The sequence below is a fragment of the Phascolarctos cinereus genome, unplaced genomic scaffold, assembly GCF_003287225.1.
Source record: "Phascolarctos cinereus isolate Bilbo 61053 unplaced genomic scaffold, phaCin_HiC Scaffold_2;HRSCAF=192, whole genome shotgun sequence".
NCBI lineage: Eukaryota > Metazoa > Chordata > Mammalia > Diprotodontia > Phascolarctidae > Phascolarctos > Phascolarctos cinereus.
Window position 1 is genome coordinate 196,665,912 of NW_027555625.1, and position 144,179 is coordinate 196,810,090.

Sequence of the window (144,179 nt, forward strand, 5' to 3'; positions counted from 1 at the left end):
ACAGGAAAATAGGGGGGAAAGGAGACAAGAGAGCAGGGGGTTCATAGAAGGGAGGGCAGACTGGGGGAGGTGATAATCAAAAGCAAACACTTCTGAGGAGGGACAGGGTCAAAAGAGAGAATAGAATAAATGGGGGGTACTATAGGATGAAGGGAAATATCTTTAGTTTTTCCCAACAGGACTACTGTGGAAGTGTTTTGCATGACTACACATCTATAACATGTATCAAGATGCTTGCCTTTTCAATGAGAGTGGGTGGGGAGGGAGGAAGGGAGAAAATTTGTGACCCAAAGTTTTAAAAACATATGTTAAAAATTAAAAAAAAATCAAGTAAGAGACATAGAGGAAAAATTGGGAAGAGAAATGAGAGTGATGCAAGAAAATCGTGAAAAACGAGTCAACAGCTTACTAAAGGAGATGCAAAAAATACTGAAGAAAATAATACCTTAAATAATAGACTAACCCAAATCACAAAAGAGATCCAAAAAGCCAGGGAGAAGAAGAATACCTTAATGTAATTGAGATTATCCATTTTGAACGTCACTTTGTTCTCTCTTTTTTATTCATAAAGTGTTCACCATAAGTATGATAAAGAATATGTTTTGTGTTCTAATTTTTTTTTGTAAAATTTCTCTTTGTATCTAGGTCACGTATACATTTTGATCTATCTCAAGAGGTAATAGAGGAAATCTAATAAATCAGAAACAAAAAGAAGCCTGGAAGGCAACACTGGTTCTGACACTTATTTTCTGAGGACAAGTCCCCTAGAATCTTTGTGTTTCAGTTTCTTCAGTTGTAAGATGAGGACTAGACTTGATGACTCCTCAGATCCTTCTGGTTCCCATTCCTGCCCTTGTTATGTTTTTCTGTTAAAACAAACCTCTGATTTTATGCTTTATTCTGAGTAGTACATACTCTCAAAGAAAAAAAAAGTGTCTTATTTCAAGTTGTCTGCTATTGTCCCTAAACATAGAAATCCCTCTCCCCTTTCTCAGCTCCCCTACTCAAAAGATCAGAGGGGAAACCTTTTAGCTCTTCTTGCAGGCACTGGGCAGAAAGGTAGAGACAGCAGTCTTGGGCAATATTCCCTGTATCCCTATGATGACAGATGGTAGCACAGCCTCTGGGATGGTTCCCCTGAGTCTCACAAACTATTGACACATCAGATCCACTTAGCTAATCACAATGACATAATCTATGCTGTACAGAAAATTCAGAAAATCTTAAAGGATATTAGTTACAAAATACAGTCTCTGAATGGGAGGCATTTGGTCTAGGTGGATTGGTTCAGTCATTTTTTTGTGATCATATCCTCATTTCTTCACATTTTGGTTTTTCCATAATCACTCTGGAATTATAAATTTTCTTTAGAACTAGAAAAAAAAAGCTTTAAATATTCTGCAAACCTACCTCCTTGTTTTACAGATATGGAAACTCAATCCAGAGAGGCCAAGTAATAATCTAGTGGTAAAGGGAACTAGATAATTTCTAATTCCCCTTCAGCTCGAATAGTCTATTAACTCTGATATGCTTAAGGTTATACAATTAGTTACCAGCTCTTTTTACATTGGGCAGCTAGGTGGCTTGGTGAATAAAGTTCTGGAAGACTCATCTTCATGGGTTCAAATCTGGCCTCTGACACTTACTAGCTATGTAACCCTGAGCAAGTCACTTAACCCTACTTGCCTCAGTTTCCTCATCTGTAAAGTGAAATGAAGAAGGAAATGGCAAACTACTCTAGTATCTTTGCTGAGAAAACCCCAAAAAGGGTCACAGAGAGTTAGACAAAACTGAAACTAGTGAACAACAACAAATGTTTAGATTTGAATCCAGGTCTCTCTATTCATTCGCCAGTATTCTTTCCATATTGCATAGCCCATCATCAGTTCTCCTCCCCGCCAATAGTTATAGGTAATGCATCCTCCTCATAGCTGTCAAATTAATATTCTTAAGACATATGTCCTGACTATGTCATTCCCTGGCCTGAAAAACTTCAATAACTAGAATTGTCCCTAGGAAGAAATTTAAAGTGAACCAGGTACCTAAAGCCCTTCACAGTATAGCTCCCACACACATTTCCACATTCATTTCATTATAATGCATTTTGGCTGGAATGTTGAATGCATGAAAAGGAATAACTCAAAACCAGACTGGAAAATTGGATTGCTGGCAGATTGTTGAGGGGCTTTCAAGCTGGGTATAGGAGTTTATGTTTTGTCTTAGAGTCAATGGTAACCAATGGGGCTTTACCAGCAAGGGAGTAACATGATCAGACCCATGCCTTAGAAAAAATATCTTGTCAGGTTTGTGGATTAGAGAGGAGGAGTGGCTAGAACTAAGTAAACCAATTAGGAGGCCATTACAATAATCCAAGAGGATTTGAATAGGGCTGCTGTACAGAACTTGCTATATTACAACTTTATTAAAGTAGCTTTAAGAGAAAGCATTTTTTTTTCCATAACACATCTATCCAGTTTACTGAGAACATTTGTTCTAAAGTTAGTTATTTTCAAATATGTTACCAGATTCAATTTACTTCACTGGTATTTGTAACGTGCTTACTATGTGAGAGGCATTGTACTAGGCACTAGAATTGCAAAGAAAAACAAAACAAAACAAAACAATCCCCGACCTCAATAAACTTATATTGGGGGTAGGGGATGCAAAATTTACATTTTTCATCTATATATCCCTTCCAATCATGCATCTACCAAGGTCATCCTGCCATTTGTCTGACCTTGTAATCGTATACCCCATGACCATTCCCATCCTGATTTCTACCTTGTCCCGGGCCCAGAAATTAAATAAACAGTGTCATTTTACTTCTGGAAAGAAGATACTCAAATACCCTTCCCAAACTGCCACTTCCTCTCATCTGTTATCTTTCCCCTATTAGAATGGAAGCTCCATGGGGCAGCTAGATAGCACAGTGGATAAAGCATTGGCCCCGAAGTCAGGAGGACCTGAGTTCAAATCTGGCCTCGGACCAAACATTTGACACCTACTAGCTATGTAACCCTGGGCAAGTCACTTAACCCCAATTGCCTTAAAAAAAAAGAAAGAATGGAAGCTCCATGTGGGAGCTCTTTTTATTGTTGCATTCCTTAGCCCAGAGAATGTCATCTAGGACATAATTAATGTTCATTCCTACACTATAGATTCCAGCCAAACTGCCTCAGTTTCTTCAATTGTAAAATGGGGATCATAATAGGTAGAGTTTTTATGAGGATCAAATGATATAATATCTGCAAAGGCATTTAGCACAGTGCCTGAGACATAGTAGCTACTACATAAACCTCTATTCTTCTCTTCTCTCTTCCCTCTTCCTTTCATGCCTTGATGTTCTTTCCCCCCTAAAATTATCTTGTGTTTATATATGAATGAATGGATGAAAGAGCCAAACTACCCCACTTGTTTTTTCTTGGACTTATCACCCCAAAGGCTGAACCCCCTTCTTCCTTTTGGAACTTTTTCCTTACTTTCAGCTCACATGCCACCTATGATTATTGTTACTACCCTCCTCAAGTTCCCCTTTTTTATTTACCCTTGAATATGTTGGGTCATCAGAGTCAAATGCAAGACCCCTAATGAGAGGGACTGTGTTAGGTACTTTGCTTTGTATCCTAGAGTAATGTCTTGCAAAAAAAAAAAAAAAAGGCAGTTGTTGAATAACTATATGTTAAATTGAATTGACTTAGCTAGCAAATTTGTTCTTATAGAAACTCTGGAAACCTTAAAGGGTTATTAAAATGTTATAATTATTTTAATTGACTGTTTATTATAAACTTATCATCAACAAATGCAAAGATTAAAGATATGAAAAGGGGACAAAAACTGTATAAGAAACTGTGAAGTTCTGTTTTGTACAGTTTTTTAAAGGTAAATATTAAATTTAGCAAAGTAGATTCAAAATTGCCCTATTTGTGTCTCCTATGATTCTTTTTCCCCCTGCACATTAAAAAAAAGTTTATTCTGGAAAAGAGTATGGTAGAAACTAGGCATAGATCAAAATCTCACACCATATACCAAAATAAAGTCAAAATGGGTTCATGATTTAGATATAAAGACTGACACTTTAAGCAAACTGGGGGAGCAAGGAATAGTTTACCTGTCAGAATTATGGAGAACAGAAGAATTTATGACCAAACAGGAGATAGAGAAATTATGAAATGCAAAATGGATAATTTTTACTACATCAAATTGAAAAGTGTTTATACAAACAAAGCCCATGCAACCAAGATTAGGAGGGAAGCAGAAAACTGGGATAGAATTTTTATAACCAGTGTCTCTGTTATATAAGGGTCTCATTTCTAAAATACATAGAGCACTAAGTCAAATTTATAAGAATACAAATCATTCCCCAATTGATAAATGGTCAAAGGATATGAACAGGCAGTTCTCTGATGAAGAAATTAAAGCCATCTGTAGTCAGATGAAAAAATGCTCTAAATCACTATCGAATAGAGAAATGCAAATCAAAACAACTCTGAGGTACCATATCACACACATCAGATTGGCTAGCATGATGAAATAATTCAATGATAAATGTTGGAGGAGATGTGGGAAAACTGGAACACTAATGCATTGTTGGTGGGGTTGTGAAATGATCCAACCATTTTGGAGAGCAATTTGGAACTATTTATCCAGGAAGTGGTACACTGTAGGTGGGCTGGGCTTGACCAATAGGAAGTAAGTGGATTGTTCCAAGAAGACCCCAAAATCAAGATAAGGGTCAAGCCAGCTCAGACCAGTTGGGGTCAACCTGAGGACACCTGAAAAGTGCTAGTGAATGTTCATACCTTTTGACCCAGCAATAGCACTTCTAGGGCTGTATCCCAAAGAGATCATAAAAATGGAAAAAGGACCCACATGTGCAAAAATATTTATAGCAACTCTTGTGGTGGCAAAGAATGGGACATTGAGGGGATACCTATCAATTGGTGAATGGCTAAACAAATTGAGGTATATGAATATAATATAACACTATTGTACTATAAGAAATGATGAGCAGGCAGACTTCAGAAAAACCTGGAAAGACTTGTATGGACTGATGCTGAGTGAAGTGAGCAGAACTAGGAGAACATTGTGCACGGTAACATCCTTGTTGTGTGAAGACTAACTTTGATAGACTTAGCACTTCTCAGCAATGCAAGGATCTAAGTCATCTCCAAAAGTCTCATGATGGAAAATGCTATCCACCTCCAAAGAAAGAACTATGGAGTTTGAATGCAGACAGAAGCATGCTATTTGACATTTATTTCCTTCTGTTTTGTTTTGTTTCTTCTTTCTTGTGATTCCTTCTATTGGTTCTAATTCTTCCTTACAACATGACTAATGTGAAAATATGTTTAATAGGAATGTATATGTAAAGCTTATATCAGATTGTGCATTGTCTTGGGGAGGGAGGGGGAGAGGCAGGGGAAGAAAAATTTTAAATTCAAAAGCTTATAGAAGTGATTGTTGATAAATCAAAATAAATTAAATTTTTTAAAAAAAGTTTATTGATGCTTTTTTAATGTTCATCACTACCCTGCCTTCTCCCCAAGTTTAATATCTCTCTTTTAATATGTATAGTCAAGTAAAGCAAATACCCCCACCCCATTTTACAAAGATGGTAAAGAGATGTTTTGTTATTGGTTATGTCCAACTCTTTGTGACCCCATTTTTTTTTTGGCAAAGATAATGGAGTAGTAGTTTATGATTTTTTTTTTGTTCTCCAGGTCATTTTACAGATGAGGAAACTGAAGCAAACAGGATTAAGTAACTTGCCCAAGGTCACACAGCTAGTAAGTTTCTGAGGTCTGATTTGAACTTGGGAATCTGAGTCTTCCTTACTCCAGGACCAGCACTCTGTGCACTATGGCACCACCTAGCTGCCCTGAGAAGTTTAATAGCTTTAAAAAAAGAAAATTATAGTGGCAAAATCAGAATTTGGATCCATATCCCTTGCCCTCAAGATCACACCAACTAGCCTCTTTATGCTGAGTGCAAAAAGGGAAGTATGTTATATAAAGAAACCCTTTAAATAGTAAGCAGACCTTTAAAGAAAAGGCCTTTCTTTAAAACTGAAGAATCCCACTTAATGGGAAGGCTCACTCCTAATTTATTTATTTTGTAAATCTATATTTTCACATGAATTGGGCTTGCTTTAAATGAGGCTGCCTTGTAAATATCCAAGGCACCTAAGCCAATGCAATTGCAAGCCTTCTAGCCTGGCTAATGGTGAAGGCAAATTGGGTCTCTGGTCATACCTACCTGGGCAATCTCTTTGCTATGGCCTGGTGCTGCCTTAAAAAAGAAAAACAGCCAAGCCAGTGCTGTTCAACTGCAGAGACTTTTCAAATCAATCTGGAGTCATCTCTCCAACGGTTAAGTTACTAGTATTCTGGGATGTGATGATTATTCAGCTCTTTATCCTCAAAGACAGGTAACTTTATCCCTCTTAAAATACAAGACTAAATTCATTACCCAGTTCCTTTTGTGCATTCTTATATTTGAGACAGATAATAAGCCCTATTGTAATTCTAGAAAGCTAAAACGTGGGGGGCATATAAACAGAATATAAATTGGGGACGTGAAGACTTCTTTCTGTAGACATGTAAATATTAGAACCATCATGAGTGCTATTCTCCAGTGTAGGGGGAAATCATGTAAAGAACAGAGGGGGGCAGTTCACAGAGCTTTAAATCTCCTATGACCCTTCCCACCACTTGGGAAAAATCTGGGAATAATTAGAATTGTTTTGATGTCCAATTTTAGACTCCGATCAGGATTTCCAGTTGGACAAAGGAGCAAAATAATTTATAAATACACATATAATAAGGAGTTGGATGCTAAACTTAGAGACCCAGCTGCTCATAAAAGTGCTTAGTCACATTGTTTCCACAGTCCTGTAGTTTGATGACTTTGGCATCTCTATTTAAGATGGAAAAAAAGTTTCAAGGAGAATTGAATGTGGTTGAAAAAGTCCCCCTTGTTTGCCAGATTGTCTTTGGCACCAGACATGGAAGGACCAGCCATGTGATTTCTAGGATTTTAAAGGAACAATAGAGACCAGCTTGTTATTTTGAATGGAAAAAAAAAGCATGCCTGTAGGGTGACTGTGACATATAGCCATCACCTGGTTTTTTGGGCAAATTCATCCTCAGAGTGCAAGGCAAAAATTCACATCCTGGAGTGCTAGACTTCTTTTTCTCTGTCAGGAGGAGGCAGCCAGAACATCATTCCAACAGCAGTCCCATCTCACAGATAGTAGAGAAGCCACAGCACCAGTAGGTTTGATCAAGCCTGCATCTTTCCAATTCAATTCAATTAGAATTTATTAAATATCTATGCTGTACTTGTCACAGTGCTAGTGCTGGTAAGGGAGATAAGAAAATAAATATAACAAGGCTCTTATCTTCATGGAGCTTATAACTTCATGGTTTCAGTTAAACTAGAAATTCTGGTGCCAGCTTTGTTATTGTTTGTCCTTTATTCTGGAAGAGGACCAATGATATCAGGATGGTGATGTCTTGACTTGCAAGTGAATTGGATTTAAATGAGGCAGAGATGTGCAAAGTCATCAGTCTCCCTCTCTCCACCAGAATCATCAGAGTCCAGTGGCAAGACATAGGTCAAGATGACCCAAGATACAGTGAGAGAACTTGGCCTTTTTAAACTAAGGTCTTTTCCAAGTCTCAGCTTGGCTGGGTAATACTCATTTAGTGATTAAAGGCTAGGTAAGAATTGGGGACAAAAGATGGCCTAGTTTTCATCTGAAGATGGAACAGAGGATGAGAGGAATCTTCAGAGCAGAATAACAGTCTACAGGCAGCTAGGTGGCATGGTGGATAGAGTGATGGGCCTGGAGTCAGAATGACTCATCCTCCAGAGTTCAAATCTGGCCTCAGATACTTACAAGCTGTGCTACGCTGGCAAGTCACTTAACCTTGTTTGCCTCAGTTTCCTCATGTAGAAAACAATCTGGAGAAGGAAATACCAAACTACTTCAGTATTTTTGCCAAGAAAACCCAAAATGGGGTCATGGAGAGTTGGACATGACTGAAATGACTGAACAACCCAGATCAGGTGAAGTCACATCAAGAAACAAGTTGACACCTTCCCTTACCACTGGATTTTGACCCTAGCCCTTGTAACTCCATCAATGATACCCAACACTCAAGAGGAGTTATAAGTGGGAAGAGGCAGTGCTGGGGGGAGCCCAATGAAAAGATGAGGTTGAAAAAGAAGACAAGACACAAGAAATAGAACCCCTGGAAATGGTGACACTTCCATTGGAACATAAAGCTTATAGATGGCAGACCCAATGACTGCAGTTGGGGTCAATTTGAAGCCTTATAATCCTTTTGCATTCATCCTAAGCTGCAGGAATTGTAATATTTTATTTAGCAACCACCAAAGACCTTTCCATAATAGAAAGTTTCTCTTAGCAAAGAAATTACTTATATGAGATGTTCTACTATATCCCTTTCATTTTAATGCCTTGCCTCTTTTTAATTCTTTCCTATTTTTCCTGTGTATAGCTTGTTCGAAGGTATTTGTTTGCTGGTTGCTTCCTTTCTTAGATTGTTAGCTCTTTGAGGGAAGGGATTTATTTCTCCTCTTTTTGTATTGCCAGTGCTTAACACAGTGCCTGGCACATAGTAGGCACTTAATAAATGCTTATTAACTGACAAATGTAAAGATAATCAATACATCACAATCCACATATAGAACTGGGTTATAATCTCACCAATGCAACCACTCTCCTTTTGTGAGAATGGACACATACATTAACTTGTAGAATAGGCACACAGGTGTGGAAAACCCATGTGTTTGGAGTAGCTCACAATTATAGATTATAGACCTTGATTGATTCAGGACAATCTGAAACACATGAAACCACTTCTCTGCTAACTACTTTTCTTCTTGTACTCTCCAGGATCTTTCTGGCCAAATCTTTTCTACTCTTGGATTGATAGAAGTTCTTTTAACATACAATTACCCTTTCAGAAAGTGCATTGAGAAAATGTCACACTATAGTTATCACTTCCCTTAAAGACAGAGACCTGTGAAATTCATCATCCTGCGTTTCTCTATCCAGGGGTGGAGAACCTGTGGCCTTAAGGTCACATGTGGCCCTCCAGGTCCTCAAGTGTGGCCCTTTGACTGAATCCAAACTTCACCCCTGCTGACAAGACTACTCAGTTTTTCACTAGCCAGATCTCTGTGACATCCACCCAACTATCAGCCAGCTATTTCTACAACAAACCAGTTGCAAAGCCCATATTTTCCCTTTCTGCCCTTCCCTCTCAGACTATAGAAGGCAGTCATAGAGTGACAGTCATGACTAAGAGGCTTTACCTTCGCTCACAATGTAGATGACACAAAAGGACAAGCAGTTTAGATGTCTTCCAATGAGAATCAGCTTTGCTGCAGCCAATCAGGAAGTGGTAGTTGTAGTCCTCTCCTCAAATGACTCAGCAGATGCTGGTTTCTTGACCCAGTTCCCCAAGATCTGTATATCCCATGCCCTGCTGAGAATTTACTCAGTTGTTCACATCTCTCTTCCCCAGCCAGGTTCTTCATTTTTCCATAGATCAAATAAGATGCTTCTGGTACTCCGTAACTCATCATTCCCGAATTAGGTGAAAAACTCCTCAACTCTCTTATTCTGTTGGTTATGTCAACTCTGGTAAAAATGACCAAAGAGTCACAGAGATTTTGCAACCACTGTTAACTCCAAAAATACCAAAGAACTCACACAGGTTGTAAGGAAAAAGCTTTCTGTATTCCACCGGGGGGGGGGGGGGAAGAAATTAGATACATGTGTGGGGGCCTCCTCCAGCAGCAGACCCAAGGCAGTGGGGCTAAACCTTGATTTATATACTTGTGACTAGATAAAGAATCAAATAGTATAGTGTAGCAACTGTGGTAAGGCAGAGCAGCAACAGTGAGGCAAGGCTGCCTAATGACAAAAAGTCCATTCATTAGCAGGGCTTCACGTCTGGGCCTATCTGTGCTTGCCAGACCTCAGGGATCATTAGTTCTCTGATTTAGCTGCTGCCGTGTTCATCCAGAGGGTGAGTGCAAAGGATTGCTGTTATGTAAAGCTCAGGGTACAGCTTGCTTGCTGGGCCTTAACTGTGGAAAACAGGATGTTCCCTAATAGTAAAAGAGAGGAGTAAAAGGAGAGGGTTGGTCTTGGATCCTGACAGTTACAAAATCAACAGTTTTTACTTAATCATTCCATTGTCTCATATTTGACTTATCACTTTGTAAACTTTATCCTCTTAACAACAAAAAAAGCAATAACATGAGCCAGGGAACCACAATGCCCTGGTGCATCAGTCATGTCTTAGTCCTCAACCAGGTCCTTTTCATATTTCAAAATCCTGATATCTATTTCTCACACTTGTTTGAAACAAGGTTTTATTTAGTAAATGTTTTCCTGTCTCTTTTGGGCACTAAACTGTTGACATAAGAATATTTCATCACCTTACACCCTTTACAAGGTGACTTAAGCTGCTAAAATATTTTTTCAAAAATCTATTTTCTGTCTCTTTTGCCAATGTAATTGCTCACATCTCATCTGAAAAGTTTTACACATGAATATTAATAGTTTTTACTAAACGTAAGTTCTTTTCCTTCCCAATGAAGCCACTAAACTATTCATCTAAGAGAAAGGCATTATCTTCCCCTCACAGTCTCCCCCTTTCTTCTTTATGCAAAAGTATTCTGCCTCTTTTAGCAGCAAAATGGTTCACTTCTTAAAGAAACAGTATATTACTTGATTTTCTCTTGGTATTAAAGTTAATTAGAGCAGTCTATATTGATTAGATTTCTACCTACTTGCTTTTAGTTCAATTTAATTCAATACAATTATTTCTTATGTATCTATTACATGCAAAACATTCTTCTAGGTGATAGGTATATAACAATAGAAACAAAACCGTCCCAGCCTTCAAGGAGTTCATAATCTTATGAGGTAATACAAATATGTGTGTGTGTGTGTATGTGTATACATATATATGTATATACATATATATATGAGGTAATTTCACAAAGAAAGAATGCTGATGCCAATGTAGGGATTAGGAAAGGTCTCATAGCAGCAGAACTATATTTTGAAAAAAGCTAGGGAATGTAAGATGCAAAGGGGATGAAGGAATGCATTAGATATATGTCTAAAGTCTAAAATCAGGAGGCACAGGATGGATTGTGATTTGGCTGGCAGGACAATTTGAATAAAAGAGAGTGTGTGAATGACAGTGATAGGATATAAGACTGGAAAGGTAAGTAGCAGATAGATTGTGGAGAGTTTTAAAAAGCCAAGCTAAAAATATCATCCTTTATCCTAGGGGCAATAGGGAGCCATTGAAGATTTTTAAATGTGGTGTGACATTATTAGGAATGTGTTTTAGGAACATAAATTTGGTAATGTGTGGTGGACTCTCTGAAGAAGGAAGAAACTAGAGTGAGAAATACCAAGTTAGACTAAGAAATTATTGTACTAATCCAAGTAACAGGCAACAAAGGCCTCAACTGAGATGGAGGTTGGATTTGTTGTTGTTATTTGTTGTTGGGATTTTTTTGTTTTTGTTTATCTGTTTGTTTGTTTATTGTTATTTTTTGAGACTGGATCTCCTTACTTCGCCCAGGCTGGAAGTGTAGCTCCCACTGACAGACCAAATACTCATATGGACTGACACAAAAACTTTGAGGTGCTCCAATTCGGATCTGACTAGATTCACCCTTCTTTAAGTAGCCTGGTAGCCACTATTCCTCCTTTCCTACCATTCCTGAGTGCTTACCATATTGGTGACAGACTTAATGAAGACATTCAACTGACTTAGTTTATTACAGTTCAGAACTCCTGAGCTCAAACCATCCATTATCCTCAGACTCCCCCATAGCAGGGATTACAAGTTGGTACCAATCAATTCTTCTGTCTTCAAGGACTGTATTTCAATAAATTACATGGGAACTCCTCTGATATGCAGAAAACCTTGCCTTATGGAGGCCTTTTAAAGACAGGTAAGACACTTGCCTTTTCTTCTTACTCTTCTTCTATTGTGGCTTAAAAAACATGACTTAAAACTCTGAGTCTGTATCATGGCTCTGGTACTTATTACCTATATAACATTGGGAAGGTTATCTTGTCTCTGTGTGCTTTGGTTTCCTCATTTTTCAAATGAAAATGTTGGACCAGATAATAAAACTTAAGTCCTTTCCAACTCCACATGCTAGAATCTAAATAAAGTCACTTTTTTTTTCAATTTTGATGTTTTAGTGATACATTTTCATTTTCATACCAGTCATTTCTTAAGACTAATCGATACACTAGTCATATCTGACAGCATATTTCCATCATCTACCAAGAAGAGGGAAATATGTTTCCCTCTTCTCCCTCCAGGTCCAAGATTAGTCCTTGTATTTAATCTGAGCTCATCTGATTATGACAGTTGTTTTCATCCTAGTTTGGCTCTTTTCACTATTCATTGATTCACACAAATCTTTCCAAATTTATGTGGATTCTTCATATTCATATTCATAACAGAATTTGTTCTGTGAAGTTTGGGTTCAGTCAAAGGGCTGTACTTGAAGACCTAGAGGGCCACATGTGGCCTCAAGGCCACAGATTCCCCACCCCTGGTCTCAAGGGTACCTTTAGAACCTATAGTATCTTATTTTGCCTGTCTTCAGACAAATAATGATTCTTTGTGAGTGAATTTGCCTTGTAAAATAGTGAAATCATTTACACACATAAAGTGGGTGAAGATAGGCAAGGTAGTTTGGCTTTAAGACTAAGATGATCTTGAAATAATGACAGAAATTGTCTTATTGTAAGAACTTTAAACTGGTTCCATCCCCAAAGAGGAGGGCAGCCTTATTGCAAAGTATACCCTCTTTTAAAATGCCACTTGTATGGCAACACCCACATGAATAGATAGGTTCTGTTATGCCTGTTTTAATAAGTCAATCAATAATCAATAAACATTTATTAAGCATTAATTATGTCTCAGGCACTGTGCTAAGCTTGGGAGATACAAAAAGGGTCAAAAGACAGTCCTTTGCCTTCAAAAAGCTCACACAATCTAATGGAGGGAGACCACAAGCAAATATATAAATACAAACTATGTACAGAAAAAAACAGCAATTAATTAAAAGGAGGAAGACACTAGAATTAGGAGTTTTTGGGAAAGACTTCCTCTAGAAGATGGGATTTAATTTGAAGCCTGAGAAAGCAGACTTGTGTTACAGTCATATCTCAGGTTTTATAGTACTAACCATCATCTCCATGCCTATCTTTGGCTCCAGGAGACTAGGATGGGTTGATTTAAATCCTTTTAACAATTTGACTTGAATCTTTGTTTTAAAGCCCTCCTTGACCACTTTCTTATCTACCTTGGTTTGGTGTTCCACCCTTTGATCACAAGTGGCATTCACTCTAGATATCTGATCCCAGTTGAGTTCCCCTTCGTGTTAAAAAAAAAAAGTAAAGAGTGAGAGAGAGAAGAAAATCCCAGCATGAATAGTGATCTATCTTTTCACTATCATCTCTTATCAGCCTATTTTACCTATAGAGTGGAGGAATGTTTTCCTCTTACCCTTTCTATCTCTCATAGGCTGTATCTCTTTTCTCGTTTTAGGTTTCTTGATCCCATCCCTAAACAATTGTATGGTTTCTTTGTGTACACTCTTAGTGACTTGGCCTGCTTTCTAGCTTTTGGAGGGAATGTTCCCATCAGCTTTTTCCATCTCAGAACAATTCCCAGTCCTGCCAGCTGGGCATCCTGTTACTCTTCCTAGTCTACAGATGGTACAGGCTTTTGTTCTTATGACCATGGATGGGTTTCATTAAGGTCTATTCAGTCCTCTTGGCCTCCTGTGCTTTCTTGATTGTCCTTACATCAAATCCTTTATACTAGTGCTCTGAGGTTTGCTGAAGGGCACAGAATAATAGAACTTCAGAGTCAGAGGGGACCTCAGAGGTCATCCAGTCAGGCCCACACCTGAGTACCACTCTACAACATTCTGGCAAGTGGTCAGAGAGACTATAATCCAATGTCATTACCAAGACAGCCCATTCCATTTTTGAGAAACTCAACTAATTGTCAGGAAGAAATCATTCCCTTATATCTAGCCAAAATCTCCTCGCTTCTCTTCCACTATGGCCTCTGTGTCCAAGAACAAGTCCAATCCCTCTTCTACATGACAGCTATTCAAGTACTCAAAGTTTATCACATTTCCCATAAGTCTTTTCTCCTGGATGAATATTTTCATTTCCTTTAACTAATCCTCATTCATTTTATCCATCTTGCTAGTTTCTCTCCACTTCTTTTCCTTAGGTTCTAGAATTCTATCATCTTGCTTTTATTTCCATTATGGATTCCATCCATCTTTAGGTAGAAAACTAGTTCATTCATGTGATAACTCTTTTATTCTGTCTGCTTCCTTTTCAATTTTCTATTGGTTTTCCTGCTCCTGAGGTATTTGAAGGTGTGCTACTCTACCATATCAACTCTATTTCAATTAAATCATAACTGAGGATCTGATCTGAGCCCTTCACTTTTCTTGGAATGCTCATGTCCCTTTCTGCAAGTTCCTTGAATTGCCTCCTCCATATGATAGATATGAGAGTCTGGTCAGTCAGCAACACATTGGAAGTCTAATTCAGCATCCAAAAAGAGCTTGATAATCCAGAGCATAGGTAGAATCCAAGAACATGAAATTTCATCATGGAAAATGTGTAAATCTCACATTTGAGTTAAAAAAAATCAATTTCAAACATACAAAATTGAGGAAGTGTGCCTAGATAGCAATTTCTCTGATAAGTATCTGGAGGGTTTAGTAGACTGCAAGCTTTATAGGGGCAGCTAGGTGGTACAGTAGATAGAATGCAAGCCTGGAGTCAGGAGGACCTGAGTTCAAATCAGTCCTCAGACACGTACTTGCTGTCTGATCCTGGGCAAGTTACTTAACTCTGTTTGCCTCAGTTTCCTCATCTATAAAATGAGCTGGAGAAGGAAATAGCACACTACTATAGTATTTTTGCCAGGAAAACCCCAAATGGGGTCACAGAGTCAGACACTACTGAAACAAATGAACAACAACAACAACAGCTCAATGTGGCTTTATAGGGAGGTACAGAAATTTTAAAAAAAGCAGAATTGGATACAGGCTGAATTAAGAGAAACAGATGGCTCAGAGTTTAAGGAGGTAATAGTCTTGTTGTACTATGCTTTGGTCTGAGCATATTTGGAATTTTGTATTTGGTTTGAGGTGCCATAGTCAAGGGAAGACATTCATAAATTGATGTGTGCAACAATCAGTTGGTATATGGGACTGGAGCTCAAGAAAGAGACTAGGGATGGAAATATAGATCTGCAAGTTGTTTGTATAGAGATGATAATTGAACCCATAGGAACTGATATAGTTAGTGAGAGAACCAATCGAAGAGAAAGGGGTACTGCCAAAGTTAGGAGGTGATACATGAATGATGATCCAGCATTGAAGACTGAGAAGGCACATTTATACAAGTAGGAAGAGAACTGACAACAGTATCACAAAAATCCAGGGGAAAGAGACTATCTAGTAGGAAAGGGGAGTCATCAGTACCAAATGCTGCAGAGGTCAAGAAGGATGGGCACTGAAAAAATGGGAATTAATTTGACAAATGAGAAATTCCTGTTAACTTTGGAAAGAGCAATTTCTGCTGAATGATGAGGAAGCCAAGCTGCAAGAGATAGTGAAGTACCTGAGAAAAGAGGAAGTAGAGGTAAGAAATATAGATAGTTGTTTTCTAAGAGTTAGGTTATTAAATGGAAAAGACAATAGCACAATTTCTTGATGGGATGGTAAGATTGAGTGAAGACTGTTTTAAGGATAGGTGGAATCTGAGTAGGTTCATAGGCATCAGAGAATTAACAAGTAGGTAGGAAGAAACTGAAGATTAGAGAGAGAAGATGATTGTGGGGCCAATCTGCTGGAGAAGATAAAAAGGTATGGATTGTAAGTAAGAGAGTTGTTCTTGGGAGGCAGAAAGAACCTATCTCCGTCAGAGAAAAGATGATGATTTTAAGGGTATTGAAATTCCAAACCTGCATAGTTGGCATTCAAAGTCCTTCATGATCTGGCTCTATCCTATATTTCCAGGCATATTACATATTTTTCCTCTTAGCATACTTCATAGTACAGCCAATTTGACTTATTTTCTGTTTCTTGTGCATAATATTCCACCCCCCATCTCTGTGCTTTTACACAGGTGGTCCCCATCATGCTGGCATGTATTCTCTCTTCGTTGACATCTCTAAGAATCCTTAGCTCCCTTAAATACTTAAAGACTAATTCCCACATTAGGCCTGTCCTCCTGACATTTTCCCAACCTCCTATTATTGCCTCCTTTCTTCCTGTGCTTAAAGTATTTGATGACTGACTACCAAGATTCTTTCTTATTCTGTATCTATGACCTTCTGGAAGGAAGGAATTACAGAGGAATCTCAAATGACAAAAACAGGAAAAAAAAATCAGTATAAATTTAGCTAATTTACTCTAGATAACTGGTCCCAGCACCTCAAATCACTTTCACATTCCATCCATTAATCTACCCAGGTGATCTTACTTTCTGGCTGTTGCCAAGGGTATATACCTTGTCCCACTCCATCTCAGCTTTCTATCTTTTACTCTGAACAGAGTAATTAAATTAATAGTACCATCAATTTGGGGAAAAATATGATGATTAATGGATCAATTCATCACGCTGAGATTCCTCAGATACTCCCTTCCTCTATACTACTTCCTTTTTTGTATTGTCTTCTATTAAGAGATGAGCTTCTCAAGCACAAAACTCACTTTTTTGCATTTGTATTTCCCGTGTTTGGCACAGGTTAAGTATTTAATAAATGTTTTTTTTCTATCTGTCTATCTATCCATCCATCCATCTATCCATTTATTTTTACTCAGGTATTGAAGATATTGTTCTAGATAGCTGCAAGATAACTATGACTGCTTAGTATGGAGCTCTAAACTATTTGAAATACAATGCCCAATATGAACAAACTATTCAACACCATACATTAAGATTAAATGAAAGATGTTGCCATTTCTGAGTTTTTAATAGAGCTTCTTTGAACAAAATAAGGATGACTGACTAATATTGGTACAATGTGAACTTTCTAGACTTTCTGAGTCATCTACTTTTTACCATAACTTTTTATTGGTGTCTATAAGACACTAGTACATTGCGACTGTAATCACTGTGTCAAGCCTTTTACTTTTACCATAGCCTCTTCTTCTTCTTCTTAAAAAAAAAGTAAAATCTCTTCCTGGGAAAAGCTATCCCTATAAAACAGATTCTTTTCAAGTAGAAACAGAAGGATTGTTTTCATGTTACCCAGATAACAAAACCCCATTTTTCTTTTCATACGGTGGCAGTGGCAGATAGTACTTATGCAACACAAAGAGCTTCTCCTCGACTATATTACCTTGAAATGAATAAAAACTCAATGCATTATTGTAAACACGGAGATGTGCTGATTTAGGAGGCATGGGGACTTCAATAAAGAGGAACAAGACAGTCATAATGGTAAAATGGGAGAGCTGAAAGCACTGAATACAGACGCTATTGCAAGAGAAACTGACGAGTTATTGTGAAACAGGGACACTTTAGCTAAACAAAAGAAGAATTAAGTTGACTGAACCTACCTCAAATCTCAAGAGTGAACAATTCCAATCCTGGCCCTCTCAATGTACAATGTACCCAGGCCTCCTTACAGCAGAGTCCCAGGGAGCCTGAAGGAACAATAGCTCTAAGTAGGATTTATTGTGAATATCCTCTATTTGCCTACCAAGGAGCCTTTGTTCAACTTCCACCTGCTCAGTAAAATCCTACTGCTAGTTCTCTTCAGGCTCCTCTCCTCCTGGGATAATTCATTTACCCCAGGTTGGTCTGTCAGACCTCCTAGAATCTAGGGCACTGAGTTCTCCATCATACTAGGACCTTGGAGGGATTTGGACCAATGGGAACCTGCTCAGGACAGAGATAAGGATGGAAAGACACTATTCGCAGACTGGAATAGAGTCATCCAGAACTGAACCATTTCATCTCTATCTATGTATCTATCTATCTATATGTATGTATGCATATGCACATATATTCTTTCTAGGTCTAGAAGTAGTCTGTTATACTATAAAGAGTTCTAAATGTATGTTCCCTAAACTCTGGAATGTTTTGACCACGTTACTCTCCTGCTTAATCAACTCCAGTGGCTCCCTACTGCCTCCAAAATCAAGTACCAACTCCCACAAATGGCATTCAAACCCTTTCTTCCACCTGGCTTCAACCAACCATGACAATCTTATTATGCATGCTTCCCTTACATGTGATACTCTATCTCCTATCTCTCTGCCTTTGTACAAGTTATTCCTCTTGCCCGAAACACACTTCCTTTTCACCTTTTCCTCTTGAAAGCCCTAGTATCTTTTATAGCTGAACTCAAGAGCTTTCTTTAATGTGAAATCTTTCTTGATCCTCCCAGTTATTAATTCTTTCCCCTTTCATATGCATGAAAAATGTATATACACATATACACATATGTATGTATATATACATATATGCAGATATATGCACACATATCTTTCGTATATACAACTATGTGTATATGTTTTCTCCCATGAATAAAATGTAAGCTTTGGGGAGGGGGGAAGGGACAGTTTCATTTGTGTGATTGTATCCCCAGCATTTAGAACCATGCATTACATATAGTAGACACTTAATAAATGCTTATTGATTGATTGGTTGAATCCTGGTTCTGCAATTTAATAACTGTGTGACCTCAGAAAAGTCACTTCACCTTTTGGCCTGCAGTTCCTTCATCTGTAAAGTGATTAGAAATCCTTTAAGATCCCTTCTAGCTCTCAAAATTCTAGAAAGGATGGAAAGAAAGAAGGAAAGAAGGAAGGAAAGAAGAAAGGAAGGAAGGCAAGAAGGAAGGAAAAAGAAGAGAGAAAGGAAGGAATAAAGGAAGGAAGGAAAGAAAAAAGAAAAGAAAAGAAAAGAAAAGAGAGAGCTAGCATTTCAACACAGATCTTCTAATCCAAATCCAATGGCTTTTTGTTTTGTTTTTTGGGTGCCTTACCATGCTGAAATGGTATCTGAATTGGAGTGTAAAGGATGACTAAAATTTGCTTAGGAACAGGAGAATTGGAAATGTATAATTGAGATCAGGAGGAGGGGAAACCTCATAATAAGAAATCATGGAGGCAATTATGTGAATGACATGGCATAGCAGAGTCCAGCTTAATCAGAACTAAGGGTATCTCAGGGAAAAAAGGATGGTAAGCTTGAGTAGAATAAGATAATGGGAGATATTAGAAGTTGAGCAAAGGAGTCTTGCACTTCAAGAGCCATCTCTGGATGCCTGCATTATAACTTTTGTTTCAATTTTATAAATTGGGATGAAAAAATATGACCCCCACAGGGGTTCCAACTGTGGGGACATGCTGGGAGTTGTCACTACTAATGATCCTTCTTTGGTAGTACCACCTAGTAATGCAAATGGCTCTACTACTCTTCTTCATTATAGTTCTAATTAGCAAGTCTGGTTATTATTTTACTTGCAAAACTTTTATTCACACTTTTTTTTTCTTTTATAGATAGTAAGGGAGTTGTACCCAAAAGTGTTAAAATGTGTAATCGAAGGAGAGAAAGACTGTCTGGACCTAGTCCCCAAGTCAGGTATTTCAATTATTCTCTATCTAGAGAAGGGAAACCAAGTCTCCATGTCACTAATGAATTTTAGAGTTTCAATTTTTTCCTATTTAGCATTTATTCTAGTAACTAACTTCATTGTTCTGTGGGTCTGTGATTTTGCCATTATGGGTATTCTCTCTCTCATCATACCTGCATAACTTAGCTGGGAGTTTCCAAAAGTATCTGTGCCCCCAAATAGAATTTATCTCCTATTGGCCAAGCTTCTGTGATGAACTTTTCTATGTCAATCAATCAACCAATCAACAAGCATCTGTTAAGTGCTTACTATGTACAATAAGTCGTGGTGGAACCTGACCTCAAATAGAGGAGATCAAGCATTTATTTTCTCTCCTTCACATTTATTTTTATATAGCTACCACAGAGTAGAACTCCAGGGAAAAAATCTCTTAACAAAGTTTAATTATTACTCATGTCTTGAATTTTCTCTAAAAGGTGTTAGCAAGGATGATCTTACAAAGATATTAAATGTAAAAAAAATAGTTATTACATATAGGAGAACTATTTATTTCTTCCACCAGGTAGATGTAGACCAGTTCACAGCTCTATGAAATATTCCTGTTTTCCATTTGTCTTACATCTTAAATCATCTTAACTATTCTGTTATTCAGTGATGCTAACCTCCTTGCTATTCCTTGAATAAGATACTCCATCTCCTTACTCTGGGCATTTTCACTGGCTGTTCCTCATGCCTGGAACATTCTCCTTCCTCATCTCTACTTCCTGCCTTCCTTCAAATCCCAACTAACATCCCATCTTCTACCAGTGGACTATATTGATCCCCTATTAATGCTAATTCCTGCTCTCTAATTTATTTTGTTTATATAGGTGACATAATTTTATAGTTGTTTGCATCTTGTCTCCTCCATTAGACTATGAACTCTTTGAGATCAGGGAATGTCTTATTTTTCTTGGTATCCTCAGTGCTTAGCACAGCACCTGGGATATAGTAGGGTTATGGACTGACTCACTTTGATAACTGAATCACACAAAGTCAGCACAGTCCATCTAGCTAACTAATTCTGGATGGTCCATTGATGTTAGGGGACCTTAGGGGTTTTATACTGAGCTAAAAATGGGAGTTAGGGCCCTTTACAAATACACCAACCTTAGGGCAAGTAGACAAAACTAATCCCAAAGGCTGGTAGAATTCCTTTAAGGTCAAGAGCTGTACTCATGAATATTTGTTAGTTATTCTAGCTATGTCTATCTGCATGACATAACTCTTAGAGGTGGAGGTGAGGAAGGGGGATCTAACTGTCTTGAAAAACCAGCATAGCCTTCAATAAAACAGAGCAACCTATGTGCCATGTTACATCATTAAAGGAACATTGTAGTAAAAATTTCTAGAAGATATACCATTATTATTATTGAGAGATTGGCCTGGCAAGGGAAGGAAACCCTTTGCCATCAACTATTTCAGAACTCCTGAAAAATATTAAAAATCTCCTTAAACGTATTAAAACATGAACTTAAGATGGTTTCAACCATTAGCATATCATGTACATGTAAAATTTTTCACTGACTTTAAGTCATGCTGACATTCAGGGTGAAAAATTAGGAAACTAACCTGGCATTTTTGTTATAGCCCATAGAAGTAAACTTGTTCATTTGCAGATAGACATGCTGATTTGCAAATAAGCAGTTGAGTGGTGCCCAGATTTGAAGAACCATTTAGGATGATTCAGAGGCAAATACCACCTTACCAATAAACAGATTAAATAATACAATGAACCTATTATAAAGTACTTTTTTTAGATAAGATGGCTAAAAATGAACATGAATGGCTGAGAGAAGCAAAAAAAAAAAACAGTTTCCATTTGTGCAAAGGTTGATTTATTTAGTCTAGCTGGAGTCAGAAGCAAAGATTAACATTTGCATTACTATCAGTCCTCTTCCAAAGTATGTTGACACAGCAGTTGGTTTTAAATGGCCCTAAATGGTTCCAGGAAATTGAGTAGATCTCATCTTCAAATGGCAATGTTTCTGCATGTTGTCCATGACTTATCAGGAAAATTTCATAAGAGTGTCATCATCTCACTTTAATAACTATCATTTTCTCAAAAGACATTATCCAGGGTATATTCACCATGGCTCTTTAAAATAGTGGAGTAAATGAACAAGAGAAAATGAAACCACCTAATCTTTTGATTCTACCAGTTTCAATGGCATTTGACCGTATAGACATACTGCCGTATCTTAGAATTAAATACTTCCTTCCTTCCACTAACAAAAATGGCTGTCCTTCACCTTACTAGGTTGTGTGCCTAAATCTAGGGAATTAGGAAAACCTGTCTTACTTCCTCCTTGCATTTCAGGAAGACTATATGGTTGAACAATTACTTAAAATGATAGGCAAATACAAAACTCTGGGAGATATCTACTTTCTAAAGGAGTGGTAAATTCTGGATGTAATTTGTATAGTGAGGTGTGTGAACCTAATCCTAGAGGTCTCAATCTGAAAGCAAATTGATTCAATTAAGTACTTACTAAATTGATTTTGATCAGATTAAAGAAAACTCAAAGGTATAAGGTGAAAAGGCTCATGCATCAACCAGGTCACCCTTTTTAGGATGAAAGAAACACATTTGTTAACATCTTTAGAGAATCTGAGATTCCAAACAATTTTCCACAGTTTGAAATAGCACCAAAGAGCAAAAGAGTTCTGTATTATGTGAAATTCTACTGGCTAAACTCTCTTTCCTGTGGTTGTCATGACAACATTCCCCTTCTCCCCAAAGTAAAGATAATGAGGTGATAGCCTGGGCATTTGAAGAAGTAGGCTTCGGCTCCAGGTGTGTTGGTGAGCAATAAGCTATTGGATAGTGTTAACAGGAAAGACACTAGATATGAAGTCAGTAGATCTGGATTCTCATCCCAGCTCTTCCACAAAAGATTTCATAACAGCAAGCAGGTTATTTCACCAAACTAAGGCACTTTCTCATCTATAAAATAAGGTTGTATTAAATTTGATGATTTCTAAGGTTTCAATCAACGCTAATATCATCTGATCTGTGTTAATTCTCTCAGTGTTTTCTTTTATGATGTAGTATAGAAAAAAAGAAAGATAATCTCAGAAGTATCCAAAATATTATTTTTTCCCATTTCTTTTCCCTAAGGATGACTGGTTTTTGTTTGTTTGTTTGTTTGTTTTTAGAACTAGGCAAGGGAACTGAAAAGCGGGGCAATGATACCTTTACAAAGTATGGTAGACGTTGCAAGAAGTTGTGAAATTAGCTAACATATCAGAATTTAAATTATATTAATATGATTTTTCTAATTTATATAAGAAGTTTAATGTCATGTCATATATCAATGAGATTCAAATAACACCATATAGGATCCAGTGTAAGTTAAAAAGATTAGCAAATTTAGATATCCTTGGGTGCTTTGTTATAGGCAGCCCTCACTGTAACAGGGATGAATCTAATCATCCTCACTTGAAAAACAAAGTGAGTCAAAAAATATGTAGAACACATACTCCAGGCCATACCTAGATTAGTAGACTATCATGGATATAGATGGAGTAGATCAAGACAGAGACAGATATATACATTTTGATAAAAATGCAGCTGTAGTTGCAGCTATAGATTCAGAAAGTGAACAAGAACTGCAGATAGACAAAAAGCTAGCCCAAGAAATATATGTCTGTGTGTGTGTGTAAATGTTTAAAATATAGTGAATGTGTCACTTAAATTTATCTATGAACTTTTTTTCAAAAAGTGAATCACAAATTTAAATATACTAGGTTTCTCTTTTTATAATAATATTTCATTATAATTTTTATAACAATAAAACTTTTCTGATGTGAATCAGGTCTTCCTAATTCACATCAACAAGCATTCTCTAAGCACCTACTACGTACTATGTACCAGTCACTCTGCTAAGTGAGCTAAAAAATTAAAAAAAAATACATCAGAACTGGAGCTATATCTTATTTCCTCACCTTTGTATCTCTTCTAACATCTAGTATAATATATTATGCATAGTAAATTGTTAATAAATGTTTTTTGAATTGACTGTAAAAAATACTGTTTGATTTATCAACTTCTAGCACAGTTTTACATATAACAAGAATTCAATAAATGTTGGCTTTTGATTTGAATTTAAATCCTTTCTGGGCACATAATATGTGCTCAGTCAATAGCTGTTGATTGTAGTTTATATAAGCTATATTACTTTACAGGTTTTATGTTACTTTCTTCGATTCAACAAACATTTATCACGTTCCTACTACGTGCAAGGCACAGAACCAGGCACTGGCATACATAGACTGACAATAATATTAATAATTATTATTATCATAATTATAACTCTGACTTCAAAGGGTTTATATTCTGTACTCACATAGATATTTTGTGCTATGGGCATCTTCATAGAACCACAGAACCTCAGTTTTAAAAGGAACAATAGAGGTCACCTAATCTGACTTATAACTGACTAAGAATCAATCCATCAAGCAGTCCTCTCTGAAACATCCCTACTGAGTCACCCAACTTCTACTAGAAGATTTCTATGAGGGGACCACATTACATTCCAAGCTCATTCTTGAAAGAATGGAAGCCCATTTTTCCTTGGATATATCTACTGGTTAAGATTTTTTATTTTTCAGTGATCCTAAATTTGCATCTTAGCACCTTTTACTCATTTGTTTCTAGATCTATATTCCTGGACCAAGCAGAATAAGCCCACCCCCCCTTTTTTTTTTAACACTGGAACAGCTAGGTGGTATGCTGCATAGAGCACTGGGCCTGGAGTCAGGAAGACCTGAATTCAAATCCAGCCTCACTTGTTATATGACCCAGGGCAATTCACTTGATCTCTGTTTGCCTCAGTTTCCTCATTTATAAATTTAGTGTTTACATATAGGATACACACACACACACACACACACACGTATATGCATATTTAATTAACTACACTTTGTATCTCTTTTCCTAACTGTTTTCAACTCCATGAAACAAGATGTCCCTCCTGGGATAAGTATATAACTTATAAACTCACCAATATGCCATTAACTCAAGCCTTGACTGATACCACCTTCCATGTCCTACTCTCTCCTCTGAATGAAGGGTTGGAGGGTAAAGTACCAAACTCCTCCCAATGCCTTCCTTTATAGAGGGTAGAAACTCCACTTAGCTCATTCTACTTTACTATCTGTTACCTTGACTGGTTTCAACTCCAGGGAACAAAATGACCCATGCTGGCTACCCCATAGTGTCCCACCCACCACCTTTCCTGCGTTCTTTTGTGTGTTGTCTCCCCCTTTAGGTTGTAAACTCCAGGAGGGCAGAGGCTGTCTTTTTATTAATTTGTGTACCCAGCATTTGGCAAAGAGCTTGGCACATAATAGGTACTTAATAAATGTACATTGGATTAGATAATAATAGCATCCATCTCACAAGATTGTTGTCAGATGGGATGAGAAAACATTTGTAAAGCTTTCAGCACAGCTGGCACATAGTATATAAATATATAAAAATGCTAGCTATTATTATTATTGTTGCTATTCAACTTCACAATATTTTAAGTTACTTGAAGACAGTTACCAAGTTCCTACTAAATCTTTTCTCTTACAGATTAAACTTTCCCAGTTCTTTCACCCAATTCCATATGGTATGTTTTCTGGCACACTTACTATTGTAGGTTAACTTCTCCTGAACATGCTTAATGAGTGAATGAATGCATGTTTATCTGGGCTTTTACAAATGTAGTGCCTGAAATTGAGCACAATATTCCAGGTACATCCTAACCAGTATTAAGTATAGCATCGTTATGAGCTCTCCTACTTTGAATGTTCTGTGTGCCACATCTCTCTTGAGGCATTACCTTTCTAAGTTATTGTGTGATATTGTTGGCTCATATTAAGATTACCAACAGTCTTATAGAGTCTAACCATGCTTCCACCATCCTACATTAGACCCTAGTATAGAATATTTATTTTATTTATTTCTGTTATTAGTTCATCTTACTAAATTACATTTTTCCTGCTGCTCTACAGTGCCAAATTGATTTTGTTTTTAGACTTTTGTCATCCATTTTGTCATCTTTCACTCTAAGTTTCATGTCTTCTTTAAGTTTAATAATTGTGTTATCTAGAACTTCATTCAAAGCATTTTTCAAACAGGATAGGCCCAAGGATGGATCTCTGGGGCCCTCCAGGTCAGATAAGTGACTAAAGCAGAAGTCCTTAACATTTTTTAAAATGTATCAATGACTCCTTATAGTCTCAGATTGATGTTTTTAAATGCATAAAATAAAATACTCGATTGCAATGGAAACCAATTATAATGAAATATAGCTATCAAGATATTTTTAAAAGAAAAACAACTTTACAGACCTTAGGTTAAGAATCCCTGATTTAAGGCGGCACTTACTAATCAATGAAGGGAAATCTCTATTTCTCTCTCGTGTACATGCCAGTCTCAATTTCCTCCAGTTCTTAACTGAAAACTCAAGAGTCTTCACCGTAGGAATTAAATTAGCATTATTAAGAGAAGTCATCAAAAAACATTTATTGAACACTTACTATGGGAAACCACCATCAAAATCATCTTCTGATTCCTACTCATAGTGTGGAGATAGCTCTGTCTTGTTAAAATCTTTGACAGCAGAGCTCAAGCTGTGACAAGTTCTACCAAGCTAAGAAAGCTTCATATGTGAGTAGTGAGAGAACATGTGTGTGCCATCTAACTAGCCTAGTTAAGTGAGAGGAAGATCATAACTACAGGGTCATCCTGACATCAGAAAAAGGATTTTTTTTTCAGCCGTGATAACTCATGAAGGCTGCTAAGTCATAGTGGGGTTTGAGCTACACTGGAATGGGAAGAAATCACAATGATGAAATCATAGATACTTAAAGTATTAAATGAAGTTACATGCGCAAGGTCCTGTGCTAGACACAGGATTAAGAATAACACATAGTATATATTTTCTGCCCTGTAGGAACTTAGAGTGTAGACATATCATATCATATCATAACAAATACATAGCAGCATGTTCTAAGCACAAAAATGAGTGGTTAAAAAAATAAGCTCTATAGTAGTCCAAGAAAGGGTTGGAGGGGTTACTGAATGCTGAGATAAGCTAGTCAAAAGCCCAGGGAAACAGAACTTGATTGTGGCTTTAACAAAAAGATAGAACTTAGAAAATCAGAAAATATGGTGGAGCCATTTTACATACAAGGACAAGTTCTTATAAAATTGCTTCCAGCCAAGCAAGTAATAATAATAGCTAACATTTATTTAACACCTACTGTGTACCAGCCCTGTGCTAAGCACTCTAAAAATATTATCTTATTTGATCCTCACAACAATCCTAGGAAGTAATTTCTATTATTATCCTCATTTTATAGTTGATAAACTGAAGCAAACAGAAATTGAATGACTTACTCAGGGTCAAAAAGCTAATAAATGTCTTGAGCTTGATTTGAACACAGGTTTTTCTGACTTCTGGCCCAGAGCTCTATGCCCTGCATTACCTAGCTGCCTTATGAGGGGCTCATGAGAGGTGATATCACAGAATGGAAAAAAGAACCTTAAAGTCAAGAAGAAGAATCAAATATTCAAATTGTGTGATCATGGACAAATCATAGGCTCTATGAGTCCCTGTTTCTCACAAAAAATGGGGAAATGATACCTTACAAAAATAATACCTCACAAAAATAGTACCTCACAATGTGATTTTCATTATTTAATATGACAACACCTATAAAATGCTTTGCAAACCACAAAGCACAATAATTATTATTAATATGAACCTCCTCTCTCTCTCTCTATATATATATATGTATATATATACATACATACATACATACATACACACATACATACATACATATTTCTTTTTTCTCTCTCCCTGTTTCTCTTTCTCATATATCCACATACACGCACACACACACATATGTATATATTTCTCTCTATATATATCTCTTTCCCTTCCTCCCTCCCTCCCTTTTTCTCTTTTTGTTTTTGATCTCTCTGATACTATGGAATAGAATTAACCAAAAGCACTCATTTCCAGAAACCAAAGTCTAAATGTCACTCTAGGCCTAGCAGAGTAGAAGTGGAGTGCATCCTAAGAAATTCAAGTAGGGAGGAGAGTTTACAAGGCCACTGTTAAAACAAGAGGGTGCTGCCATTTGTACTTTAAACTCTTCAGCTCTTCAGACCTACAAACAAAACACTATCTGTCAGACCCCACAACAACACCTTGGATCTGACTGAAGTTTACACAATGTATGGCTTGCCACAAAATCTGCCGGATCTAGTGTCAAGTATGCAATCTCACAATCTGAGCATCTGGGACTAATGAGCTATCAGCAAACACTTGGCTTGTGCCTGGCCAATCTGTTTCTTGAATGCTGTTCCTACTGACTATATCAATAAAGATCTTCTGTGACAGGAAACATTTGCTATTTTACAACAATGTGGCTGATTGCTTAGGTCAGTAGGGAGTGAGCTGAGGAAAAGTCAGGAGAGAGAAAAGAGTGGTGGAAATATATAAAGGCTATGACATTCAGAAGGCAAAAACAGATATGCTTGACTCAAAGGTTAGGGAGGGCAAGGTGTTGGTATAGTAGGGAGAAAAGGGCATAAGAGCAAATGGGGGATCACAAATAAGCCTTCCTAGGCCCTTAAGAAATAGGCCTGAGATGATTCTAATGCACCATAGTTTATGAAAGCAGTTACCATGGGCATAGCTGATAGCTTTGGCACAATCATACAGAGCTGTGGTAACCATGGTACTTCAGGGGAATAGACAGTGGCACTAGGATTGCTGTATTCTTGGGAGAACCTATGATGGTTTCTTTGATTTGTAGAGTTAGAGTGAAGATAAAGTAAGGGAGCAGATGAGGGCCATGCAATTTGGACAGTGAGGTTTGTCTCTACTGTGTGACTTTTCTATGCTTCTCTCCTGGCCTTTCTTTGAGTAAAGACATTGGGGGTGTGATTTTTACTGACTTTCAGAAGCTAATGTGGAGAAGTAAGAAGAAAATTGCCATAACTCTTCTATATTCACTTCCAAACAACCATAAAATAGCACCCCAAACAAATCCTAGAACAGCAGAACAAGCAAAAAGACAGGGTGAAACAGTCTTTTAGCCCAAGAAAGTTGGAAGATCAGCAAGAAAGGTCTGTCTCACTCAGGTAAAAGGGCAATGGAGTCCAGGACAGGAATCCAGCAATAAACCCCATCTCAGTAAACCAAGAGGAGATTCTGAGCCCCACTGAAGTGGAGCCGACAAACGCCAACAGCAGTCCTCACTATGTGCCTCAGCATAGTCAGGGGAATGGTCAGACTCCAGCTCCAAGAACTGCCACATACTTCAGTGTAGCCCTGGACAAACAGGCAGCCTCCATGTGCCAGACCACCACATGCTTCAGCGTAGCCCCTTGTGAAAGGCAGAAACATCCCACTGGCCTCAGCACAAGCAGACACCAACATTAGGACCCCAGCTCAGCACCAGGTAAGCCACCACCCATATGGCCTCCAACAGCACCAGCCCCACCAGCCCCACCACCCCTGCCAGCCCACCACTATAGTGCAGCATCAGTCCCTGGTACAAGAAGGCTGAGAGTGTCCCTTCCCCCCTGTGAGCAGAGTTCTAATGTAAAAGAAAGGGAGAAGGCCAAAAAGGATGAGCAAAAAGCATAAAAAAAAAAATAATCTGACCATAAGAAGTTATTATGGTGACAGGGAAGATCAAGACATAAACTCAGAAGAGGACAATGATGTCAAAATACCTATGGGCAAAACCCCAAAGAAAAATGGGAAGTGGTCTTAAGCCCAGAAAGAACTCATAGAAGAGCTCAAAAATAAGCTTAAAAATCAATTAAGAGAGGTAGAATTAAAATTGGGAAGATAAAAGAGAGCAATGCAAGAGACTTATGAAAAGGAGTCAACAGCTTGGATGGAAAAAGAAAATAACTCCTTGAAAAGTAGAATTGGCCAAATGGAAAAGGAAGTACAAAAGTTAACTGAGGAAAACTCCTTGAAAGTTAGAACTGGGCAAGTGGGTAAATGACCAAAGTAATCTAGTATATGATAAACACAATGATCCAAGCTTTTGAAACAAAATCTAATTATTTGACAAAAATTGCTGGAGAAACTGAAAGACAGTATGGCAGAAATCAGGTATAGACCAACATCTCACACAATATACCAAGATAAGGTCAAAAGGGGTACATGATTTATATGTAAAGGGTGATACCATAAGCAAATTAAGAGATCATGGAATTGTTTATCCATCAGATTTATGGATAAGGGAAGAAATCAGGAACAAAGAAGATAAAGAGATCATAACAAAATATCAAATAGATAATTTTTTTATATAAAATTAAAAAGTTTTTGCACAAACAAAACCAGTGCAACCAAAATTCTAAAGAAAGCAGAAAACTGAAAGGAAATTTTTGCAACAGGTATTGCTGATAAAGGCTTCATTTCTCAAATATATAGAGACTGAGTCAAATTTATAAAAAAAAAGTCATTCCCCAATTGATAAATAATGGTGGGAAATAAACAGTTAGTAAGCATAACTGTGAATATGAATGTGAATGGGTTGAACTTTCCCATAAAATGGAAATGGATAGCAGAATAGATAAAAAAAAAAACAGAATCCTACAACATGTTGTTTACAAGAAACACACTTGAAGCAGAGAGACAGAGTAAAAGTAAAGGGCCAGAGTAGAAACTTTATGCTTCAGCTGAGGTATGTTAAAAAAAAAAGCAGGGGTAGTAATCCTGATCTCAGACAAATCAAAAGCAAAAATAGACCTAATTAAATGAGATAAGGAAGGAAACTACATCTTCCCAAAAGGTACCATAAACAATGAAGTAATATCAATACTAAATATATATGCAACAAGCGATATAGCATCCAAATTCCTAAAGAAGTTAAGTAAGTTACAGATTCATGACAAAACAAGACATAGAGAGCATTATGAAATGTAAAATACTTTTTGACTTTACTAAATTAAAAAAGATTTTGCACAAACTAAATCAATGCAACCAAGATTAGAAGGAAAGTAGAAAACCGGGGGACAATCTTTACAGCAAATGTCTCTGATAAAGGTCTCAGTTCTCAAACATATAGAGAATTGAGTCAACTTTATAAGAATAGAAGCCATTCCCCAATTGATAAATGGTCAAAGGATAGGAACAGGCAGTTTTCAGATGAAGAAATCAAAGCTATCTACAGGCATATGGATAAGTGCTCTAAATATTTTTTGATTATAAAAATTCAAAATAAAATAATTTTGAGGTACCATCTCATACTTATCAGAATGACTAATATGACAGAGGAGGAAAATAATAAATGTTGGAGAAGATGTGGGAAAATTGGGACACTAATGCATTGTTGATCCAACCATTCTGAAGAGCAATCTGGAACTATGGCCAAAGGCCAACCAAACTGTGCATACCTATTGATCCAGCAATACCACTACTAGCTCTGTATTCCAAAGAGATCATAAAAAAAGATAAAAAGACCTACATATGTAAAAATACTTATAGCAGCCCTTTTCATGGTGGCAAAATCCTGGAAATTGAGGGGATGCCCATCAATTAGGAAATGCTTGAACAAGCTGTGGTATATGAATGTAACGGAAGACTGTTGTGCTATGAAAAATGATGAGCAGGCGCACTTCAGAAAAACCTGGACAAACTTGTACCAACTGATTCAAAATGAAATGATCAGAACCAGGAAAACATTGTGCACAGTATCAGCAACATTGTGTGATGACCACTGATGAATGACTCAGCTTTTCTCAGCAACACAATGATCCACAACAAGTACAAAGGACTAACAAAGGAAAAACTATACACATCCAGATAAAGAACTGATGGGCTCTGAATAGATTGAAACATACTTTTTTCACTTTATTCTTTTTTGTGTTTTTCTTTCCTTTTGACCTGTTTTTTCTTTCACAACTGTGACAAATACGGAAATATATTTTACGTGATAACATATGGCTAACCCATATAAAATTACCTGCCATTTTAGGAAGAGGGGAAGGAGGAAATTTTGAAATAAAATCTTGTAAAAATGAATGTTAAAAATTGTCTTGACATGTAATTGTGGGAAAAAATAGAATACTATTAAAGCCCTTTTGGCTGACACACATATCCCTCCCACCTCTTTTTCTTTTTTCATTTTAACAGCATTATTTATTTTATTGGCTAATGCTTTGTTGTTGTTAATAAAGCTATACCATTTTGAATGCCAAAATTAAAAAAAAAACACACACATTAAGGGTGTGCATGGGATCACAGAACTACCTAGTAATCTATGGTTTTATACAACGATATCCTCTACAGAAAGATCTCCAATGAGGGGGAACTCCAGCATATTGCTCTCATTATTAGGAAGATTTGCCTTATTTCTTTCCAACTTCCAGTCATTGTTTCTAGTTCTACCCTGTGAGGCCAAGCAGAACAAGTGGAATGTCCCTTCCAAGGACAGTCCTTTAAAACAGATACAATTCTTTCCACCTCCCAAGTCCTTTCCTCCACATTAAGCATTCCCTTTTCCTTCAATCAATTTTATTATACCATAAACTTGAGACCTTTCAGCATTGTGGGCATCCTCCTCTGACTGTTTTCCAGATTATTGGTATCCTTGCTAAGAAAAAAGCACATAGAACTGAATGCAATACTTTAAATTTGATCTGAATGAGAAAAAATATACAGTAGGACAATTATCATTCTGGTCGCATTCACTATGCAGTGTTGATGACCAACAGTTGTGACCAGCAGTCTAAGAAGTGCTAAAGGGGTTGCAAGTGGAAAAAGTTTAAAAAGTCCTAGTCTAATATGATATTTGACATTTGCTTTTTTTATGCTTAATAATATTTTATTTTTTTCCAATTACATACAAAGATAGTTTTTAACACTCATTTTTATAAGATTTTGAGTTCCAAATTTTTCTCCCTTTCATGCTTATCTTTCCCCTCTCTAAGACAGCAAGTAATCTGTTACAGGTTATACATGTATAATCATGTTAAAGATATTTACACACTAGCCACATTGTGAAAGAAGAATCAGAACAAAAGGGAAAAACCACAAGAAAGGGGAAAAAAAACAACAAAAGTGAAAATAGTATGCTTCCATAACATTTTCCCTCATGAATCTTTTGGAATTTTCTTGGATCATTGTATTGCTGAGAAGAGCTAAGTCTATCATAGTTGATCACAAGACAATGTTGCTATTACTATCTACAGTGTTCTCCAGGTTCTGCTTGCTTTACTCAGCATTACTTCGTGTAATCTTTCCAGATTTTTCTGAATTCTGCCCGCTCCACATTTCTTATACAAGAATAGTATTCCATTACTTTCACATACCACAATTGATGGGCATCTCCTCAATTTCCAATTCTTTGCCACCACAAAAAGAGTCACTATTAATACTTTTTAGATGTGGGTCCTTTTACTTTTTTATGTTCTCTTTGGAATACAGACCTAGTAGTGATACTACTGGATCAAAGGGTGTGCACAGTTTTATAGCCCTTTGGGCATAGTTCCAAATTGCTCTACAGAATGGTTGCATCAGTTCACAGCTCTACCAACAATACATTAGTGTACCAATTTTCTCATATCTTCTCCAACATTTATCATTTTCCTTTTCTGTCATATTAACCAATCTGATAGGTGTGAGGTGGTACCTCAGAATTGTTTTAATTTGCATTTCTCTAATCTATAGTGATTTAAATATTTTTTCATATAGCTATAGATAGCTTTAATTTCTTCATTCAAAAACTGCCTTTTCCTGTCCTTTGACCATTTATCAATTGGGAAATGACTTGGATTCCCATAAGTCAGATTCAATTCTCTATATTTGAAAACTGAGCCCTTTATCATAGATACTTGCTGTAAAGTTTGTTTCCCCATTTTCTGCTTTCCTTCTAATCTTGTTTGTACTGGTTTTGGTTTTGCAAAAACATTTTTTTCAATTTAATGCAATCAAAATTACCTGTTTGCAATTCATAGTGTTCTCTATTGCTTTTTTTGGTCGTAAATGCTTCCCTTCTCCATAGATCTGACAGGTAAACTATTCCTTGCTCTCCTAATTTGCTTATGGTATCACCCTTTATGTCTAAATCATGTACCCATTTTGACCTTATCTTGGTAAATGGTTTAAGATGTTGGTCTATGCCTAGTTTCTGCTATACTATTTTCCAGTTTCCCAGCAGGTTTTGTCAAATAGTGAGTTTTTATCCCAGAAGCTGTAGTCTTTGGGTTTATCAAAGAGAAGATTACTATAGTCATTGACTACTGTGCCTTGTGTACCTAACCTGTTTCACTGATCTGCCACTCTATTTCTTAGCCAGTACCAAGTAGTTTCGATGATTGATGCTTTGTAATATAGGTTTAGATCTGGTATGGCTAGGCCACTTTCTCTTGCATTTTTTCCATTAATTCCTTTGATTTTTTTTACCTTTTGTTCTTCCAGATAAATTTTGTTATTATTTTTTCCAGTTATATAAAATATTTTTTTCAGTACTTTGATTAGTATGGCGCTGAATAAGTAAGTTAATTCAGGTAGAATTGTCATTTTTATTATATTGGCTTGGCCTAACCATGAGTAACTGATATTTTTCCAGTTGTTTAAATCTCACTTTATTTGTGTGAAAAGTGTTTTGTAATTGTGTTCATATAGTTCCTGGTTTTGTCTTGGCAGGTAGACTGCCAAATATGTTATATTACCTACAGTTATTTTAAATGGAATTTCTCTATCTCTTGCTGCTGGGCTTCGTTAGTAATATATAGAAATGTTAATGATTTGTGTCAGTTTATTTTATATCCTGCAACTCTGTAAAAGTTGTTAATTATTTCAAGTAGGTTTTTAGTTGATTTCCTAGGATTCTCTAAGTATACCATCATATCATCTGCAAAGAGTGATAGTTTTGTTTCCTCATTGCCTATTATAATTCCTTCCATTTCTTTTTCTTCTCTTATTGCTAAAGCTAACATTTCTAGTACATTATTGAATAACAGTGGTTAATGGCCATCTTGTTCCACCTCTGATCTTACTGAGAAAGCTTCTAGCTTATACCCATTACAAAAAATGCTTGTGGATGGTTTTAGATAGATACTACTTATCACTTTAAGGAAACTCCATTTATTCCTATACTCTCCAGTGTTTTTTAATAGGATTAGGTGTGTATTTTGTCAAAAGCTTTTTCTGCATCTATTGAAAAAATTACATGATTTCTTTTGGTATTATTGATATGGTCAATTATACAGATAGTTTTTTTTCCTAATATTGAACCAGCCCTACATTCTTGGTATAAATCCCACCTAGTCATGTGTAGTATCCTGGTGATAAATTGTTGTAATATTTAAATTTTTGCATCAATATTCATTAGAGAAATAGGTCTATGGTTTTCTTTCTCTGTTTTGTCTCTTCCTGGTTTAGGTATTAGTATCACATTTCTGTCATAAAAGGAATTTGGTAGGATTCCTTTTTTGCCCATTTTTCCAAATAGTTTCTGTGCTATTGGAATTTAATTATTGGAATTAATTGTTCTTGAATTGTTTTTGCTCATTTTAAGTCTATTTCATGACTTTTAAAGTTGAGCTGATCCTGGGGCATGCAGGGCACTGCCCCAAGCTTGTTGTGCTGCAGGCCAGGGGCCTGGTGACTGGCTTTCTGTGATAGGACCTCTGGGGTTCATGGCTTGCCTACTGCACTTGGGTGACCCAGCTTAGTTGTGTTTGTTGTGCCAGGGTTCTGACTTTGGCAATTTGCCTTCTGCACTGGGGCTGGAGGCCTCACAGCTGGTCTTCTGTGCCACTGGCCTGCTGATCTAGGACTGAGAGGCCTTGGTTGCTGATCTGTGCCATAGCTCAATGTCTCCCACTGGTTTGCCCAGATACTGTCTGTGCTAGGCTGTGCTCCCCTTATACCCAAGTGAGACAAACCTTTCCTTAAGTCTTTCTAAGTTATCTTAAGCTGGAAAATTGCTTCACTCCATCTTTTTGGGGTTTTTTCACTTCATTACTCATTTAGTGACTTGAGGGAAACTGCGGAGAGTTCAGGCAACTTCCTGGCTTCTCCCTGCCATGTTGGCTTCACCTCACTATTTGACATTTTCAAATTTCAAATGAAATTGTTGATACATGTTGAATTTGCTATTGACTAAAATCATCAGATCATTTTTAAAGTCCATTATAATCACATTTGTGTACTTGTGGTGTTTATTTTTGAAATCAAATATAGCACTTTGCATTTATACCTATTAAATATCATCTGACATTGTAGTTAGTCAAGATTTTTTAGAGCCTAACTGCCACAAAAATCTTTGCTATCTCTCCCTGCTTTGTGCTTTGGACACCATCAATAAATATCTAATGGATGCTTTTTTTCTAAGTTATTGATAAAAATGATAAATAGTCCAGAACTAAATTCAAATTCCTGAGCTACTAAACTGAAATTTCCTTCCAAGATGATATCAAACCACTAATGATAAATCTTTTGGTATGACCATCCAAACCATTTAGAATCCACCTAACCATTCTATTGTCTTGTTTATATTCCTTTTTTCTTTTTCTTTTCTTTCTTTTTGCTTTTTGTTAGAATTATGAAGGTAGGGTGGGGAGGGCACATTGTAATTCCCATTGTAGGTCCATATACTATAGCTTGAAAGTATTCATGATCATGACTGGTCACTGGCAGGTGAAACTGCCTGATACAAGGTAGTAGAACTCACAACTGTTTCTTATCTTCAGTCTCTCCCCTCTACTTGTTTATTTCCTTTTACCTACCCACGTTTCCTGTACCCTAAAACAAACAAGCCTCACTTAATCGTATTATTTCATTTTGATATCATTCTATGCCTTACTTCCATTTATGACTAAATTCTTTGAGAAAGTCATCTACTATTGCTACTTCTCTATCCTCTTCTTTCACTCTCTTCTAAACTCTGTCCTATTGGGTATCTGGGTTACAACCATGTCATCCAATGGAAACTTCCCTCTCCAAAGTTACTTTTAATCTCTTAACTGAACAATTTAATGACTTTTTCCTCAATCTTCATCCTTTTTCATATCTCTGCTGCACTTGACACTGCTGATCCTTCTGCTTTCTTCACATTCTCTCCGCTTTGGGTTTCACATTCTCTGTATAGGTGTTCCTCCTATCTGATCACACTCCTCAATATTCTTTGCTAATTTTTCATCCATGCCATGATCATTAACCATGGATGTTCCCCAAGGTTCTATCCAGGACCTTTCTTCTCTTTTTTTCTTTCTACTGTATTGCTTGGTGATTTCATCAATTCTCATGGGTTCAATTATCATCTCTATGCAGATGATTGTCAGGTCTCTATATCCAATCTTAGTCTCTTTCCTGAGATCCAATCCTGCATCACAAACTGCTTTTTGAATATCTTGATCTGGATGTTCCCTAGGCATCTCAAACTCAACATGTCCAAAACAGAGCTATTTATCTCTTCGCCAAAAATCCTATTACTTGAGGGCACTCCATATTTCCAGTCACCTAGGTTGCAACCTTTATGTCAGCCCCACTTCCTCTCTCACACTCATGACACATACTCAATCTGGTGCCAAATCTTGACTTTTCTATCTTCACAATATCTCATATATGTCCTCTTCTTTTAATTTGCTTTTGAAATAGGTTTTTGGCTGGCATCTCTTTCTCATGTCTCTCCTCACTTCAATTCATCCTCCACTCAGCTAGCAAAATGATTTTTCTGAAGCATCAACCTGATTATGTTACTCCCCTACTCAACAGTCTCCAGTGTCTCCATATTACCATCAAGATCACATACAAAGTCCTCTGTTTGACATTTAATAGTCTTCCTAACTTGGCCCTTTCTTACCTTTCCAATCTTCTTAAACTTTACCCCATTCCACACAATCAACTATCTAGCAACACCAGCCTGCTCACTGTACCTTACACATTTCCATTTTCATTCCTTTTGTACTTACTGTCTTCTATGCGTGGAATGCCCTCCCTTCTCACCTGTTCTTCAGCTTCCTTGGTTTCCTTCAAGATTCAGGCAAAATTCTACCTCTTAGAAAAGACTATTCCTTATTCCCTCCCACCTCTGCCCCCTCAAGTGCTAGTATGGTCTTCTTTGAGGTTACACTCCATCTATTCCATGCATGTTTTCTATGTATCTAGTCATTTACATTTCAGCTTTCCCATTAGAATATGAATTCCTTAAAAACAAGAACTGTCTTTCACTCTTTGTATCCCAGTACTTAACACAGTAACTAGAATATAGTAAGCATTTAACAGAAGATTGTTGACTGATTGACTATATATACCTTCTGACTTCAGTTGAAGTGTTTGGCTGAAGTGCCACTTCTTCCTTATAGAAGTAATGAGTTTAGCCATTGTTCTTTATGGTTTAAATGCCAGAGATTTTTAGCTATAGTTTTGTTTTTTAAATTTTTTTTATAGGCACAAATTCTACTGGTCAGCAGATGAGGAAGGACAGGGAGTAAAACTTAGTGACTTTACTATTGGCCCCTTCCATAGGTATGTAAATAAGTGTCTCAGGGACTTGCCTGGAATATACTTTCCCACTCCACAGAAATTCTTTGCCCCACATCAGGCCACTTGGAATGCAAATCTAGAGAGATTTTAGTTAACTAGTGCCCTGAGCTTAAATCTCTCCTTAAATTTGTTTTAAACCTCTATTTCTTGGTCCTCAAGGACTGCCTTTCTATCATAAGCCCAACTCTAAATTAAGATCAGACAATCCATGTAACTCACTGCCATGTTCCATATCCTTGCCACATCACCACTTCCAAAGCTATGTTACTAGCACCCTGGCTACCTCCTCCTACTGAATTTCAGACTTATCTTACTAGGAACCTAGGTTCTGATTATTATCTCACCTGGTACTCAGACAATCATACTATTTCTTGGACATTTCTAAGCTATACTTTCCCCTGAATACTGACCTCCTTCTTCCTGCCATTCTTTCCAAATTTTGCTCCTCTATATGGGTTACTTTTCCTTATTAGAATGAAAGCTTCTTGAGGACAAGGTTTCATTGATTGCTTGTGTTTATATCCCCATAATACAATGCTTGCCACATAATAAGAGCTTAATAAATAGTCATTTGTCCATTAATATCGATTCCATTACTGTGATCATTCAACTCTGCTTTCTTCTATTTGTATTACTTCATATAAGTCTTCCCATGTTTCATTGAAATCTTCAAAATCATCATTTATTTTAATTAAAGTCCCTATTGCATTCATAGATACATACATTTGCGTAGCACTCAATTGTTGGGTATATATTTTCTTTCCAACATTTTTTATATCAAATAATGTTGTTATGAACATCTAAGTATATATGGGCCTTTTTTGGGGAAAGTTTTCTTGACTATACTTCTAATGATGGAATCTCTAAGTGAAAAGGTGTAAACAGTTTAGTGACATTTATTGCATCAATTTAAATTGTTTTCTAAAGTGGCTGAACTGAATTCAGAACTCCATCATCAATGACAGCATTGTTGTCATTCAAAAGCCTATCAAATCAGGAATTTACCCATCTCACTAGCTTGATAGATAACAGATTGGTGAGTTAGTCACTTTAATTTTCATATCTCTAATTTTTAGTGATTTTGAACATTTTGGAGTAATTATGGATAGTTTTTCTTTATTTTGTTGAAAACTATTTGAGAAGCAGAATGTGTAGTGGTTAGAAAGCTGGCCTCAAAGCCAAAATGACTGGGATCGGGTCCTAACTCTGACACATACTGGCTGTGCGACCCTGGGCAAGTCATACAACCTTTCCCTATCCCTAATAATTCTCCTAGACTACACAGTTACAGAGATAGTGTTGTTCTACCTTGGTAGAAGGAGTTTCACCATGAGGAATTCCCTCTAGGGGTGGGGTATCTGTGGCCTTTTATGTCCTTGGGTGTGGCTTTTTGACAGAGTCCAAGTTTTACAGAAGGAATCCTTAAGCCATGTGTGGCCCCGAGGTCATAGGTTCTCCACCCCTGCAATACTTCTGAAATCATAGAAGTGGATAGGATCTTAAACATTCTTTAGGCTCACCCCTTTATTTTATGGATGAAGAGACTGAGGTTCAGAGAGGAAAAGGGCCTTGTCAAGGTGTATATATATATATATACACACACACACACATACACACACATATACATAAATATGTACATATATATGTACATATATACACACATATATATGCACACACACATACATATACTTACATGCACACACATACATATATACATGCACAAATATACATACGTAGTATATATGTGTTTGCATATAAATATATATACATATAGTATATGTGTGTGCACATATATACATACATATATAGCATGTATGAGTGCTTACACATATATAAATATATAGTATGTGTGGGTGCATTTGTGTATATATGTATTCCCTTTCTTTTTCTCTTTTGCTCTTCCCTTTCCTTGTGTGACTGTGGGCAAGTCGATTAATGTTTCTTGGCATTACTTCCATTATCTAAATGACTTTTAAAGTTCTTCCCACTCTAATTCTATGATTCTATCATAGAATTCTATCATACATCTAATTCTATAATTCTATCATTGAACAGTTGTTGTTCTAGATACTGTGGGTGTGGAAAAAAAAAAGGTTGGAGATAAAGTCTCCATTGAGTCCCTAGTTCTTAGGATCATCACAGATTTAGAATTGAAGGTAGATCAAAGGCCATCTAGCTCAATACCCTCCTTTTACATATGAGGAAACTGAGTCCTAAAGTTCAGTGACTTGCCTGGGGCAGTGTTTGATCCCAGTTTCTCTGACTCCCTCTGTTTCCTTAGCTTCACCATATTGCCTCTCCTAAAATCACAGGGATTGGGCCTGGAAGAGTCTATGCTTACCAGTTGTTTTTTTGATCAAGGTAGATTTGGTTATCATCGGGAATCATAGGATTTAGAACTGAAAGGGAGGTTATCTAGCAAATCCTCTCAGTTTATAGGTGATGGAACTTAACTGCATAGAAAAGAAGTGATTTGCCAAAAGTTACACAGGGAGTAAGTGGGACAGGTGGATTTAACTTAGTTCTTCAAGGCCCCAAATCTACCTGATGTTTCACCAAGGGCTTATTTTGCCACAGCCCCATTAGATAGAGAATTACAAGAATTGTCATTCCCATTTTACAGAGATGGAATATTGTGCTTGTGGTTACAGAAAACTTGATGCTGATGGAAGACTAGTAGGCAGGAAGTTGCTGTTATTCAGTTGTTTTTTAGTCATGTACAACTCTCCATGTCCCCATTTGGTGGTTTTCTAGGAAAAGATACTAAAGTGTTTTGCCATTTTCTTCTCCAGTTCTTTTTGTACACGAAGAAACTAAAGCAAACAGGGTTAAGTGACTTGCCCAGGGCCACACAGCTAATAAGGGTCTGAGGTCAGATTTGAACTCAGGAACACAAGTCTTCACGACTTCAGGCTTGGTACTCTAACCACTAGGCCTCCTAGCTGCTTAAGTAGCCAGGAAAATCTGGATTTGAATCCAACTTCAGTCACTAACCAGGTGTGAATAATGAGTAAGTCACATAATGTCCTGGACCTCAGTTTTCTCACAGAAACTGTGGAGGTGGAATCTTTGAGATCCTTTGCTAAATCTGTGACTCTGTGATCCTGTTCTGCAGGCAATATGTGTCAGAACTGGCATTTGAACCCATGTCTTCCAGATCCTGATGGATTATTCTTTGCAATACATTATGATATATGAAAAGATAATTAAGTTTCCTCTGTTACACTGGAATAATCTCTATACTATTGTAGAAATTTTATACATTCTTCAAGGCCCCATTCAGGAGCAGACCTTCCAAGAAGTCTCCCTGATTTCCTAGACTAAGATGATTTCTTTCTTTTGGAAATTCTTATATAATACCTTGTTTGTGCCTTACCTTTGAATTTCATATGTTTTATTTTCTACTTTAGCCATTCCTCCATGTGTCTTAATTAAGCTATTAGATTATAAACTCCTTGAAGATGGAGGATGTCTTATTTACTTTTTTTATACTTTCCCCTCCAACAGAGTGCCTTACAGAGTATTTTCTTAAATAAGTGTTTGTTGAGAGAATGAATAAATGCAGAAAAGGCAAGATAACTTAAGCACCAAATGATTGTAAAGACAGGTAAGTGCAATATAAATTCTGAGGAAGTAGAGACCTGGTGAAGTCAGGGAAAACTTCATTGGGGAAATGAGATTTGATCTGAATTTTGACAAATGGGTAGAATTTGCATAATTAAAGATGAAAGTGAAGATTATAGGTCACAGCAGTTGTTATATGATGGAAGCAAAGGGGTGTTGATAAGAAGGTATTTGGGGGCAGTAAGCAGATCAATATGAAAATGGACAAGATGGAAAGAGTGCTGGATTTAATAATAATAATAATAATGACAATAATAATAATGATAGCTAACATTTATATAGTATTTACTATGTGCCAGGAACTCTACTAAACACTTTAAAATCTCTATCTCATTTGATCCTCAAAACAACTCTGAGAAGTAGGTGCTATTATTATCTCCACCTTACAGATGGGGGAACTGAGGCAAACAGAGGTTAAGTGACTTTCCCAGGGTCATACAACTAGTACATGTCTGAGGCCAGATTTGAACTCAGGTCTTTATGACTCCAGGCCCAACACTCTTTCAGTTGAATAACCCTTTCGATTTGGAGTTAGAAGATGAACTTTAAATGCTGGCTCTTCCATTTACTTTATGAACTTGGACAAATCATTTTATTGGGCCTTAGTTCACTCATTTGTAAAATGGATACACTCAGCTAGATGAGGGGAATAAAACTCAAAGAGAAACAGGGGGCCACTAATCTGTGCATGAGGATCCCTGTGGGCCATATCTTGACTTAGCTTTAAAATGTAATGTTATCTATGTTTTACTGTATTTTTATTTATTTTGTTAAATATTTCCCAATTACATTTTGATCTGGTTCAGGCTGTACTAAGGAGCGTTGGGGGTCACATGCTGCCATTTTTGACACCTCTGGGTTAGATGACCACTAAAGTCATAGTCTAGCACTACCATTCTATGATTCTATGAATTAGACATTATCTCTCACTTCAAAGAAGATATAAATTATTTGAAAGGTTGACTTTGTGTGGAGATACTTTTGTTTAGAGATTTCATATACTTATGAAAAAATACACCAATCACAGAACCATTTTAAAAAAAAATCTTAGTTTCTTTGTCTGTAAAATGAGGATAGGAATACTTTTATTATCTGCTTCACAAAGTTGCAGCTGAGAGAGCATTTTAACAGAAACCTAAACCTTTAGAAAATGTGAATTGTTGTCACTGCATATCAGAACAGAATGAGGCAGAAATTAGGGAAGTAAAAATAGGAACAAAGAACGGGGAACGAAGATAAGGCCACTAAAAGATATGGCAATGTGAAGAGTTGAGGTAAGGTGTGGACAAAGTCCCATGCCTACGCCAGCCTGTGTTCCTTGGATTTGGGCCTTCACTGATATTGTAGCACTCTTTCCAAAGGCTACTGTGACCATACATAATGAGAAAATGAATGTTAATGAGTTAATAGGCATTAATGATTTTTGTATCAAAATTTGTTTTGGTGAAAAAAAAATGAGGAGGGGGGCAGTGTTTCAGAGGGGGAGGAAATTCACACCCTTTTGCAACTTACAGAAGATTTGGTTTGGTTTTAAAGGACCTGGGTTTGAATCACTGGCTTACTTGTACGACCCTAGACAAATCATTCAGTTTTCTAAGCCTCAGTTCTCTCATCTGTAAAATGAAACACTTAACTAAATGCCCCCTTTTCCAGCTCGGTTATTTGAAATGTTAAGCTTCAGTGGAAAAAATGTTGGATTTGGAACAAGAGGTATTGAGTTCAAATCCTTACTCTTCTACTGAGTGAAACGTCTGTCTTTGGACAAGTCGCTTAAACATTTTGGGTCTCAGTTTCCTTGTCTGTAAAATGAAGGAACTACCTAAGGCTAAAAGAGAACATATGATCTTTGAGATATGAATCCACGATCCTTTGTTAGTCAAACCAAACTAGATAAAAAATCCAATTCTTCAAAAACTTAGTCTCTTCCAAGAGCCTTCTTCCCTAATAGTGATATCATGTGTTCCTACTGTGAAGAAGAAAAAAAATGAATTGGTTTTCTCCACATTGCTAATTCTCCTAATCTTTCTTTTCTGCCCACCACAAAATGATTACTTCAATCAGAACACCCCAATTTGCATTCCCTCCCCATGCATACACACACTCACATATATATATTTAAGTAATTGACTAGAGTAATTCTTTCTGTCATATAAACATATCGTTTTGAAAAGCATCTATTATTTAATCACTACCCCTTGACTACTTTTTTAAAGCTGATATGGTCTATTGAATTCTAAATTCATATTCGAGAACAATTTTAAAGAAATGGATCCTTGACACAATAGGTCTTTGACATGATGTGTAGTTTCAAGTCTCCAATCCCTATCTGCATATTGAGACATCTTATGGCAAACATTACTGTGCATTCTTAACTGGCAATTTTCAATTGCTTTCAGAAAATGGCTTGGATGGGAGCTGCGCTGTGATTGACTGAAGAGGGGCCTGAACTCATAATTATCTCTCGACTAATGTGCACATTAGGATGGTAAAGCCTCTTCACAAACTGAATAGTGATAATGCGCTGCAAAATATGCCATTTTAAAGGAGCCATTTTTTGAAAGAGCATACTGAAATCCCTTTATGGCGTTAACTACACCCACGTCTAACCCTGTATACTTGTTCAGCAGAGAGCACTTAGGGTCCGGCAACAATAGGCACCAGGCCCCCTGCACTCGACTCCAGCTGTTCACTGGAACCTAATCAGAGCAGCTGATGGAGGAGCTGGGGGTTGGTATCATATGGTCTTTATTCCACCTAGCATGGGGTTCTCCATCTGAGTTTTGGTCGTGAGTGTGTGAGTATGTGTGTGTGTGTATGTATCGCTCTTTTGTCTACATATTTGTCTATAGAGAGGGAAACCTAGGACTCTGGAGGCAGGGCCTTACTGAATTAGTTGTTAGAAAACCATGATGCTAAATAGTCAGTGATAGAAATTATTCTATATGTCATTAAAGAATGAACATTAGGGGATATCTCCAGCAGGTATGAAAATAGCAAGCTCATAATCAGTTTTATAGATCAAGAATTGGAAGGGATCCCAGAAGCCATCTATTCAGCTCCCTCATTTTACAGTTAATGAAATTGATGACAAGAGAAGTTAAGGGACTTTCCCAAGGTCACCCAGGTAGTAAGAATCAGAGGCAGAATTTGAAGCCAGATTAATTCAATATAGAGCTCTTTCCACAGTGTTGAGCCAGCGGGCTTTACAATTTTATCAAAAAAAAAAAACCTTGAAGGAATACCATGTGATCTTTAAAAAAAAAATTATAGCTACAAGAGACCCTAGAGATTGTTCTGACAAATGAGGAAACAGATTCAAAGAGATATGAAGTGACTTACCCAAGGTCTTAGGATCATGGCTGTATAGATTCAGAGCTGGGAATGACCTTAGAGGTCATCAAATCCAACCCTTTTATTTTACAGATGAGGAACCTAAGGCTTAGAGAGATGTTAAATGATTTATCCAAGGCCATAAAACTAGAAAATGGCAGAAAAACACGAGTTTCCCCACTCACCTGGAATCAATACTATCCATTGTAAGTCTCTTCTTTCTTCTTCTCTCTCTTTTGTTAGTTATTTTTCTTCTCTTCCTTTTCTGCTCCCTCCTTTCCTCCTTCCTTCCTTCCTTGTATATATGAGGAAACTTATCACTTCAGATGAATAGCTGTTATTACATCTTTGACTCCCTGAGTTTACATTGCATACAGGATCCCCTGCCCATACTGTTAGTCTGAAGCCCCTCTGAAAGCAATCAAAATGATTTAAAATCTGCCTTTTCAGTCCCTGCTACTGACATAGCTCAGTGCCTAATGGTTGCCCAGGGGACTAAGAGAAAGGCTAAGAATGAACAAAGATGACAACTAATTTTTTGATAACGCAAACTATTTTACCTTTTGCAACATTGGCTTTTCCTTCATAAACTTCCATCTTTCCTAACTTTTCTTTCTATATTTCCTGATAGCTTCTGTCTCTCCAGTTTTCCTCCAGTCCTTTTGTTACATTTTTTGCCAGCCTCAAGTATGTGACATCAGATCTTGTTTTTGTATTTTGACTGACCCAGAAACAAAATAGACCTTCCTATATCTTACCTAAAACTTTAATGTTTTCATTTTTTAAAGATAAAATATCTGTTAGATATAAATTTGATGAATTTTATAGGTAAAAAATAATTGTGAGCCCAATGACTTTCAACTGTTCCTGTAGCCTTCATGACTTTGTCTCCACCAAACATAATGGGAAGCTGATCACCTGCAATCTCATCATCAAGCTGACTGACTCAGCTTTTGGTACTCAGCGTCTCCCTCAGTTGCCTTTCCTCTCTGATTAAAAAAACTGGAAGTTGGATTATTAAATTCCTCCCAAACCCGTCCTTTATATAAGGAAGTACTTTCCAGGTAATTCTCCATTTTTCATCAATAACTCTGCTTTATTTTGACTCCATGGAACATCAGACTCCTGGGTTGCCTTTCTCCATTCCCTACTTTTAGCTTCCTTTTGTGTATTGTCTTCCTGCATTAGATTGCAAGCTCCTTGAGGGCAGCGACTATCTTCTCTTTTCTTATTCATATCCCCAGTGCTTAGAATAGTGCCTGGAACATAATGAGTGCTTAATGAATGTTTATTGAATTGAACTGAAACATAGATATAGGTGTAGATAGATAGATAGATGGATAGATGATAGATGGATGGACGGATGGATAGATGGATAGATGGATGGATGGATGGATAGAGGGATGGATTGATGATGGATACCCTGGAAACCTATAATTTCACTGGAATCAACTCCCAATGAAGAATTTCCCATGCTGTTGTAGTCTGCAGCCTATAATGAATTGTGTAAGGAATCGAGAAGTTAAGGGACTTGCTCGTAATTAGTAAGCATGAGAAGCAGGAACTAAATCAGGTCATCCTGACTCTGAGGTTAGTCTTATACCCACTGTTCCACACTATTCCATACTACCTTTTGTGTAGACAGAAAATGTATACAAAATATATAGGGAGTAATTTGGAGACTTGGTAATAATAGTAACAACTGGGTAAATATGGTGCTTGACCTGATCCTTGAAAGGAGCTAGAGATTTTAAATGGCTTAATAAATTTTAGTGAAATTGGAGTAAGTTCCTAGCATGGGGAAAGACTACACAAAGGCATGAAGAGGGAGACCAAATATTTTGTACAGATAATCACAAATAAGTTCTGTAGTGGTGGAATACAGTGGATGAGAGGGAGATGAATGTGAAATCATATTGGGAACATAAGTTAAAACCATATAGTGAAGGATTTTAAATGCCAGATAAAGGAATTTATATTTATGATGGAGTTAGTAGGGAGCTGCTGAACATTCTTGAGCAGGGAAATGTCAAGTTATGATATCAATTTTGTAGAGAATTGTGCAGAAAATGAATAAAACGTATTTGAAACGTACTTAGACCTATCATGTATCTGTTTTTCCCCCAAGTCACTCACAACTGCGATTCTTCTGAGATCATGGTGTTTCATGATCTTCAATCAGATGATAATACTAGGAGAAAATTTTTCACATGGCATTAAAATGTCAAAAATTGCTCACTTCTATTTTCATTGATTCTTCATGTATATTACTCTTTCTCACTGTAGCTTTAGTCCTTCTTTAATTTTGCCCTAGTAGTGCACATAACATCATTCTTTTCTCATTCTGACAATTATGTAGTCAATTCCCAGTTATATGACCTCTTTTTCTATTCCAAGATTTCTAATGGTTGTAGCAAACAAAAAAAAAAAAAAGAAAGATCTCCTTAACTTCAAGCTCAAGACTTCACATTTCCTTTTTAACTATTAGGCCTGTTGCCAGATCATGTAGAATAAAATTAAACTATTCTGAACAAATGTGTACTCACAAAAAATACTTTCAATAACATGTAGTACCCTGGTTTCATCAAAGTGCTTTTGAATAGATGCAGCAGCATCAGTTAGACAAACAACCAATTTTTATTCAGTGCTTATTCAATAGGAAAAGCTGAATGCTAGATTCTTTGGGGTCCACAGAAGTTATATAAGACATGGGATGTAGTTTCAGTAAACATAATCTGAGAAGATGATGTATATTCATAAAGAGTAAACTAATGATACTAGGCGGTCTACCCAAAGTGACAAATCTAGTATTAGGGACATATAGTACCATAGCTATTCAGAAGAGATAGATATCACTGTGAGACAGGGACAATCAATCATTTATTCAAGTTATTTTTTTCAACTACTGTGTGCAACATAATGCTAAGTGTAGTATGAGATAACAAAGATAAGTAAGACACAGTCCCTTTCCTCAACAAATTTACAATCTGTCATTTGTGTTTCCAAAATAGGAAGAGAAGAGATAGTTAAAAGACTTCACATATCAGGTAACTCAGGCCTTTGAGGACTGGTTGAGCTTAAGGAAGGGATGAAGGATTTAAATCTTGGCCCTTCCCTTCCCCTGTCACCATCTTCTCTTTGCTTCCTATGGGGTGGCAAGCTTTGCATTTACAAATCTTAGGACCTGAAAAGACCACTCAATACTTTGGAAACTTATGGAAGTCCTAAGGTAAGGAATTGGGGAGCACATAGCTAGATTTTCTTTAAAAAAAAGGACAATATATTTCTGGAATTATAAAATATTGGGGTTATAAATTCCTACAGCCTTTTCTCTTTTGCTAACTTTTCTATCACCTGATAAAAAGGTAAATATTTAGTTCATCAATCCATTTTCTTTTGAAGCTAAAGAGGTGTTCCTTAAATAACAGTCACCATCATGTTTCTCATTTTTGTAATAGTCATAAAAGGAAGTCAATAGCTAAAGCTAATTTTTGGGTTTCTTCAAAATGTATAATTTCAAAAACACAAAAAAATGTTGCCAACTTTCTACTGAAGAAGCTCTTACTGCTGCAGATTCAAATACAGTGATGAAGAATGAGGGTACTAGGTTCCAGGAACTATGCTAGGCATTGGGGTGACAAAGACAAAAATAGAAACAGTCCCTGTCCTCAAAGTCCTTATATGCTGCAGATCTGCCAGCAGTCATTCTGGCAACATGGTCATGGGCAGGCAATTTAATTCTCCAGAGCCTCAATTTCCTCACTTCTAAAATGGGTCAATACTAATCTCATAACTTGCTGGATTGTAGTGAGGAAATTTATTTGCAAAACTTAAAGTTCTAGAAATATAGATTGGTGTGTTCATTTGATGGACTACATCTGTAGTTTTGTTGATGTAGGGAGCTACAGATGAAAAACTCTTTCTACCAATGCAGATCGGCGATTTGTCTTTGACTTACAATCTTAGAGATAGATCAGGATCTTATTAGGCTCCTGTGCCAAGTATTGCGCTAAGAACTGGAAATAAAAATACATGCAAAAAGCAAGACGGTACCTGCCTTTAAGGTGTTTACATCCTTGTAAGAAGATAACACATAAAATGGAGCTGAAAAAAGCAGTGGGGAAGGACCTGTTAGAGAACAAGATCCCAAGGGAGTCATGGCCAGAGGCAGGTTTGAAATAAACATGTGCTTCTTCAGAGTTTTAGGGATGAAATTATTAGTCAGAGGTGGAGATTGTGGAGATTGAAGGTGTTTCTAGAGAGAACACATCTTCTGAAGGAAGTCCAGAAAGAGTTTTCAGAATTGTGGGCTGAAGTTGGTTTGGAGGGAGTATGGCCAAGGTAGTAGTAGAGAGCTCCTGGAGGTTCTGGGAGGTTAAGTGATTTTCCCAAGGCCATATAGCTAACATATATCAGAACCAGAGCTTGAGAGCTTGAAATCAGTTTTGTTTTGTTTTTCTTCTTAGCTCCTTATTGGCCCTCACACCTCTATGTCATATTCTCTCTCTCTCTCTCTCTCTCTCTCTCTCTCTCTCTCTCTCTCTCTCTCTCTCTCTCTCTCTCTCTCTCTCTCTCTCTCTCTCTCTCTCTCCTCCTTTTCTCCCTCCCTCCACAAATACTCACCTTTATATAGAGTGCATTTATGCATGCACACAAGCACATATATGTGTTATGATCACAGAGATGCCTAGATACGTATTTCAAAAGAAATATTGAGCCCCCGAAGAGAAATGGATTCTGTTAATTTGCTCAACCCCAAACTGAATAAAGGAGACATTTATAACTTTCCATTAAATTAACCATTTTAAAAGGATGATTAATTGGAAAATTATTTCATTCTTTTCTAAACCTAGATCAAGGGGTAATCGAAGAGGAACATCAAATCACAGTTTAGTAAGTACTTGAGTTTCTGAATTGAATGCATATTGCCAGCAGTGTATGAAGCTTATTCAAAGGAAGATTTTTAAGAATGAGCCAACAAATACTAACAAACCTTGGCAAAAATGACAAGTCAATAAAACATTTTAAGAATGTGATATACACCGGTATAGTTATAAACATTGGGAAAAATTCAGATGTATCAAAGATTTTCAGCAACATTTTGGGTATTTTGAGTTTGCTAGAATCTCCTCTTCCCCCACTCCCATACCCTTTCCGGAGCCCTTTCCCCTTAATTCCTAATCTTGTATTTCCTAATGTGTATTTTAAAGGAAATGAAATCCGTGTGTTTCTTATTTCTGTACACTTAACTCATCAGATAATGTTTTGTAAAGATGCTTTGATATCCAAGAAGCCTTTGAGTCTTGTTTATGAGCCTTTTTTAAACCTTTCTCCTTAGAAACAGGAAGCCCTGTTGGGCCACAAGCAAAAACCAGACAGTTTAAGTTCAGTCTAAAAAAGGCCACTAAACAGATTTTGAATTTTGCAGCATGTTTTCAATCCTTAAGGGAATGATTGGAGTATGTTTTGTGTCAGAGCATCTTGTGGGTGATCTAGGATTTTGAAAAGCCATGGTGGCATTTTTAGAAGGAAATAGAAGAAAATAAAAAAGACAAACATTATAATGCCAAACGTTAGAATTCAACTTGAGGTCATTTAATTTACTTTATTTTGTTCTTTCTTATAAAGGTGTATTTTGAGATCTCCTAGGATTCTGAGGAGTTAGCATTTGAAGGGACATTATAGATTATTAAGTCAAACTGCCTCATTTTACAAACTAGGAAAATGAGACTCTGAGAGATCACAGAGCTATCAGTTTTGAGCTGGAAAGGATAATGGAGATAATCTAGGCCAAACTTCTCATTTTATATATGAGGAAATTAAGGACTAGATCGAATAAATAACACACAGAAGAGTTGGGATTTGAACACTGGTCCTTTGCTTCCAAAGTCAGTATTACTTCCATGATGTTACATTTCATTCCTCTACCAAAAATGCATTGGTTTCCTTCTGCTGATTAAATGAATATAAACTGCATTACTTGATTGATCTGTCTGTCTAGTTAGCTATCCATCTATCTATCTTCCTAGGCATGGCTTTTAACTTTGTTTTTCTGCTGAAATCGCTATACAGCCAACGAGGGAAAGACAATTCTTGAGAGTATAGTTCTTTGACAAATCCATAAGGGAGTTATATAGAGCTCCTTTTCATAGAGGCAACTATACCTAAATCATAAAATATCCTATTAGTCTATAAGCCTATAAGGAATTTAGTTGGCATCTGAAAATCTCACATGATGGTGTACTTATGCTGTGAAGGTCCTAAATCATATTCAAAGACCATTTAGAATGGACATCATGTTAGGCCCCAGAGCTCCATATACCCTAGTACCCACCAAAGACATAAGGCAGGGAGCTATGCCACATACCCATTTGAACGCTGAATGAAAGAGTTCAGGAAAGGGGTGGGGTTCATATGTTTTAAATGGCTGAAACTGTGAATAAAAAATAAGCTTAAGCCAGCATTCCAGGATGAAATGTTCATTTACTGGAGAGTGAAAAAGTTAAATTTTACAACGTGAGTTTGTGACTATGTTGAAAAATGAACGAAGTGGGTCTATTTAAAACTATAAAAAGAACTACAGCATGGAGAAGTGGGAAAAAGCCTGGATGTGGAATCAGTGGAGTAGGTTTCAAATCCTGGCTCTGTCATTCTATTGTAAATTTAAGGCTTGAAGGGACCATAGAGATCTTCTAATCCAACTCCCCACACTTTACAGATAAGGAAATTGAGGAACAGGAAAGTTAAATAACTTGCTCAAGGTCATAGGGCTAATAATCATTCAAACTAGAATCCAAATACATGTCTTCTAGGTCCAAGACCAGCCTTCATTTTACCCTGTTGCCTCTTGTTAGGTTTTTGACATTCCCAGTCTCTGGTTTTTGGTTTTTGTCTTTTGGATAATGAGGTAACTGGACTACATGACCCTTAAAATCTCCTCCAACTTTGTTATTCTACGAAAACTAGCCTTACTGGAGCACCCATACTGTTATTTCACAGTGCCCCATTAACTTTACCATCCCACTCTATGCTTTAGTTAAATGGACCATCCTAAACCATTAATCATAAAGTCTTAAGCTTGTAGGTTTCTATTTTTTTACAATGCTTTCACATTATGGTATATCTCATTTGATCATCAGAACAACCCTGGAGAGGTATTATCTCTGTTTGGCAGAGTAGAAAAGAGGAGCAAAGGGATATTGTCACTTTCCAAGGTAATGAACTCAAGCCTTTGACTCTTACTCCACTAAGCAACCAAGCTGCCTTTCCTGGACAGCTTCATGTGAAGAATACCCCCTACCCTGAGAGTTGTCCATTTAGAGCAGCTACTGCCATCGCATGGTATAATTGAAAGACGATCATATTTAAAGTCAAAGGATATTGGCTCTGCTATTTACTGTCAATCTCACCCTGTGTAAGTCACTTTACTTCTTAGGATCTCAGTTTCCTCATCCATAAAATGGAGGGTGATGGACTAGATGACCTCTAAGTACCCTCCAGCTCTATTTCTCATAAATCAAATCCAGCCATAGACTTCCAAACAGGAATGAATCACATTCATTTGCTCAACCCCAAACTGAATAAAGGATTTGTTTATAATAAAACTTTCCATTAGATTAAATATTTTTTTAAATCACAAATTGGGAAATAATTTTATTCTTTTCCAAACCTAGATGAGGGTGTAATCAAAGAAGAACTTCAGATCATGGTTTAGTAAGTACCTGAGCTCCTGCATTGAACCAATATTGTCAGCAGTGTCTGACTTTCACTCACAAGATGATTTTTAAAACTGAGTCAACAAATACCAAAAAACCTTGACAAAAATGACAAGTCAATAAGCCATTTTAAGGAGATGCTGTACACTAGGATAGTGAGAAAGTCCAGTGAAGACATAGCCTTAGGGATTTCTAAGCATGAATTCATGCAAACAGAATCTTGCTCACAATCAAACCTACCCTCTCCTATAATGAACCAGGCTGGTAACAGCTCATGTTATATAAGACAGGGTTAGTTATAGATGAGAAAGAGTTCTTTCCAGAGAGAGAGAGAGAGAGAGAGAGAGAGAGAGAGAGAGAGAGAGAGAGAGAGAGAAATTCCTTATAAAACTTTATGAGCAGGATGTGGAGCCAAGATGGAGAAGTAAAGGCAGGGACTCTCCTTACCTCTCCACCAAACCCCTCCAAATACCTTTAAAAACTGACTAAACAAATTCTAGAGCAGAAGAACCCACAAAAAGGTGGAGCAAAACAATTTTCCAGCCCAAGACAACTTGGAAGGTCAACAGGAAAGGTTTGTTGCACCAGTATGAGAAAAGTCCAGTTGCACAGACTGAACTGGACCCAGCAAACTGAGAGCAGGCCCCAGGGTCACTGAATCACTGGAATCAGTGGTGGTTTCTAGATCTTTCAGCCCATAGACACCAAAGACAATTTAGAAGGTCAGCAAGAAAGGTCTGTCTCACCTACACTTGGGTGAGAATGTAGGACAGTTCAGCATAGGCTGTGCCAGCACAGCCAGAGCCCCAGAAAATCAGGAGCAGGCTTTGGGAGTGTATGAATCAGCAGTGGTAGACACAGCACCTGCTTCTGGAGTTTTCAACCCACAGATGGTAAGGGTGTAGAACAACTGGTCAAAAGGAGATTACAGAGGTCTTTTCGCTAGCACTGGGACAGGACTCTGTTGCTGTGCCCATACCTGGATCTAGGTTGCATTCGTGAGTGGCAGTCCCAGGGTGAAGAGGAGCACTACCAGAACAGAGCTTGAGGCAGCAGTGAAGGGAGCATCCTCCTCACAGTTCCAGGGCAGAAAAGAGGACTTTTGGTAGCTCACAGACCACAGCATAGGCCAGAAGAGTAGTAAACACCTTTCTTAGATCATACCACCTTGGAAGAACTGAAAACATACAGATCCCTAGAAGTATCTCTGAAAACCATTGCACAAAACCCCTGAAGCTTGGGACAGTGCACCCTCCACCCTGGAAGCAGAGCCTTTCATTAACAAACAGTTAAAAGTCAAATAATAAGCTGGGAAAATGAGCAAACAACAGAAAAAAATCCCTCTGATTATAAAAAGTTACTATGGTGACAAGGAAGATCAAAACACACACTCAGAAGAAGACAACAAGGTCAAAGCTCCTATATCTAAATCCTCTAAGGAAAATATGAATTGGTCTTAGGCCATAGAAGAGTTCAAAAAAGATTTTGAAAGTCAAGGAAGAGAAGTAGAGGAAAAATTGAGAAGAGATGAAAGTGACACAAGAAAATCATGAAAAATGAGTCAACAGCTTGGTAAAGGAGACATGCAATACATATGTGTGTGTGTGTGTTTGTGTGTGTATATATGTATATGTATGTATACATACATACATACATATATACACATATATATGTGTGTATGTGTATATGTGTGTGTGTATATGTATATATACATATACATATGTGTGTGTATGTGTGTGTGTGTGTGTGTATTGAAGAAAATAGCACCTTAAAAAATAGATTAGGCTAAGGAGGTCCAAAAAGCCAATGAGGAGAAGAATAAGAATACCTTAAAAAGCAGAATTGGCCAAATGGAAAAAGATGTCCAAAATCTCACTGAAGAAAACAATTCCTTAAAAATTAGAATGGAGCAAGTGGATGCTGATGGCTCTATGAGAGATCAAGAAACAATAAAACAACACCAAAAGAATGAAAAAATAGAAGACAATGTGAAATATCTCATTGGAAAAACAACTGACCTGGAAAACAGATCCAGTACAGATAATTTAAAAATTATTTGACTACCTTAAATCCATGATCAAAAATAGAACCTAGACATCATCTTTCAAGAAATTATCAAGAAAAACTACCCTGATATTCTGGAATTAGAGGGTAAAATAGAAATGGAAAGAATCCACTGGTCACCTCCAGAAAGAGATCCCAAGATGAAAACTCCCAGGAATATCATAGCCAAATTCCAGTGTTCTCAGGTAAAGGAGAAAATATGGCGAGCAACCAGAAAGAAACAATTCAGGTATCATGGAGCTATAGTCAGGATAACATAAGATTTAGAAGCTTCTACATTAAAGGCTCTGAGGGCTTGGTATATTATATTCTGGAAGGCAAAGGATTACAACCAAGAATCACCTATGCAGCAGGGAGTATAATACTTCAGGGGAAAATAAATTGATATTCAATAAAATAGAGGAATTTCAAGCATTGTTGAGAAAAGAGCAGAGCCGAATAGAAAATTTAACTTTCAAATAGAAGAATCAAGAGGAACATAAAAAGGTAAACAGATAAGATAAATCATAAGGGACTTACTAAACTGTTTACATTCCTACATGGGAAGATGATATTTGTAACTCGTAAGACCTTTCTCCTTATTAGGGTAGTTAGAAGTAGTGGGTATACACACACACACACACACACACACACACACATCTGTATATATATATATATATATACACATAACATATATATATATATGTGATATAGATAGATAGATAGATAGATAGATATTATATATAGACAGGTGTGAGTTGAATATGAAGGGATGATTTCTAAAAAATAAAATTAAGGGGTGAGAGAGGAATGTCCTGGGAGAAAGAGAAAGGAAGAGGTAGAATGGGGTAAATTATCACACAGAAAAGAGGCAAGAATCTAACAATAAATAAATAAATTTTTAAAAAATTTAAAAAAAAAGAAAAGAGTTAAGAAAAATTTTTAGAGTGGAGGGGAAGAAAGAGGAGATGAGGAGGAGTGAGTGAACTTTACTTTCATCAGAATGATGAGGGAATAACATACACAATCAATTGGGTATAGAAATGTATCTTACCCTACAGGAAAATAGGGGAGAAAGGGATAAGAGAAGTGAAGAGTGATAGAATGGAGGACAGATTGGAGAAGGGGTAGTCAGAAGCAAAACACTTTTGAGGAGGGGCAGGGTGAAAGGAGAGAGAGAATAGAATAAATGGGGGATAGGATGGAGGGAAATAAAGTTAAGCAATAGTAACTGAAAATTTTTGAAGCAAGTTGCTCTGATAAAGACCTAATTTATCAAACACATAGTCTATTAAGATAGGGTGAGGAACTTGGTAAAATCCTGAAGCCTATATGAAACCAGAAAGTTGGTTCAGAACCCAAGATATTCCAGCACATGGAGAAGAGAGGGTGTTTCAGTGAAACCCCTGGGAAGTCATCATTTGAAGGAAAGAGCTTTGCCTTGGGATGAGGTTTCTATCTTGCTCTCCTCCCCACTTTGGTCAAAGGGGAGCTTTGCAAGCTTTGAAAGCTCTGGAAGATTTTGGACTTTCCATTTTCCCGTTAGTGTCCTATCCAAATAGTATCTCAGGAACATCTAAACACCATCTCCATCAGGATGCAGAAGCAGCCTATATGTATTCAAGGCTTTACAGCGAGTAAACAGAAAAACCACACTATACCAAAGGGGAACATCTTGAGAACTCCAGCAAAAGGACTTATATGATCTGTGAGATGTCCCTTTGTGACATGTGCTCCAATCTGAGCCTATTTTACCCTGAACTATATATGTTTCTGGGACAGTGTGCCGCAGATTTTTGTGAGGACTTTTTTAAACCAAGTGTCTCACTATAAAATCTTAGTACATACCCCTTTCTAAAAGCCAATTACCTATGTCTATTTAATTGATATCAACTGACAATCACAGCAAGGAGCAGACCAATGCAGGCTCATGAGCTATAGCATTAGGAAAATAGCCCCAAGAGCACTGTAGGAATATTGTAACCACACTGTTCAGATTTGACTCATCAATGAGAGTAGGAATTGGGATAAGGACCCTCAGAGCATGCACTATATATACACATGTGCATCTTTGTGTATGTGTTTATATATGCACATATATACAGTTGTGTCTTTATGTATATGGTCTGATCTAATAATGTTCTAAAAGGCTTATATATAAGCTTTGAAAACATTTGAAACGTGATACAGTATGAAGTTGGCAACTAGGTGGCACAGTGGATAGAGTGCTAGATGTGGAGTCAGGAAGACTAAGCTTCCTGAGTTCAAATCTAGTCTCAGACACTTACAAGCTTTGTGACTCTGGGAAAGTCACCTAAGCTAGTTTGCCTCAGTTTGCTCATCTGTAAAAAATGAACTGGAGAAGGAAATGGCAAATTGCTCTAATTTCTTTGTCAAGAAAACCCCAAATGGAATCATGAAAAGTTCAGGCATAACTGAAATGACTGAACAACAACGTAGTAGAAAATAACAGTGGGCTAGTTGTGTCAGGAGTGCTTGGCTCAGATTCCAGCTCTGCCACCAACAAAGTCAGCTCTATGATTTGAATATGTGATTTCCCTTTTCTGGGCCTCGGTTTCCTCATCTGTAAAATTAGATTTTTGGGCTAGATGATATCTAAGGTGTTTTCCAAATGCACTAACCTAGATCACTATGGCTAAACATGGACTTTAAAAGAAAGCAGCCAGTACAACATACAACTGATGAATGTAAACTGGGATAAGCAAATGTGGTATTAACTGCATGGATATTAAAAATATGGGCCATACTTTCCATCCATTTTTATTTGTGAGGTCTCCCTGAAATGGCCTATAAAACCTGGGAGCCTGGGCAGCTTTTCTCTGGGGGAACACATAAACTGCAGCAGCTGATCCTGGTAAAGTTGGTTATATGGAACCTTAGAAATCACGGCTGATTTGGGGAGTATTTATGGCCTGTGTGATGTACAGAAATAGTAAAACCGAAAAGCCCCAGTTTCCATCTGTGCTGCATTAGAATGCCATGCATGAGAAGAGGAGCCATTTTTCATGGAATCTGGTGGTAGCCCTGTAGAACCCCTTTCTTTGATATCCTATGCTACCACACATGACATAGTATAAACAGACTGACTATAAATCTGAACCTTGCTAGCCCTGAAAGTTGAAACATTCCAGCATTCACTTCCCAGCTCAACAAGGCTTCCAAAGGGAAGCCTGCCCAGGTCAGATATTCCCATCTCCTTTCCTTCCTTGGAGGGGAATGAAGGTTTTAACTTTACCATTCATTTCTTGGATTTTGTTGTTATTTTTTCCCCTCAAAGCCAAAGGAAGACTCACCCATTGGGTGAGGAGTGGAGAAGGAGAGAAGTGGAAAGCTTTGGCATGGGACATCTGGGAAGGCTGAAGCCAAATTGGATGCCAAAACAAGTACAGCCTAAGAAACGAGGGATATACATGATTATCCACTCAAGCTGGGAGAGGTTAACTTTCATTTCCTATCCAAGACTCACCACGCTTAACCACTGATTTCTCAGATTTTATTTAAGCATCAGCCCAGTGATCTGGGCATGAACAGTATCCTGCTTTATCTACAATGATTTGTAACCAGAGAGAGCAGGTTCAAGCAGATGGCTTTCAGTTCTTAACGAGTATTTTAACAGCTTTTTTTGATTCTGTCAGTCTGCAGGCTAGGGAGAGAGGGATGGGGATGGCAGGCTATTGGCTGCCTGATTTTGTTGTGGTTGGGGGGAAGGTTTCTGGCTTGGTTAGTTTTATTATTATTATTTTTAACTTTTAAAAGATCTCCAGCCAAACTGAGAGTCTGTTTTTTTGTCCCCTTCTTTTTCTTAAGACTGAATAAATGGAAATGTGTGTGTGTGTGTGTGTGTGTGTGTGTGTGTGTGTGTGTGTGTGTGTAGGGAGATGGAGGAGAGGGAAATGTCTCTGGGTTAAAAATAAAGATTACTGAATTTGGAATCAGAGGACATCTTTATAGATTATAGCTCTGCTACTCACCAACTATATTTCTTTCCTTGAATGGATCATTTGCCATCTCTGGGCCTTAGTTTCTTCATCTGTAAAATGAAAGGGTTTAACACAGTTATAAATTCTATGATCCTCTATATCATTAAGTAATGACTTCTTTTTTTGTTGTTGTTACTTGTTTTTTGCTAGGCAATGGGGTTAAGTGATTTGCCCAGAGTCACACAGCTAGTAAGTGTCAAGTGTGTGAGGCTAGATTTGAACTCAGGTCCTCCTTACTCCAGCCACCTAGCTGCCTCTTAAGTAATGACTTCTTATAAGCACTCTCCATCTCAAATTGTTGTTGTTCAGTTGTTTCAGTCCTGTCCAACTTTCGTGATCTTATTTGGGCTTTTCTTGGCAAAGATACTACAGTGGTTTGCCATTTCCTTCTCCAGCTCACTTTACAGATGAGAGAACTGAGGCAAACAGGGTTAAGTGGCTTGTCCAGGGTCACAAGCTAGCAAGTGTCTGAGGCCAGATTTGAACTCAGGAAGATGAGTCTTCCTGACTTCAGGCCTGGCACTCTAACCACAACACCAACCAGCTGTCCCAAAAACAAAGAGTTTAACACAAGTCTAAATGCTACAATCCTTAATACTCTTGAAGCAAATAACTCTTATAAGCACTCTATCACTCAGAGGGATCCATAGTTCACCACACTAATCAGCACTAAGAGTTTCCTGATCATAGCTTTATAGGTTTTTAAAGCTGGCTGGAAAGGACCTTAGATAATCATCCTTCTCTATCTGGCTGAGATGATTATAGATCCTAATAACCATCACAGAGCAATAAAATGATATAGATAGATAGACAGACAGACATAATATATTGATAGTTATAGTATATTCTAGCCCAACTTCCTCATTTTAAAGATGAAGAAACTGAAGCCCACAGTGTTCAAGTGACTTTCTCAAAGTCATATGTCTATTCAAACAGAGATCCCTTGGTTTCTAACTCAATACTCTATCATGCTGCTTAGACTTAGAAAGATCTTAGAGGCCACCAAATTCAACCCCTTAACTTTACAAAGTTCCCAACTGAGGCTCAAAGGAACTAAATATTGAAAATCATAATGGTTTTCTGGAAGGAGCTGGAATTAGAGTCAAGAAATTGAAATTTGTGCCCCACTTCTGACACTTAGTAGGTCTGTGATCCTGAATAATTTACATAATCTCTCTGAGACCCAGATTCCTTATTCCTTATACAAATAAAACTCTTCCATTAGCTACCTTTCACAGCTTTTGAGGAAAAGGTATTTTGTAAACCTTAAAACCAATGGTGTAGAAGTATTTCAAGTGATTCCAACAGAAAATTAGTTCTTTGAGGACAGGGACAATTGCATTGTTGTTTTGTGTTTTTCAGGGCCAAGCCCAACACCTGGCATCATTGGTTCTTAATAAAATCTTGCAGAATTGGAATAAATTTTCTGGAATTCAGATCTTTTGACTCCCAGAAAATGTTATTTATTGTATAGTCCTGAGCCTTTAAGCATAGTTAGTGTATCTCTGAATTTCACATTCATTCATCTTTTTTTCCATTTATTCCATAAATAGAGAATGTTTCAGTCAAATGTATACACAGTTTGAGTGTTGATAAGACAATTACAAATGTAGATGGAAATGTGCTCATTTATATAATTGTGTGATAATGCTGTGAGTTGGCTTTGGTGATGTGTCATATATGATTGCACTAATTGAAATACAGAGGAAAAGTAGAAATAGAGTGGTAAAATTACGTCTGACTTTTGAGAGACATAATTAGATTTTAAAGTGTTTTTTGAAAATTGGAAAAGTGTTATTGAGGTGCAAAGACATTCAAGATAGAAATTTGAAATCTAACTATTCAACAAATACACATACAACAAATATTTGGTAGGGTCCTACTATTTTCTGAGCAATGTGTTCAGTTCCTAGAGCAGGGGTGGGGAACCTGAGACCTTCAGGCTACTTGAGCCCTTCTAGGTCTTTAAGTACAGTCTTTTGAGTGAATCCAAATTTTATGGCTCCCCACCCCTGGCCTAGTGAGATACATTAGAGAAGACACAATTCCTGTCCTCAGAGAACTTACAATCCAGTAGGGAAATAAGACACAGACACATGACTACCATAAGCAATATTATACAATCACAGAGGTGCAAAACAAAATGCTATGTGGAGATGCAAAGGGGAAGGGTGTCACTAATTTAGGGTATCAAGGAGGGCTTCCTGAGTATGGTGGCATTTCAGTTTGGTCTTAAAAGATGAAGTCAAGAGGAGGAGGGAGGACATCCCAGACATAAGTAAAGCCTAAACAAAGGCGCACATGTAGGACAACAAAGTATTTGTTTTGAGGACAAAGAATTGTTCCCTTTGACTGGAATGTGGAGTGTGTAGAAAGGAGGAATACGAGCCAAGGCTGGAAAGGTAGAATTGTGCTTTGCATTGCTGGTAGGCAAGAGACAGTCACTGGAGTTTTGGTTTGGTTTGGTTTGGCTTTTAGCAAAAGAGTGCTACGACCAGATCTATGCTAAAGAAAAAAATATATGTTTTTGCGAATTAATCAAAGGTAGATTGGAAGGCCAATGAATTAGAGGTGAGAAAATCTGTAAGAATGGTAGGGAGCTCAGTATGTAGAACATTATGGATACAATCAGACTTTTCTTGATGTTTTGGTTGTATTGTTCAGTCCTTCAGTTGTGTCTGACTCTTTGTGATCCTATGAATCATGGCATGTCAGGTGCTTTTGTCCTCCACTGTCTCCTGAAATCTATCCAAGCTCATGTTCGTGGCTTCCATGACATTATACGTCTATCTCATCCTCATCTATTTCCTTCTCCTTTAGCCTTCAGTCTTTCCTAACATCAGGGTCTATTCACTGCACCGCCTACCCCTCCCCCCATCTGCCCTGATGCATTAGATAGTTTCCCTTAATTTTTTGTTCTTTTTGTTTTCTTCCTTATAAGGGATGACTTTCTGAAAGATGAGGGGTAAGGATACAAGGAAATATATTTTAAAAAAAGACCTGCAAGAATATTGTTTCAATAGTCTGGGAAGATGGAAATGAGAGGCTGCGCTGTTATGTTGGTTGTAAGAGTAGAGAGAATGCAAGAGGTCCAAGAAATATTGGGAAAATAGAATGGAGAGGATCTGGTGACTGGATTGATTGGATATGACACATTACATAAAGGTAAAGGAAAAGTTATGGGGGAAAATATCATGGGAAAGGAAGTGAATGGTGGTATCGTACACCGAAAGAGTGAAATTAGGAGGCTTGTTTTGGATATGCTGAATGCAATGATAGCTGTGGAGGATATCAGTGGTGATATCCAGTAAGGAGTTAGTCTGGAGTTCAAGAGAAAAAGTCTAGAGTAGAGATACAGTTGGGGGAGTCATCTTCATAGATTGAAGCTAATAACTAGAAATCAGTCAACCTATCAACAAGTATCTAAGCACCTACTATATCCCTGGGGTGCTACTTGGCATAGTGGAGTGAGTATCAAGGCTGAAGTCAGGAAGGCTCCTCTTCCTGAGTTCAAATCTGGCCTCAGACACTTACCAGCTATGTGACCCTGGGCAAGTCACTTAACCCTGTTTCCTCGGTTTCCTCATCTGTAAAATGAGCTGCAGAAGGAAATGGGGAAATTACCCCAGTATCTTTGCCAAGAAAATGCAAGATGGGTTTTTCTGACAGTCAGACATGACTGGAAAACGACTCAACAACAACAACAAATATCCTAATCATGATGTTTGGCCGTGGAAATACAAACAAAAGATAATTCATGCTGTTTAAAGTATGTATTCCGTCCATTCTATGTTTAAGAAAACACGCTGCTCAAAAACTGTATTTTAGAAGATTTGGAGCCCCTAAACATCATCTAAGGTCTTCCTCAGCATCACAGAACTAATAGGTGCCACAGCTGGAACTCAGACCCAGGTAACTCCTAAATCATATACATATATATATATATATAATATATATATATATATATATATATATATATATATATATATATATATATATATATATATATATATATATATATATATAGTGTGTGTGTGTGTATGTGTGTGTGTATTTTGTATGCCACAGCTGCCTCTCAGAAATGTGGCAGAAAGAGGTCATGTAGGTCCTCATTCACCTGGAAGCTGGGTAGAATGAACAGGAGGTGTGAAGCGTCTGTGCCTGCAGGTCCATCTGCAGTGAGTTTGTTCTCCAAAATGCACAGAAGCTGATGGCAAAACCTTGGATGAGTTATTTTCCTTGAGCTCTAGGCTGTACTATTCTGTCAGAATCATCATTACAAGGCTGTTTAAAAAAAAAAAAAAACACAGGCCTGTGATTTCATCTCTGTCAGGAGTTCCCAGTGAGGAAATTCTTCAATCAATGCAGATTGGCAACTTTTCTGCAATTTACTGTCTCAGAAATGAGAAGTTAAATGACTTGCCTAAGGTCACACAACCAGTATGGAGCAGAGGCAAGGCTTAATTCCAAGTTTTCTTCAAGCTGAAGCCAGCTTTCTATATAGTACACCAAGTATGTATATTAATTATTAAAAGTAAATGTGTTTTATTGCAATTCTCTGCATTAACGAATGGCAGCTTGGTGGCACAATGGATAGAATACCAGACCTGGGATCAGGAAGCCATCTTTTTTTATTTCAAATCTGGCCTCAGATACTTATTAGCTGTGTGACCCTGGGCAAGTCACTTAAACCTGTTTGTCTCAGTTTGCTCATCTGTAAAATGAGCTGGAGAAGGAAATGACAAACCACTCCAGTATCTTTGCCAAGAAAATTCCAACTGGGGTCAATGAAAAGTCAGAAATGACTGAAACAACTGAACAACAACATTAATGAGGTCTCTCCTCTGTGTAAGGCACTAAAATAAGTCCTATATTAAATACGAAATACCCATGACACAATCTCTGACTTAAGGTGTTTAAAATATAACTCATACTTCTTAGAACACTTAGCCCTTTTCTTGTGGTGATCCTTTGAAGTAGGTATAGCTCAAATATGATCATCACCATCTTATAAACGAGGAAAGAGGATGAAATGGTAAAGTTATTTGCCTCACTATTGTAACAAGTGTTAAAGTTAAGATTCAACCTCATCTTTCCATATTCCAAGTCCAAAGCCCTTCCCACTATATTGTATTGCCTTTTAATATGAGTCCATGTGCTGAATGAGAGTATGGAAGAAGTAATAATATTAACTGACATCGGTACAGTGCAATAACACAACATAACATACCATATACACATAAAAGTTGCAACTACCTTATGTTTGTAACTCTGGTGTATATGAGTGTCTCTGTGGAGGGTAGAATTGGATTCCCTCTCCTATTATCTGACTTCTTAGCATAGGGGAGGTACAATGTAATGTCTCAGGTACATGTAGTCCCTTTCTCTATATCAGAAGAAAAGTTATTGTAATTTCAATTCCTTGGAGCCCTAGTTAGGAAAATTTCTAGTCAGGCAGAAATTTGTTTTTCCCCTAATTTGAATTCTTGTTTATTTCTAGATAAACCACAGCTTCCTGTTGTTTGGGTGAGAAAAAGAAAGCTAAGTTTATCATACTGTCAGTTACTGGACAGACATAAGGAGGGGAAGTAGAAGAAAAAGCAGACATTTGGGGGAATATCCCTCAGTCCTTGAAAAGGTGGACACAACCTGAAGATACTGCCTGAATGTATCTCCAGGATGCTGATAGGGATCCAGTGTTCTTCCTTTATCTTCCACAACTTAGTTCTCTTTTCACTTTTCTCCTTTCAGGCTCTCTTTTTGGATTCTTTTTTTTTCTTTCTGTTTCTCCTTTTCAGAATGATTGTTTGCTGTTTCTTCAATTTAATGAGCTTCATTCATTTAATCCTTGGTGGAACTGGGAATGATAGTTCCCTATTTTGTCTCAGTTCTTGAAGACTCCATAATTTCCTCTCTGTCTGTTTCTAGTAAACTCTGTGTGTCCCCATAAGTACTCCTAGGTTGTTACTTAAATCTGCCTTGAGGGTCAAAGATGGTGGAAATGAAGGTTGAAAGGGAGAATACTTATTATCCTGAACTACAAATCCCAAGATACCTATAAATTCTCAAATTCTATTGAACAAGGAACTGCAGCTTTTATTTTCCCCATTTTAAAGAGGAGGAAACAGAGACCCAGAAAGTGGCCTAAATTATTTGCAACAGTCACACAGCTAGGAAATGCAAGAGTCAGTAATTGAATTCAGGTTTTCTGGATGCTGAGTCCCACAATTTATTCACTAAGCAATAGATAGATAGATACATAGATGGATAGATAGATAGATAGATAGATAGATAGATAGATAGATAGATAGATAGATAGATAGATAGGTAGATAGATAGATAGATACATAGATAGAAGAGACAGACAGACAAAGCATTTAAGCTGTTTTTACAAACCAGTCACTATGCTAAGTGCTAGTGATATAAATACCAAAAAACCCTTAGGAATTTGTATTATAATGGAAAAAGACTACACCATAAAGAAAGGGGAGCTAGAAAACTGGTAAGGAAGGAGCAGTTTCAAGACATAGAAATATCTGAAAAGTTGTGTGGAGGCCAGATTCCAGGCTTGATAAGGTACAAGCTCATCTATCAGAGCTCAGTTTCCATAGGTCCACTGTTGCAGCTGGGGAAGAGGGACTGAGGGAGATTGGAATTTTGGCCATAATCGAGGCACCATGTGTAGAAATGGCTGGGAAGTTCAAAATAGATTAACATTTTGATTTTCAGAGCTCAGAGGGACTTTTGAGGCTATCTGACTAAACATCCTCATTTTGCAAATGAGGGGACCAGGGCTCAGAAAAATTGAGTGACTTCTCCAAAACAAGAACAGAGACTCCACCCCCAACTTCTAATTTCATGCTCATTCTACCACATAGCACTGTCTCCTTCAGGTAATTAAGCTCAGTCATTAAAAATAAGTAATGATACAAGAGCACAGGATGCAAGCAAGTACAGTATTCAAGCTAATGAACATGTTGCATATGGACTTAATGAGAAGCAGAAGATTCTTGGCCTTTACTTTCTCCTACCATGCCCTGTGTTGTTTTTATGGGCTGTATGGCTGTGGGTGCATACATAAGCACTCAGACAGTTGTTAATGAGAACCAGATCCATAATTGGGGTGGGATGGTTGGGTCTTTGTCCCCAGAGTTTCATTTTCCAGAAAACATGTTTTCTCTCCAGAGCTGGCCCTGAATTGAAGCACTATGTCCAAGGGTCCCACCACTCTCCTAGCGCATCCCCTTAGTGCATACCACCTTCACTGGTCTCAGCCTCCGAACAACAGTTGTCAGGTTAAGAGTATCAGTGGATGCACCAAGAGGACTGGGACTGTAATTTCTAGAGCAAGATTCAGCAAACTCCAGCCCAGGTAAAAGCTACTGTTAGCTCAAGGGCCATATAAAAATAGGTGGCAGCAGCTGGATTTGGCCCTGCGGCTCTAATTTGCCAGCCCTTGCTCTAGGCCCTATATTCCTCTAGAGTCCCTAGAATCTAAGGGGTGGACTATGCTACCCTCTAGCCAGTAACTGAAAGCCAGTAAATAACCTCTGTTCAAAGTTGTCCCAACACCCCACCCGTTCCTTGAATTTCCCTCAGGTGTCAGAACTCCTAGTTAAGGCTTAATGAAAATAAGCATTTGCTAGTAAATTTGGCTTAAACAATCAAGCAAGCTTGCAGAGTGTGAGTCTGTGATTGTTTTTCTATAGATAAACTCCCATTTATCTAGAACCCAAACAACCAGCATGCTCAAATAAGCAAATGTGGTTGCTGAAAATCCTTCACTATAAAACGTCAATGGACATTCAGAATGAAGACCCTGAATTAGTGCAAGAACCTCAGGGGTTCACCATCTCCTGAATGCTCCCTATTGTAGAAAAGGGATGAAGCACAGTCACGCAATCCATGGATCTTTTGAAGTATATTCTATTTTATATTACAGCTCTTATCCATTTGCATGCATACACAAAAGCATCATTAATGTATACACATTAAACGTGCATACACATATATACCAGTGAAATCACTGAAAAGGTCCAGTCCTGTCCTATATATATATATAGAGAGAGAGAGAGAGAGAGAATATAGACACACATGTATATAAATACACACAAACACACACACACTGCTCAGTACAGTGCCTAATAGATGTTTAATAAATGTTTATTGACTGACTCACACACACACACTATATACACATACATAATCTGTACATATATTTATATGCATGTATGTATGTAGTCTATATACACAAAAATATACATGCATACATACATGTGCATATGTATTATACAGGGTGGCTGAAACATTTTAGCTACTAAAGCTAAAATTGATGTAAGATGTTTGGGATACTCTATAGCAATTGAATCAGCAGAAGAATATAGGTATTTGACTGCAAAGTCATGGGGAGGCTTAGTCCAGGCAAGATAACGTGAAAAGTCACCTATCAGAACCCAGCAGTCTAGGGACAATGTACAAGGTTCTAGTGCAAGGAGGGAAGACAGAGATGGGGATGATGGCCATAGCAGAGGCAGGATGCATAGGGATGGCTGGGAAGTACAAAATAAATAAACATTCAGAGCTGAAAAGGACTTGTGATTATCTGATTAATAATAACTAGCATTTATATAATGCTTCAAGGTTTACAAAGGACTTTATAATTGTTATCTCATTTTATGTTTTCCAGCAACCTTGAGAGTTTAAGTGCTATTATGTTTCATATGTTATAGTTGAGGAAACTGAAGCAGGTAGAGGTTAAGTTACTTACCCAGAGTCACACAGCTAGTAACTGTCTAAGACTTGATTTGAACTCAGGTCTTTTTGACTCAAGTCCCAGCTTTCTGTCCACTGTGCCTTACTAAACATTCTCATTTTCAAGAAGTGAGAAGAAAGAAGAGAAAGAAGTTAAGTGACTTCCCTCTACCAGGAGAAGAGACCTCCTTCTTTGGCTTCCGGTTTGGAGCTGATTCTATCGCAGAATACTGCATCCTTCAGGTAATCAAGATCTATCATTAAAATAAGCAATGACAGAAAGGTGCAGAGAAATTGAGCTAACCTTAACTCAAGTCAGCAAACACTGATTAAATGCCTGTTGTGTGGAGCCACTGTGCTAAATACTGAGGATATAAAGGCAACAATGAAACATCCCTTTCCCTCGCATTCTAATGGGAGAACATTGATTGCACACAGACAAGCAAATGTAAGGTACAAAAATTGAGGAAGGAGCACTGACAACTGGGAGAACAAGAAAGGCTTCACTGAGAGAGAATTTGAGGTGAGTCTTGAGGAAAGAATGGAATTTGAGAAATGGAAATTCAGGAGGAAATTCAGGCATGGGGCATAGAATATGAGATTCAAAGAAGCAAATGAAGGAGTGTATTATAAAGTGGGACTGAAAAAGCAGAGTGAAGCCAGGTAGCCAAGGATGCTTAGAAGCTAACCTGAAGAATTTATATTTTGTCCTAAAGGCCACAAGGAGCCACAGAAAACTTTTGAGTAGGCAAGTGACAAGAATAGACTAGGGGGTTAAATAAATTATTTTTAAAGTTGTGTAGAGAAAAGGTGCATTCAATAAAGGAGGGAGACTAATTAGGATATTTTTATAATTATTACAATAGTTGAGGTAAGAGGAGATGTTGGGCCTAATCTAATAAAAACTTCCAAATTAGCATTTGTCACGATAAGTTTTACTTATTGCTTCCGGTATCCTTGATGCTGGTACCAGATGTATAAAGGTTGTTGATGAAAAGAGCTTAGAATCTCAGATCTAGAAAGTCCCCCAAAGATCTTTTAGGAGGTGAAATTATTTGTCATATGGCAAGAATGAGAAGATGAGTGAAGTTAAGTGAAAACATGACTGCTATTTTGCTGACCTCAGGGTAGCAGAATTACTAACAACAAAAACAGGGAGTGCTTTGGGCATGGTTGAATGATTTACATGGAACATTTATAGAACACTTAGAGAATTATTCAGAGTGGGAAGGCTTGGAGTAATTATAATTTATACAAGTGGAAGAAACAAAATAGTGTGGACTTTTGACCAGGCGGTAAAGTAGGGGTTAAAAATAGGAAGGAAAATAAAACGCAATGAATTAAAATTAGATGCCCTGAATTTGATTTCATAGTCTGCCACCAACTAGCTCATGACTTTATCTTCCCAACACTGCCCCCCCCGCATATGTATACAATACATAAATATGTGGTATGTATCTATACATATGTGTATACATTTACTTACCTCTCCATCACCTGGATCATTAACATTTACATCATATTTCTGTTATTTCAAATCTGCTTAAAACGTGTGTGCAAAGGAATGAGGAAGGTTATATGTGGGAAGAGAGAGAAAGAGGAGAGACAGAAAAGGAGAGAAACAGAAAGACATAGATGTTAATGTATCAATATGTAAGTATATATACATGTGCACATGTCTTATGTATACATGTATAAATGAATGAAAATTATGGAGAAAATACTAATAATGCAGATTCACCTTAAAAGTGTGTCATACATGCATTGTCCACCAATGAGCCCTAGTTATTAAGCATTTACCATCATACCATTGTACAAATCTGTGTGTATATCCACATAATACATGTATGGGAGTCCTTTAGGAGTATATTTATTTAGAAGTTTCCTTATATTTAACAAGGAAGATGATAATTCTGTTGTGCCTCAAATGAATTTTACAAGATTCTTTTATATTCCTCATTTCTTTAAGGATCTTATATTAGGGCTCAGTTTCCACTCAGTGGAATGTGAGGCCTAGAGAAGTTAAGTCACTTGCCCAGGGACAGATAACTAGTCTACACCCTGTGTTTACAATGGTTCTTTCCCAATTGTGCTGTTTATTGTCACAGTGGAGAGTATTCCCTTTGCCGTTGTCTAAGAATGATGCTCTCCAGGAGATCCTTGGTGGCTCTTCCTCGCCAATGCTGCTCCTACTTGGTGCTGCTGTCGAGAAGGAGAAGCAGCAGAGATTCACACAGAATCACAGAATTGGAGAATTGGAAGGGACAGTAATAGCCATCTAGTCATTCCAAGGAACTTGGCTCAGTTTTACCGACTCCTGGAGTCTTCAATGCATATCCACATTCAGAATCAAGTTAATCTGTTTGTTTGTGTCCTAAACTATTGAATGACCTACAAGTCTTTCATTCCATCACTGAACCTCAACCACCAGGGGACTAGCCAGAGTCAGGCCCAGCCCAGAACACTCTTTATAGTTACCTAAAACTGTTAAGATGAAGATCAAATAAAATAATGTTGGTAAAAAGCATAGCAAACCTGAAGGTGCTATAGTATCAGCAAGTATATTTACTTTGAGGATATACTGTAACAATTATATTTCTTATGTGCATACCTTTGGAGGAAGAATAACAAAACCTGAAATGCTAAAAGTTGTCCAACCTTTGATGAGCCTGCTGAGAAGAGGAAGTGGCTTTTCCCAGAATTTGTATAATCCATTTTGCAGCATCCCACAACCATCTATTTTCTGGATTCAGACAGACATTCGAGTGAACACCTTCCTCCATATGTCCAAACTGAAACTGAGGTTGTATAAACAGTTGTGAGTTAAATATAAAACAAAGATATTCTGTTAATGAGACTGACATAGTCAGTGGTGCCATCTCTGAGAATATCTAAGGAAAACAGCCAAGGCAAAAGAATGTGATGGGAAAAACAATTGAGTATAAGAGGGGAAAGAAATGTATACAACAGAGGTATATCTAATCCAAATAGATGAAACGACTTTTCCTGTGAAATTTTAATGGGAACAACCGGGTCATTTATAAGATTGTAAACAGAAGAAATGTACCCGATGAGCCACCTGCATGTCTCAGTGGAGATGTATTTGCTTACAAGATCTGTATGCAGAAAACCACCAACTCACAGCAATCAATAAACCAATCAACATCTGTTAAGACTGGGAGCTGTGGAAATCTAATAACCCTCTAGTCTTTTGTTTTTAGCCTTTCTCATGACATGTGTCCACTATAGACATGCCTCCTGCCTATCCCCTTCTCCTTTTCTTCTGGACTCTTATTTTCATGCTGAAAATTTCCATGTTATGAGTTGATATCAGAGGCCTATCCCCTATGTACTCCTTAGTATCTCCTTGCTTGTGACATCAGACTTAGGAAACCAATCAGATGTAAACGACCTTTTTTCCTTCTCAGTAGACCCCTGACCCTCATCTGATGATCACTGATTTAGAGAGCAAAAGTGAAATGTCTCCAAATAGAATGAATTCTGTCAAGCCTAGAAGATAGCCTCTCACAAGATCATGATCCCTTTTGTCCTTTTCCTTAAGCCTCAAGATCATTAAATACTTATTTGATTTTCCCCAACAACTGACACCCCAGTTACAGCCTTGTATCTCTGGTGACCGAGATTCATATATACCTTTTGTACTTAATCCCTCTTCTCTTGCTGGCCTATGGGAAATACAAGAAAGTAGAAGACATTATCCCTGGTCTCTAGGAAATCATAGCCTAGGTAGGGAGGTAACATCTTAAGGATTAGAAAAGTGCTTGTTGTTAGTTGTTGTTTGGTTGTTTCAGTCATGTCTGACCCTTCATGACCCCATTTGGAGTTTTCTTAGCAAAGAGATTGGAGTAGTTTGCCATTTCCTTTTCCAGCCCATTTTACAGATGAGGAAACTGAGGCCAATAGGGTTAAGTGACTTACCCACGGTAACAGCTAGTAAGTGTCTGAGGCCAGATTTGAACTCAGGAAGATGAGTTGTCCTGACTTTAGGCCTGCCTCTCTACCCCCTGTGCAACCTAGCTGCCCATAGTTGTCTTACCACTGGACCCAGACGGCTCAGGAGGAGAAAGTAAGGCTGGTGACTTTGCACAGCCCTCCCTCACTGTAATCTAATTCACTTGCATGTCATGGCATAACCTCCCTGATGTCATGGTCCTCTTTGAGAATGGAAGAAGAAGAAGAATGAGAAGGAGAAGGAGGAGGGGGAGGAAGAAGAGCAGGCGGAGGAGGAAGAGGAGGAGAAGGAGAAGAAGGAGGAGATGGAGAAGAAGGAGGAGAAGGAGAAGGAGGAGAAGGAGAAGGAGGAGAAGGAGAAGGAGGAGAAGGAGAAGGAGGAGAAGGAGAAGGAGGAGAAGGAGAAGAAGGAGAAGGAGAAGGAGGAGAAGGAGAAGGAGGAGAAGGAGAAGAAGAAGAAGAAGGAGGAGGAGAAGGAGAAGAAGAAGAAGAAGAAGAAGAAGAAGAAGAAGAAGAAGAAGAAGAAGAAGAAGAAGAAGAAAAAGAAGAAGAATGCTGCTTAGAAAAGTTCCTAAGATAGGTTTGAAAAATTACAGACCATGTATAGCCGGAAGCCTCAAAGAAGGGTTCATTACAGGTGATACAGAATCTGGAATTTGAAGGAAGGGAAGGATTTCAACAGCAAAGATGTTGATAGCAGCATGGGCCATAGTGTGAGCAAAAGCATGGGACTGACAAAAGGGCAGAAAAGAATTGGGAAATGGCAAGTTTGGCTGGAGCATAGCCATACTCAAGAAGGTAAGTACTGTGAGATGATGTTGGACTGGTAAACTGCAGCTTTGTAGTGGAGGGTCTAAACTGCAACAAGAAAGAGTTTATATTTTTCTTCTGAAGACAATGTGAAAACCCAGGAGGTTTGTGAGCAATGAAGTGAGATAGCCATGCGTGTAAAATTATTTTAGGAAATGTTTGAAACATAGATGAAAGAAAGGGAAAAAAGAAGCAGGAAAACTAATTAAGAGGCTATGACAATAGTTCGGGTGAGAAGTAAAGAGAGCCTGAACTGGGGTGGTGGCAGTGGGAGCAGATAGGAGGGGATGGATTGAGTGATACTGCAAAGAAAGAATCAACAGGACTTCAAACTGAATGAATGTGAGGACTGAGGGAGTGGAAAGTCAAAGATGACTCCCAGGTTTTAAGCCTGGCTAGCTGAGACAATAATATTGTAATGAAAAGAAATTGGGAAAAATTTATGTGTACGTTCAAAGTAAACACCAGTTGATTCTCTCTCTCAATGACTGGTGGAAAAGCAAGTAAGTTTTTGTTTAAATTTATTTTTATTGCAAACACCCGAAAGGCACGGACTGAGAACCTGAAATGGCAAGGTGCCTGTCAGACAAAACAAACCTAGACAGCAGACTCAGAATTGGGGTCTCTTGAATTGCTCAAAGTACTAAGAGATTTTTATTCAGTTATTGATAACAGTTGAGGATGAATGATAAAGGTGGCATTTCTTTAAGTTGTGTTCTAATTGTAAATCCTTTTATTATATAGTAATGTGATATATAATGGCATCATTACTGAAAATATGAGGAGGGAATAAAGATCTCTTCACATATTAAATTACATTTCAAAAGGATATATAATTAGAGCACAACTTAAAGAAATACAAATGACTATGTATAGTTCATTAATTTTCTGTACTCCAGGAAATCAATAATATTGCTATAAAGATGTTGTCTGTTGTATAGAATTTTCTGCAAAAAACTGTTACATAGGATTCTTGTCTTACAAAAAGTCCTAAGAGAAAAGGAAATCCTTATAGCTTCATCATTTCATCCATGTGTGGTCTTACCAATACAAATCACATTGCCTTGTTAAATAATCTTATGAACTGCTATATTCAAAAATGCCATTAGCTGATGGTCAGACTTCTGATGATGAATCTTTCTGGACTTATTTGGACTTATTCTTGGAGAACAATCATTCATTCCATTAATGGAGCCATACATAAAGCCTTTCATTGTCTTTATAACCTATTAGACTCTGTACTCCTGTACTCTAGTTTATAAAAGATATGATACCAAGATAAATCATTGAAAGGAGACTTATTTAGAAGGATCTACATTTGAGTAAGAGCAGCTAGGTGGTACAGTGGATATAGCACCCAGCTTGGAGTCAGAAAGATCTTAGTTTATATCTAGCCATAGACGCTTAGGAGTTGTGGGACCCTGAACAAGTCACTTAACCCTCTTTGCCTCAGTTTTTTTGTAAAATGAGTCGGAGAAGGAAATATCAAAACACTCTGATATCTTTGCCAAGAAAACCTAAAATGGGGTCACAAAGAATCAAATACAACTGAAAAACATTTGTGCAATTTTTAAAAAGAGTGTATCTTTAGATCTAGCTCAGATTATGGTAAATAATTTAGCCAATTCTTAAGCATATGACATTGGATTTGTTATCTTAGGTTTAGCTCCATACTCTAGTGCTTCTACCTAAGCAGAATTCTACTAGATTTTGACTCCTACCAACAGACCCAAGATTTTTAAAATTTATTGATTTATTTGTTATTTTTTTTGTTTTTAATGAATTATAATCTATTATAATAATCTTCCTTTGGGGTTATTGAAAAGCTAACTCTTCCACAGAACCACCACTGATGTCCTCAATGACAGAGTGAAGCAGTCTGCCATCAGTGCTACAGCCTACAGATTGAGCTATCCCAGAGGTCTTTATGATAGTTCAGGATAAATCACTGCAGAGGTGAAAAATCTCATTGATACTGACTTTTCTACTGTTTCTTTTTGTAATGGGCAGTTCCTTCAGTGATATGACAATCAGGGCTGAGGTAAAGGACATTACTTTAAATCTAAGTCTATCTGTTCTGAATGATAAGTTTCTCTGTGAACTTTGGGCCTTTTCTAGTCACCAGCTGCATTGGTAATATTATTACCAAATTTATGAGAAAACAAATTAATGGGAATTTTTTTTTTTGGTGGCCAGAATACCCATGGCACCAAATTCTCTACTGACATACCTTTAAAAATACAACTTTAATCTCAGTGGATTTGAATTTATCATGTATGACAGTTATGGGGAAGAATATACCGGATGCCATAGGGTGACTTCCGGCTTTGGGTGAATCTAAATTTGGGAATGACTTGAAGAAGTTGTGCCTTCAGCAGCCATAAGTTAGGAGCCAAAAGCCAGATACAGAGTAAATTTCCTCATAGGGGAATTTGAACTTTCCCATTTCTTTAGACCTTAGCTTACCCTACTGAGACAAAACATGCTAAAGCATTAATTATGTTCACTGTGTTGTAGTAGCATATTTAAATCAGAGTACCTTAGCTATTGGATCATGCATTCTAATCCTAAGCTTTGCTTTTTATATACAGATGGTAATACAAATAATGCAAACATCTCATGTTTATATAGTGCTTTGGGGCTACAAAGACTAGCATGTATTACTCTATTTGATCCTCACAACAACCCTTTGAGGTAGGTAAGACAAGTGTTGGTGTTCCAGTTTTACACATAGATAAGGAAATTGAGGCTCTATAATTGACCATGCTCACACATCTGAAGAGTGGCTGAGCTGGAACTTGAATACAAGTCTTCTAACTCTAAATACAATGTTGTTTCCACCATAAGCTGCTTTTCTAGGAGTAGAGATGAGTTTGCCTCCCATTTGCTGGATGCCCTCTGTGACCCAGGACACACATTTGCATGACAGCTGGCTGGGATTAGGAGTGCAGGCTATGGGCACAGACTGGAGTGAAACTAAGCAGCCCACCCGGGAATCAAACTCATGACCCTGCTCTCATTAGCACCAGGCTCTAACTGACAGAGTTAACCTCCTCTCTAGAAAATGTACGTTCAATATATGATTTCCCCCCCAATCAGGAGCATAGCAAAACATTTTAAAAAATGAAGTCAGTCTCCATCCTTCTCTCTTTAACATGTCTTTGGCTGTGTGTAACCCATAAAACTCGGCATGCTTCAGCACGTTAAGTTCCATTTTGCACAAACAAAGGAATAGTTTAGAATCAGTGTTACTTCCCTTTCTGGCCTCAAACTCAACTTATGTACCATATTAACTGCAAACAGCAGGGTCTTAATCATTCTTGGTTGCCAAATAGCCCAGCAAATTAGGTATGAGGCTGGCTCTGGGTACTAGTAGAGGAAATGAATGCCTATGTTTATGTGGAAAATATGACCACATAACATAATTGGGGGGTATTTTTAATTTTTTCATGAATATATCATTCAGTGATGAGCATGAGGGCCATTGCTTGAGAGTTCTCCTGGAAAATTAATAACAGATTAACCAAAGTCCTCCTAACCTGATTAGCGATTACTGAAATTGCTCTTATTAGCACAAAAAATAGAACAGAATAATCAAGGTTTACATTTCTCCTCATTCACATAGCACACATATGCTATTACCATTGGATCAGCCTAAAGTTACTTAACATTCAATTCTGCATTGTGGAGAGAGTCAATCTCAGAGCTCAATAGCAGCTCAGTGCTCTGCCATATGGGAAATTCTCTCTCTTTCTCTGAGCAGATGGAGACTAAGCATGTCATAGAAGTAATGTGTTTTGTCTCTAGAGGGAGGATGCTGGCTGCTTTGTCCTTATACAGCATCGCTTGCCAAGCCTTCTGCTCAGGTTAGGGCTCTTCCTTTTGATGCTTCCGTGGATTTCTTGGTATGAAAGCAGGTCTCGAGCTAAGCAACAGAAGCCAGAAAGGGCAAAACTTTATAAAGTTCTCAGGAGTTAAACTACAGACAAATAATATTGGGTTATTTGGATGAGCCAAGGAATTTTCATATAGGGTTTACCATTTATTCTTATGATGTTCAAGAGTTACATGGGGCTGGGTATAAAGAGACCCAGTTTACTGCTCAAAAAACTGAAGCAAAAACTGCTTCCCAAATTGACTTGCTCAAGCCCTCCATGGTAACTGGTGGCAGATTTGGATGAGAACCCATGTGCTATTGCTTGGACACACTGCCTCTTTGGTGAAGAAGCTATGGGATTTAGCTTAGGAAAATGAAGATTTAGTTTGTGACAGGAGGCAGTATAATCAGCAGTCAAGAGATGTATGTTCTAGTCTAGTTTAAACCCTGCCAGTAACTAGTCACGTAATTTTTTTTTTGCCTCTGAGGCTCAGTTTCCTCACCTGTAAAAATGAGTAGTAATTTTCTTCCAGTTCCATAAATGGTCCATCCAGTTCAAATAGTCTATCATGCTACATCACCAAAATCTGGAGGTCTACTTGCAAATATATGAACCCTTACCTATAAAACATCCCCTTTCATGAAGCATAAGTAAGAACAGTCATCCTACTAGATGTTGAAGACTGAGGTCAGATTCAGCCTCTGTTTGGTAATGATCTTGTCATTCATTGTTTTTTAAATGTCATTATTCAATATTAAGCTTGAATTTGTGCAATTTTGTCATAAAGGTTCAAAATGCCAAGAATGTTTTGATTATAAAACATAAATGTTCATGTTTTCATGGGACAATGAGACAAAACATTACTGTGCTGGTTATGACTGGAAAATAGTGAAGTTCTAATTCACTTCATGTGGGCTCCAGTTGGTTCCCCAGAGAAAAAAAAATTCTTGTCAAATACCCTATGTATTTGGCAAAAAAAGCACTGGAGTGAGGGATGGGGGAGAAAGTAAACTTGAATTCTAGTCTTGGCTTTGCCACTTACTAGAAGTGACCTTGGGCAATTCATTTCACCTCCAAGGGCAGTCTTCTCCTATGTAAAATCATACAAGAAAGCATCTACCCTATGACATCAATGATTTCACTGGTGTGAGAGTAAGACATATCAGCACCTTACGGTCTTAGCATTGCCTGGTACACTGACAGGTTCAGTGTCTTGACCACCAACATATAGTTAATATGTGTCAGGGGCAGGATTTGAATTCAAGTCTTTTTGACTTTGAGGCTGGTCCTTTATATACTCTGCTATTTTGCCTGTCACTTCACAGGGCACAAAAGTGCTTGATAAACATAATAGAGCTATAGGAGTTGGAGTTCCTTAACTGTTCTTATTAATCAGGTCACTTTAGAATATTCCACCTATGGGACAGGGGAGAGAAGATATTTTTCTTTCAATTTCTGGAGTCAATTTTCCACTATGACATTCATTTATTCATTTATTTCATTGATTTTTTTTCATAAACTGGGGTGAAACAGAACAAGTCTATTTTCTCTTCCATGTGACAATCTATCAGACACTTGAAAATTGCTAACATGCCTCCCACCTCTACACTATGGGATCTTGTCTTCTTCAAGTTCAACATCCATCATTCCTTTGAGTGAACCTAGTGCCCTACTGCCACCCTACAGAGATTGCGTGCTGCTTACTGTATAAATATTCTATAGATACGCATATATGTACATGTTGTCTTCTCCATTAGAATGGAAGCTGTTTGAGTCAAACGGCTCTCAGATTGACTTTGTATCTGTAGGACATAATCTATTGGACTGTTTCAATTTTGCCTTGTATGTAGCTTGTAATAGACATTTTATAAATGACTGACGATAAGTTACAGTTGTGTTTTGGGTACTTCACTATGATTGTTGTCCTCCAAGAGCTTACTAAAACTTAGGTTTTGTAATTGTGCATAAGTCACTTCCTTTCTCTGGGCTTCTGTGTCCTTAGCTGTAAAATGAGTAGTTTATATTTTGTGGTCTTGATTTTGCCATTAATTACTTTAATGATCATGGACAAGAGATTTCACTTATCTGGGACATAGTTTATTTACCTGGGACATTAATAGCTTGGGTAAGATATTCACTAAAGTCCCTTCCAGTTCTAAATCAATAATCCTCAAATTGCCTCAAAAATCTAACGTTCTCTCCAGACTTAACTGTAACACAAGACAGTATGTAATACGTTCTATAACTTCTGTAGCAAATATGATCTCCAGGAATTCAACAGAGATTATTTTGGTCTGGAAATATGGGTGGTTGTTGTGGTTGTTGTTTGCCATACAGAGATGCAGAGGTGGTAGGAAAATGGTATTTCTTTGAACAAACAAAGGTACAGAAATGGAAAGTTCAGGACATATTAGAGGGAATATAAATAGGCCAATTTGACTAAAATTGGAAAGGGAAAAATGTAGGATAGAGCGCAAGATAAGACTCAGAAGTGGATTGGGACCAGCTGTGAACAACCTTGAATGCCTGGCTAAGGAGAATAACCATTATCATGATTATTTGTCAATATACTGAACCTTTGATTTCAAAAGCCCCTATTTCTACTTCTTATCCTTAAGCTGTTGTAGCTTAAAACTGAACAAAAATTTTTGGAATACCCCGTATATTATATGAGACTAGATTCAAAGGTAAGTGATTAGGGTGATAGGATTTAAAGCTAGAAGGATGCTAGAGATCATTTAGTCTATCCTGGGGCGAGGGTAACCTGTAGCCTTGAGGTCACGTGTGGCCTTCTAGGTTCTTGGGTGTGGCCTTTTGACTGAGTCTATGTTTTACATAGATTTGTTCTGTGAAGTTTGGATTCAGTCAAAGGGCTGCAGTTGAGGACCTAGAGGACAACATGTGGCCTCAAGGCTGCAGGTTCCCTACCCTTTGTCTATCCCCTTATTTTATGAATGAGAAAATTGACATAACTGGGATTTGAACTGGGGTCTTCTGAATCTACATCCAGTTGCTTTTCCTATAATATAACATTGTCCCTCCATTCCAGCTTTTGGCTCCATTTTCACCCTGCCTTCTAGTGATTGCATGATCTTCCTGTGGGGTTAGCTTCTTCTCCAATGGATAAAGTGTCCATTTGACCTGGGATACCCAGTTCTTCTTTTTCCTTTGCTCTGTAAGGAGCAAGTGAATCTCAGAGCTTCGTTAAAATTAACTGGGAAATGTGAAGCACAAGTCTTTAGCTGGCTTCAAAAGAGGCAAGTGTTGCAAGGTGAAAGATAAACATGTTAAGACAGTCTCATGACATTAAACATTAATTAATGAGACACTTGTGACTTGAGCAATGGGAAATTTGTCTGATGGGTGGGAGAAGAATGAAGGAATATGTGTGTGTTGTGGGGAGGGTCAGAGTGAGTAGTTTATCTTGCTGATTTATGATAGATGCCCAAGGCTTTGGGCTATGGGAATTTCCAAACATGTTGGTGAGTGCCTTATGACTATTACTGGAAGGGTAAGCCTGGCCCATAGTCATTTTGTATAAGAGTGAGCTGGTCTGCTCTTCTGTAGAATAATTTCCTAGGCTTAAACTATGTGTTTGAAGGCATTGTGCACACACTTAATGGTACCTAGGACAGATGGAAAATGAGGCCATTATACAACCCCCTCATTATTCCTTGTCAGTGCGGAGTTCCATTTGGAAAATTAATATATTGACTGTTTCTCAGGAGAATAGTCCCAAGAAAATGATCCACAGAGAGGGAGGTGTCAGAACAGCTGATATCTAGAGTAACTCCAGTGGTCCTTCTGGAAGATCCAGTTTCCAGAAATCCTAGGGCTTTGGTTACCTTGACAACCACAGGTAATGCCTGGGTACAGTACTGATGTGTTTGTGCTCCAGCCAGCCTCTCCCAGTCAAAATTTATCCTAACAAGCAGGGGTTCCTGCACAAGAGAGTTCTTTATAGTTGTTTAAACTGCCACCAAAACCTCATTTATCATTTTAATAAACTTTCCAAGGGAAGAGACGGATTTCCCTAGCTCCTCTTTATCTTTGACATGTATGTGTAATGTGTAATCAAGTGTGGATCAGTGCTGGGCCTGTGTTAATCCCTCTCAATCCCTATGTGAATACTCTATGTTTATTAATAATCACAGAAAAAGCAGTGGGTATTTTTGTTATTGTTGTTGTTGCTCATTGTTTGGAGAAGGGAAGAATTGTTAAATGATGATTAAAAAAAGAATCAAATACCACATTGAAAAAAAATATATGTGTATCTATCTATCTATCTATCTATCTATCTATCTATCTATCTATATCTATCTATATGTGTGTGTGTCTATATATCTCCAAGGGGAAATACAGACAGTGATTCTTTGGACTTTTATGGCAGAAATAGCTCATTTAGCAGTAAGGAGAAGGATATAAAGTCTGCATGTTAGTAGAAGGACATTTGCCAGGCTTTCTTTCTTATACATCCCTTTCTTCTTCCTTAACCCACCCATCCCCACCCAAAAAATAAAAAGGATACTTATGAAGATTCCACATGCTTATGCCTACTAGAAACTTTCGGTCTCATATTCTCTGAAACCTCAGACTATAGCTATAAACTGAGGGACAACTGGACCGAGATAATAACAGTTGGCCATCAGAGCCATAGACCTTATCCCTATAAATAACCATGCTAGCCCAGAGCCTCAGACCTTAGACACTATTTAGTCTGACACTTTTATTTTACAGATCAGTAAATTGAGGCCTAAAGAGAAGAACTGATTGGCTTAAAACATCAATGTAGCAGAGCCAAAAATGGAATCAGGCCAATGACATTAAATTCAGTGTTATTGACACAATACCATAGCCTACTTGTTTTACAGATTGAGAAACTGAAACCCAGATAAAAAACAACTTCTAAGGGTTCTTTTGTATCATTTTGTTAAGACAGCACAGGAGGAGTAGGCTGACTCAATTTTACAATTTGTAGTCTAGGACATAGTTAGGGAAAATCATGAAATAGGTAGATTTTGTCTTCTATGGACTCATTCCATTTATTTAAGCACTGCTTCCCCTATCAGGGCCCTTTTTCTCTTTTGTTCCTCCAAGAAACTTCCATGTCTATTTCATCATTTTGGCCTAATGATTTTGTACCCTGCTTCCAAACTCTTCCCAAATTTTGCAACTTACATTAACTGTTTTACGCCAGAAGCTCTCGGAGCTTTCCAAAGAAACCAATATGGCTCTGCATAAGTCAGTGTGGTAGAGTGGAAAGGACATTGTCAAGTCAAGAGATACAAGCTGCGGTCCTGACTTTGCTACTAACTAACACTGTGAACTTAGTGAAGTCTAAGTGCTTCTCTACTCTTGGTCTTTATTTCTCTATCTGTCAAATGAGGAAATAGGACTGGGTGATCTCTGACGTCCCTCCAGCTGTAATGTTCTAGGAGTCTGTGAACAATCAGCTGGCTCATATTGTAAACCTATGCATGCTGATGAGATAAGGCAAAAGGAGGAGCTTGTCCTCAACTCCACAAAAAGGGCCTTATCTCCTTCCTTTCCCAGGAAACATAGGTGCATTTTAGTATTACCTTCTGGGGATTATGTGGTTAAAGTCTGTGAACTTGACCCATATTCTGACTTTTTGTTTGTTTGTTTGCCTTTGACATAACCTAGAGAGAAGATGACAATTTGAGAATACTATCGTAGTAGTGGGGATAAGTGAAGCAAGAACCAACCAGTAATGGAGTGAGACAGAAAAGTCTTTGTAAGCCCTCTTAAATCACTCCACACACAGGCAGGTATCCAGAATAGGATCACCATTCCAACCTAATCCCTTCCTTTTGTAGACAAAGAAATGAATATGAACAGAAGTAAAATGACTTACACAGGGTCACATAGAAAGTAAATGTCAGAGTCAGGATTTCAACCTAAGCCCTATAAGTAGAACCAGTTTTTTTTTCATTCTACCATGTGCTTGTCTTTCACCTACTATAGTTCTTTCTGTTTCTAATTATGGTGTCTCAACCAGGTGGTATCTGGTAGGCCTATATTTTCTGTGACTTGTAGAATTTCTATATTATTTCTCAATCCTTTGGAATCTGATAAGTCAGCCTGAGTCCATTATACAAAAATGAAGTCATATTAATGCCATTCTCATGTTGTTCATTTCCCCCTATTCCTTTTCAAACTGAAACAGGATTGTCCACTTGCCCATGTAACTTCACTGGCATGAAATCAATCCCTGTTCAGCTCTTAGGACCATTTGCCTCTGCACCCGTGTTGACTTGGAGTCTCCATGGAGCTGGGAATACTTGTTCTTGGCATGGCTAAGCTTCCTTTCCAATCCACTAAGTGTCACTGTGTGGTTTGGCCTCTGCTTCTGAGAGTCCCATTTTATGTGGATAGAAAAGGGGATTGACATGAAGAGGAGGTGGGGAGTCAAATATTATCATACTGCCAGTGAATCTTAAAACCAGGACGGGGGAAAATAGATCCCTTCATCCTGCCAGCCAAGGGAAAATTTGCCATTGCCTGAGAAACATTTGTTCTCTTTGCATTAACAAACATTGCTGATTGAAATTATAACCATTTGTTAGTTATTCTTCATAATGGCTGGCCCTCTGATGTAAGCCTGTCTTACTTTACAAGAGAGGAAGAGGAAGTTAATTTCTTTTCTGCTCCTCCCTGACAGGAACAGACAAAGGGCCATCACCATCTCGGCTTGTCATTCAGCAAGGAACAACTGACTAACCTCATTGCAACCACTGGGAGGGCAGTCTTAGTCTGAATGACAAGGATTCAGAGGCAACAGAAGGCCAAGGTCAGGCTGACAATGATCCCATCACTTCTTTCAGTGGGAGCCCTGTATGTGCACCCAAAGGGATGAATTGGACCTAGACTTAATCCAAAAAGTCTCCCTGAACCAAAGGCCCTTCTTGGGGTACCATTATCAATTGTATCCCCTAAATTGTGGCCTTAATTTTCTGTGCCTGTGAATCCAAGGAACAAAGGGATAGCATCCTCAAAGGGCAGTAAGAGTTCTTGGCAGGCATGCTTTCATGGTATATCTCTACTCCATCCTCCAACAGAGCCCTGTCCCTCCCCCCCCAGAAGCCCAGGTCAGCAGGACTTAGCTAATTGTGAATTTGGGTCCTCTGTGTGTGTGTGTGTGTGTGTGTGTGTGTGTGTGTGTGTTTCCTTTTCAAGTTAGTCTTTTGTTGTTGCTATTTTAATGAAGCTTTGAATGCATATCACAATGTAACACATGGGGGTGTCTGAGTATGTGCTAGCACATTTTAAATATACACATATGCCCATCATAAAAAGCTGTGATAAAGTCATGTTGAAAAAAAAAAAAGACAGTAAGATAAACAGAGAAAAAGAAACTGAACAGGAGATGCACCAAAAAACCATTTTCTGTAAAGGAATCCCTAAGGTAGTTTAAAAAATGATTTGCTTTGGATAAGCTGTCTCGGCCACCTATTTATTCTTAAACTCGAGTGCAGAATCTGCTTCCCAAGCTAATTCTGTGCCTGAATCATGCTTATGTCAGGGCCAAAGCGAGAAAGGTAGTCACAAAATCTCAGCCAAAATTGTAAAACCAGATCCTTGTGGGCCACTCAGCAAAGATGAACAACAAAACAGAAACAGACCACAGAGATGAAACACAAGAAGGTGTTTGAAAAACATGAAAAGAAAGCTTCTCTCTCCTTTTTTTCCCCTTCTTTCCTATTTTCTCGGTTTGTTTTGTGATTTATGGATTTTTTTTTCCAGAAGGGGATACCGAGGAGGGTTTAGTATTCACAGAAGGAAATCAATTTAGTGCTTATAAAAAAATGCTGAATAGAATTTGCTGGACGATGAGGTCCTCCTTTCAGGTACAGAAGAAAATATCATACACAAATGAGACAGTGTTCTGGTACTGCAGGACAAAGTCACTGGGCATTAGTGTCAAAGGATCTGGGTTTGAATGCTAGGTCACCCACTATTTATTGACCATGTGCAAATCCCTTTAGATATCCAGATTTCAATTTCCTCATATGTTGGTTGAGAGGGTACGTTGAATGATCATTAAGCTGTCTGTCAGTCAACAAGCATTTGTTAATAAATAATCATTTTTACTATGTGCCTGTGTTCTAAGTACTGAGAATATTAAGAGAGGGGAAGAAATAAAAAGCTGTCTTTTACTTAAAGGAACTCACATTCTAATGGAGGAACCAAATGTAAATGACTAGATTCCTTCTAGATAGAGGGTAGACACAAGGTGATCTGAAAATAGAGGGATTAGCAGATAAAAACACCAGAAAAGAAGTCTTGCAGAAGGTGAGATCAGATCTGAATCTTAAAGGAAGCCAGGACAGCCAAGGGACAGAAGTGAGGAGACAGAGCATTCTAGGCATGGGAAATAGCTGGAACAAGGGTAAGAAATGCAAGATGAATGTCATGATCAAGTAACTGTAAGCAGACAAGTCTCAATGGATCACAGAGTATATGGAGGGAATGTGGTAGAAGACTGCAAAGGTTAAGAAGGGGCCAGATTAAAAAGAGCTTTAAATGCCAAAGAGAGAACTTTAGATTTGATCCTGGAGATCATTGGAAACCATTGGAGTGAACTGAGCTGAAGGGGAAGGTAGTGAATAGGTCAAACCAAGCTTTAGCAATATCACTTTGACAGCTGAGTGGAGAATGGATTAGAATGCCAAGAGACTTCTATTGCAATAGTTCAGGTGAAACGTGATGAAGGCCGGAATTACGGTTGTGGCTATAAATGTGGAGAAAATAGGAGGTCAAAGAAAGATATTGTAAAGTTAGAAATGAGATTGGGCAATGGATTGGCTGTGTGAGGTAGAGGGAGAATCAAGAGTTGAGATGCCATTGAGATTTCTAGCTTGAGTGACTAAGAGGTTGGTCGTGCCCTTATTAGAAAGGACAGAAGGGGTGAAGGTGAGTCTTTTTTTTTTTTAAAGATAATAAATTCTATTTTGGAGATGTTGAATTTGAGATCCTGACAGGATAATCAATTTGAGGTATACAAAACAGAGTTGAAGATGTACGATTGTAGCTCAGGAGAAAATAAGGACTAGATGTATGGGAATCATCTGCAAAGAGATTTTAATTGAAACAACAGGAAATGATAAGATCACCTAATTAGATAAATGAATAGGAAAAAGAGGAAAGGTCTCAGGACAACCTTGGGAGATATATAAGGTTAATTGGTGTGACACGGATAAAGAGAAAATAAAGAAGAGTAGTAAGGTCAGGCAGCTGGTAGGAGGACCAGTAGAAAACAGTTTCATGAAAACCTAGAAGGAGAGAATAGCCAGTTCTCTTTCAGTTCTAAATTCTCAGGATAATAGAATCCTACATGTGGAAGGGATACATGAAAATTTGAAAATGGGCAATGCAGAGAGTTAGAAAAGAAATGTCAGTTACTCAAAGCAGGAGTGGAAATGTAGGGATCAGAAACCGAGTACCCTCCTTTCCAGTTCAATACACATTCAATATACATACATATTAGCCCTTCCATTTCCCAAACCATTGGAGTATTCTGGATTGTGATCTTAAGGCACTATATCTGCAATGACATAACAATTCTGTTTTACAAACCCGACTTTCACTACTATGGAGAACTTTACCTACATTTTAAGTCAATGGTTTTTCTTCATGTAGTGGAAATGGGAAGCAAAGTCTGGAGACATTCAAAGCATTACATTTTCACTTTTTAACACCTTCACCTTTCTAGTACCTCAGATTTTCCTGCTTCCCCTATGGAGATGTAGTGGGGTGGAGGAGAAGAAGTTAAGAAGAAACAGAAAAAAGACTTCTTGGAAGCTGAATAGAGGCTTTGATTTTTGACCCTATCATTCATTCACTAATTCAGGTGTTAAGTACATACTATACACACACTCCTATGATCAGAGGTATATAGAATGAGAACTTACAAAGACCATGCAAGAATAATATCATGAAAACCTGGAGAGGATGGGGTAGCCAGGTCCCCTTCAGGTCTAAATCCTCTGAAAAATAGAATGCTAGATATGAAAGGCATCCAAGAAACCTTTGAGTTCAATTTCCTCATTTGATACAAGAAATTGAGGCTCAGAAAAGAGGCGTGAATTATAGATAGGTGGATGGTAGATATCATCTGCCTTCAAAAAGTAACTATCTAACTTGGAAGATAGAACATATATACATTTTAAAATTATTAACAAACTATTAACTCCTGCATCTCCTGCTATTTATCTAACTACTGTCATTCTCCTTTGCTAGTTCTTCATCCATGTCATGATACTGTAAGAGTAAGTATCAAAATGACCAAGTTCCACTACAGACCTTATGCAAATACTGTGATGTGATAAGAGTGCCATACCTGAAGTCATCAGAACTGGTTTGAATCCTGGCTCTGCCACTTAACTACCAGTGTGGCAGTCTTCAGGATCTCAAGATTTAGAATTAGAAAGAATACTAGAGATGCTCTAAGTCAGTATCCAACTCAGACAGAAATGGGGACTATTGAACCATGTATAAGGATCCTTGTAGGTGCAAGGATCAGCACTGGGCCTGGAGTCAGGAAGAATCATCTTCTTGAGTTCAAATGTGGCCTCAGACATTTACTAGCTCTGTGACGCTGGGCAAGTCACTTAACCCTGTTTACCTCATTTTCCTCATCTGCAAAATGAGCTGGAGAAGAAAATGGCAAACCACTCCAGGATCTTTGCCAAGAAAACTCTAATAAGGAATTAGATATGACTAAAAAATGACTGAACAGCAACAAAAAGGTGCATAGTGATTTAGGGGAAAAATTAAATCTATGTTTTACTGTATCTTCATTTATTTATTTTGGTTTATTTATTTATGTATTTATTTATTTACTGTATATTTATTTGTTTATTTCTTTGTTTGTTTGTTTGTTTGTTTATATTTCTCAATTACATTTTAATCTGATTCAGGCCACACTCAGGAGTGATATGGGCCTCATGACACCAGTGGAATATTGTGTTTGATACCTCTGCTCTAAATCAGTCTCCACATTTTATGGGTAAAGAAATTGAAGCTCATAGAAGTGATATGTTTTGCCCAATAACACCCACCTAATAAGTTGAGTCAGGGTTCAAACCCAACTTTAGTAACATTTACATGATGTCTACATCTTTCAAAATGCAATTCCAAGCAAGATTTGGGGAAAGATAATATTCTTTTTCTTAGTCATAAGATATAAAGGGCATAAAAATACTAGAGGATTTAAAGGTATCCATTCTCTAAAAGACAGTATTTTAATAAGTTTTATTGATTACTTCTGTTTTCACATTATAGTTATTTCTAATCTCCATTGAGCTCTCTCTCTTAAAAAAAGAAAAAGAATAAAATAAAGCCAACATGTGCAGTGATTATACCTGACAATATATGTGACATCTTGCACCTGGAGTCCCTCACCTCCATACAAAAGGAGGAAGGTATGCCTCATCATCTGCATTCTTGGACCCATATTGCTCATTACAATTATTCAGGATTTATGTCCATTTAATGATATTTTCATTTATATTCATTTAGTTGTGGTACAGCTTCCCTCCATTCTTCTTGCTTCACTCAAAACCAGTCCATATAAACTTTACAATGTTCCATGAAGTTCCTTATAATAATTGTTCTTTAGAGAATAAAATCATTCTATTACTTCTTAAACCACAATTAACAGGTACTCACTTTGTTTTCAGGGTTGTTGGTTTTTTTTAATATCACAAAAAAATGCTGCTAAGAATATTGTGGCATAGATGTGCCCTTTCTTTCTTTGATTTCCTTGGCTACATTCTCTTTAGTAACCAGGGAAGGTAGAGAGAAATCGATTCATCCCTTCACTTTTTTCCCCAAGTGAATTAAAATAAAAGGTGAGTTCAAATGTCCTTGGGCAAATTGATGGGATTTTGGTTTGACACAAGATGTTTTCCTGTCAGCTGCTAGTCACCATGTCTCCACGTGGGTTCGACTGCATAGCTGACAAGTCAAGAGATCTCTCAGGAGACATGTACATGGGGTCAAAGGTTGACGGCATCTCTAGGTGAGAGGAGGACAGAGGGCAAAACAAGGTCTCAGAATCATATAAAATATTGGGTAGAGGAAAGATGGAGGAAAGGGTTGGAAGAGATGCATTTTTTTCTGTAGGGGAAAAATAATAAATGGATAAATGGTGGTTTTGTGTTGTTGTTGTTGTTGTTGTTGTTGTTGTTATTTTAGCTGCATATTTGATCTTTCCATTCCCCTCTCACCCATCAAAATCAAAAAACAAAACAAAATCACCAAAACTTTTTGAATCAATGTATCTTGGATATAAAATCTATGATTTACATACCAAGATTTCATGAAATGATAATAAAAATCCATTAATTAAATTAACTTTTAATTAAAATTTTAATTAGTTAATTAAACTAATCAAACTCGTTAAAGGGAGTATAGAAAAATGTTAAGATAAAGCAACTCAGTCATCATTTAATCTATATGATAATAGTCTTCCTCTTGAAAAGTCATTAAACAACTCTCAGTTGTCAAAATGAGTTTCTTTACTTAAAGAAGACAGACCCTCTGAGTTTACTAGTACTCTGCAGATAGCCTCTTGACTAATAAAAATTAAAAAGCAGAACACTCAAGTTCATGCTCGGGTCCACTATCATCAAAAGCCTTTAAAAACCAACTTGTTAAATACTCTGGTCCACAAGCGCAGAAAATGTGAGCTAGAAGAATATTGAGTCCAAATTTTTGTTTTACTTTTGAGTTTATTTAAACTTTGGTCAAGACTGGTGTTCCTTTTTCTCATAGTGTGCCAGAGCAATATGTGTCTTTTTACTCTGTACCAATCTGAGATGTGATGCTATCTCAATGTTGGGAACATATACAAGGGTTGTTGTGAGTTTCCAGGGAGACGACGTATATGAAATCTGTTCAAAAACTGTAAAGAGTTAGACTAAAGTAAGAGATTATTTGATAGCACCTAGCACTTTGCCTTGCATGAAGTAGATGTTTAATAAATGTTTATAGAACTGAACAAAATTGAATTTATTGAATACCTACTTAGTTCCTTTCACCTATGACTATGTATTGTTTAAGAATGTCCTGAATGTATAATTGTATATGTATAGCCTATATTGGATTGCATGCCACCTTGGGAAAAGGGGAGGGAAAGGGAAAAAGTTGGAACTCAAAATCTTTGAAAAGTGAATGTTGAAAACAAAAAATAAATGAATGAATGGTTTTAGAAGAATGTCCTGAATGAATTTTTATTTTCCTAATTAGAAGTCAAACACAAAAAGAGAGTTGCAGGAATCAACATCCGATTCAATTCAATAAAATAATTATGGAGTGCCTAATGTTCCAGACACCTAACTGAACACTGGCAACAAAATAAAAAAAAAAATGAATGTTTTTACTCTTGGAGAGTTTACATTCTGTGCTGGGGATATAGCAGCTATGCATAGAATTCAGGAAATTTTGAGGGAAAGGGGAAGGGTATTAGAAATTAAGGAATCAGGGAAGGTTTCTCAGAAGAGGAAGTATCCTGAATAGAGTCAGGAAGGAAGACAAGGATTCCAAGAGGAGGAAATGAATTCCTGAAATGGATGGCAGTTTGAGAGAATGCTTATACGTGGGAAGTGGTAGTCAAGTTTGAGAATAGATAATAGAGCAGTTTGGCTGGAATGTGAAATGAATGTACTAATGCACTACTAGTGGAGCTGTGAATTGGTCCAAATGTTCTACAAAATGATGCCTAAGTGCCTAGTAAGAAAAAAAAGTCACTTAATTGCACATACTGTAGAACCTATCAATACCATTACCAGGTATAAACTATAAAGGTATTAAAAACATAGTGGGTGAGGAAGGATAGTGGAGGTTCCATGTGTATAAGAATACTTATAGTAGCAATGACCTAGGAGAAAAGTACATGCCAATCAGTAGGGGACTAGATGAAGAAATGGCATTACATTCACATAATGAAATATTACTGTGCCATAAGAAATGATGAACATAAAGAATTGTGGGAAATTTGGGAAGATTTATGAACTAATGCAGAGAAAAAAAAGTAGAAACAGGACAAAATTAGCATAGTGCCCACAATAACTTTTAAAGGAAAACAATCCTAAAGATTTCAGAACTCTAATAAATGTAGTGCTCAAACGTAACTTCAGAAGACTGATGATAAAGCATATCTCCCATCTCTTATCAGAGAATATACATGAAGAATGTGTGTATGTGTATATACATATATATATATATATATATATATATATATACACATACATATATACATACATACACTTACATATATACATTCATACATACACATACACACAGAAATCATACTTCCCCTCTCTTATCAGAGAAGGGATGGGCTACATATGAAGAATGGGATATATATATATATGTATATATATATGTATGGATATATATATATATATATATATACACACACACATATACACACATATACATGTATATATATACACATATGCACATACACACATACATACATATATGTGTATATATATACACACATATACGTGTGTGTGTGTGTATGTCTTTTTTTCCACATATGATCACTGTATTGATTGATTGTCTTTTGCTTAACTCTTTGGAGGTTGTTGCTAGGAGAGAAGTCACTGGAAAGTGAGAGGTTTTTAAATTTTTTAAACATCAATAAACAAATTAAAAAACCAAGGTTTATGAAGGAAAACAATGATAAAATAAATCTGGAAAAAAGAAATGTTAGAGCCAAACTCTCTTCCTCCCCCCCCCCCCGCCCCATGGGCTATTGCCTTAGTACAATATTACCTACTAATTGGACTATCACAACAACCTCCTAACAAATCTTCTTGTCTCTATTGTCTCTCCTATCTAATCCAGCCTACACACTGCTGACATACTAATCTTCAAACTTCTGGCCAGGTCACCTGTCACTTATTTTTTCATTTTCATTTTCATTTATTTATTTATTTGTTGTCCTCTCTCTCTCTCTCTCTCTCTCTCTCTCTCTCTCTCTCTCTCTCTTTTGGTGAGGCAATTGGGTTAAGTGACTTGCCCAGGATCACACAGCTAGTAAGTGTCAAGTGTCTGAAGCCAATTTGAATTCAGGTCCTCCTGATTCCAAGGCCAGAGCTCTGTCTGATGGGGATGGCACCTGAACCCCTAAAAAGAAAAGACCTTGTCTTTGGGATCTGGACCCCAAAAACAAAAAGCCCTGGACTTTCCCATGTGGCCAAATCTCTGTAGTTCTCCTGAGGGTATAATCTTACCAATTGACCTTTCATGGCCATCACTCAATTCTCTGTTTACCCTCAACCTAGCCTAGCTCTTCATTTTCTTACCTCCATATGGCCCTGGGGCTACTTCCCACCATTAATCCTATCTAGGTTCCATTCTCCCTTGGCCAAGTGGTCCAGGTCCCTGGCATTCTATTACCTCCAGTCACCCCAGACTACTTGGCCACTCCTAGACCTCTTCCACAGTCTTTCTGTATATAAAGTGCATCAGACCTCCATTAAGAAGCTCAGATTCTATAGATCTGGCCTGCTTACATCAGTGATACAAATGCTTAGATTCCTTAAGAGTCTGGTCAATATGGTGTATTCTTTAAATCTCACCCACCCCTGATCAATGTTCTAATAAATCTTGTCTTTGGCTTAAAGAAGGCTTGGGTCATATTCATTTGGGCAGGATCCGTGTGTTGTGATTTTGGGGTCCTAGCACCCCTAAACCTCTACATATCCATTATGCCGCCTAGCTGCCCCACCTTTTCATTTCTAATCTTTAAATGTGTTCCCATTGCCTACTGAATAAAGTTCTAACTCCCACCACAATCTCAAAACACTATACCTTTTGCAACTTTACTTCATGTTAGTTAACACTCATGCAACTGCAACTGTGACTATTTGGTCTCTCAAATATGTTTTGTGGCCTCAGACCCTCATACCTCTGATCATGTTGTTCTTTATACCCAGGATGTCTCACCTCCCCTCTTCTAGAGAATTTCCAACTATCAAAATTCAACTCAATTATCTCCTTCTATATGAAATCTTCCCTGACACCTCCCCTCCATCAGTAACTGTCTTTCCCCTTGCATCTACCTGATATAGTAGGTACATTTACACATTTCTAATGTACTCATGTACCCAGTGGGTAGAGAACTATCTTTGAAGTGTGACATTTAAAAAATTTGAGGGACATAATTTCTGGGTAATTAACCATTTTATTAACAATGCTAGAATTTTATTAATAAAAGGAATGGTTATTTGGCCATCTCTCTTGGACCAAAGACCACTCATGGCAGTAGGCTCACAGTTTATATGCCCTTGGAAGAGTGGATATTCCTGAGGATGGCAATCAATGCTGATGGTTAATAATTAATGGTAGGTGGAACTATTCTGATGAGGGGCTTTGAGGATGACTTGGCTTGTCACTCTTGGACAATGGGACTACCTCTTCACCTAAACCAATACAGCCTTGGGCAACCTAAACCAGCGATCTACCTCCACCCAAATTAGCTTAGGTGGAAATAATGGGCAAGAATTCATTTTATATTAGAAATTTGATCTAGCTGGGTGGAGTAGCAATATCAGGAATGAGTAAAATGTTCATCCTGTCTTCTAAAAGCCCTGTCCTTCAGAGACTTCCGAGAAGGAAATAAAACAGGGAAAAAAAGCTTGGGTCTCCCTAATTTTAATAATTGGCTTTTGAGAGAGAAATAATCATTTCTCTCCAAAACCAGGAAGATGTGAATCTAAGTCCTTGATGCTTACAAATATGGTTATATGACTTTAGGTATGTCACTTAAGCTCTGAATGCTCTAGGCAAATCTCTAAGATTGTAAATTGCAAGACGGTGCTGACCTGCATTTTCAGAGGGAGTTTCTTCCACCAGGAGTTTATTCATACCAGTGAAATCACACATGCAGTCCCTAGCCATAATGTAGTTATTGTGTAATAATTATAATTGTTTATTTTTTATCCCCTTACTATACTGAAAGCTTCTGTAGGGTGGGTATGCTATCTTATTTTAACTTTGTATTTCTCTATGTGTCTATTATAGGGCTGTATACACAGTAGGCACTCATGTTTGTTAAATGAAGGAAAGAATGAAGGATTGAAATAAAGGAACCAAGAAAAAAAATACAAATACATTAGTAATTGAATATCATTCTAACAGATGCTTTCCACAGCATGGGAGCAAGTCAAAATACCAAAGATAATGAGAATTTTTGTTGTAGTTGTTGTTGTTGTTGTTATTGGTTTCAAAAGGGAAAAATACAGTAATGGGCCAAATAAACTAAACAGATGAATGGGATCCCTGTGCTGTTCCTCAGAGGGGAATTCATAGAGGATGGGGAAGTCATCAAAATTGTGAACATCTACATTTAAAATGTGCATAGAAGGTACTCTGGTGAAATGGGAATATCAATCTGGTAATGAAGAATAATAATGAGGTACTGTATATGCAGAATGAAGGAGGACAAACTGAAGGTCTTCTGATTTTATTTAGAACAAAATGCTTTATTAGCAAATAAAAGGAAAACCAAATCTATTGTTTCCGTGAAATATACGGCTAAAGAATGACTTCAGGACCCCAGAATCACGGTTACAAGGTGATGTATTGTTTCATTTTCTTTGTACTAAATGTCTATTTTCCTGTGAGGTATTATGAAAAATGGAAATGCTAACTTTAGGGTGAAGAGTGATTTTGCATGGAAAGAAACATTGATGAATACATTTATATAAGTCAACATGCAGACTTTTGGAGCTGACCTGGGGCTAGGAGATCATCTTGTGTAGGTCATTCATTTTTTATAGATGCAGAAACTCATAGCTGGGGAAGTTAAAGGCTTATTTAGGGCCACAAAATAGAATCAAGAAGAGACAAGGATCTTCAGACTCCTGCTCCACTTTCCCCTTCCAATTCATGAGCCTGAGGACTGGAAGAGTTCTTAAAGATCAGCCAGTCTTATCTTTGCATTTTGCAAATGAAGAAATAGAAGCTTAGATGAGGAAAGCTATTTGCCTTGGCTACTCAGTTACAGAAGCAGGACTCCTATCTTTTCTTTTTTTCAGGGAGGGGGGTGGGAGGTGAGGCAATTGGGATTAAGTGACTCTCCCAGGATCACACAGTTAGTGTCTAAGCCCACATTTGAACTCAGCTCTTCCTGACTCCAAGGCAGGTGCTCTATGATTCATGTCTGCATTCCTAATTCCTGCATTCTTTACTTGATAATAAGAACACAAAAAGGTGATCATCAGATAAAAAAAAAAAAAACAAAACAAAAATGAAAGCAAACAAATTGGAACGACTAAAAACAACTGTCTGGAGACAACCAGAATAATTAACAAATTCAATGACTTTTTGGTTAACAAATACTTTAAGCACATTGTCACATTATGACATTAAGCATATGTCTCATTAGGAAATTATTATGTTCATTTCACAAACGAGGAAACTGAGGCTTAGTGAGATTGAATGGCTTGCCTACAGTCATGTAGTCAAAGAAAACTAGAACTCAAACCAAGATCTTCTAACATCAAATTCACTGGACTTTTCACAATACTATACTGCCTCTTCCTAACTAAGGGCTTTGTAAGTCTATTCTAATTGTGAATTTCATTTAACCATGTTTCCTTTAAGTAGGAGAACCCAAAAGGCACTCTGTGTATTATTTGGCCAAGAGTAAATGAAAATGTTTTTGAAATCCCCCAATATGTCTGATTGTCACATCTGCTTAGACTTATTAAAGACTCAGGTTCTAGCAACATTTTTATATGCTGATACAGTATTTTCCAAAGAGATTTATTCATCAAGAATTGGAAGTGGGGAAAGTGGAAAAAACCTGTCCTGAGGAAGAGAGGTAGAGAGTCTGAATCAAAATCCAAGCAAGCTTAACCCAAATATTGGTCCAGGTTGGGAAGCTCTTATTTTCCAGAATGCCAAGGGGTTGATATATCAAGCCTTCAGTAGAAGGAGGATAGATGCAATCTTGGAAATAACTGAATTCAAAAGAGAATATAAGGGCTGTTGTTGAGCTAACTTCATGTTGGACCCAACCTGTCTAATCAAGGTTTTGTCCTTTTATGATGTCTGTATGTATTCCTACCCCCAGCACTGATATGTTAGCAAGGCTATGTATCTGGGTCCTTATATACCTTCTTGACTAATATTAATAAGAAATACTAAGGCATTAAACGTAGAAAGCTAGCAACTAAAAACAAGGCTTACAGTCTGAATATAACAAATTAACAAAAGTGAAACCCCAGAAGATTTATGGAAAAGCCAAAGAAAGAACTCTAAGAGGTTTGTGATGATGAATTCACCCACTGAGATGGAACAGTTACTCCTAGATTCATTGGGAACTTCCCCAATGACTGTAGGAGATATGTTCATTTAGAGATGTCCTGGAGCTTCACATTTTCCCCTACTACTGCTAGAAGCCTCTCTGGCTCCAGAAAAGAAGGAAAATAGGGAGGCAGTCCATTTTTTTTCCTATCTTACTTTTCTTCTTAGAAATCAAAGGTGATGATCACTATAGTATTTCTTCTTTGAACCTTACTGTCTGGCTCTTGAAGGCCTAAGAGAAGGGAGAACTCTAGGGAGTGTCATTGGATTCCTGACAAAACTCCCTACCTGAAATATGCCAAGAAAAGAAGCCTCTGATTTCTGTGCATAGAGCTAGCTTGTACACACAGGTATCATAGCCTTGCCCACATCCTCCATATGAAGCTTTCGGTTAATATACCAGACCACAGTGACCTTCAAAGCTATACTTTGTAATCTCTCCCCGAAAGACTATTGCAGGTAACTCCTCACTAGTACTTTCATCTCCATGATTTGCCCCCTTTCATACATTGTGCCTACCACAGTCACAGTAACTATTTTAAAGAACTGCTCTATGTCACGCCTCCTCAAACATGCAGGGATAGTAATATCTTAGATTTTTATTATCACCCATAATTATACTACCTCGGTGATCCTGAACTCTGAAATTCTCCTATCTAATTGATCACAATGACATCCTGTCATTTTATCTCCCTCTGCCTCATTCATCCTAAATCTATTCCATACCATGTATTCCCTCCTCCCCTCCATGTTTTCCTAGTCCATTACAGCACTGGCCTCATTTTCTTCCTTTCAATCTTGGTGCTTGTGCAGTGGGTATGAGAACTACACTTGGAGTCAACAAGACCTGAGTTCAAATCCTCCATTTGACACTAAATAGCTCTGTGACTTCAGGCAAGTCACTTAATGTCACTCAGCCTCAGTTTCCCCATATGTAAAATAGAGATAATACCTACACCCCCATGATGTCTGTAAAAATCAAATAATACAGCATACATAGAGCTCTTTTTGCAAATCTTAATGTGCTATATAAATGCTAGTATTTATTGCTGATGTTATTGTTGTTATTGTTGTTGTTGTTGTTGTTATGTGTTAACCAGTTCAAATATAAACAGGTCTCTACTGTTGTATTGGGGCAGCTAGGTGGCACAGTGGATAGAGTGCCAGACCTGGAATCAAGATGACTCATCTTCTTGAGTTCAAATATGACCTCAGACACTTACTAGCTGTGTGACCCTGGGCAAGTCACTTTACCCTGTTTGCCTCAGTTTCCTCATCTGTAAAATGATCTGCAGAAAGAAATGGAAAGGCGCTCCAGCATCTTTGCCAAGAAAACCCCAAATGGGGTCATGAAGAGTTGGATACGACTGAAATAAATGAACAACTATTTTATCCCTTAATTGTTCTGTTGCTACTAATTTCTTGCCAAATCCCAACCCTGAGTTATTCTCTCAATCAACCTTATTCACTCCTATTTTCAAGTCTGAACATCTTAATGGAAATCATATCATCATTTTGAAAATTTCCACTAAAAAATAATGTTTCCTAGTCTCAACTGATCTCTCACTGCCACACAGCAATCTTTTTAAATTTTCCCTGGATTAATTCTCTATCATATATCCCAAATCATAATTTTAATCCTTTTCTTTCCCTAAATTTCTAATGCCATACCCCTTCTATATCTTTCAACATGAGATCTTGTTTCCAACTTTACTGAAAAAAAAAAGGTCAGATATTATGAGCTACTTCTTCTCTGTTTCTCTACAACTCAAAACCCCTTTATATCATCCTTCATTTTATTCTCCTCTGCCTCCATATCTAGGGAAGAAGGAACTCTTCTCCTTATCAAGGTTAAGCATTTTGTGTTCTTGATTCTTTTCTCTCTCTCATCTCATCATATGGTTCACCCCTTAATTCATCTCTTCTCTCATTTTCAATCTCTCCTTATCCAGTAGACCCTTCCTTGTTGCCTATAGATATCCTCAGATCTCCAAAATCCATAAAAAAAAACACCTTTCACTTATCACTTCAATCCCTATAGGCAAACTCATTGCCTTCTTGTTACCTGTAGGATAAGTTACGAAACCTTTAACCTTGGGAGATAGATGATAGATAGATAGATAGATGAAAGAAATAGACAATACACACACACGCACAGATGTATGCATATACATATGTATGTATATGTGTATACCTCTTTATTTCCATTTAGTATCATCTGGAGTTCAATTATATCTAACTTTTCTAAAATTCTATTACAGTCCTTAACTTCTTTCTTGTTTATCTACTGGTTAGATTTATCTAGGTCTGAGAGGGGCCAACTATGGTTGTTGTTGTTGGGTTTTTTTTATTTCTCCCTGTAATTCAATTAACTTTTCCCTTAAGTATTCAGATGGTATGCCAATCAGTGCATATAGATTAAGTATTGATGCTACTTCATTGTCAATGTGCCTTTAGGCATAATGAAGTTTCCTCATGTACCTTTTTTTAACCATGTCTATTTTTATTGTTTCTTTCTCTGATACCATGACTGCTACCCCTGATTCTTTTCTCTCCCAAAGTAACTATTTCATCAACATTTATGCCCCTTCAATTTCTCAAATGTATTTAGCCTTCTACCTCTTTCTTGATTCTTATTTGCAATTCATCGTTTCTACTCAGCTCTGTTCTTTTTCATCAAAAATGAATACTTAAAAGGATTCTTCTATTCCCTTAATGGTAAATTTCTCCCTCCCCCTTATTATTGCACTCAATCTTGGAATACACTTATTCTTTGTTGTAAGCTTATTTCTATTCCAAGATTTTTCTCTTTTTTATTGTAGCTGCTGCAAACTCTTAAGTGATACTGACTGTGATTGCTTGATACTTGAATTCTTTCTTTCTGGTTGCTCATAGTAGCTTTTCTTTGACCTGAAAGCTGTGGATTAGGGTTTTGAAATTCCCTGATTTCATAATTAGGGAGTATTTGCTTTCAGCATGTTTCAAGAGGTGACCAGTAGATTATATTTTCACTTTATCCTCTGTTTCCATTAAATCTGAATGGTTTTCATTTATGATTTCTTGAAATATAGTATCTGGGATTTTTAGAGGAAGGAAGGTGGTCATGCTTTTGAACTAGTCTAATGATTCTTGTTATCTCTCCTTGATTGTTTTACCCCAGATCAATTATGTCTTTTGGTGGCTACATTGTATTTTCTTCTATTTTTTCCAATGTTTTGAATTTCTTTTAAGACTTCTCGTTATCCCATGGAATCACTGAGTTTTATTTCTTCTATTCTGATGTTTAGGGGGTTCATTAAATGCATAAAGTGGTATACCTTCAGGTATAAGCTATTTCGTCTCCTAAATTCTGTCTTCCAGAGCTCTTATTTCACTTGTGATTCTATTTTTATTTACTTCATTTCTTCTAGTCATTCTTGTAGTCTGTTTGCTTTTCTGCAACTTCCATCATTTTCCCCCTAGCTCTGTTAGGCCTGGAACTATCCCCCTATTTTTATAACATGACAAGAAATTTCGGGACAATGAAGAAAATTGCAAAATATGAAATTTCAGCAAACTATTACTGACATCACTTCTGATCACCCAATTTTCAGTGTTTTCTTGGTAACTTCCAGTAGGCTATGACTAGAGCTAATTCCACATGACCCAGAAGCTCCTAGATTAGAATAATTCTATTTATAACCATATTGATCATTTCAAAGTCAATTCTATCTGATGTATTTTCAGTGTCAATAATATTAGGGATTTTCTCTAGTAGAGAAAAAATACATATAGACTACGTGCTCATGGGGGAGGGGGGCATTGTTCTTAGGGGTTTGAGCCTGAAACAATTTCTACTAGACATATTTTTTCTTTATATTTCTGGCTCAGACTCTGAAAGTTGACAGGGGTGGGTCCTTATTCTGCTTTAGAGTACATATGACCAAACTTCCCTATTCTTTTTTAGTCATTCCCTACTTATTCTAAGCTTCACAGATCATTCCTGATCTGCTCCTGATCATTCCTTCTTTATTGCTGGGCAACTAGGTGGTGCAATAGATAAAGCACTGGGCTTGGAACCAGGAAAACATATTTATAAGCTCAAGTCTGGCTTCAGATAATTACTAGCTCTGTGATTCTGGGCAAGTCACTTAACTCTGTCTCAGTTACTCATCTATAAAATGAGCTGGAGAAGGAAATGGCAAAACACTTTAGTATTTCGCCAAGAAAACTTTAAATGGGGTCATGAAGAGTCAGACAAAACTCAACAATAACAAAATCTTCATTGCTAGGATCGTTGACAATTTTAAAATCATGGAACCTTGGAGAAAGGAAAAAAATAGTTTCTGAGTTCAAGTTCTGAAGAAACAAAATGTTAATATTAATATGCATAGCTAACATATGATGTTTTAAGATTTACAAAGCTATATACATGCATATGTATATTTGCATATAAATCAATATACATCTTTGTACATTGATGTATGCTATGAGATAGATGATATTATTGTTATCCTCATTTTAAAGAAAAGAAAATTGAGGTTCAAATTTTAGTGACTTGCCTCGGATCACACATTAAGTAAGTTTTTTAGATAAAATTTGAATTCGGGTCTATGTCCAATAGTTTTTTCTACTACGTTAACTGAATTAGAATGATTAGATATTACTAATTATGCTAACTAGAAAGAAATATAGTTAGATGGGGTATAATACATCAAATATCCCATATTTAGGGCTGGCAGCTACCTCAGAGGTTGTTCTGTACTGTCTCTTCTTTTTAGAGAGGAAAGAGCCAAGGTAAAGAGGAGTCAAGTGACTTGCCTAAGTCATTATTACAAATATGTAATAAATAATGGAATCAGGATTTGAACACAGGTCTTCTGACTCCAGATCTGGCATTGTATCCACTATATATTCACATGTAATATTACAATTATTTCTTGTGAAAATCCTATGAGGCAGGTAACAAGTAGCCAAAGAGAATTTATTAAGAGTTTACTCTGTGCCTGGCACTGTGCTAAGCACTAGGACTATAAAGAAAAGCAATACAGAACAAACAAGGAAACAAAATAGTGCCTGCCCTCAAGGAGTTCATAGTCTAGTGGGGGTAGGCAACATGCAAACAACCATGTACCAACAAGATATATACAGAATTGGAGATAATCTCAGAGGAGAGGCATTAGCATTGTGAGAGATTAGAGAAGACATCTTATGCAATGTGAGGTTTTAGTTGGGACCTGAAGGAAGTCAGGGAAGCTGGAAGGCAGAGATGATGAGGGAGAGAATTCCAGGTGTGAGGAGCATCCTGCAAAAATGCCTGGACTGAGGAGATGGAGTATCACCTCTGAGGAACAGAAAGGAGTCCAATATCACTCTTGCAGATGTGGACAGGAGGATTTTTTTTGTTTGTTGGTTTGGTTTTTTTGGTTTCATCTTTCATTTTTGAAGAAGACCAATGACATTATGGGGTACTGTCTTGCCTTGTAAGTGAATTGAATTTAAGTGAGGCAGAGTTGCACAAAGTCATCAGCCTCACCCTTCCAGATTCACTGAAGTCCAGTGGCAAGACAAAAGTCAAGATGACTGGAGATGGCCTGGCATGCAATGGATAACCTTGGCATCTTCAATGTCTGACGAAGCTCTAAATACTGCACAGAACCTGCTTCACAGCACTTCACACCTCCACGGCAACTGCCACAAAGGCAGTGGCCATTAGAACAAATTATTCTCATCCATTATTCCACCGGGGAAAATCTTCACATGCTTGGGTTGACATCTCCTTAACTCACTGACAGGTTTGAGGCCTGTGAGTTACCCTCAACCTGGTCACTTCTGCCAAGACAGTTTTATTAGGGTGACCACTGAACATTCTACATCTTCTTGGAGCCACAGGTAGATACCAAAGGTGGATGAGCAGCCCTGAAAAGGGCTCAGCAAGCTCTCACAACAGAAGTACTAGTTCTCTCTAATCACCCCATACACCCCAGGGAGGAGAGTATGATGTAAGAAGGTGGAAGATGGGCAATGTAGGAAATTCTGAAGGGCTTTTAATGCAAAACAGAAGATTTGGTCCTGGAGGTAATAAGGATCTACTGAAATTTATTGAATGTGTGTGTGTGTGTGTGTGTGTGTGTGTGTGTGTGTGTGTGTGCGCGTGCGCGCGCACGGACGCGTGCGAGTGAGTGAGAGAGACAGAGACAGAAAGAGACAGACAGACACAGGGAGACAGAAGCAGAGATAGAAAGACAGAGACAGAGAGAAATGATCAGAAAGGCAGTTTGAGAAGATCAGTTTGATGGGTGGATGGAGGATGGAGAGGAGTAGGAGGAGACTTGAGGCATAGATAAATGTGATTTGTTATTATTGTCAATAGTGTTATAATTAAGATTTCATATAATCATAAATTTACAGTCTCACAGGACTTTCAAGTTCATCATCTAATCCTTTCATTTTATTGTCAAGGCTTCAATTTAGTCTAGAGAGATTAAGCAACTTGCTTGAGTTTCCACAGTTTGGTGGTAAGTGTCAGAGCCAGGATCTGAATCTAGGCTCTCTGATGCCAAATCCAGTTCTCTTTCTATTTTGTCTCATTGCCTCTCTCCTACTAAGAGATTATAGCTAAGGTGCGTGAAGGTGATCCTTTATTTATAAAAGCTATGCCACTGGAACAAGAGAGGTAGTGTGGTACAGTAGAGAAAGCACTGTTTCTGAAATCAGAGGGCCTGTTTTCAAATTCTACCTCTGATACTTACTACCTATGTGACCTTCAACAAATCACTTAATTCCCCTGGGCTGTAGCTTCTTTATGGATGAATTGGAGTAGATGACTTCTGAAGTCTCTCCAAACACTAGAGCTCTGGAAATGGAAAAGGCAGAATGAGTGCTACCATTGTGGGGGGGGGGGTAGGTGGAGGAGGGGGGAATAGTACAGAGGGGAACTTTCTGTGGTCTGAAGATCAGCATAGCTAAGTTTAGTGTATCATCTAAAGACTGACCACCAAAGAATATCTTCCCCTTATAGAAATCAACAAAACAATCTATTAAAACAGGGAACACTTTGTGCCTTTGCCATGTACACCACATAAAGAAGGTCATTCAATTCCCATTTTAAGGGTAAAAAAAACTGAAGCATGGAAAAGTTAAATTATTTGAGCCTGATCACATATGGAGGTAGCTGTGATTCACATCCTTGAAAAGACGACCTATATAGATAAAATCATGTATCCTCATAGTACTGTAGTATTATTATCATTTGTCTCTGTATATCCCCCAGAATTGATTAATAATGATGCCAGGTTGATTATCAATTGTTTCCCTCAGGCACTGGGACTAATTTAGTTTTGTAATTCCTTAGCATTTCAACTCAAGTTGATGCTGCAGTTGTGTGGTTAATATGACAGCAATTAGGCATAAGTGCAAGCATGTAAAGTGTTGTACAATTGTGCAGTCTTATTAAGCTAACAAACTGTGACATATATTTCCATGTGGATGGTTGACTTCCTGTCCTGTTGTTTAAGTATGCAGATGATGGAGCTGAATGTGAGGGAAATTTGATATAGACAGGTTTACCGGAAATTCATACCACCCTGAACTTCTCATATAAGAAATACCCTTTACCCCCACAACTTTTTCCTTGGATTGCCTAGTTCTCCCCCAAACTTCCATTTTAAGGAAAACACTCAGGCCACCATATCTTTATTCCTCTCCCGACTGCCCTCTTGTCTCACGAGGTTTTCTCTACCATGCCCCCCTGCAGTGCCTCCATGTGAGGCAGGTGCATGGAAGGTGCCTCCACGTTCCCCTCTCCCCTTTTCAGTATGTTGTCTTCCTGTGAGAATGTAAACTCCACAAATTCAAGGCCTATTTTGATTTCTTTCCTTCTGCTTCTATTTTCTATTTTAATCAGTGCTTTTTGACTATATAGCACTGGAAGGTAACAGGAGTCAAAGTGACTTGCTGGATGTCATAGTAAAAGCCAAAACTTGAATCCATATTTTCTGATTCCTTCTCTAGTGTTCTTTTCACTTTAACACACACAAGCATAATTGCAGAGTCCCTGCCTTCTAACAGGAAATAAGACAAGTGCACAACCGGCACACAAATTAAAATGTGATAAATGACTGAGAGATTAGTCCAGATTAGGGCAAATAATGAATCCTTGTTCAGTGTTCTAATTTATTCGAATTTCAGCTTCATATCTCCATTTGGCCAAACTTATTACCATACTTTATATATAACTATAACTTTAAATGGTGAAAATTCAAATAATGTGATCACTTTGTGGGATTCATTTGTTATGTACACAAATCAATACCGGGCTATACTGGGCTAAGAACTTGGTCTTTACATAACTGGATAGCTTAAACTAAAAACAGGTTAGCCTGGAGTAGAGTAAGATTGAGATTTTTTTTCCCCTTAAACTCCAACCATTTGGAGGTTCCTTACTTGATTTCTTCCTCTGGAGAGAATAGAAAGATAGTTGTATTTTATATTGTTTTTATGTCTTTCTTGCAAAGTTTGATTTTAATGCTTAATTATTAAAACAGCTTTTAATTAGAATTGATGGTTCATGCTGAGGGATTTTCAATGATAAAAATAAAGCTTCAACCTTTTGGACTAAGCCAAATTTAGGAAAATTTTGGTTAATTTGTTTTTGTTTTCATAATAGCCTCCTAGCTTAAATAATTTTTAATGCAGACATATGAAGAAAAATGCTATCTGCATCCAGAGAAAGAACTAATAAATAGAAGTATGTATAGAACAATTTTATGTATATATGTATATGTGTATATACATGGATGTTTTCTAAAAATATAAGAACAGTTTACATTTGCGTTTATATAACTGAAAATGAAAAAAAAAACAATGTTAAAAACCACTTTGCTATGATTTGGATTATCGGTCACTTTTTGACAGAAATCATGAGACTTCGTTTTTTTCCATTTTTACAAAACTATTAGAGACCGCAGATATTTGAAGGGACAAGATAAAGCAAGACATCCATAGTTTCTAAAGAAAAAAATCTTTGGACTAACACAGATATTCTTATTTTCTCTTTGATGCAATAATAATTCAGAAACAAGTGAAAATCATAGAAAAGTGGCAACAATGATAATGTAAGGTGTATCTCATACTAGGAATGTGAAATTTTTCTTATAAGAAAACAGGCTCAAAATTAATCTACGTCACCATCCCTTTAAATTAAATAACATTTGCTATGGTTGAATTCTGCAGACCATGTATTTTCTCACTTTCAAATATTTGTGTCTAGTGGTAGCCATTTCTAGGTTGGGGGGGGAAGAAAAAAGGGGAATAAAGAGAAAAATTTTGTATAATATACAATTATAAATATATCATATATATATATAAATGAAAATTTATATAATAATTTTATTATCTATTTAAAAGGAATAGCAAGTTATACATAATAGATTTTCAGTTTCCTGTGCAATCATCTTTTTTTAAATTATACTATGTTATGGTATTCTTTTATTCTATAAATTGATTTATTTATGAAATTTATTTCATATATGTAACATATACAACAAATTATATATTACATATTATATATTAATAAAACATAATGAATAAAAATACATTAAAATTTGTTATTAATTAAATTAAAATTATTTTATTCCAAAAATTAAAAATAAAATAAAAAAGAGAAAAAGTGTTGAAAAAGAATAAAACTCTTGTGTAATGAGCTTGCTAGAAACAGATAATTTTCCCAGCCTTCTTTAGACTCTAGGGAGAACCTTTGTAATAGGAAGGATGTTCCTACTGATACAGTAAGATTGGAATATAATATATTATAGCAAGCAAAATGCAGGAAAGATTATTTTTGCTCCTGCTCACATCTGTGGAAAAGTTGGATCTCCAAAACAAAGAGAAAAAAATAAATATTGTCTTTAAGGATTAAGCAATTTCAATTTAAAAAGAAAAAAAATTGCACTGATTTCAGAGGACCACCTAAATGCAGGCAGGCATAATAGAGTGCAGGAGGAAAGCATGCTTTGGGATAAGGAGGTTTTCTAGAGGATAAGGAGGTTTTTCTAGAGGATGGTTTGAAACTTATAGAAGTGAAGGCTGCAAACAGGATCATACAGATCATTGTGATTGGGAACCAGAATAAGTAGTTTAAAAAAAAGGCCCAAGCTTATCATTTTACTATCATATACATCTCCCCCTCCATCACTTGTTTTCCTAGGAAGTGTCCTCTAGTATGAAGGAGTTGGAATTGGGCTTTTAACAGTAAGAAAACTGAGTGATTACTAGAGAAATTTAAATTAGGAGTCAATGAAACTTTAGAGAAAGGACTAATGAAAGTGGGGTCTATTTAACTGGGTTTTACTATATTGGTCAGTTGTATGGACTAGGAAGTTTAAAGTTTTGCTCTTCCAAAAGCAGTTGTATCAATTGAGGGTCCTAGATGAGGATTGCCATTTGGCCCTCTTGAGGCTGATGAAGTGGGAAATTTGGCCCACTTGTCCATTTAAAAATGAATTTTTTATACAACCAGTTCCCCAATAGAAAGAGAGAAGATAAAATTTTTTGGAGAAATAAAGTTGAAGAATGAGACATATGTCCTCTCTTAAAAAAGTCCCACTCCTTATGACTAACTTTATTTGGATGCAATTAGATCCTTCCTTTTGGATGGAGCCATCCTTGAAAGGCATCTGATATTAACTATGGGTCTTAATCATTAGAAAATTACGGTCTAGTGAAATTTGAATGGATAATCAGCCCCAGAAGCTATTTTGGCAAACAGGGATATATTATCATAGATAGGTGCCCAGGGGATGACATGAGGAGGCATGATGACAATAGCATGGTGGTAAATATTTAACAACAGGGTCTCCAGAAGAAAAAGTGTACACATGGCACACTTTAAAATTTAATCTGCATAATTGACATTTTCTCCATAGCTTTCTTAAGTCTAGATGATCAGCGAAACAATAAATCAACTCCCACTGATTTTAGCATTTATCATTTTTGTCTGAGGTATAAATGATCACACTGAAAATTTAACAATGAGCTCTCAAAAACCAATTTGAACTGGTTTCAGCATGTTACTCACTTCCATATTATGTGGGCAGAGTTATGATACTCTATGCTATAAGGAACTTTGAATATGGCATGCAAAACATGGGGTAGATAAAAAGATGACTGATCATCAGCATATGGAAGAGTTTTGGTAAAATAGTATTTGGGAATCCAGTACTAGATTAGTAAATGTCATACTGCCCTACCAAAATTTAAAACGTCCCTGAAAGCCTCTATCCCATCTGGTTAGCTCTATACCCCACCTGATTATTTCAGGGCACACAAGTCTTTGTATCTAAATTTGATGGACTCTTCTAATGAGTCTTTAGTTGGGTGACAAGGTTACCCTGGAACTCAGGCTAGGAGCACTAGGGCACATATACACTAGATACTGTAGCTTGGAAAGTAAATGGCACCAAATACATAAAGTACTGTTAAATGGTGACATTCAGATATTATTCCAGTGGATCCTCAATGGCCTGAAAGAGGTACCTTAACTTCCATTAGTAGTTTTAGGGGGGAAATTACCAAGAGAAGGATTATCACATTGCCCAGGTGAACATGAGGAGAAGAATACATGTTTGACTCTAATGTATGGTAGCTGATCGTGAAGAGTGTATTATGGGAATTCATATTATGAGTTCTTGGGAGTCAGTACCTGATCTAGAGTTCAAAGGAGCTTCTATGCCAGTTATTGTTGCTGAGCTAAATGATAGCCCTTGAAGTTTTCTGAAACGTGTGTGTGAGTGTGTGTGTGTGTGTGTGTGTGTGTGTATGAAAGGCTTTTCTTCCCTAGTAATGAAGATGAAGGAAGCTGGAGTACTTCGTTATACAAATTCCCCTTATAATTACCCCTATGTATCCAGTAAAGAGGGCAGATGGCACCCAATGATTAACAACATATTATTCAGAGTTATTTAAAGTTATCAGCTATGCTGATTCTTACAATATTTTAGCTTATCAGCATGGTAGATCAGATAGTCCAAGCTCCATTGGAATCACATGGGCTAATTGATCTTTCCAATGCTTTATTCTTTATCCCTATGGCTGTAATTTGCTTTTGCTTTAGAAGTAGTTCCAAATACTTTCATCATTCTTCCTTAAGGCTTCTCCTTAATGCCATGGTTTGATAGGCAAAGCAATGAATGAGGTAACCCTTCTTAAGGGCATTGATGTCTACCATTTGCAGACCAAACAACAGTGACTGGGCCAGATGAGACCATGGTGCCAGAAGCCTTAGAACAGATGGTGGTTAATGGTTAATTTTGGTCAATTAGCTAAAAGAAAATTCAGAGTTTAATTCATTGGGCTAAGTTTTCAGGGGTATATTGGATCAGAAAAATCTAGATGTAATTTGTAATAAGTTTTCTGTTTTTTGATTCCTCTACAAACTAAGAAGGAAGCTCAGTAGCTTATTAGACTGTTTGGGTTGGGGAAACCCATATTCCACATCTGAACATTTTAATGACACCTATTTATCAAAATACTCAGACTCTTTTGAGTGGGATCTGGAATAGTCTTAGGTTTAAAAGATCTAAAGCAGGCTGTCCAGCAATCTCACCACTTGGGCTCTTTTGATCTTATATGGCCAAAGAGTTTCTGCTCATAAAGACTAAACCAACTGGAGCCTTTGGAAGGCACCAATATGTGATCAGATCAAGTGACCATTAGATTTCTGGAGTTGTAAACTCCCTGAAGTGGCCACTCATTTTATTATGGTGAAGAAAAAACGCTTTCATGTTATTGGATCCTGATTGATACTGAATAGATGCTGCAAAGTCATGTGATTTGTCTAGATTTGCCTTTTATGAGTTAGGTAATGCAAGATGGGTCCTTTAACAAAATGGTTAGGTCAATGAGGTATCCATTGTTAAATGGAAATGGTAATTCAATATTATGCTTGCCTTAACCTTTCAGTTGTTAGTGCTTTCTATGAACGGATTAGGATGATGCCAGTGGCTTAGACTTCCAGTCCCAGGACCAATTCTTTACCTCTGCCATAAGCCTAGAACATAACTCCTGAAGAGTTTTGATTGTTTACTTTATTGACAATTCTGTCTATTATGAGAAAGGTATCTAACACTGGACTTTGGCTGCTATTAAGCCAACAACTGGGAACTATGTAAGGAGGAGTCTTGGTAAGTCATCTCAGAGGATGGAGCTATGAGCTATATGGATAGCCGGTATGAAAGTCTTGAGGGACTAAGGTGATAAAATGTGTATTTATACTATTTCCTGACTGGTAGCTATTAGTGAGGTTGAACAGTCTGGGGCCTGGAAAGAATCAAATTAGACACTGACATTCCTTACAAACATCGTATTCTCTGCCAAATTTAATAGGTTGACATCCTAACAAGAAAAACAAAAATTTGGGAATAAGTCCATCATGAGTATGGACATGAGGGCCAGGAATGTTAACTTGGTTTCAGGATCATACTATCCCCTTAACCAAGGATGATGTAGCCAGTGATGCTATTCATGACAGTTGAAATACCTGACTTTGAAGATTGATATTTTATTACATTTCATGGTTTTGACTTGCATCTGATTGGCAATTAATTATTTAGCTGTCTTCTTTCTTCAAAATGCAAGAAGTTTACCCTATACTGTACAGTATAAAGGATGTCAGTGAGACCTAAGTATGCTACAGGACAACTAGGTGGTATGGTGGACAGAGTGCCAGACCTAGAATCAGGAAGACCTGAGTTCAAATCCAACTTCAGGCATTTACTAGCTGTATGACCCTGGGCAAGTCACTTAACCTTGTTTACCAAAGTTTCCTTATGTGTAAAATGAGCTGGAGAAAGAAATGAGAAACCACTCCAATATCTTTGCCAAAAAACCCCAAATGGGGTCATGAAGAGTCAGAAACAACTGAAACAAGTGAACAAATAAATATGCTATGATGGCACCTACTATCAAGTCCCTCATAGAATATACCCTTTTCTTCTTTAGGGTCCCTAGTACCACTGCTTCTCATAAGGGCATTGATGTTACTGTAAATAACATATGTGATTAGTTCATGGCCATATTTGCTGAGGTTTCTATCTCCTGTTCTATGCTGGGTCAGAGATATTGTGCAACACTGAAACTGACTTTTAAAACAACAGTTTTGTCACTACAACCTTGACTATTGAATTGGGTATTCTATTTCCCAGATGCTGTTTCTTAGAGAATGATCTTGCCTGTAGCAATGGTTTCTTGGATCCATCTTTAAAAGGGCTTCCCCAACCAGGACTACTTGTAGGTATAGTCCCAATTAATCCTCTCCAGTCCTTTCTTAGTTCATCCTCTATGTGACGTGACCTAAACCTCAAGGGTTTTATACACACTGAAGGATCTATAACACCTGGGAAATGGATTAGGTTTCCTATTACTTGGCAGGTTTCTTTCCCACCCCAAAACCCTCCCAGAATTGTTTGGACAGCTCCTTCCCAGAAAGATTTGGGGAGGAAAAAAGATAGGAATTATTGGTAAGGGCTTTTTTTTTAGTGATATGGAAGAGGTAAGATTTTATTTTTATACTAATGCTAAACAGGCAGTTACTTGGAGGAAGTAAGATCTTTCGGCCAACTTGGTGGCAATTTTAAGTTCCTGAATGAAGGTAAAGAGGTATTAATCCAACTCCATAGAATTACTGGATTAAGACCCCTTCACTTCCATTAAGGGACTTTAAATTGCCACCAAATTGGTGGCACCTCTGATGTAAAAAATTTATCTGATGGGCCTGGGAACTTTGAATGAGTGCTAGTAGGGAGTGGGTCTTGTATCAATTTAGGTTTTTAGATAGGTTACATGTAAGATGCCCATGATTTATTAACTTTCAACTTAGATGATTCAGGCTGTTGTGGGGTTCAGCGAAAACATCAGATGTGCCATCATTCATTTGGTGGACCTGATGTTTATACTATTGCTCCTGGTCCTCACAATTATTTATCCCATACTATGTTTATGAACTGCCTATGGCATCATTTCCTCATGGTTTAAAAATTATTGTTTATGTTCTACTTTAAATTTTTTTTCAATCTCCCTTACTCATCTTTTAGGGTTGTTTTGAAATTGCTTTGAATCTGAAATATCCTCCAAATATTTTTTTTTTTGCACTTTGTCATCAAGGGGTAGAACGTAGTAGGAGCCTGGGCAAACTCTTAGGACTGAAAAAGTTATTTTGAACTTTCACCCTGATCCTTAGCTTAGTCTGACTAGATGCATTGAATGATTGGTTGGTTGGTTGTTGTCCTTCATTCTTGAAGAGGACCAAAGTGACATCACTATGTTGGGGTCAAGGTACAGTGTTGTCTGTCTATGACTGATCAGATGAATATGAGCTTGGAAGGCTCTACTATAGCATGGGTACAAATAGATCACCAAACATTTGGAGTGAAGATGTCTCTAAACTTGTGCATCTCATGATTCTTTTGGGTTATTATGATTCTGCTTTGCCCATAGAGCACAGTGCCTTTGTTGATGTGGGCACACTATGCTAGACAGTCCTTTGTCAATGTCTCCCATGCAATCAATCCCAAAGTTCTTCAGGGAGACCTTGAAACTACTTGTATCACTTTTCTGACCTCCATATGGGCACTTGCCCCATAAAATTGTCTTTTAGGCAAATGTGCATTTGGCATTTGAACAATGTGGCCAACCCATTGGAGTTGTGTTCTCTGCAGTAAAGTTTGAATGCTTGACAGTTCAGCTCAAGAAAGGACCTCTGTGACCAAAATATCTTATCTTGCCAAGTGATTTTCAGAATCTTCCTAAGAGAATTCAAATGGAAGCAATTCAATTTCCTGGTATGGCACTGGTATGCTATCAAGTTTCATAGGCATACGACAATGAGGTCAGCATAATGGCTCTGTAGACCTTCAGTTTGACGGGTAACTTAATACTTCTTCTCTTCCATACTTTCCTCTGGAGCCTCCCAAACACTGCCCTAGCTCTGGCAATGCATGTATGAACCTTATCATCTATGTGGACATCCCTGGAAAGTATACTACCAATGTAAGTGAACTTATCTACAGTATTCAAAATTTCTCCATTTGCTGTAAATGATGATTCCACATACGGATGCTGTGGTGCTGGCTGGTGTAGAACCTTTATTTTCTTGATGTTAATTGTTAGGTTAAAATTAGCACAGGCAGAAGAGAATTGATCCACACTGTATTACATCTCACCTTCCGAGGCTGCATTGAGTGCACAATCATCTGAGAACAAAAAAGTCATGCACCATCTCTCCCTACACTTTAGTTTTGGCTTGTAGCCTTTTCAAATTAAATGATTTACCATCAGTGTGATATTTAACCTTGATGCCATTTTCAATTTCATTGAAGGTTAGTGACAACAGTGCTGAAAATATCGTGCATGGAAGTAAGCACATGGACTTGCTATATTCCACTGGGGACTGGGAAAGGGCAAGAGCATCATCCTTTATGCAGAACTTATGCAAGCATGCTTTTGGAAAACTGATAGATAATAGTGATGAACTTCTCCCAACAACCAAATTTTGCCTTCATCACTGACAGTATCAAAGGCCTTGGTCAGATCAACAAATGCTTTGTACAGAACTCTGTTCTGCTCCTGGCATTTCTCCAGGAGTTGTCAGACAGCAAACATCATATCGACCATTCCTTGGCCCTTTCTAAAGCCACACCGGTTCTCAGGCAGATGACCATCTTCTAGATGAAGGAGCATCCTATTAAGGAGGACTCTGGCAAGAATCTTGCCAGCGATGACTAAGAGAGAGACCCCCTTCCCCAGTCCCCACGATTGTCCCCACGATTTCCTTTACTTTTATAGAGATGGACAATGGAGGCATTTCTGAAGTCCTGAGGGATAACAAATTCTTCTTGCCATATAACCCAGAAAATTTCAGTGAGCTTCTTTATGAACAGTGGACCCTCTGCCTTGTATATCTCAACTGGAATGGAATCAGCATCAGGCGCTTTGCCATACATGGAGAGACTAATGACATTCAAAACTTCTTCATCAGTTGAAATTCAGCAAAAGAAGGATTAACTTCAACCTGAGGTATACAGTCAATGACTTCAGCATTGATTGATGATGGTCTGTTGAGAACACTATGGAAGTGCTTGGCCCACCTCTCCAGGATCACATCCTTATCACTAATCAATGTGGTTCCATCAGCTCTGAGTAGTTGAAATGCACCACAGGTCTTTGGCTCAAAAATAGCCTTCAGGGCATCATAAAAGTGCTTTGGATTGTTATTATCAGCATAAAACTGAATTTTTGCCTTCTTATGGAACCAAGACTCCTACATCTCTCTAAGCTTCATTTGCACTTTATTTTTGATAGAGTTAAATGCCATCTTCTTAGAAATGGATGAATTATCTTGCTGGTATGTCTTATGGAGTTCTCATTTTTGATTTAGCAGCATTTGATTTTCCTTATAATTTTTATCAAAATAGTCTTGATGTTCGCAAGTGTTCTGGCCCAGATGAGTAAATGAAGTGCTGAACACCAAATCTCTGGAAGCTGTCTACTCCTTTTGTGCTCCATTGTTGCCAACTGTGTTTTGGCTCAGCTTTCCCTCCAAGTTAGCAACAAACTGTTTATGCATGGAGAAGCACTCTAATCTGCTGCTATTAAGTTTTCTGGTAGTTGTCTTGCCTTGGGACTGCCACTTTTGTTAAATGAAAATGTTTAGCTTGGAACAGATAAGTCTATGATCTGTCCAGCACTCTGCAGCACACATTACCTTCATCACTCATATGCTGTCTGTCTCTTCTTACAATGACACAGTCTATTAAATGTCAATGTTTGCTGCAAGGGTAGATCCATAAAATTTTATTGAATTTAGGTAAATGGAAGAAGTGTTGGTGATGAGAAAGTCATGAGATGCACAAGTTGAAATGAAAATTGTTATTTCTGTTTTTGACTCCACTCCTCCCAAGGAGTCCCTGCTGTAACTGGTAGTCTGTTCATACTCTTTCATTAAAGTCACTCAGAATTATAAGCTTGTCATCTTTTGGCACATTGGTGATGGGGGTCTACAGGTCTTCATAAATTTTTTTTTCTTTGACTTCATCAGTATTTGTCATGATGGGAGTATGCACACTGATGGTGGCGGCGTGCCACTTCAAGTGGCAATTACATTGTTATGAGCCTATTTTTCACTCCTTTTGGCAGGCATGAAAGCTTGTTGACTAGATTAGTTTTGATTGCAAAACTCTACATATAGATCACTTCCTTGAATTCCTGATCTGGTGACTGCAGAAGGGAAGCCTCATTTTCTATCAATTTCATTCTTGGATAGTGTGGATTTAATGCTAAATTATTATTTATGTACTTTTGATTGGGTTTTATAGTTCACAAGTACCTGCTTCATTGAGGAAAAAAAAGACCTGGAACCTGCTTGGCCAAACCAAATTTAAGGTTAGCTCAAAATAAGTACAAAGTGGTATGAAAGAAATTGTGGGATGGATGGCTTTTATCTCAGAGGCTAGGAGAAGGAGATCAAGGAAAGATTTCCACAGGAAATGTATGGTATTTTAAGCTGGGCTTCAAGGAAGGAGCATAATTGGCTGACCACTATGGCACAGGCCTATAGCTTCTGCTGCTGGGCAGTCTGAGGCTAGTGGTTGAATGGAACTCAGGAGTTCTAAGTCACCAAAGCTGGTTGGGTATCTCCACAAAACTTAGGACCAATATTATGAGGGATCAAGAGCCGAAGGCCACCAGGATGCCTGCAGAGTAGCAAATCAGCCCTTGTCAGGAACATCAATAAATGAATAAACATTTATTGAGCACCTACTATGTGACAGGCACTATGCTAAAATGCTGGGTAAAAAATAGAGCAAGTCAAAGCTCTCCTGCTAATCAATATTCAGAGAAAGACTCTGAGTGGTTATTGCCCTTCTGGACTGGGTGAAATAGGGAGACCCATTCTCAAAAAAAAAAAAAAAGGAAAGAAAGGAAAAAAAAAGAAAGGACATAATTTTGAAATTGTTAATAACACTAATAATCTAATCACTTTGCCTTATTAATGTACAACTACACTCACAATATTCTACCTTCCAGCTTTGAAGGGCAACATGTTAGCAATGAAAAGCATATTATATATTTAAAGACACCAGGATCGTTCTTGATTTCAGAGTCATTATGGTGAAACATATGTCTTCCCTCTCAGCTGAGAAGTAATGGACTATAACTGCTGAATGAGACACACATTTTCACAAATGATCAATGTGTTGCATTGTTTTACTTAATCATAATTCTTTATTTCAAAAGAGGGTATTAATTGAGAAGGGATAGACTTGGAGTCATTGGGAAATGCCATTGCTCTAATGTGGTATAACAGAAAATGTGATAGACACTTGGCATCCCAGGATCTAGTTTCCAGTTCTTGTTCTGCAGCTACCCATGTGATTTTAGCAAAGTCAATTAACTTCTTTTGGCCTTGGTTTCCTCACTTATAAAATAAGTGGTGCATCTAGATGGCTTCTATATCTATAATTTTTTCTGCTTAGGCTGTGAAAAAATAAGTGAATGATTTTTTTTAAAGCTTCTATTTTGTCTTTAAAGAAAGAGTGTTGGACCTGGATTTGTGTATAGACTCTGAAACTGAGTGTTTGTGTGGACATGGGCAAATCATTCAAAATCTCTGGGCCTCAATTTCCTGAACTTCTAAGAAAATGGAGATAATAATGCTTATTGGGTATATTGGGTAGAAAGAGCTTTGGAAATGACAAAGTGCTAAGACAGTGAATTATTATTATTATTCTTGATGTACCAACCATGGTGAAAATCATTCAGATTCACTGGAAGCCAGCTTTTAGCTTCCATACTTTATTTTTTTCCATTTTATTTTCAAGGGGGTTGATAAGAACTATCAGTCTGAAGGTAGGATTGTGCCTTTCATCAAAGATTATGTTTCTGGAAAAATGGTTAAATGTGTTTACTAAGCTGGAAAGCTATGAGTTTAAAAACATAGATGCATTATGTCTCTGTGTCTTCTGTAAAATAAGTGGAATTTAAAAGTAATCTTTGTTCATTCCTATGAGGAAGGGTGCCAAAATCTTTTGCCTGGCTTTTAAGATGAGGACTAGATTAGTGATATCTAACAAAGATATCCCTGGCATTTCATGAGCTAATTGTCCCTCTCCCTCAAACCTAAGCCAATTCTGTGTTTTCTTCAAAGAGAGAAAAATTTTATTTTATTTTTAAATGAAAGGTTGTATTCCTTCTGCCTAAAAGTGACAGGATGTGTTAATTATGCAGATGACAATCACCAGTAAATCAACATGCAAAACAGCCAGAGAAAAGCCTTTACATGATGACAAGAAGAGCAAATGGTGGGACTTAGAAGCTCAAACATTCAACCTGCATTGCCTGACTTTATGCTAATTCCTTAGGATTAGGAGTGTGTGTGGTGGTGATGGTGGTGGGAAGGTAGGGGGAGGAGGCATGCCACACATTAGCCTCTGTTATTAATGCTAAGCTATAAACATGAACTATATGAGAAACCTAGGCTTTCCCCTTTCATGAAAAGTCCCCCCAAAAGGAAAGCACTTTACAATGATATTTCTGCAGAGAGCCAAGGTCCAGCAGAAATTCTTTACATCTTGCCTGGACTCCAGCAGCACGCAACATTTCTTCCTTCACAGGAATCCATTTTTCTTTGAAAAAGATTACATGCTAATGGGAACCATGTGGGGGGGGGGGAGTTGGAAGGGGACGGTGATGGGCAGAGGCATAGGGAAAGAAAAAAACAGAAGAGGAGAGGCAGGGAGGGAGACGAGATTGAGAGAAAGATAAAGATGAAGGGAGAGGAAGAAACAGGAAGGCAAAGGGTAAGGGGAGAGAAAGATGAAGATAAGACATAGGGCAAGGGATAAAGAAGAAGGGTAAGAAAGAGGAAGAGAGGAGGGAGAAATTCAAAAGAGAGAGGAGACAGAAAGGAAGAGAAGCAGGAAGAAAGAGTAGAAAGAGGGAGACAAAGATGGAGAGTCAGGAGTGGAGAAATAGAGGGGGAGAAGGAAAAGGAGGAGGGGAAGGAGGCAAGAAGTGGCAGGAACTTAACTCCAGATGAGAGCTCAGAGGAGAGAGACAGAGAGATGGGAAAGAAACATAGATGGAAAAGAAACAGACACACAGAAGAAGGGGTAGGAGGGAGGGAGGAAAGGAGGAGGGAGGGAGGGAGGGAGGGAGAGAGAGAAGAGAGAGAGAGAGAGAGAGAGAGAGAGAGAGAGAGAGAGAGAGAGAGAAACAGATGGATGGAGGGAGTGGGGGGAGAGAGAGTTGTTAAGGGGCTAGTCCATCCTCTATTTACTCATCTATTTCTGTAGAATTCTAGGATGAATGTATTGGAATATTTTTCAGTGGGACAAGAAAAATATCAGACTTGGACAAAAGATATATGTTTCATTGATCTTCCCAGATGTAGAAAATTTGACAAAGCTGGGTCTTTGATTTAAAAATAAAATATGTAAATGGATTTTAGAGTAAAATAACCTCCTTTTGAATGCACAATTTAGCTGGGACAATGAAGTGTGAGAGTATGGCTTCCTTTCCATGTATTACTTTCTAGAGCACAAAGGGTAAAAAGAAAGGGAGGGAGCACTAAATACTATCTAAATAACAACAGACACATGGAAACCCTAGCATTTTTGACAGATCACACCTTATTTTTTTAACATGGACTCTTGTTGTCAATCAAATCAGCCATGAAATCAGTCTGAGTCACAGCAGGTTTCTCTACCAAACAGTCACCAGTCACACAATTTTATGATTACATATCAAAGACCTACATGATGCCAACCAATCTGTCAGCTTTTCAATGAGGCAGGTTTTCTTTTTTTCGCTTTTTTTTTTTTTAACTAGGATGAGAGTAAATGTGATTAATGCAATCATCTTATAAATTGGGATGCTAAAGAAGAGTAATGTCTTTATCCTACCCACCATTGGCTGTGTGTGATCACATGGAGCTTTATAGAGTGAAGCAAGGTGGAGTCAGAAGCTTTCCTGGCCTATGAAAAGGTTACTTTCATTTTGAATGTATAAAACAGAAGTGTCGCAGTTTACTTTTATGCCAACGTACAGGGCTAGCCTTTGGCCAAATTGTAAAGGAAGAGATAGTATAGATCCAGAATCTAGAGAACTAAGTTTACATGGTCATTTGCCAGGTGTGTGGTTTTAGGCAAGTCATCTTACTTCCTTTGACCTCAGTCCCCTCCTGCCTATGATCTTTAGGACCTCTTCCAAATCTAAAATATACTGTTAGACTGAGTCTTGGGTTCCACATTTCATGGCTGTGTGGTCGATTACCAATCTAATCCTTATTTTACTCACCTGTAAAATGGGGATAATAGTGCTTCAACTATCTAATACTTCACAGGATTATTCTGAGGAAAATCATTTGTAAATCTTAAAGCACTGTTTGAATATGAACTAATATCACCAGTAGTTTTCTCATTCTGGGCTCTTCATCCCACTACCTATATCATCCTCTTAGGCCCTAAATATTTTCCCCAACTTCCTTCCAAAATATGCTTTTAGATTCTTCATTCATGCTAAGGTGTAAGTGACTAGATGAATTGTCCTACTAAGAGAGATAACATTTTAGTTGGGAGAAAAAGGTCTTAAGCTAAACAAAATGAAGCTAGTGGATCAACTAATTATGTAGAGAGGATCTACAAAAAGAGATCTTAAGACCCTCCGCGTCCAAAATCCCGTCATCTGTTCTAAGCCTGCAGGTAGTTGTGTTCATAGAGTTACTTAGTTTGCATCACTACAGCCTAATCGAAATCAGGTATGTGTGCCTGAGAAATTACACTTTGAGCCACTGAGAGTTCTAATTTGAATTAGAACTGCTTTGTAACGTTAGTCCATACTAAGTGAAATGTAAACCATTCATACCATCTGATTGTCCAGTACTATAGGGACTAGAGAGTTGGGCTCTTGTAGTAGAGAAGCTACAATTTTGCTATAAATTAAGGCCTTTCCAAAGGCAATCTAAACATGTAGTAGTTTTTGTACAACTTCAATATGGGGTGAGGGTAGGTGTCTTTGGATAATAAAAGACATTAGGGAGGTGATGGTGTAATAGAAAGAATACTGGACTCAGAGCCAGAAGATCTGGGTTAGTGCTGGCTTTGCCTCATTACCTTTGTGACTTTAGGCACATCGGTTCATTTCACTGGGCTTCAGTTTCCTCATTTGTTGGGACTGACATTGTACGAGAGGATCTCTAAGAACACTTTTCTATTGAACTTTCTCATTCTCTAAATACTCTCGTCTCTTTGTGTTTATATAATACTGCTCTCTTTTGGTTTTCTTTCTCTGTGTCTGACTAATCCTCAGTGTTCTTTGATCATCATCCAGGTCGTATCTCCCCCAATGTGGGTACACCCCAAGGCTTAGCCCTTCGCCCTTTTCTCTGCTCTCCTCTTCATTCTTCCTATGGGTCTATCACCTGATCTATGGGTTTAATTATATGTATGCAGATGACTCCCTATTAATCTTAATTAATTAATCCCTATTAATTAACTCTATTAATCTGAAACTACTCTCCCTCTGGAGCTTCAATCCTGCATTACCAAGTTCTTATTGGATATTTCAGATGTAACAAATGCATCACAAACTCAACATGTATAAAATAGAACTGAGGATCTTTACTTCCAATTCTATCCCTCTTCTGAACTTTATTACTGTTGAGGTCACTACAATTCTTCCAGTTATCCAGGTTCACAATCTTGGCATCAACCTCTTCTCACTTTCCCTCATCTGATATATCTAATCTGTTGCCAAATTTTATCCTTTATAACTTCTACAACATCTCTAATATCCATCACCTTCTCTCCACTCACATAGCCACTATGCTAGTTCAGGCCCTTATTAACCTTCACATGTACTAGTATAAGAAACTATGATTAGGCTCCCTGGTTCAAGTATTGTTCCACTCTGTACACAACATTTTATTTTCTGTCACCGACTTTACATTGGTTTTCCCCCCATGATTAGAATGTATTCACTTTTTACCTCAACCTTTTAGAATCCCTTACTTCACAGATGATGAAAGAGTCTAAGCAAGCTTAAGTGACTTTTTTTTCATTACTAAAACTTAAATATACAATAAGCAAAGAAAAAGAAACATATTATAAACTTAAATATTGAAACTTAAATAGCAAAGAAAAAAAAAGCATGTCATGCACAGCAGAGTATGATTCAAAATATATAGCAATAAATGTCCATTTCAACAAAGCTTATACAATAAATACTATGCATTGTGTTGAGAGCTGTCCATCTTTTCTTTGTTTCCTTCTAAGTTTTCTTTTGTTCTCTGCTGTGTATTTTCTACTTTGTTCTTTTTCCCCTTTTCCTTCCCTACCCCCCACCCCAGAAGGTTTCAGTTAAGTGCAGATAGCTTTATATATAGAGAGATAGACATACACATATACATATACACACATTCATACATAACATAACTATATAAACATATACTTTCCCTAACAAACTATACTTCTGATATTTGTTTTTATATTTGTGCATATTTCTTATCTCCTATCCCTCCTAACTCCTCTACTTTACTTCTACCTGCTATCTTGCCCTCCTATTATTAACCTACCCTCCCTCCCATGGATCCCTTACTAATACTCCCATTCCCATTAATCTAAACACGCTCCCCACTTTAACCTATTCCCTCACCCTCCGCTCTAGAGATCCCTTCCTTATCCTCTTCCCACTCCCTATCCCTTGGCATTTTATTTCTCTCTGAATTTAGAAGACTTTTATACACTGCTAGATATATATGTATTGCTCCCTTTTGAACCTCTGTGTCAGTGCTTCCTCTTGCATTTCATTTATATAAGATAATTACTCTTTTTAGCTGTTCTCAAATGGTTTTACTTTTTAAAGTCATATCATACTGAGGTCCACCACGATCTTTCTTAGGAATTACCCAATCTCAAATAATAATCTTAAAGATACTTTTTACATACATAAAAGGAAAACAATCTGTCCTTATTGATTCTTTCGTAATTAGTCTTTGGTACATACCCTATATTTCTCTTGGCCTTTTTTTTTTTATGTTGAGGCAATCTAGGTTAAGTGACTTGTCCAGGGTCACACAGCTGGTAAGGGTCAAGTTTCTGAGGCCAAATTTGAACTCAGATCCTCCAGATTCCAAGGCCAGAGGTCTATTCACTGCACCACCCAGCTGCCCCTCTCTCTTGGCTTTTATGTGTCAAATATTCTATTAAGTTCAGTTTGTCCTTTTATTTTTTATAACAAAGTACTAAAAGTCTGACAGTTCATTAAATGTCCATTTTTTTTTTGCTTAGCTTTGCTGGCTATGATATTTTCAGCCTGAGCCCCAGTTCTTTTGTTCTTCCATATATAGTGTTCCAAGGCCTGTGATCTTTTAGAGGCAGCCTCCTAACCCAGCAAACCCCGGACTTGTTTAAGCTGATCTAGGACCTAGCCTGGAGGTGTTTACTCTTCACCTGCACCAAACCTCCTCCTGGGATTTTTCTTTAGATCTTTTCCAATTGTCTCAGAAGGACCCTTTCTCTTATTTATTTTTAGCACTCTGTATTCAGCTTGCAGAACTATTTCATCTCTTTTGTGGGGGAATTTTCATTGATCATTGTATTGATCAAAGTAGCTAAACGTTTCATAGTTAATTATCATTAAAAAGTTACTGTTACTATGTATATTATTCTCCAAGTTCTACTTACTTCACTTTGCATCAACTGATATGTCATCCCAGGCTTTTTGTTTTCTTTTTTTTTTTCCTGAAACTATCCCCTTCATCATTTCTTATAGCATAATAGCATTCCATCACAATCATGTACCATAACTTTTTCACCCATACCCCAATTGATGGTCATCCCCTCAGTTTCTAATTCTTTGCCACCCAAAAAAAAGCTGTGTATACACACATACACACACACATATATGTGTGTATGTATATATATATATATATATATATATATATATATATATATATATATATATACACACACACACACACACACATATACAAAATATGTTGTCCTTTTCCTTTTTCTTTAAAGTCTTTGGGGTATAGACCTAGAAGTAATATTGCTAGGTATATACAGTTTTATAGCCCTTTGGATATAGTTCCTAATTGGTCTCCAGAATAGTTAGATGAGTTCAGAGTGCATTAACATATCTATTTTTCCATATTCCCTCCAGAATTTGTCCTTTTCTTTTTTCTGTCATGTTAGCCAATCTGATGGGTATTAAGTGGTACTTCAAAAGTGTTTCAATGTGAATTTCTCTGATTATTAGTGATTAGAGCATTTTTTTTTAATATGGCTATTGATAGATTTGAATACTTCTTCTGAAAACTATCTGTTCATATCCTTTGACCATTTATCAATTAGAGAATGACTCTTATTTTTCTAAATTTGGGTCAGTTTTCTATATATTTGAGAAATGAGACCTATATCAGAAAAGTTCTATACATTCCACCAAGTTTGCTGCTTTCCTTCTAAATTTGGCTGCATTGGTTTTGTTTGTGCAAAAATTTTTAAATTTAATTAAAATTTAATTAAAAACTTTTTTTTACCTTCCACAAACCACTCTATCTCTGATCATGAACTCTTCCTTTATCCATACATATGACAGTAACTTTTTCCCATGCTCCTCCAATTTGCTTATGATATCAATCTTTATGTCTAAATCACATACCAGTTTTGAGCTTATCTTAGTATACACTGTGAGATGTTAGTCTAGGCTTAGTTTCTTCCAAATTGCTTTCCAGTTTTTCAAGCAGTTTTTGTCAAATGGTGAGTTCTTGCTGCAATAGCTAGGATCTTTGAGTTTATCAAATATCATATTACTGTAGTTACTTCCACATATTGTATACCTACTCTATTCCATTGATCCACTTACTGTTTCTGGGTGCTAAGCATTCCTGCAACTGCTGTTGTAGCTACTACTGCCACTGTCTCCAAGGCCCACCACTGGTGTTGCTTCCATCAACCTGTGCTCCTTGGCTACCCATCAGTGCTGCAGACCTCTCTTTTTGGCCTCCTAAGCTGTCCTGGGCTGGAAAAATGACTCTCTGTGATTTTTTTTTTGTTACTTCTGCCACTTAGAATTTGGTTTGACACACTTTTAAAAAGTTGTGTATGGAAAATATTGGAAGACCTCAGCAAAAATGCTCAATTTACTCTGCCATCTTGGCTTTACCCAAATTCATTCCTGTTGAGTTAAATCTTTCCCTAGGAGAAAGACAAAAAAATAACCAGAGAACAGTACAGGTTGCTGGAAGATGTTGCTGTACTTGGCATTAATTTAACTATACTAACAGAGATCAAATGCTATTTGAAAATGGTTTCATAAATTGAACTACAATTTGTGGTGGTTGTCATCCTCTCCCTACTAAACTAAGAAAAAAAAAGCTACCCACAAGGTAACAGTTTTTAAGTGGGAAATAAAGACACAGATATGGTTATATAGCTACAATTATAGATATGCACATATTTATTATATAAATATTTATCAAAGATATTTAAAGGGAGATACACAAATATTATACATGGTGTGTAGATGTGTGCTGATTATACCTACTCACTAAAATTCACCAATATAATAGTAGGATGTCTGATAGGAATCAAGCACAAGAAGAAGATGTCTGAAGTTTTCATTTTCTGAGAAATGAGTTGGGGAACTTCAACGTGGAAACTGAAGCTCCAGAAGTGAATTGCCCAAGGTCACAAAGGACATTAAGAAAAGGGCACAATATTGCATGGCTTTTGAACACTCCCTTGGAAAAGACTGTCACAGTGTTCTCAATACAGAGCCATCAGGAAACTTGAAAGACCAGAAATAAAAATATTAAAAGCTTATTTTAAGTAAGTATTTTCATCTTGGAAGATACTTTCATCACCATGCTCTAGGAGATTCCTCACCCTGAAAGATCTTCTACCTCTGCAACCTTCTCAGCCTAAAAGATACCTCTGCCCTGGTGGCTGATACTGTAATTGGTCAGTTCTCCTAGGAACCTCCATTTTAAAGAACTCATGCTAGGAATGTCCACTTCTTCATTCCTCTCTAGTTTCATTCCTAACTATCTAGATTTCTTTTTCCATCATGTTCCTGAATGAATAACTTCTCCCTCACTCCCTTTCAGCTTTCTTTTGTGTTATCTTTCCCCATTTGACACTAAGCTGCAGGAGGGCAAGGACTATCTTTCTTCTTCTGTTTATGTTGTTAGGGCTTAGCATAGTTCCTGGTGCATGGTAAACTCTTTATAAATGGTTGTTGACTTGATGTGAGTACAAAAATATGCTATCTATAACATTTTTGAACTAACTCTAATGACCTATTTACGTATCATTATTTATATGCATATATATATGAAAGTCTTTTGGTGGATATTACCTCAATAGATCCTAATAAGACTGCCATTTTTATAAATGAGGAAACCGAGTAGGGAGAGGATGACAACCACCACAAATTGTAGTTCAATTTATAAAACCATTTTGAAATAGCATTTGATCTCTGCTAGTATAGTTAAATTAATGCCAAGTACAGTATTTTGTGCATAGTAGACATTTAAAATTTGTCAAATTGGATTACATTGAATTAGAATTGTTAACATTGAAAATATTTACTGAAGATGGAAAAATTGAAAATTTAAGCACACTTATGTAATGCTCTTTACTGAAGTACCTTTGGTAAAAATGGGAGCCTTTAGTGTTATGGTTTTGTTTTCTGTGTGTTTTTAGAAAACAATGAGTATTGGGAATAGAATAATAAATAGAAACACAATTCATTTTTTTCATTATTTCCCATTATTGATCTCATTGTGGATCATGGTGAGGGGGGTGATGACACACACATACACATACACGCAAACCGAGTGATATTACATGACTCAATGTCACACGGCTAGTAAACTGTGGAATCTGGATTTAAAACTAGGTTTCCTCTTCAAGTCCACTTCTCTTTTTACATCCTCACCAGTACAATTATCTATAACAAAAAGCATAGAAAACAGAGCAAATAAAGATAGTTGTGAGAAACAACAGAACTTAAATCCCTCTGGTGGGAGCTAATTATACTGAGTACAATTTTGTTGGCATTTGGGGGGTGATGCTGTCACCCTAAATTTTCTCATCATCATATGATGTGGCTTGCATTGGTGAAGCTTTTGCTTAAGTTTTTGGTGGACTTTTTAGTTCAAATTTACATGTTCCTCTGTCTATTTGGTATCAAATTAAGAGTATTTTGATTTAGAGGACTTTTTTTAAAATTAACGAATTATTATGGAAACCAATATGACTTTGGGTGATAGAGGGTAATAGAATATATTTGTGCTAAATCATGTCATTCAAATTAAGTATCTGGTTTCATATACTATGCTACATCATAATCATAAATTTAGCAGTGATGCATTTTATTGTTTTGGTTTTAGAGATTCCAACTAAAATCTGCTATTGTTCTCAGCACTGAGCTGTATTTTGTTTATTGCAAATTGGCACAACTATAGATGACCCAAAAGCACTGGCCTCATCTAAAATAAAATGTCTTTGAGAGGAAATATCATATGCATATATTTATACATTTCCTTTCAAAGGTATATAAATATATACACATATGATATATAGATATATAGATTATATATTTATACATTCATATATACACAATACACATACACACACAAAAATATCACTAATTATAGGACACAGTTAAGGTTTTACAAGCCAAATTTGTAGAGCAAAATATGGACAATCATACTTCTGGTATTTACTATCTAGTTAGAGTATAGCTTTTCTCAAAGGGTGGTTTGTGATATTCTGGCTGCTGTCAGAGACAGATTTTTCAGAAAAGCTTTGTTAAACTGAATATGATGGATGGTGCAAACTCATGATACTTAATCTCCCCAAAAAACCAAAGGCATTTATAGGTAGGAAATATGCCAAGACACTTGAAAACATTAAAACAGTCCCCAAAACTCCTGTTGTCTTCTAAGGCATAAAAATTGTAGTCAGCTACATCTTTCTTTGTCAACTCTTTCTTTTGGCCTAGTACAAATAAATCTCATCTCTACCTTTTGGAATCTCTAGCTGTATTCTAGCCTCTGCTAAAATACTACCTCTTACATTGTTCCTTTCTTAATCCTCCAATTTCTAAGAATTTTTTCCTGTGACTCTTTTTTTTTGGGGGGGGGCTAGTGAATGGGTTTAAGTGACTTGCCCAGGGTCACACAGCTAGTAAGGGTTTTTATGTGTCTGAGGTCTGATTTGAACTCAGGTCCTCCTGAATCCAGGACTGGTGCTCTATCCACTGTGCCACCTAGCTGCTCCCCCTCTTTCAAAATCACTTTATACATTGCTATAAAATTTGCAAAGCTTTTTTTTTTAAAGGTGTAATCTCATTTGATCCACCCAAATCCCTGAAAGGCAGGTGCTAATATTATCTGCAAGTTACAGATGAGAAAACTGAGGCTGAAGGAGGTTGGAATTTGCCGCATTTGCATAGCTGAAGTAGTATTTGAACTAATGTGGTCCTGACTCTGAGTCAATGACTCAATCTACTGTGCCACTGACCCAGTAAACTACAATTGTTCTCTATCACCTCCTTGCCTGGAATTCATTGCCCCATCATCAGGGAAAGTAGCTAGTATGGATAGAGCAATGCTCCTAGAAACAGGAAGACCTGACTTCAATTGTGACCTCAGACACTTACTAGTTGTTTAACCCTGAGCAAGTCACTTAGTTTCTCTTTATCTACTTAGGTTCTTCACTTGTTATAATAATAGAAACTGCCTACCAGTGTTTTGAGAGGATCAAGTGAGATGTTTGTAAATCACTTTCCAGAGTTTGGAAAAGAGTGAAAATAAAATAAATACTTGTTTTTTGCCTCTTCCCTCCAAGAGCCAGGTTCTTCTATACATGATTCCTTCTGGATTTTCAGAGATTACTCTATACATCATAGTAACATAGGATAGATTTCAGGGGCTCTATGAACTTGGGACTTTAAATATTTTGACAACTATATTTCAGTGTAATTAGTTTCCTTTGTAATACTATGAGTTTTATTTTAGGCTTTTTAAAATACCATTTTGAGAAGAGGTTCATAGCCTTCATTAGAAAGGAATCCATGACAATCAATCCACAAACATTTATTAAGCACCTATTGTGTTCCAGGAATTGTGTTAAGCATTAGAGCTACAGTAAGAGGTAAAAGACAGTCCTTGTCCCCAAGGAGGTCACGATCTAATGAGAGAGATAAAATGCAAACAAAAATGTACAAATAAGCTATATACAGGAAATATAAGAAATAATTAATAAAGAAAAGTCACTAGATTTAAGAGAGGTTGGAAAGAATTCCAGTGAACAATGGTATTTTAGTTGAGACAACTTTTAAAACATTTTTTATATTTTTATTTTTATTTTTCTCTATATCCATTCCCTATACATTGAAGAGGCAAGAAATGTGATATCTATTACAAAAATGAAGTCATGCAAAACATATTTTGACTATAGCCATGCCTTCCCCCCAAAAAGAAAAAGAGACAAGAAAAAGAAAAAGAAAAAATTTGCTTCAATATGTACTATAAGTTCATCAGGTCTTTATCTGGAGATGGATATTTTTCCTTATGAGTCCTTTGGAATTGTCATAGATTATTGTATTACTCAGAGTAGCTGAGTCTTTCATGGTTGATTATCATTACAATGTTGCTGTTACTGTCTACATTGTTCTCGTAGTTCTGCTTACTTCACTTTTTATCAGTTCATATAAGTCTTCTTCACATAAATTTTTCTGAAACTATCTCCATCATTTCTTACAACACAATAGTATTCCATCAGATTCTTATAACACAACTTTTTCAGTCATTCCCTAATTGATGGGCATCTCTTTAGTTTCCAGTTCTTTGCCCCTACAAAAAAGCTGCCATGGGCCCTTTTTCTTTGATCTCTGGAGTATAAGCCCAATAGCAGTATTACTGGCCCAAAAGGTATAAAGAGTTTTATAGCTCTTTAGGACATAGTTCTAAATTGTTCTCCAGAATGATTGAAATAGTTCACAGCTCCACCAACAGTTGTTGTTCAGTTGTTTCAGTTGTATCCTACTGTTTGTGGTCCCATTTGGGATTTTCTTGGCAAAGACACTGGAGTGGTTGGGCATTTCCTTTGCCAGCTTATTTTACAGATGAGGAAACTGAGGTAAATAGGGTTAAATGACCACCAACAGTACATTAGTCTACTTTTTCTCCCACATGCCCTCTAGCACTTGTCATTTTTTTTTAACCCCTTACACATACGATAGTGGTACCTCAGTATTGTTTTCACTTGTATTAATCTGATTATTAATGATGTTGGACATATTTTTTTGACCTATCTGTAGCTTTGATTGCTATCTCTGAAAACTGCTTGTTCATATCCTTTGACTATTTTCAATTAGCGAATGGCTTTTATTTTTATAATTTGGCTCAATTTTTTTATATATATATTTTTGAGGAATGAGACCTTTATCAGAGCAACTTGCTATACTTCCCTTCCTCCAGTTTCCTACTTTTCTTGTAATTTGACTGAATCGCTCATTTGTGCAAAACCTTTTTTATTTAGTATAATCAGAATTTGCCATTTTACCTCCTGTGAACCTCTCTATCTCTTGTTTTGTTTTCAAGTCTTCCACTATTCATAGATATGATAGGTAATTTCTTTCCAAGCTTCCCTAATTTGCTTATGGTACCACCCTTTATGTCTAAATCATGCACCCACTTCTGAGCTTATATTGATTGTATGTGATGTAAGATGTTGATCTATGCTTAGTTTCTTTCAGAATGCTTTCAGTTTTCCCAACAGATTTATATCAAATAGTAAAATTTTGCTACAATAGCAGAGACCTTTTGTTTTATCCAATACTAGCTTACTGTGCTCATTTACTTCTATATTTTGAGTACTTGACCTATTGCATTGGTTCACATTCATTATTCAGTACCAAATTATTGTGATGATTTACTGTTTTGTAGTATAAATTGAGATCCACTTTTCTCAGGCACTTTCCTTTAGCTTTTTATTTTATTGCTTCTCTTGATATTTTTGACCTATTAAAGTAATTCTTTAGTAGTTTGTTTGGCATGGAACAAAAAAAGTAAATTAATTTAATTAGTATTGTCATTATTTAAAAATTATTTTCACTTGGCCTACCCATGAGCAATTTATATTTCTCCAGTTATTTAGATCTGTCTTTATTTGTGTGGAGTGTTTTGTAAGTAATTATGTTCACATAGTTTCTGTGTGTATTTTACCAGATAGATTCTCAAGTATTTAATTCAGTCTTCCATTATTTTAAATGGAATTTATCTTTTTCTTTCTGCTATATTGTATTGATAATTTATAGAAATGCTGATGATTTGTATGGGTTTATTTTATACCTTGCAACTTTGTTAAAGTTGTTATTTTTCCAAATAGATTTTTTTTAATTTGACTTTCTAGGGTTCTCTAAATAACCAATATATCATCTATAAAAATTGATAATTTTGTTTCCTCATTGTCTATGCTTATTTCTTCAATGTCTTTTTCTTCTCCTATTGCTATTGCTAGCATTCCTAGTGTAATACTGAATAATGATGGTGATAATGGACATCACACTTCACCACTGATCTTATTGGAAAGGCTTCCTGTTTATCCTCATTACAGATAATGCTTGTGTTTGGTTTTACATAGGTATTACTTATCATTTTAAGAAAAGCTCCATTTATTCTTATGCTTCCTAACATTATTAATAGGAATGGATAGTGTATTTTGTCAAAAGCCTTTTCTGCATCTATTGATAAAACATATGAATTTTGATGTTTTTGTTATTAATATGGTCAATTATAGTTTTCCTAATATTGAACCAGCTCTGCATTCCTGGTAATAAATCTAGCCTGATCATACTGTATCATCTTCATGATATATTGCTCTAATCTCCTTACTAGTGTTTTATTTAAAATTTTTAAATCAATATTCATTAGGGAAATTAGTCCATAGTTTTTTTTCCTTCCTTCCTTCCTTCCTTCCTTCCTTCCTTCCTTCCTTCCTTCCTTCCTTCCTTCCTTCCTTCCTTCCTTTCTTTCTTCCTTCCTTCCTCTTTTGGCTCTCTCCCTGGTTTAATGATCAAAACCATATTTGTGTCATAAAAATAATTCACTAAAAATCTTTACATATTTTTAAAAAATTTATAGCATTGGAATTAATTGTTCCTCAAATGTTTTGAAGAATTCACTGGTAAATATATCTAGTGTTAGAGATTTTTTCTTAGGGAGTTCATTTATGGCTTCTCTCATTTCTTTTTCTAAGATAGGGTTATTTAAGTATTCTATTTCTTCTTCTATTGATTTGGGCAATTTATATTTTTGTAAATATCTACGTATTTCATTTAGATAGTCAGTATTAATATTACATACTTGGGCAAAATAGCTCCTAATAATTGCTTTAATTTCATCTTCATTGGTTATACATTCTCCATTTTGATTTTTTTATATTGGTAATTTGGTTATTTCTCCTTAATTTTTTGTAAATTAAAGTAGTCAACAATTTGTCTATTTTATTTTTTTAAAATAAAACCAGCTCTTACTTTTATTTATTAGTTCAATGGTTGTTCTACTTTTATTTTTTTTTTAATTTGTCTTTTAATTTTTTCAATTTTTACTTAAAGTGTTTAATTGGGGATTTTTAATTTTTTCTTTCTTTGTAATTTTTTTAGTTTCATGCCCAATTCATTGATCTGTTCTTTCTATCCTTTATTAATATAAACATTTAGAAATATAAATTTCCCCCCATGTATTGTTTTGGCTACGTACCACAAATTTTGGTATATTGTCCCATTGTTGTCATTAGCTCTAATGAAATTATTGATTGCTTCTATTATTTGTTCTTTGACCCCCTTATTCTCTAGGATTAGATGATTTAGTTTCCAATTAATTTTTAATCTCTACTTCAAAGGTCTTTTACTGAATGTAATTTTCATTGCATTATGATATGAAAAGTATACATTTAATATTTCTGCTTTTCTACATTTTTGTTAGCTTTTTATGTTCTAATACATGGTCAATTTTTATGAAGCTGTCATGTGCAGCTAAGAAAACATATACCCCTTTCTATTCCCTTTTAATGTTCTATAGAGATCTATAATATCTAACTTTCAAAAATTCTCTCCCTAACTTTTTCTTGCGTTTTTTTGGGGGGGCAAGATTTAATTAGTTTTTAGAGTGTTAAGTGGTAGACCCCCCTAATATAGCTTTATTATTTCCTTAAGTAACTTATTTAACTTTTCCTTCAAGAATTGGGATACTCTGTCATTTGGTGCATTTGGTTCAGTATTGCTAGTTATTCATTGTCTGTAATATATTTTAGCAAAATATAATTTCCCTGAATAAATCTTTTAATTAGGAGTATTTTACTTTTGCCTTCTTCAAGATCATGATTGCTACTCCTGCATTTTTTTTTTGCTTCAGATGAAGTATAATAGATTTTGCTCTAGCTCCTTATTTCAATTCTGTGTATGTCTTTGTATTTCAGATGTGTCTCTTGTAAACAACATATTATTGGATCCTGGTTTCTAAAACATTCTGCTATCTGCTTCTATTTTTTTTTTGTATGTGTAGGTTCATCCCATTTATATTCACAGATATGATTGATAACTATATTTTCTTCCATCCTGTTCTCTTCTATTTATCTTTTTTTTTTCAGCCTGGACCCTCCTGGAGAAAATCTGTTTAGTTGTTGTTGTTGTTGTTGTTTTTATCTCTGCCTCCTTTAATCTAACCTCCCTCTTGCCACCACCTCTTTTCTCTTAGTACCTTCTACTCCTACTTTCCTGTTAGGTAAGATGAATTTCTAGACCCAACTCTGTGTGTGCGTGTGAATGCACACACGTGCATATATTCTTCCCTCTTTGAACTAGTTCAAATAAGAGTGAGGTTTAATCATTACCTGTTCCTCCTCCCTTGTAAAACTTTTCCCTGAATGACTCTTTTATATGAGATAATTTTCCCACTTCTTCATTTTCCTTCTGCCTTCTCCCAGTGATTTCCTCTTTCTCCCTCTTCCATTCTTATTTTGAGATCATCCCAACATAATCAAGTCACCTGTATGTGCTCTAAGTATACACCTTCTAATTTCCCTAATGATAATAAAGTTCTTAGGAGGTACATGTGTCATCTCCCCATATAGAAATGAAATCAGTTTAACCTCAAGTATTTTATAATTTCTCACTTATGTTTGCCTTTTTATGGTTTTCCTGATTCACACGTTTGAAAGTCAAATTTTCTATTCAACTCTGGTCTTCTCAATCAGGAATGCTTAAAAGCTATCTATTTCACTAAATATTCACCCCCAACCCCCCTCCATTCCATAGTATTATACTCAGGGCAGCTAGGTAGCATCATATATAGAGTCTAGGCCTGGAGTCAAATATGGCCTCAGACACTTGTTCTTGGTTTTCTATTTTTACCCCCCAATCTGGAGAGGGGTGGGAGAGAAAGAAAAAAAAAATATTAATTGAACAACAACCAAAAAAAAATTGAAAAGAAGCCAAGTGACTTACTCTGGTTTACAGTGTTAGTATATGTTAAGAGTCATGACTTCTTGACTTCAGCATGGGTTCTCTACCATTCTACTCTCCCTCTTGGTCTGGTTATTTCCATCAAATCTTGGCTTTATGCTGGACTATTATGACTGAATGTTTTCTGTTATCATAATCCAGAAGTCAGCAATTTCTCAGGTAAAAAGGAAGCAAATTGGCTGCTAATAAGGCTGACAAGGACTCCAAAGTTTCTGCCTCAGGAGTGCTTTTAGACAACCTTGCTGGAGAGCTAAACTAAGGTTCTTGTTCATGTTTATAAATTGCTCATTATATTGTAGTGCTGACTATGTTGACAAGGGAGACCGGGAGAGCCACTTGAAATCTCTTTGTGGTGAACCAGTTTAGATATGAGAAATTTGGTGGTTTCTTGGTCGTCTCTCCCTCTCTCTCTCTCTCTCTCTCTCTCTCACTCTCTTTCGTGTGTGTGTGTGTGTGTGTGTTTCCCTGTGTTTTCTCTGTCCCTGGAGGACAGACTTGTGTAATGGACTAGGCAGTAAAGCTAGGTCTTAAGGCACAAAATACACCAACAGTCTTGGAAAGTAATGATACATGAAAGTCAGCAATGACTGTGTTTTTGGCAACACCTTCTGATTCCTCTCTATTCTCAGGTATTTTTGTGCCAGAGGACATGGGATCATAACAGTCAGAGGTCACAGAACCTAATATTCTCCTGGTGAGGGTTGCAACAAAGAGAAAGGAACAAAGAAGGCTGTGGTAGCAGTAGAAAAAGAGAGGACACTTGGGGTCAAAGAGCAAAACATTTGCTTATCTATAACTGGCTCAATGGGTCCCTATTCCTATTCCATTTCACCTTGCCCTTATTAGAACTACCTTGCTTAAGACAAGAACTAGGGAAGATATTTTATCACTCTTACTGTTCCCCCTCTTTGCTTCTACAGTCTCTTCCTTCTTAACCATTCCACCCTTTCTACCATGTCCCTGATACTATTGCTCACAACGCATTCACTAGGAATTCATCTTTGACCCCGAATCAATGGAAAAAAGGGGTTCTCTAGCTGGATTTGTTTTGACCAGGCAATGAGGTTACATGACTTGACCAGGGTCACACAGTTAGTGAATGTTATGTGTCTGAGCTAGCTGGATTTAATCTGGCTTTACTAGAACATTTTTATTCAACAAGTATTTATTGAGAATTAACCTGGGCTAAGAACACTGTAAATCAAGGGATATGGGTAATCTTCCCAATAGTGTCAGCTTCCCAAAAGTTGCTCAAGTAAAACAATATTCACTTTTAATAGTTACTTTTTGGAATTGTTTGTCTTCCAAACTGTGTTAATTGACCAATATCAGTCAAAGGGATTACATCACCACAAAAAAATAATTTTATGTGTAACACCAGCATCGAATCATGGGAGAGATGTCTTTATAGATTTGTGTATTTGCTTTTTCAAAATTACTTGATGTATGGAACATAATGAGCTATTTTCAAAATATTATAACTTTGAAATAAACACTAAATTTGGTTTTATTATAGATTTAATGTATAAATTTCATCCTGAATGCTCCCTGCATATAATAATAATAATAATTTAAGATTTGCACAGTACTTTACATACATTAGTTCAGTTGATCCTCACAACAGCCTTGTGAGATAGCTTCTATTGCTTCACAAATCTTTTAAATATTAGAATTTTCCCTGCTTTTCAGTTGGTTTCCCAATTATTTTAGATTTTCTAAGGAGCCCTGCTATTGAGAAGGATGTAAATGGGAGAAAAGTATCCTAAGTTATGGAAACCAACCAGGTGTTTTCTATTAAATACCTCCCATCAAAAAGGAAATTTAAAAAGTAAAAGCACCCTTTTTCCATTGCCTGCATCCCATATCCCAAAAGAAAGAAGGTGAGAAAGAAAATACATCGTTAAATGTGCATTAAGTTACTAATTTTTCACATATCTTTCTATTGGCTGCTTATTTCTGTAAATTTCTCTGTGCCCTTTCACACTCCACTGGTGAATTCACAATTGTCTTTTTTCAATGCTATCATATTCCAACTTGACTTGGCCCCCTCATTTCAGCACCTCCTTTCACCTCCCACTGAAACATCATCATTACCCCATAGCACCTAAATCTTAACTGCTTTACAAGCTGCTGTCAGGAATTTAGTACCTTTAGGCTGACTTCAACACCTTTCTTTCATGTTTTATGTTTTTTTTCCAGTTTTATAGTCATTACACAGCTGCAGAAAATGGCTACAAATCAGACAGATGACTTAGAGCACTGGAGGCAGGGGTTGGGGGGGGCAGAAGTTTCACCTAGCCATGTTATTTTCTCAAAAATATTTAAGCTTTTATTAAAGTAATAAGTAACATTTTGGCCTGAAGGAAGATGCACATCTCTTCTTTGTTGATGGTTTATTAAAAAGAAAAAAAATTATGTCCCCCTATCTCCATTTGGACAAAAGGGAAGTGATCATGTACAACCCTCCATTTTGACCTGAGTTGTTCTGGCGCTTTTCCCAACATGAGCCAGCCAGCCCTAGCAAGCAATGTTCACTCTGCTCAGTCCCTGGCACTACTACCTACTCATTTCCTCTTAAAAACAAAGACTTTGTCCCTGCTTCTGTAACCTCCTGATAATCCTCTTTATTCTTCAAGGATATTAGTTTGTAAAACTTTGTAATCTTATTATGATATTTAATATAATGAAATGTTCAATTAATACATAATATGTGATATAATTAAAGTTGAATGAATACCCACTGATTTTATATATATATATATATACATTATATATGTATATATAATATTATCAAAGATAGATGTATTGCAAGAGGTCATGATATAATGGATAAAGCCGGCCTTGGTGTTAGGAACGCCAGGGTTCAAGTCCTAACTCTGATACATGCTGGCTGAGTGAGACCCATGGATACTCAATTGTTTGGTGTCCCAGACATCTCTATAAGATTTTAAACCACAAAACAGGTACTAATCTTAGTAGTAGATGGAGCTTTCTTGCTGACAGTTCCCTGTATCTATAAAATCATAGTTCCTATTTTCCCCTCACCCCATACCCATCAAACACAAACAAAACAATATGGATTGTTTGATGCTTCATGACAGCAAGTATGGTAGAATAGAGAGAACATTACAGTTGGAGTCAGGAAGATTCAGGTTAAAATTCTATATTTGACACCAGCTATTTGAGTGTGACCTAGTCACTTAGTCTCTCTGACATGCTCAGGCAGCTAAAACTTATTCATTAAGCTGTAGAAAGTTTGCCCACACCAATGAAATCTCAGCTTCTGGAGAGATAGACAATGAAATTTAACATTTTAGTATGTCTATGATCTCAACTTTGTGGATATTTCTTCTGTTAATATAGTCATATGCTTTCTTATTGTCTGATTATTTTCCATACCAATAGAGCACTGGAATTATCCATGTTTTTATCTCTCAGTCTCACCATATGACTAGCCCATCTCCTTTTTTTGATCCTACATTTCTCTCTTGCCTTAAATCCTTGACCTTGCAAAAACATCTGAAATCCCATTCTCTACTGAAGAGATTGCCTATATTTCGTCTACGTGTTTTACACTATATTTATCACAGAATTCTACACAAAAGCAGTTATGAAAGATGTGAATTAGCAAAACAGGCAGGGGACAAACAGGACCAAAACATGATAGTCCTTTATTGCCACACAAGTGACACTAAGTAAACTCCACCCTAAAATAACTGAATGTAAATGATACTCAAAGGGAATAAAAAATATTACCATTTTGTCAACATGTTCCTGCACATGCTTCTGGTACATGTAATTGAACCCCAGAGCAGGAAAGGGACTTGGAGAGAAAATTTAGGTGAGGGCTTAATCTTTCCACTGTGGGCCTCTTTGTCACGCTGGTGAAACCTATGGACCTCTTATCAGAAAAATGTTTTTAAGTATATAAAATAAAATACATAGGATTACAAAGGAAGCCAGTTTTATAGAAATATGGTTATAGAAATGGGTGAAAAACACACACACACAAATTCATGGACCCAAGGCAAGAACCCCTGATTTGGACTATTCATTCAGTAATCTCAATACATTTATTAAGTGACCATTATGCATAGAGCCATATGACACTAAGGGAGATATATCATTTAGAAGAGACATTGTTGATTCTCTACTTCGGAACCAACGTAGTATGAAGGCAAACATGAGTTTTTCTGCGTATTCCTTCTATATCTCTTGTATATGTGAATATGAATGAATATGAATGAACATATTCATTCGAAGGGACATTCATTAATGGTATAACCTATTATAAAAATGTGAACAAGGAGCTAAGATTCATTTCAAGTAATACAAATCAGTTAATCAGAAAGCATTTATTAAGTATCTACTATATACCAGGATCTCTGATAGGTGCTGGAGATACAAAGGCAATAATGAAACAGTCTCTAACCTGCAGGAGCTTATATCCTATTCGGAGAAGACAATGTGCATGTATATGAATATGTACAGAATATATAAAAATAAATATAAATGAACTTTGCATAAGCCCCAACCTGAGCTACTCCATTTCTAGACTCTCTCTTCACCCCAGGATGTCCTTTAGCACTATGCAGGCCAATCCCTTGATCAAATCTACATATAACTGCCAATTCCTACATCCTGACTGTATTTCCCCAAGTTATACCTTCTTCTGCTAGAGGACACAACATCATTACCTCATAAGGTTGGACCTTGAGGGAGGGCTGAGAACAGTAGCATAATTACCTGGCTTCCTCAATGAACCTCTTTCCAGCCACTGATCATCTTCATGGAATCATTCCTCAATGGTTGGCAAACTCCCACTATATCCTATTCTACTCATCTCACTGAGTCTGACCTTCTGGCTATTATTGTATAAATCCCATTACTCTTGCCCGCTGTCTGTGCTTTATTCCTATCTCCCTCAATCTTATCCCTTGCCTGATTATTGCACTATGGATTTAATTTTCCCTTCCATTGTGCTCTCTGAAATTCCCATTCCATAATTAACAAACTTGCTTTCATCTTAAACATTTTCCTTTTCTACTCCATCCCCCTTCAAAAAAAAAAAAAGGTCCTGGGGATGAGATCTACAGCCCTTCAGCTAACACTACATCCCTAATCACCCTTTTGGGTATTGGTTCTATTTCTACCTCAAACACTCCCTGCTCTCCATTGCCACTTCCAGACTCTCTCCTTCCAGCATTACTCAGTAGTTTTTCTTCCTTTGAAGTTCAATTAATCCAAATTTATTACCCAATTGAGATTCTGGCAGCCATTACCCATAAACATTCAAGATCTTTATCTTCTTTCCTCAATCAATTCACAATCTCTCTCCATCCCAATTGCTGCTCTCACATTGGGAATTCCAACATCCGTATGATCAGACAATGGCAGGAAAAAAGTAAGGATAACTGATGATGGCCCAGGATTCAGTGGATGAACTTGATGTCTTTCATGTCCGACCAAACTCTGCACATTCCACAGTGCCTGCTTCAGCTGGCTTCATGGACTTTGGCACAAATTGTTCTTATCTGCCCATTCTTTCAGGAGAAATCTTTACACTCATGGGGTAGACATCCCCTTAACTCATTGACAGGTCTGAAGTCTATCAGTTATCTTCAACCTGATTTAGCCCATCTACTGAGATAGTTTTAGCAGGGTGTGGCCACTGTACATGCTACAGGTTCTTAGAACCACAAATGAGAGGGCTAACTCCTAAAAGCAGTCAAAGGGTATACATGGTTTTATAGCCAATTGGGCATAGTTCCAAATTGCTCTCCAGAATGGATGAATCAGTTCACAACTCCACCAACAATGCATTAGTATCCCAATTTTCCCACATCCCCTCCAACATTTGTCACTTTCTTTTTCTGTCATATTAGCAGATCTGATAGGTGTGATGTGGTACATTAGAATTGTTATGATTTTCATTTCTCTAATCAATAGTGATTTAGAGCATTTTTCATATGACTATAGATTTTTTTTATTTCTTCATACGAAGATGTCTGTTTATTTACTTTGGACATTTATCAATTGAATACTGACTTATCTTCTTATAAATTGGACTCATTTCTCTACATATTTGAGAAGTTAGGTCTTTATCAGAGAAACTTACTGTAAATGTTTTTTTTAATAGTTAGGATTAAAACTCTCTCTCATTTTACCTCTCTTCCTCCTCCTCCTCCTCCTCCTCCTCCTCCTCCTCCTCCTCCTCCTCCTCCTCCTCCTCTCCTCCTCCTCCTCCTCCTTCTTCTTCTTCTTCTTCTTCTTCTTCTTCTTCTTCTTCTTCTTCTTCTTCTTCTTCTTCTTCTTCTTCTTCTTCTTCTTCTTCTTCTTCTTCTTCTTCTTCTTCTTCTTCTCTCTCTCCCTTCCGAAAAGTGTTTGGCTTCTGACCACTGCCTTCTCCATCTGTTCTTCTTTCTCTAATCTTCTTTCTTCTTCTTACAGTCCTATTTCCCTTTAGGGTGAGATAAATTTTTACACCGGTCTCAGTGTATATGTTATGCCTTTTTGAGCCAATTTCAATGACAGTAAAGTTCAAGTACTGTCTGCCACCTCCCCTATCTTCCCATTCACATTTAACCTCTTTCATATAAAATAATTTTTCCCATTCTATCTCTCCCTTCATCCTTCTCCCAATGAATTCATCCTTTTAATCTCTTAATTTTATTTTTTTAGATATCATGTCATCATTGTCAACTCACACCCATGCACTTTATCTATGTATATATATATTTTTCTAACTGCCCTAATAATGATAAAGTTCTTAGGGGTTACAAGTATCCTTTTCTCATGTAGGAATATAAGTAGTTTAATCTAATTGAATCCCTTATGATTTCAATTTCTTCTTCACATTTTTATGCTTTTCTTGATTCTTGTATTTGAAAGTCAAATTTTCTATTCAGCTCTGGTCTTTTCATGAATGCTTGAAAGTCTTCTATTTAATTCAATATCACTTTTTTTCCCTTGAAGGATTCTATTCAGTTTTGTTGGATGGGTGATTTTTAAAAATTATAATCCTAGGTCTTTTGCCCTTTGAAATATTATTTCCCAAGCCCTTGGGACCTATAGTGTAGAAGCCTCTAAATCTTGTGTTACCCTGACTGTGAATTATTTCTTTTTGGTTGCTTGCAGTTTTTTTTTTTTTACTTGATCTGGAATTTCTGGAATTTAGCTATAATATTTCTGGAAGTTTTCATTTTGAGGTTTCTTTGAGGAGGTGATTCTTTCAATTTTCATTTTACTTTCTAGTTCTATAATATCAGGGCAGTTATCCTTGATAATTTCTTGAAAGATAATGTTTAGGTTCTTTTTTTTGATCATGGCTTTCAGGTAGTCCAATCATTCTTAAATTCTCTCTCCTTGATCTATTTTCCAGGTCAGTTGTTTTTATAATGAGCAATTTCACATTTTATTCAATTTTTTCATTCTTTTGATTTTGTTTTATTGTTTCTTGATGTCTCATGGAGTAATTAGCTTGCACTTGCCCAATCATAACTTTTAAGGAATTATTATTAGTAGTATTATTTTTTAGTGAGCTTTTGTATCTCCTTTTCTGTTTGGCCAACTCTGCTTTTTGGAGTTCAATGAATTTTTGCACCTCTTTTTTAAATTTGGTCAATTCTACTTTTTAAGGAATTATTTTTGTAGATTTTGTTGCCTCTTTTACCATTTTTTCCTATTCTGTTTTTAAGGTGTTATTTTCTTCAGTACTTTTTGTGCCTCTTTTACCAAGATAATGATTTTTTTCATGATTTTATTGTATCATTCTCATTTTTTCTCATTTTTTCCTACACCTCTCTAATTTTATTTTTTAAAATCCTTTTTTGAGTTCTTTCTGGGAATTCTTTTTTAGGCCTGAGACTAAATCACATTTTTCTTTGATGTGTTGCATGTAGCTATTTTGACTTTATTGTCTTCCTCTGAGTTTGTGTTTTGACCTTCCTTGTCACAATAGTGTATTTCTATGTTCAGGTTCTTTTTTCTTTTTGTTGTTGCTGTTGTTTGCTCATTTTTCTAGCCTTTTTCTTCATTTTTATGTTACATTTGGGCTGTTCTTCCAGGGTTAAGGGGCACTGTTTCAAGGTACAGGTTTTTCATGCTACTGTTTTCAGAGCTAATTCTAGGGGGGTCTAAGTTTTCAGCTTTTCAGGATGGTATGATCTAAGGAGAGGTGTGGTCACTGCTCTTCTGACCTGTGCTCTGATCTGTGAGCTACCAAAAGCATACTTTTCTATCCTGGAACTCTGACCAGGGTCCCCATTCCTTGTAGCTGCACACTCCAGTGTTCTAGTGCTTCTCCTCACCTTGGGACTATAACCACAAATGGGTAATGCAACTGAGACCTGTACCCAGTGCAGGAAAGTTCCCTTTTAATCTCCTTCTAACAAGTCATCTAATCCACTTACTGTCTCTGGGATGAGAGCTCCAGAAGCTGCTGCTGTTGGTTCCACTGTGCTCAAGGCCTACTCCTGGCTTGCCTAGCTATGGCCTTCACTGGATTGTGCTCCACTCTCACCCCAGTGAGACAGACCTTTCCTGCTTACTTTTTAAGTTGTTTGCCCCATCCTTTTGTTGGTTTTGCTGCTCCAGAATTCATTTTGAGGCATTATTCTGTAGTTGTTTGATGGGGAATTTGGGAGATCTCAGGCAAATCCCTGCCTTTAATACTTTGGCTCTACCCATCAAATAAAAATCTTTATTCATATTACATTTAAAAGCTCATAAAACCCTCCAGATCTTTAAGCATTTTAGTGGGCTACAAGTTCAATGCAAATCAAGAGTGAGAAACAGTAGGCAAGACTATAATCTCAAACTTCCTTAAGGTAGGCATTGTATCCAGTGGCTAGGTGGATAGGAAGTTCAGCCTGAAGTCAAGAAAACCTAAGTCCAGATCCAGCCTCAGATGCTAGCCTTATGACCTTGAGCAAGTCATTAACCTCTACCTTACTTAGTTTCCTCAGCTACACATGGGGATAATAATAGCACCTACCTTATAGGGGTTTTATGTGGATTAAATAAGATAATATCTGTAAAACACTTGGCACAGTACCTTGCATATAGTATGAATTTACTGGTTGACTAAATGACTGACTGACTGAGGATGGAAACTAGCAACTGGATAATATACTTATAAATTATCCATCTCTCCCACCCCCTTCCTAATAGATGTAAGGTCTTCTGGATTGCTCTATTAATTTTTTAGATAAGTAAAAGAATCCATGACCCCTCTAAAACTGTCAGTGAGTCATAAACTTATGTATCTTGCAAAAACAATAGTTATTAAATTCTACTCTCCCTGCATGACCAGACTCAAATTCAGTTCCAATGCCATGTAATGACATTGATGTGATCCTGGCATGTCAAATGCTTTGCCAGAAGACAGTGACCTCTAGAAAGTCCTATCAAGTTGAGAAGTTTCCATGGTGAGACTCAGCAGTATATTGTGGGTTTGTTGTCTAAGGAACATAGTTCCTAAATTGGAGTGGTTCAACACCATCTTGAGCCCAGGGATATGATTTAAAGACAGGGAAGGGACACAGGAACCCTTGAATACCATCTGCTAAATCCTAGAGTGATTTTAATCTGCATTGGTAGGGGAGGAACTCACACCAATAAAATCACAGATCCTTGAAGTATTGAAGAACTAAGTTACAGCAGAGAAAGACATGACACATACAAATTTCCCATCAGAGACAATTATATAATTTTTACAAATGTAGGTAGTAGTTTGTGTTCTTATTATTGTCAATGTGACAGTGTGGTATAATGGAGAGAGGGGTGACCATGGTAGGCACATTTAGTGTCAAGTCTTACCTCTGAGATACACTAACAGCGTGACTCCAAGAAAATTACTTAAACTCAGGCAGCCCCCATATACTGCCTCAGTCAGTCAGACATTAAGCATTTATTAAGTGCCTACTATGTGGCAGGCACTGTTCTAAGTGCTGGGGGTTCAAAGAAAGGTAAAAAAGTCCCTCCTCTTGAGTTCACAATTGGGGAGCAACAAGGCAACAAATACACACCCAGGGTGAGTTAGAGAACTCAGTTCACATGTCCAAATCCTGATTCTATCAATTACTAACTATGGATTTTAGGCAAGTCACATTTGCCTTATGCCTCAGTTTCTTCATCTCTAATAGGAGTGTGTGTGTGTGTGTGTGTGTGTGTGTGTGTGTGTGTGTGTGTGTGTGTGTTTGGGGTAGGGGGGTGTGGTTCAGCACTTGTACAATCATTATACAATTTGATCTCACAACTACTCTGGGAGGTAGAAGCTATCATTATTCCCATTTTTAAAGATGAGGAAACTGAGGCAAATAAACATTATATGACTTGCCCATTAGACCACTAGTAAGTATCCGAGGTTACATTTGAATTCAGATCTTCCTGACTCCAGGCCCAGCCTTCTATTCACTATGGTGCTACCTAGCTGCTTCGGTATTACATTTGACTAGGATCCAAAATAAATATCTTCATTGTATATTTACAGTTTTTTATCTTCTGACTTCAGCATCATTATAATTTTGTTTTTCAGTCATTTTTCCAGTCATGTCTATCTCTTTGTGATCCCACTTGGGGGTTTTCTTGGCAAAGATACTGGAGTGGCTTGCCATTTCCTCCTCTTGCCCATTTTACAGATGAAGAAACTGAGTACTCCCCTCTATACGCTCTCCTCCAGCCATCCTGGACTTCTCTTCCTCCACATGACACTACGTCTCCATGCCTTTGCACTGGCTATCTTCCTGCACTAAGTACACTATCTGGCACGTAACAGGCACTTAATAAATGATTATTGATTGATTGACTTGAATGTTTTCCCTCCTTCCTTCAATTCTGGGAATTCCTAGTTTCCTTCAGGACATGATATGAGAACAAATTTCTTCCTGACACAGCTACTGCCTTCCCTTCATGGTTATCTCTGCCCTCTACATGCTTTGCACATACTTGTTCATGTCCACGTACCTGTGTTAGAACTTAAGCTCCTGAAGCATAAGAACTTCTTTGTCTTGAATTCCCATTGCCTAGTGCATAGTAGGTGTAGAATAAATATTTCCTGATTAGATGAATGACGGGCTGACTCAGCTTGGCCTCTCACTTATGTTCTGGCTTAAATCCCAGTTTGAGTCGCATTTTTCTTTTCCCAGAAAAGAGTTTCATAGAATAATGCCACCTTAGTATCTTGGCATGACAGATTAAGAGTTGGGATGACTCTTACAGATGATCTAGTACAATCCCCTGCTTTCGTAGAAGAGGATATTGGGGTCCAGAGGTAGGAAGCGATTCACCACAGTCTTAGAGTTCATAAGTGGCACTGGAGTGAGATACCATGTCTCCCGATGCCTGGTTGACGAGATGATACTGCCTCCTTCAGTCCATGAGTCCTAGGCTTTAAATTTATCATCTTTGTTAACCCCGCAAATGGTTCATTGCCCAGGAAATTGCACCCAAAGATAGATGACCTTCTAGTGTCACTGGTAATAAGTGCCTTTCTTAAACCATGCCAGAGGCAGACTAAGGCTAGGTCCCTGTTTATGTTGCTGTCTCTGCTAGGTGACAATTTTCCATTGCTTTCTGTGAACATGTCACTGAGATGTGTCTCCTTCTGTTACCACATAAACAACAACAGCAACATAAACCCCAAAGAAACAACAGAACCATGGTCTGAAAGGCACGGCTGTCACACAATTATGTTCTTCCCCACTCAAATCCTGCCTTGTCAAATGAAACAATGAACTTATTACTCTAGAAAGGGGTTTAATGACTTCTCTCCTCCCTTCCTACTAGATCATCTTTAAAATATGTGTTTTATATGTTTAAAGAAATGAATGTTGCATAGGACTTTCCTATACTGAAAAGGGTA